This window comes from Gracilinanus agilis, chromosome 5, assembly GCF_016433145.1.
Source record: "Gracilinanus agilis isolate LMUSP501 chromosome 5, AgileGrace, whole genome shotgun sequence".
Taxonomy (NCBI): Eukaryota; Metazoa; Chordata; class Mammalia; order Didelphimorphia; family Didelphidae; genus Gracilinanus; species Gracilinanus agilis.
Window position 1 is genome coordinate 178,290,226 of NC_058134.1, and position 111,424 is coordinate 178,401,649.

Below are 111,424 nucleotides of genomic sequence, written 5' to 3' on the forward strand. Positions count from 1 at the left end.
CTAAACTATCACTGAAAGCAAGAATGGGTACCATCTAGAAGCTCTGTCACTCATTACTCAGTTCTAGATCACAATTCCAGGGTAAAGAGAAGTGATCCCAAACAAATATGTGGGAACCTAGATGTATACTGAGCAGGAACTTAGTTGTGTGTCTCTGTGCCCAACAGCTCAACAGGCAACTGTTATAGTCTGTAGTCCCAACATATAAACCTCCAGTAGAATTACTAGGGCAAAAGACCAAGACCAAAGAGGAACCAACAGTTCAATTGCTCTGAACCTACAACACTTCCAAGGAGGCTAATAGTGAGAGTCTAGTAGCAGTCTATGGAAACTCTACCACAAACAAATCAGAAGGCCCAAATTAGATCAGGAACTTGCCAAGCTCAGACCAGCACAGTGAACAGATTTCTCCCTAGATCACACTATGCTGTAAGCCACCAAAAACCTGCAGACCCTCCAGACTGAATTGTGAAAGTAATAGACATAAAAGACAGAAGCTCAGGCCAGTCATCCCCCAACCCAGAAGTGAGCAAAGCCCAACAATAACCTGAAGCCCAAAGACAATAAATATAAAGAGCTACTATAGTGACAGGGAAGTTCAAGACAAAAACACAAAAGAACATATTAAAAACAAACTGGAATGATATTCCAGAAGGTAAAAGATCTAGTTACAACTAAGAATAACCTACCCTTAGGGGGCAGCGAGGTGGCTCAGTAGATAGAGGGAAGAGAGGAGGTCCTGGGTTCAAATCCTAACCAAGTGACCCTGGGCAAGTCACTTACTTTCCACCGCCTACCCCTTATCACTCTTCAAACTAAGAACCAACAATTCTAAAACAAAAGATAAGGATTCTTAAAAAAAAAAAAAAAAAACTGAGTAGAATACTACAAAAGGGAAAATGAAATAGAAGATTCTCAAACATTCCTGATGAAAAGCCCAGAGCTGAATAGAAAATCTGACATTCACACAGAACTCAAGAGAATACAAAAAAGAAAAACAAGAGTAAGAAATCATAAGAGAATAAATGAGGTTAAAGTGTTTTCATTCTTATATGGGGAAATGATACATGTAACCCCCAGAATCTTAATATCATCAGCCATCTGAGAGGAAGTCTAATTACACAATAGGAACAGGTATGAATCTGCTCTGTTTGCAAAGGAAGAATGGAAGAGTGGGCAAAAGGAACACAGTGAGAAAAGGGGGAAGGAGAAGAATGGGGTAAATTGTTTCATATAAATGGAGAGTAAAAGGATGATTTTTTACAATGGAGGGGGCAATGGGGAAAGACAATATTTGAACCTTACTCTCATCTCAATTGGTTCAAGGAAGAAAGAGCTCATGCACACACAAAACTGGGTCCAGAAATTCATCTTACCCAATAAGGAAGTTGGAGGAAAAGTGGTTAAGAGAAAAACAAGGAGAGAATAAAAGCAAGGGTAGATTAAGGGAGGCAGTGGTCAGAAACAAAATAGACACAAAACATGAGACAAGGAAAAAAAGGGAAGGATGAATATAAGAGAACAGAATGGAGGGAAATACACCATTAGCAATGATAATTGTCAATATAAATGAGATGAACTCATCATACATCAGAAGTGGATTAAGAATTAAGCATGGATTAGAAAACCAGAATCCAATAATATGCTGTTTTACAATAACACACTTGAAACAGAATGATACATATAGAGTTAAAATAAGAGCCTGGAGCAGAATCTGTTATGTTTTAGCTGAAGAAAAAAGGAATAGGTAGCAATCATGATCTCAGACAAAGCAACAACAAAAACAAACCTAGCTAAAAGAAATAAAATGGGAAGTAATATTTTGCTGAAAAGTAACTATAGACAATGAATTAAAATTAATACTGAACAACAAAGCCTCTCTCCATTCTTAAAGGAAATGTTAGTTAAATAAGTTACAGGAAAAAAAATAAAATGTACGCCTCAGATTTAGATAAATATAATGATTAAATAAGAAAGAAGCAAAGGATGAATAGAATTATTTAAAAGTTAAATATGGAGAATACTTAATTCCTCAGCTATGTATATGCACCTTCACAAAAACCTGATCATGACCAAAAACAAACAAAAAACCTCACACAGAATAGAAATATTAAATGCATATTTTCTGATAATGCAATAAAAATACATATTAAAGGGCCTTTGAAGCGTAAATTTAAAAATTGATCTGAAAGAATAAATGAGTCAAAGAATAAATCAGAGAAACAACAAATAACTTCACTAAAGATAAAGATAACAATGATATAACATACCAAAATTTGTGGTATGCATCTGAAGCAATACTTAGGGGAAGATTTATATATCTAAACACTTGTAATCAAGAAAAAAGAAAAAAGAACAGATCAATGAATTGGGCATACAATACAAGAACAAAAAACTCTCAAAAACTAGCAAAAAAAAATCTCCAATATAAAAAAAAAAAAGCTAGAAATCCTCAAATCAAAGGAGAGATTAACAAAACTGAAAGAGTCACTAACTAGTAAATAAAACTAGAAGAATTTTTTAAAAAATAAAATAAAATAAATTGGTCATTGGATAATTTGATGTTAAAAAAAAAATTAAATTACCAGCATCAAAAATGGAAAAAGTAACAAATGAAGAAATATAAGCAAGTATTAGGAGCTATTTTTCCCCAACTACATGCCAATAAATCTCACAATCTAAATTAAATGGGTGAATACTTATAAAAATATACATTGCCAGAGTAGCAGAATAAATAGAATATTTTAACAATACTCTCTTAGAAAAAAAGAAATTGAACAAGTCATAAGTAAACTCTAAGAAAAAAATCCCAGGTACAGATGGATATACAAGTGATTACTATCAAACATTTAAATCACAATTATTTCCAATAATACATAATAAGAGATAGTCACAGATGGCAAAATGAATAATTTTGATCACATAAAATTAAAAAGGTTTTGCATAAACAAAACATGTAGCTAAAATTAGAAGAGAAGCAGGCAAATGGGGGGAAAAAATCTTTGCAACTAGTTTAATTTCTAGGATATAAAGAGAACTGATTCAAATATATAAAAATAAAAGTCATTCCTGAAATGACAAATAGTGAAAGTAAATAATTAGGCAATTTTCAGAGAAAGAAATTCAAGCTATCAATAACCACACTAAAAAATTTGCTAATCCCAACTTTTGAAACAAGAACTCGTTATTTGCCAATAACTGCTGGGAATACACAACAGTTGGCCAAAAACTAGGTATAGATTCTATACCAAGATAAAGTCAAAATGGATGTATGATTTAGACCAGGGGTCGGCAACGTATGGCTCTCGAGCTATATCTGGCTCTTTTGATGGCCAGATATGGTTCTTTCTGCAGGAGCCATAAAGTCAGTTTTTTTTCAGGCACTGTTACAGGAGCCTTACTGTGAGCACTGTACGGCTCTCACGAAATTACATTTTAAAAAAATGTGGCGTTTATGGCTCTCATGGCCAAAAAGGTTGCTGTTCCCTGATTTAGACATAAAGGGTGATACAAATAAGGAGAACATGGAATAGTTTACTTGTCAGATCTATGGATAAGGGAAGAATTTATGACTAAACAAGAGAGACATTATGAAATGTCAAATGGAGAATTTTTATTATATTAAATTTAAATGGTTTTGTATAAACAAAAGAAATGAAACTAAGATTAGAAGGGAAAACAAACGGGAAAAAATGTTCACAGTAAGTTTCTTGCTCTCAGTAAGGCCTTATTTCTAAAATATATAGAGAACCGAGTCAAATTTATAAGAATACAAGTCATTCCCCAATTGAGAGAGTCAATGGATATGAATAGGCAGTTTTCAGGTACAGAAATCAAAACTATCTATAGTTCATATAAAAAATGTGCTAAATCACTTTTAATTAAAGAGATACAAATTAAAGCAACTCTGAGGTACCATCTCATACCTATTAGATTGGCAAATATGATAGTACAGGAAAATGATAAATGTTGGAGAGGATGTGGCAAAATTGGGATTGCATTGTTGGTGGAGTTGTGAACTGATCCACCCATTCTGGAGGGAAAATTTGGAGATCTACAATTGTGTATACTCTTTGATCCAGTAATATCTCTACTAGGTCTGTATTCCAAAGAGATTCCCAATGCCCTCCCCCCCAAATGGAAAAAGACCTGTTTGTACAAAGATATTTAATAGTAGCTTTTTTTTGTGGTGGTGAAGAATGACAAATTAAGGAGATGTCCATCTGCCTTAAAATTTATTAAACTGAACATACCATTTGATTTAGCAATATCATTTTGGGGTCTGTACCCCAAAAAGATCAAAGAAAGTAGAAAAAGACCCATATGTACAAAAATGGGAATAGCAGCTCTTTTCAAGATGTCAAAGAATTAAAAAATAAGAGGATACCCATTGGGGAATGGCTAAACAAGTTAAAATATGTGTATGTGTATATGTATATATGTGTATATATACAATACACAACTTTATTTTATATATATATATATGTGTACATATATATATATATATACACACACACACACATATATAGCTACTGTGCTGTAAGAAGTGACAAAAGGGATAGTTTCAGATCAACATGGTAAGACTTGTATGAAATGATGCTGAGGTAAGGGAGCACAGCCAAATTAATAGAATAATATCAACATTGTAAAGACAAATAACTTTGAAAAACTTAGGATCTCTAATCAACACAATGATCAATCACAATTCCAGAGAGCACAAAATGAAATACACTACCTACCTCATGAAAGAATGAACTTTTCTTGCCTACTCTCTTCATTTCTACCAGTTGAAATCCTGTCATTCCTTAAAAGTCCAACTTAAATCACCTCTTCCATGAAGACTTCCCTAATCCCCTCACATCAAGGGAACTATTAACTTCATATAAAATTCTTTTGGGATCTCTCTTTTGTCTACCTTATGTTATAGTTTGCATATACATCTTGTTTTTTTTTAAGCTTACTTTCTATCTTAGAATCAATACTAAGTATCAGTTCCAAGGCAAAAAAAGTGGTAAGGACTAGGCAATGGGGGTTAAATGACTTGCCCAGGGTCACACAGCTATTAAGTGTCTTGAGTCCAAATTTGAACCTAAGACTTTCCCTCTCTAAGGCCTGGCTCTCTATCCACTTAGCCACTTAGCTGCCCCTGTATACATGTCTTATTAGACTATAACCTCCTCTATGAATTGATTCAATTATCCCAGAAAACAACTTGGAATTATGCTAAGAGTGCAAAATACTCTTCTACTCTGAGGTCCCACTGGCAGGCATATACCACAAAGAAGTCAAAAAATGAAAGATTCCATGTACACTAAAGTATTTTTTAAATAGCAAAGAACTATAAGCAAAATCAAAGTCTATTGACTGGATAATGACAAAAGTAAATGTGAAACATGAATGTGATGGAATATTACTTCACTTCAAAAAATGACTATGAAGCATACAATCATGGGAACTTATAGGAATTTATACAAAGTGAAATAATCAGAATGAAGAAAATAACATTTTGTTGATTTCTTTTGCTGGATTAGCCATGTTACAAGGGAGGACTTCTATTGGGCAGGTGGTAGGGGGCTAAAGGTGGCAGATTAGTTAAGTAGAAAATTAACATGCAAAAAAAGTGTCGCCCATAGGGTTGTTTTGTTCCTATCCTGTCATTTAATAATTTTTTTTCTTAAGACTAATTTTATTTTATTTTCAGTTCCAAATTCTCTCTTTTCACACTCTCACCAATTGAGAAAGCAAGAAAAACAAAATCCACTACAAATACGTCTAGTTATACAAAACAAATTTCTTCATTAGCCATGTTCCAAAAAGAAAGAATATAGAATTAGGAGAAAATATACTTTAAATTGCATTCAGAGTCATGAGTGTTCTAATGGAGACAGACAGACAACATGGAGACATCATGAGTCCTTTGGAATTGTGGTTAGTTATTATTTTGAAGTTGATAATTTCTACAATGTTATTATTATATCAATTGTTCTGTTTCTGCCCCCCTTACTTTTGCATTAGTTCATACAAATTTTTTTAAAAACCAACCCCTTTATTATTTCTAGAATAATAGAATATTACCACATATAATAGCATCACATTCTTATCCCTTATCCCATAACTTGTTTAGCCAACACCCAATGGATGGACATCACTTTAGTTTCTAATTTTTTGCCAGAACAAAAAAGAGCTACTATAAATATTTTTGTACTTGTGGGTCCTTTTCTCTTTCCTTCATCTCTTTGGCATACAGGTCTAATATTGCTGAGTCAAGGGGTATGTACAAGGGTATGCACAATTTAGTTGTTTTTAGGACACCGCTCCAAATTGCTATTCAGATTAATCCAATAAGTTCAAAGGTCTACCAAAATTGCAATACTGTACCTATTTTCTCACATCCCCTCTAGCATGTCACATTCCTTTTCTTTTCTCTGTATATTTATATAACTAATATGTTTCATTGTTCAACCTCTAAAACCAAAAGCAAGCATTATCTATAATCAGGATGTGCTAAAAGCCTTTCCAATATGATCAGCTAAAGCCAGATTGTGGAGTGTTTTAAATGCTGATCAGAAGAATTTGGATGCTAACTTAATATTAACACCAAGCTAGTGAAGATTCTAGAACAATTAATTAGACAATTTTTACTAAGCACCTACAGTTGGTCATTAGACTAGACCCATCTAGAGAGCAGGGAATGTCTTTTGCTTTGCTTTATATTCCCAATACTTAACACAGTACACCTGATACACAGAAGGCACATATGAAATGTTTACTAACTGAAGACAAAGAGTCAAGTATTGTGCTAAGTTACAAAGAAAAAAAATAAATAAAAGATACAAATAAAAAATAAAACAGTGCTTGCCCTCAAAGAGCTTACATTTTAAATATATACATAAGTACATTCAGAAAAAATACAAAGTAATTTTGGAAGGAAAGGCATTGAGAGATGGAGTTGAGCAAGAGTTTCATGTAGAAAGTGGACTGCTTGAGTTGAGTCTTGAAAAAAACCCATAGGATTCTGATAAAGGAGGAGGGAATGGACTTTAGGAATAAGGAACAGGAAGTACAAAGGCCCAGAGATTAGAGCTGCAGTGTTCTTTGAAAAGAAAAGAGTCTAATTTAGCTAGACTGTAAAATGTGGGAAGGAAATTTATGTATAATAAGGATGGGGAAAAAAAATTAGGGCCAGGATGTGAAAGACATCAACTGCAAAACAAAGGCTTTTAGAGCTTATCCTAGAAATGACAGAGAACCATTGGAGTTTAGTAAGAAAATCGCTAGTCAAAGTAAGAGGTAATAAGGATCTGAGCCATATAAGTAGAAAGTAAACATCAGTTTTGAAATGACATGGAAGTAGAAATAACAAGATTTGGCAACTAGACATATATGGAGTATAAGGGATAGTGAAAAATAAAGATAATGCTGATGTCATAAAACTGAGAGATGGGAAAGAGAGTGGTATCCTTGACAGAAATAAGTTAGTTAGGAAGAAAGGTGGGTCTGGGATGAAGTATAGTAATTTCTATTTTGTATATGTTGAGTTTGAGATATTTATGGGATATTTAGTTTGAAATGTCTAGTTGGCACTAAGAGAAGCAAAATAAACAAGAGAATGACCAAGATGATTTGGAAATCATCGACATAGAAATTATAAAAACATAAGAGCTGATAAAATCACCAAGAAAGGACAGAAAGAAAAAAGAGCACCTACGATAGAAGCTGAGGTATACCCACAATAGAGGGTAGGATACTGATGAAGAGCAGGAGAATGACATGGTCACAGCTGGACAGAAATTATAATTTGTCAGTTTTGTGCAGAATGGATTTAAAAGGAGAAATTAAATATAGGAACCAATTAGGAAGTCCAATTAAGAGACTACTGCAATAGTTCAGCAGAGAAGTGTTAAGTATTTGGACTAAGGCAAGCGTGATATGAATAAAGAGAAGACAGATATAGGAGATGTTCAGGGGAACTGTCAGTCAATAAAAATTTATTAAATGTCTATTATGTGCTAAGCACTAGGGAAACAAAAAGCTGGAAAAGACAAATCCTTGCCTCAAGCAGCTCACAATTTAAGGAGAGATACACAAATGCATATGAACAAGCTATATATATACAGGATAAATTGAGATATTAACAGAGGGAGACACAATAAATAAAGGAAAGGTTTTCTGTACAAAATGGAATTTTAGTTAGAACTTAGAAAATGCCAAGGAAGATAACATTCTAGGCATGAGGGAAAGTCAGAAAAAATGGCCAAAGCCAATCTTTTTTGGGAAAAGCAAGGAAATCAGTGCCACTGAATCAAAGAGTATATGGCAAGGAATAAGGTATAAGAAAACTGGAAAGCTAAGTGGAGCTAGATTGTGAAGGGTTTTTAAAGTCAGAAGATTTTATAGTCCAGCCTAGAGAGAATAGGAGACATAGATAGACCTGTGCTTTAGGAAAATCACTTTGGTGGATGAATGGAGACTTCCGGGTTAAGATGGCAGCAGAGTAGAAGCAGGGTTCTTTACTCTCCTCACCAACCCAATCAGCATACTTCCAAAGGCCAAAAAAACCAAATCCAGATGAAAGAAGGGACCCCACAATAGGACACAGTATCGAAGGTACATGAGACTTGGGCACTTCCACACTATAAGGGGGGGAAATAGCTCCCATCAAAACTCAAGCTGATCAACCCTCCCCCCCCCCACAGTACCAGAGTCAGAGGCTGTGCTCCAGAGTTGGGGGAGGGGGGCACAAAATCTTGCTCCTTGGCAGCTAACTGGCACTACTAGGAGCTTGCCCCTGAGAGCAGCAAGATTTGAGACCCCAGGAGGCTAGAGAGCACAGACCTTAGGCACGGGAGTGGGGCTGAGAGAGGCAGAGGACTGTGGAAGCAGCTCAGCATACTGAGACTCAGGGGAAAACCTCAAGTGGAGGAGCAAGGGTGGGCCAATTTCTGGGCTCTGGGCAGCCAAATAGGACCACGGTGGCGTGACCCTGAAAACAGCTAGACCAGAGACCCCAGGAGGCTGGGGAGCTCAGACCTTGAGCACAGGAGTGAGGCTGAGAGGGGCCTCGGACACCAGAGGCCTAGCAGACAGTGGAAGCCAGGAGACTACTCACAAAGTAGACTCAGGCAAAAACTGCTCCTTAGCTCCATACAAAGAGAATCTGCCTGCCTTACTCTTGACTTCTGGCTGAGAAAGCATAATGATGCCAAGCAAGGTCCAAGAGATAACTACCAAAAAGACCAAGAAAAAAGCTCTAACACTTGATAACTTCTGCACAGGGGAAAAAAAAAAAAAAAAAACGGAAAACAGAGGACAAACAACTAAAGACATCCAAATCTTCCCCGAAAAATTAAAATTGGTCACAAGCTCTTGAAGAGTTCAAATCTGAGATCATGAGAAAGATGGAAGAGATGTGGCAAGAAAATAACAGTTTAAAAGGCAGAATTTCTCAATTGGAAATTGAGGTTCAGAAATCAAATGAAATGATAAGCAAATTGAAGACCAGAAAGAACCAGCTGGAAGCCATGAAGAGCCAGATAGACCAGATGGAAAAGGAAAACCAAAAAATTATAGCCGAAAACCAGTCTTTAAAGGCTAGAATTGGTAGATGAATGGAGATTATATTAGAGTAGGGAGAAATGTGGGTCTGCCTAACTCATCAGCAAGCTATTGCAAGTATGATCCAAGTATGAATACCAGGATGATAGCAGTATCAGAGTAGAGAGTAGTATACTATATACAGTATACAGAGTAGAGAAGACAGTATATTGCAGAGATCTTAAAAAGGTAAAATTAAGGAAGGTAACAGATAGGGTGAGAAATAGCAAGGAGTCAAAAGATGATTCGTAGGTTGTGAACATGAAAAAATGGGAATGATGTTGCTCTCAATAGTAATAGGAAACCTGGGGAGAAGAGAGGAAATTCAAGGGGAAAAATAAGGAGTTCAGTTTTGGACTTGTTGAGTTGAAGATTTTGAGATGCTAGACTGAAGGTCAGCAGAAAGATTAAGGCAGAATAGGTAGAGCTGAGAATTATCAGCACCAAGGTTAATAAATAAATCCACAGAAACTGATGAGATCACCAAGTAAAGTAGTATAGGACAAGAAGAGAAGAGGGCCCAGGACAGAGCCATGAGTGGCACGACAGGACATGACATATTAAAGAACAGTCAGATAAGTAGGAGAACAAGAAGAGAGTGATATCCTGAAAACCTAAAGAGAAGTATCAAAAAGAAGGTGATCAACAGTGTCAAAGGATGCATAAGGGTCAAGAAAAATGAAGAATGAGAAAAGGCCACTGTATTTGGCAAATAAAAGAAGTCCTAACTCTACTTAATGTTAACTCTGTCAGGAAGTTGTGCCTATCAAGCCTAAATGTGTCTTTTTTACAATGTCTATTTATTGTACTTGGTTCTCAATCTCTGGAGCCAAACAGAACAAATCTAATTCTCTCCAGATGATAATCCTTCAAATACTTGGGAAAGAGCTATCATGTCCCTCTAGGTCTTTTCTTCTGCAAGTTTCTTCAATTGATCCTCAATCCTCATATGACATTTACTTGAGGTTCTTCACCATTATGACTGCTGTCCAGCTATCAATATCCTTTATAAACTGCTATGTCCCTAAGTGAATTCTATCAAACATTTAAAGTACAATTAATTCCAGTACTAGATAAACTATTTGGCAAAACAGGCAAAGAAGAGTACTACTAAATTATTTTTATGACACAAATATGGTGCTAATATCTAAGCCAGGAGAAACAAAAACAGAAAAAGAAAATTACAGATCAACTTCCTTAATGAATATTGATGCAAAAATCTTAAATAAAATATTAGCAAAGAGACTACAGCAACATATCACAAGGATCATTCACTATGGCCAGGTGGGATTTATACAAGGAATGCAAGGCTGTTTAATGTTAGGAAAACTATCAGTATAATTGACCATATCAATAATCAAACTAACAGAAATCATATGACTATCTCACTAGATGCAGAAAAATCCTTTGACAAAACACAACACCCATTCCTATTAAAAACAGTAGAAAACATGGGAATAAATGGGCCTTTCATTTAATGATAAGTAGTATCCACCTAAAACCATCAGCAAATATTATCTGCAATAGGAATGTTAGAAGCTTTCCCAATAAGATCAGGGATGAAGCATTATCGCCACTATTATTTAATATTGAACTAGAAATGCTAGTTTTAACAATAAGAAAAGGAAAAGAAGTTGAAGGAGTCAAAATAGGCGATGAGGAAACTAAACTATCACTCTTTGTATATAATATGATGGTATACTTAGAAAATCCTAGAGAAGCAACTAAAAAACTAGTTGAAATAATTCATTAACTTTAGCAAAATTGCAGGCTACAAAATAAACCCACACAAATCATCAGCATTTCTTTATATTACCAACAAAGTCCAGTAGCAAGAGACAGAAAAGGAAATTCCATTTAAAATAACTAGACAATATAAAATACCTGAGAATCTACTTGCCAGGACAAAGATATGAATTATGTGAACACAATTAGAAAACACTTATCACACAAAGGCAGATCTAAACAATTGGAAAAATATTAATTGCTCATGAGTAGGCCATGCTAATATAGTAAAAATGAAAATTCTACCTAAATTTATTTACTCAATGCCATACCAATCAAACTACCAAATAACTAGTATGTAGAACTAAAAAAATACTAACAAAATTCATCTGGAAGAACAAAAGGACAAGAATATCAAAAGAATTAATGAAAAAATATAAAGGAAGATAGACTAGTATTATCAAATGTCAAACTGTTCAGTAATCATCAAAACAGTCTAGTACTGGCTAAGAAAAAGAATGGTAGAACAATGGAATAGATTAGATACACATTAGAAGTAAATATACATTAGAAGTAAATGCCCTTAGGAACCTAGTATGTAATAAACCCAAAGACTCCAGCTTTTGGGATAAGAACTCACTGTTTAACAAAAACTCCTGGGAAAACTGGAAAATAGCATGGCAGAAACGAAGTATAGACAGTGTTCACACTCTATACCAAGAAAATGTCAAAATGGGCATATGACTTAAGATATAAAGAGTGATACCATAAGTAAATTACAGGAACAAAGAATAGTTTATCTGGCAAATTTATGGTGATACAGAGCATCGTAAGATGTTAAATGATTAATTTTAATTTTATTAAATTAAAAAGCTTTTGTACAAACAAAACCAATTACTATAACCAAGATTAGAAAGGAAACAACAAACTGGGAAATAATTGTTCTAACAAATCTCTCTGGTAAGAGTCTAATTTCTCAAATCTATAGATAACTAAGCCAAATTTTTAAGAATGTAAGTCATTCCCCAATTGATGAAGAAATCAAAGCTACTGACAATCATATGAAAAAATGTTCTAAATCACTCTTGATTAGAAAAATGCAAATTAATACAATGCTGAGGTACTACATCACACCTATCTAACTGGCCAATATGACAGTAAAGTAATAAATGTTGGAGGGGATATGGCAAAATTGGGACACTAATATATTATTGGTGGAATTATGAACCAATCCAGCCATTCTGGAGGGCAACTGGGAACCATGCCCAAAGGGCCAATAAAAGTGAACATATCTTTTGATCCTGTAATATCACTACAGGGTTTGTATCCCAAAGAAATCATAAAAAAGGGGAAAGAACTTACTTGTACAAAAATATTTATAGCAGCTTTTATTGTGTTGGCAAAGAACTGAAAAGTGAGGGGTTATTCATCAATTGGGAAAGGGCTGAACAAATAGTGATATATGTTGGTGATGGAATACTATTATGCTATAAGAAATAATAAGCAGGATGAATTCAGAAAAAGCTGGAAAGATCTACATGAATTGATGTAGAGCTTATGAAAGCAGAACCAGGAGATCACTGTACACAGTAACAGCAATATTATCTGATGATCAACTATGAAAGACTTAGCTACTCCCAGCAATGCAATAATCTAGGACAATTCTGAAGGACTTATAACAAGGAATGATATCCACCTCCAGAAAAAGAACTGGAGTCAGATGCAGATCAAAGCATACCATATTTCGTATCAGTTTATTTACAGTTTTATTTGGGGGTTTTGGTTTTGTATGAGTATGCTCTTACAACAATGACCAATATGGAAGTATGTTTTGTATGCTAATACATGTATCACCCCAGATCAAGTTGCTTACCATCTCCGAGTAGAGGGAGGGAAGCGAGGGAGGGAAATAGTATGGATCTTACGGAAAATGCATGCTGAAAATTATTATTATTATAATTACATGTAATTTAGAAAATAAGATACTGTTGAATAAAAACAAATAAACAAGTTATAGTGGCCAAAATGGAATTCAATACTATGGATATGGTCTGAAAAATACTTTGACCCCTTAAATATTAGGGTATGGCTTTGGTTCTTATATATTTCTATCTATGCATTCTTATCCTGATTTTCTTTCTAATACTTTAGTATGTAATATTATATATTTATATCTGTGTACACTTACCCCCTAGTAAATATCTAGAAAAGGAGCAGTGATTAGAAAAAGCCAAAATGGCTTCATCAAAAACAGTTCATGCCAGACTAACCTTACTTCCAGCATTAGAAAGAGAAACAGAATGAGAATATGTAAAAGAGAAACTGTTAGCCAGGGAGAAAAATCTTTTGAGTTAAAAATCTCTGCTAAAAATTTGATACCTAAAATACATAGGAAATTGAAAGAATATTTAAGAACCAGAGTCATTTCCTAACAGTTAAGCAGTCAAAGTATAAAGACAGGGTTTTCAAAAGCACAAGTCATTTTCATAAACATCTAGTGGAAGAAGTACTTTGAAAGGTATTTCATGTGGCCAGATCAAATGAGATAATGTATATAAAGTGCTTTGCAAACAAAATAATATAAAAATATGAAATATTATGTTGGCATTCTTCTCTAGTGAGTATTAGAGTGATGTCTGCACAAAACAAAAAATATCAATGGCACAGTGACAATGGCAGTAAATAGAAGACCTGGGATTTTAAGACATTCTTCAGGGAGTTTTGATTTCCTGGATATAACAATTCCCACCAATAATGTGGAGCAAAACCCATCCTGTATGACTCTTGTCCATGTTTTCCCTGAAGCTTTGCTTCAGTTTTCCTTACACTGCTTGAATTTCACTAGTTGCATGTAAGCCTTCCATCAGTTAGCCTGTGTTCTTACCACATAAACAATCCAACTTATTTTTTTAAATCATATATTCATTAAAAAGATGCTCCAGGATATTTGGTGGCTCCCTCTCTTGCTCTTTCCTCTTTCTCAAGTGTGATGAGGCCCTGATACACAATTAAATGAAAAAGCTATGGGTTCTTAAAAGGCCTTCATTATTATATTCATCAACTTGAAGGAAATATATTATCATTTGTTCTATCCCCTCATTCCCATTAAATCCTAGGCCTGATATAAGTTTTCCTGTCTGTCAATATTAAATATCTGTAATGATCATTATTTCCTTTTCCTTGCAAGTTCTCAGGAAAGCACTCTGTTTGCTAGAAACTTTCTACGGAAGAGAAACATCCTTTTTCATTGATGGAGAACACAGGGAAGGTGGATTCTCTCATTTATGTTTAGAAGGGTTTGATGTGAACAGGCAAAACTTTTTAAAGGCTGATTTATTTAAATCTATTCTCACTATGTCCACAGGAAGTAGATGAATACAATACACAGGGAAAATAAAAATGTTTAAGTTTTAACAATGTGTTAGTGGAAATTTGGGGTTCATTTGAGCCTTAAATATTTAGATATATGACATAAACTTCCTGTGGACGTTTAGGGACTTTGAAACTACATTTCCCATGATTCAACAGGTTTCCTGTCTCACGTAGTGACATGAGCGTAGCTTAAATAGAGAAGACTTGATTGGGACACTCTCTTTGGTAGTACAAGGCAGTGAGGTGGGAAGAAGATATGGCGGTCAATTTGAATTAAATAATAGCAGGCGCATGGCCTTCTTGAATTTACCAACATGGCTTTAATTAAAATATTAATACTTCTACTTACATCCATCTATATCCATTTTAATCGTAACAGTAAAAGAAAAGAAGAAATGCAAGTATCACCAACTATATAAAAATACTCCAGATTACTGACAAGAGAAATGCCAATAAAACAACTCTGAAGTTTCACATCAAACCCATTAGATTAGCAAACATAGCAACAAGGAAAATGGCAATTGTTGAAGGGAAATCTAAACTGAAATAAAGTAAAATAAGAACAATGTACATAATTACAATAAGGTAAAGGAAATCAGTTTTTAAACTACAGAACTCAAATAATGCAATAAGCAATCATGGCTTGGGGGCAGCTAGGTAGCTCAGTGGAATGAGAGCCAGGCCTAGAAATAGGAGGTCCTAGGTTCAAATCTGACCTCAGCCACTTCCCAGCTGTGTGACCCTGGGCAAGTCACTTAACCCCCATTGTCTAGCCCTTACCACTCTTCTGCCTTGGAGCCAATACACAGTACTGACTCCAAGACAGAAGGTAAGGGTTTTAATTTAAAAAAAAAATGTTTTAAATAAGCAATCGTGGCTTAAAGGGGGAAGGGGAAAGGAATAATGAGTATTTATTAAGTACTTCCAGAGCCTCAGTTCCCTCATGGGAGATTTAGATTAGAAGTCATCTGAATTCTCTTTCATCTCTATATCTATGATTCTATAAAAGATCTGCAATGAAAATATGAAAAAAAAGAAAGAAAAGAATATTAATAAAACATTTAAGAATACTCAAAAAGTTCAAAAGAGGACGAAGCAATTTCATTACTACCTTGTTAAATTTAATGCTTTTTTAAAAAACCCTTACCATCTGTCTCAGAATCAATACTGTGTATTGGTTCCAAGTAAGAACAATGGGGGTTAAGTGACTTGTCCAGGGTCACACAGCTAGGAAGTGTCTGAGGGCAAATTTGAACCCAGGACCTCCTGTCTCTGGGCCTGGCTCTCAATACACTGAGCCACCTAGCTGCTCCCTTTAATATACTTTTTAAAAAAAAACTGTATGTAACAGAAGTTAATGGTTTTATATTCAATCCTCTTTTTGTTCTTTGATATTGAAACGTTTGTTTCTAGTGATGATTAAGTTCATAATAAAAAAAAAGAAAAAATTTAGATGATATGAAAAGCCTCAGTGAATGAGTACATCAAGGGATCAGTTTAATATAAAAGGCTGTCAAAAATATGATGGGAAATAGCAATCAAAGGAAATGTAAAACAGATGACTACAGACTTAACAAAAATGAGATTTGTGAAATTCAATTAACTTAAGAGATCCACCTGAATAAATATATGCATGAATATATATTATGTATTTAGCTAGATTAACCATACATACATGTATAGATGCCTCTGTGTATACTTATACATATATCCATGTATATATGCAAGTATATATTTGAAGGAAGGAAGAAAAAAAGAAACAAACTTATTTCTATCATCTCTTATTTGTGTAACATTAGTTAATAACCTGAGTCCCGGTTTCCTCATTTTTAAAATGTGGGAATTCAACCAGACAGTCTCTGAGATTCTTACCTAAAATGCCCTTGCTCACTCACTGGTTCAGACAAGGGAGTTGAAATATTCCTAGCTTCCCAGTGCCACTTCCAAGCTTTTCCTCTACCTCCATTTCTCTGTAATCTTTCTTCCTCTGAACTTGATTCAATCCACATTTACACCCAGTTAAGATTAAGGTAGCTATTATCTACTAACTCCAAGACACTCACCTTTTTTCAACAAGTTCAATGCCTGGCTCACAGTCTTTCTCACCTTCCCAACTCTTGCCCAAATACAAGGGGACTTCAGTATACATGTTAACACTTACTCTCAAATACCCAAACCTATCAGTTTCTCAACTCATTCATGACCTACTTCCTCCATCCCACCCTGGTTATACATAGTCAGACCTTCAATGTTACCATTACCCACAAGTATTCCTCTTCCATGTTCATGTACTGACATTCCCCATCTGATCATAGTTTGTTGTTATTTGCCTTTTCCCCTCCTTGCCTTGCAACCCCTATCACTATTCTTCATCCTCACTGTGACCTCTAATGCATCATGAGCCCTTTGGGGCCAGTTCAACTTTATGCTGAAATCTCTAAAGTCTCTTACCCACTCATATTTCTTGCCTGATAAACCTGAGATTTGAATTACTCTTAACATCTATTGCCTTAGCTCCTATTCACATGCTGCTAAATGAGGCCACAAAAAAATCATGAAACCATGCCAATTGGGTCCACTACAAATGTGCTACACAATCTCAAGGAGGCTCTCATTATGGCAAGGGAATCCATTTATATCTCCCTAGTCCATTCCACTAACCCACAGCACCTTTTCTAAACCTTTACATTCCTCTTAAAACTTCCCATTACTCCTCCCCCCTACCCAGACCCACCCTCTCAGCTGAGAATTTTGCCTTATATTTCACTGAAAACATTGAGGCCATTTGCTGAGAGCTTCCTCTTCTCCCCTCTTCCTCATTTCACATTGCTCAGATGCTTTTTACCACAATATTCTCCTTCCACTGTCTCACCTGAAGTAGTCCTTGCCAAGACAAACGCCTCTACATTCACAAGTGGTCCGATTGCATTATATTTTCTCCAGCAGATTGTCCCTTCTATCATCCCTACTCTCTCACTAATCTTCAGCCTCTCCTTGTCTAATGGCCACATCCCTACTAACAATAAATAGGCCTGTATCTCCCCCCAAAACCTCATTCCATTCATCCCTCTCTATTAGCTAATATCTCATATCTGAGGCTAAAAGCCATCTGCAATAGCTGTTTCTATTTCCTTTCTTCCAACTTTCTTCTTAACTTTCTAAAGTTGGCTTCCAACTTCATGCAACTGGATCTTCTCTCTCCAAAGTTACCAACGATCTCTTAGCAAATTTAAAGGCCTCTTCTCAAACCTCATTCTTGACATCTCTACCGCCACTGACATGGTCTATCACACTCTTCTTGAAATTTTCTTTTCTCTGGAACTTCATGACAATCTTTTGTCTTGATTCTCCTCCAACCTATATGACCACTCCTTAGTCTTCTGTGCTAGAGTTATGACCTAGTCATGTCCACCAACCCTGGGTGTTCCCCAAGGCTGTCTTGATCCTTTTCCTTTTCTTTCTATTCAATTTTGTTTGATGAGCTCTTCGACTCCTATGGTTTCAATGATCATTTCTATGCTGGTAATTCCAAGTTCAATTTATGCAGCCTTAACCTCTTTCCAAACTTTAAGTCTTTAATCTCTAGTCTCCAACTATCTTCATGGATATATTGAATTCTATATCCTGTACAGTTTAGTAAACGTAATATATCCAAAACTCTACTCATTATCTTCTCTCTCTCCTCTCCAAATGCTACTATCTTCTTAAATTCCCTGCTGTTGTCAAGGGCAACCACCAATCCTCCCAGTTAATCAGGTTCAGAATGTAGGTGTCAATCTCTCAACCTCAAATTTTTCCCCACTTCCATCCACCTGTCATTCTGATCTTCCTAAAAAACACAGGTCCGACAATATCACCCCTTCCCTACTCATTAAACTCCAGTGGCTCTCTACCTTCTGCTTAAAATGCTCTGTTTGGCTTTTAAAGCCCATCATAACCTGGCCCCTTCCTATTTTCCAACACCTTATTCCCTTCCTTGTAATCTTTGATCCTGTGACACTGGTCACCATGCTGTGCCTGGAATACTCACCTTCCAACTCCAAACATTTTCACTGGCTGACCCCTCAGGCCTAGAATATTCTCCCTCTTTATCTTCAAGTCTCAGCTAAGGTCCCACATTCTGCAAGCTTTTCCTGGTCATTCTTAAACTTAGGACCTTCCTACAAGTTTACCCCCAATTTATCCTTTATATATCTTGTTACTTTCATGTTGATATACTCCCATTAGACTGAGATTCTGGGAGCAGGGACTGTCTTCTGGATCTTCTGCCTTTTTTCCTATCTCTAGTGCTTAGTACCTGGCATAGTAGTTACTTAATAATTGCTATATGATTGAATAAAGTAACTTCAAAAGCTATAAAGGTGAATTGTCAGGAGTTGTATATATGAAATTAAGAGGGCACAGAAAACTATTTCTCAGTACTTTTCAGATTAATTTTAACAACAGAAGGCCTGTGACATTTATTAAATAACAAATGATTAACTTACACGTGAGAAATAGATATGGATACACATCTTACAATAACACTGGAAGAATAGACTATGGAATACTTGAGAGACTCTAATAAACTTAGTCTGAACAACACCCAAAAAACCATCAACAAAAATGAAGGTAAAAAATTTCCCCAACTGAAAGATGAGCATGCCTAACAGAGATTAAAGCATGGAATGAAATGGAAAAGCTCCCCCAACCTGGGCACGTGCATGGCGACGTGTTTATGAAAGGTAGAGAAAAAGGAAGGAAGTAGCAGGATTGTTCAAGGTATTGAGAAACAGCCAGTGAATACTTCGGGGGCACAGAATTGTCCGGGAGTATGGTTTTATGCCCTATACTAGGAAGGCCGGCAAGTCTCAGAAACTGTCAGCAGATGGGGCGCCTGTGACAACCTAGCGCTGTAGTTTGCTGAGCGGGGAGGAAAAGGGATCAAGGTACAAGACGGAAGGGGGTCAGGAGGTGGGAGGAAGGTCAGGAAAGTGAACTGTCCACAAGCACGTTAGAAATGAGGCAGGGAAGAAAACAAGAGTCGAATTTGCAGCGGGCAGCAGGTAATCAGGATGCCAAGAGGATGCTGGCGGGAAGTTGGCAACTGAGAGGGATGCCCCAAGATGTGAAGGAGTGTTCCGGGGTAACAGGCTGTGAAGAGCACTGGGTGGGAGATTGAAGGGTCGGAGGTCACACCAAGAGAAGAGCGGGGTCGGGGACAGAGAGGGCAGAGGGCAGGGGGTAACCCTCCCGCCTCGGCCCTCGACTCACACAGCTCGGAGTAGCGATGGCAGCCCCGGCCCAGCTGCTGCAGGTACCGCTGCAGGACGTCCGTGAGAAGGTGGCAGGCGCTGAGCTGCACCGAGTCCCAGCCCAGCGCCTGGCAGATCTGCGCCACCGACACCCGCAGCAGCGACCGCGAGTAGCTCTCGCACATCCCGCTCCACGGACTCCCGCGCCGCCTCCGTCTTCGCCGCTGCCCTACTCCTCCTCGTGCTTCTAAACTCAGCGGGCCTCCTGGGCCATTGTCAGGGGCTCCTCTCCACCGCCACCACGCAGGGGAAACCGTTTCCCGGACTCCCGGCGTCTACCTCAGAGCTTCAGCTCCGCCGGGCGCGCCAGCCTGAGAGCAGCCATTTTGGATTCGCCCCGCCTCCGTTTGGGGCGGTCTCTCCTATGAGACAGCACTAATCTGTTGCCGAAAGCATCGATAAGCAGCAGTTCCCACCCCGCCCTCTGCCCATTGATGATTCCGGCGGTCGTCCTTGTCCCACGGACTGCCGGGGGCCAGATACTCACATGGACTTGGGGCTTCGCGATTTGCCCAGCGCTTCCCCCTGCGCTGCAGCCTGCCTGGGGGACGGAGGGAAAGAGCCATAATAAAGTCATCTCATTTCCAATTTGCTAATGAAACTATTACAACTAATGGGCAAACCTTGACTCCGACCCACGTTTTCAGTTGGAGGGGAAGTATTGGGAAAGGGAGTAAAAAGTGGATTGGGGTGGAAGGGAGTTTCCACTCACCTGGGAACCCGTGTGAGAATGCGGCTCCCCAGAGAGTTTATGGATGAGTCCTTGGCTCGGTCTGAGCATCCCCCACCTGAAATTACCGAACCAAGATATTTGTGTATACCTTCTCAATGCAAAGCATTCAGTCTATCAGATGTGCATATATGTATTAAGCTACTATTTTTGACATTCAAATTTTTTCCAATTAGCAATCATCTAATCTCTTTATTCTCCCCTTCCTTCCTCCCTTCCCCCCCACAATGGAAAAAAAAAAGAAGGAAACAAACCTCTGGTAACAAATATGCATAAAGGGAAAAAAATTCCTACATCGACCATAGTCCCCATTCATTTCCTTTTCCACTTTGCTAAAGAAATTAAAACCACAAGCGGGAGAGCCTGGTTTCTAGCACGTTTACTCAGGGGCAAGTGGGGGTAAAGGGGAGGTAGTTCTTGCCACATTAGAACGTGGCTGCTCCGGGGATCTGTGAGTGAATTCAAGGCTGGGTCTGAAATTACAAGACAGAGATATTTGTATATACCTACTCAATGCATGGCACTCAGCTTGCCCAACGAGCACATATTTATTAAGCTATGTTTGGCATTTACACTTTTTTCCAATTAGCAAACAACATATCTCTTTACTCTCTCCCAGCCTCCCCAACACACACACACACACACACACACACACACACACACACACACACACATACACACACACTCCAGAAAAAGAAAAATAAATCCCTCGTAATATATATAGCTAAGAAATTCTCATTGACCATGGTCCTCTCAGACTTTTCCAGTCTTCTTACACATTATTCTCCCACTGTTACTCTCGGATCAGGAGTGACTGTAGACTTTGGACATGGAGGTGTAAAAACGTCCCTCTTTTATTAAGACTTCAAATTTTCAGGATGTTAGAGGCGAGTAACAAGGACATTGAAAGTTAAGGGTCCATTCAGATTGCATTTACACCTAGTAAAAAATGAGCTACTTCCAAATAGGAGTGAATAACTTTATATCTTGTAAAGTATTAAAGTTTGGAGTAGGTTTAGGAGTATCTAGTAAAACTTGTGAGGCTTTAAGGAGATAATTTGTATATGAAAGGTCAGTAAAACAGGTGAGCAAGGCATAGGATTGCCGGTTTCTTTTTCCTATCTAATTCATTTACATGAACCAATAGGAAAGATTTAGAGTTTTTAAAGACTGAGGAATCCTGAATCTCAGAGTTCCTAGGTAATGACTAGACAAAAGAGCAGTCTGTTTATGTCCTAGGCTTCAGAGATGAAGATTTGGAAAATAAACTGAATCTTAACCTCTCTGTTACCATTAACACAGTTGACTTACCCTGATCTGAGTGCTCTCTCATCTCTGGATTTTCTTAGCACTGCTCTTTTTTATTCTCTTCTATGATCACTTCTCAGGAGCCTTTGCTGCTTCATTATCTGCCCTAGGGCAAGAGTTCTTCTTTTTTCTTCCTATATTCTCTTTTGATAATCTAATCAGCTATTATAATCTCTGCAGATGGTTCAGGGATCTGTTTATTCAGCCCTAGTCTTTTCCCTGAATTTGAGTCCTACATTACCAATTACTCATTAGGCATTTCAAAACGGATGTCCTAGAGAGGTCTTAAACTCGACATACTCAAACCTGAATTCATTATCTTCAAAAAAAACTTCCACTCTTCAAATTTCCCAATGTTTGTTATAGTCACCACCATCCTTCTAATCTCACATATTTAAAACCTTGAATTTTTCCTGAGCTCCTCACTCTCCTCTTCTCACATATCTAACTATTTGCCAAATCCACTGTTTATGCCTTCAAATCTCCCAAATTCAACTCTTTCTGTTCACTCATTGAGCAAGAATCTTAATTCTGGGCTGAACAAATTCTGGTATTGGATGGTGATAAAATACTATTGCACTGTAAGAAATTACGAATAGGATGAGTTCAGAAAGAACTGGAAAGTCCTATATGAACTAATGCAGAGTATAATAAGCAGAATCAGGAGAACATTATACACAGTAACTGAAATATTGTGGGATGAGCAAATGTGATAGACTTTGCTACTAATAACAATATAATGATCTAGGACAATTCTGAAGAACTTAAGAAAAAGAATGCTATTTACCTCTAGAGAAAGAACTGTTGGAGTAGAAATGCATATGAAAACATGATTTATCACTTGTTTATTTGGACATATGATTTGGGGTTTTGGTTTTATGAGATTATTTGCTTACAAAAATGAATAATATGGTGATATTTTGAATTATTTTATATATATATACAAAATCTAGTGAAATTGCTTGTCAATTCCAGGAAGGGGAAGGGAAGAAGGAAGACAACATGAATCATATAACTTTGGAAAACTTATATGTAAATTTGTTATTGGAATAAAATAAAGATACAAAAAAAAAAAGAATCTTAATTCTGGGCTTCATCACTTCTCCCTAAGATTATTACAAAAGCTTTCTAATCAGGGCAGCTAGATTGCTCAGCAGATAGAAAGCCAGGCCTGGTAATGGGAGTATAGAGGTTCAAATATGACCTCAGATACTTCCTCCTAGGTGTGTGTCCTTGGGCAAGTCACTTAATCCCAATTGCTTAGCCCTTACTGCTCTTCTGCCTTGCAAGCAACATTTTTAGTATTGATTCTAAGACAGAAGGTAAGCTTTGAAGCTTCCTAATGTGTCTCCCTTTCTCAAGTCTCTCACCATTTCTATACATCCTACAAACTACAGCCAAAGTAATTTTCTTAAGTGCTGATCTGACCATGCCATTCCCCTATTCAGTCAAATAATCAATCAGTGGCTTCCAATTGCTAAAAAGATAAAATGTGAACTCTCTTTAGCTTTTAAAGCCCTATACAACCTAGCCCTAGACTATCATTATAGCCTCATTGGACATTGCTCCTTTTACTATATACTCTGATTCGGTCAAACTTCTTACAAATGATACTCCATCTCCCACTGGCCATGCATCATACCGGGAATTCACTTCCTCCTTCCCTCTATGTCCTAAAGTCTCTCTCTCACTTTAAAATATAGTTCAAGTACCTTCTTCTTTATGAAGCCTTTCCTGATTCCCCCAATTGTGAGTTCTCTTCTTTACAGACTCTTGTGTAGGATGTGTGTGCTATCCATGTTATCCATGTTGTACACATGACATTTTTCTAAATGCTGATTGCACAGAGGTGCCAAGAGATATCTCTGGACTCTCAACTACCTCTCTTCAAAGGAAATTTGATTCCTGCCTGAAGGAAAGCAAGAGATTGGAGCCACCAGACTAGCTCATTTTGCTCTTCTCAGAGAGAGAAAATTAGACTAGAATTATGTCTCTCTGCCCTCTTCAATACTGCTAGTCTGAGGGAAATGACTTTTTTGTTCAAGTCCCTCATCTAACTAATATCTTATGATGGGGAAGGGATTCCCCAAATTATGTCTACAGGTCTGACTCCTTTTCTATCAAATGTTAGTTACACTGTGGACATTACAATGGTAAGTAGCAAATGAATCCATTTATCCTAGCCAATAACAAACAGAAATCAGAGAAGTCATATAGGGAAAGCATATATCAGACAATATGCAGATTACATATGTTTTCCCACTGGAAATAGTATCTCAACTGAGAGAGTCCACAGTCCCATCCAAAAGGAAATTCTTCAGTCTTTAGAGCCACAAACTGGAAATCTAGGACATATTGAGGCACCAGTTCTTCTATGTGTTGACTTCTTCCCAAAGTCTGTCTTCATCCTTCAGGGTCTTCGCCCCGTAGAGAGCCTGGACTAGACAACCTTCAAGGACCTGACCTATGCAGGGGCATTTAGCAGTTCAGTTGGCAGAGTACTTTGCCTAGAGTCAGGAAGAATTGAGTTAAAATCCATTCTCACATACTTGCTATGTTACCCTGGACAGATGAGTCATTTAACCTCTGCCTCCTTCAGTTTCCTCAACTGGACCATGAAAATAATAATAGTGCTTACCTCCTAGAATTGTTGTGAGGATTAAATGAAATAATATTTGTAAAGTGATTGGCATGGGGCCTACCTAGCTCATAATTCTCTCTCTCACTATCTTAAACCCTTCGCTTTTATCTTAGAATCAATCCCAAGTATTGGTTCCAAGGCAAAAGAGAGGTAGAGGCTAAGCAATTGGGGTTAAGTGACTTGCCAAGGGTCACAAGTTAGGAAGTGTCTGAGGCCAGATTTGAACCCAGGACCTCTCACCTCCAGACTTGGCTTTCTATCCATTAAGCCACCAAGCTACCCCCATAATTTTTTGTTAATAAATGCTTGTTTCCTGTTTCTTTCCTTTAGGTTCCAAAATTGTGGTTTTAAGTTCTTCCTTAGAAAAGTAGCTGGGCTCACTTTTACAGACTGAGAAACTGAAGTAGAGAGATCCAAGAGAGAATTTGATAAGAGCAAAGTCACAGTGCTTCAGCTATTAAGCTGCCCTTTGCTAAGACATTAATTATAAAAGACAATAACTTATGAAAGGTCCAATGAATGATGCTTTCACAAGCACCTAATTATAAATTTATCTTCTATAATAACAAAGTTCAAACTCTTCCATCTGTAGGCCACTTAAGGCAGTTTAGTTGAAAGATTTTGAAGTGAAGACATCTGAATTTGCTTCCCACGGTGGCATAGTTGAAACAGAAATGGATTTGGAATTAGAGGACCTGCTTCTTTCTTGTATCAGAAAAACACTCCACCCTTCCAATTCTCAATTTCCTCACCTATAAAATGGGAAGACTAGACAAGATTATCCCTATTATCTATTCTAGTTTGGCATTCTGATTCTAATAGAAAAAAAATATTTCACTTGAGATCACAGCATTTTGACTTATTTTGTACTGTAGGGGAAGGAGAAAGAAAAAGAAGTGTATATCTGGGGAAGGAGAAAGAAGAAGGAGTAAGAATAATGTAAGCTCTGTCAATATAATCTCTTTCAATAAGAATTTTTAAAAAAATGTTATGTAAAATATTTTGTTTTCACTTTCTTTTATTTATGTGTTTCAATTTTTGGTTTTATATTGGTATTCTCTCACAATCATACCAATATGGAAATATATTTTTCATGATCTTACACATATAAAACCTAGATCAAATTGTTTACAATCTCAGGGCAAAGGGAAAGAAGGAAAGGAAGGAAATAATTTGGATCTTATGATATGTTAAAAATTTTATTACTTATTTTATTATATTATTAATTATTATTTAAAATTAGATAAATCAAATATATTTTAAAATTTGTTTTACTTTCAAAATTTTACTTCCAAAAATTTTTTAAATTACTTTCATGTCCAAATAAAACTTCCCTTTCCTCTTCCTAGCTAGTCATCCCCAGCAAGGATTAAAGAGGAAAATAAGCTGTTTGGCAAAACAAATCACTCTACATGCACTAATTAAGCACCAATCTTAATTTCTCTCCTATCCTCTAGCCTCACATTTCCAATTGCCTTTTAGCCATCTATGTGTCTTAGATATCTCAAACTCAATTTGTCCCAAACTGAATGCATTATCTTTCCCTCTAAACCTTCTCCTCTTCCTGACTTCCCTATTACTGTCAAAGGCACCACCATCATTCTCCCAGTCACACAGGCTTCAAACTTATGCATCATTCTAGATTCCATATCCAGTAGGGCATCAAATTCTATCATTTCCACCTCTGTAACATCTCTTGAATGCCTTCTTCTTTCCTCTAACACTGCCACCTCCCTAGTGAATGTCCTCATCACCTAGAGACTAGACCAGTGGAATAGTCTTCCCTTGGTCTTTTGGCTTCAAGTTTCCACCACAATCCATCATTCACTGAACTGTCAAATGGATCTTCCAGAAAATAAAGGTCCAATCATATCAACTCCCTATTCAGTAGACTCCTATTCTTCCCTATCATTCCAGGACCAAAAATTATTTCCTCTGTTTGGTTTTTCAAGGACTTTCATAGCTTGGTCCTTTCCTACCATTTCAGTTTTCTCACACCTTATAGTCCTCCATGTATTCTTTGATCCTGTGACACTGCTCTCCTTGCTGCCCCTGGAATGTAATAACATCCCATCTCCAGACTCCTAGTGTTTTTCTCAATTACCTACAGGACTGTACCTCTACATCTCTGCCTTCTGGCCTCCCTGGTTTCCTTCAAGTTTCAGGAAAGATTCTACCTTCTGCAAGAAACCTTTCTCAGACTTTCAGTCTTTCCTCTAAGATTATCCCCAGTTTATCCTGTGTATAGCTTGTTTCTATATAGTTGTTTGCGTATAGTCTCCCCCATTAGACTATGAACTCTGCGAGAGCAAGGATCATTTTTTTTCTGTCTTTCTTGTGTTTCCAGCATTTAGCATAGTGCCTGGCTTAAAAAATTGGTAATTGATTGCTTGATACTATGGGTTAAGTTCTGGGATACAAAGACAAAATAACTTTCACCTCAGGAAGCTTGCATTCTATTAGGAGAGACAACATGTACATATCTAAACATAAACATGCAGCTAAGTATTTCTATAAATTCACTGCCACTGAATTGGAGTGGTCTATTATCCCTTCAGGCTGTGATCTCACTTCCTCAGGATTCTACAAGTTCCCCAGAGAAGTTCACATGTCTCTTCTCTTATGCTATTCAATTTGAGGCTCCATTCTGGTTATTTTCCCCCACTGCTACAAGATAGCTTCTAAACACCTTGGGGAAAAATGTTTCTGGGGAGAGTGCACTGGCTCTGATTTAACACTATTTCTACATAGTATTAATCTCACCAAGTTTCCTTTCAAACTCTGTATTGTTGCTGGATGAATCCTCATCTATTGCTCTGTTGGGTCTTTGAATGGTAATCCTTGATTTTCAGAGCATCATTGCTGGGCTAGCTACAAAATCCAGCATGTATTCAACTCTGAAATTACCAGATTACTAGAGAGACTGCTTTTTCTGATCTTTTGAAATTTAAAAGGTCAGAACTCCAGATTAATTTCTTTCATTTAAAATGAAAGAAAAAAATGCCAAGCCAAGGAAAGATCTGAGATCGACATTCATAGGGCCACATATTTGTTCCAAATGGAGAGGAGCTTAGAAGGAATCTAGAGTCCTCTCCCCTTACAGTAAGTGTGAAGAAGCAAAAGTCAAAACAAAAGAGAGGACCAACCAAGAAAGAACAGCCAATGACAGCTAAAGCCTTTTAAAAGTGTCTTCATTTCCTATTCCACAACCCCAGACATCAAAGAGACTGATGTCCATCACATGATTAGAATGGAACCAGTTACAGAATGTCTACACATGCTCCAAAGTCTCTCCAAAGCATTAAGTTCTTTCGATTTGTCAACCTAGAAAAACACAGAACTACTAAAATAGTCAGCAAAACCAAATCTTTAATCAGGAAAGAGAAAGGTCCTTCATAATCAGCCTACACACTGACCTAAGCACTAAATGCCACACAGTCGAACCCTGGGGGCTTTGGGGACAGTGTCTCTGAGGGGATCGCCAACTAGATGATTCTCTAAGAATAATAGAACATAGGGATCTAATATACCTTTGGGGGAATTAAACACAGGAAACATACACTGACAGGTTGTAAGCAGGCTTGGGAAGAGGCTCTTTCTAGCCAGAGGCTGAGGTATCAGGAGTAGTCTACTACAATGGATACTAAAAGGATGGTTCCTGCACAGGCGCTGGTCTTCTTTTGATGCATCTCTGATAGAATGGGGGAAACTTCTAAGACAAAAAGGTCTTTTTTGATTATGTCTACTAGTCCCACCTAAACTGGGATCATTAAGCACCTTAAGGTCTATTGTTCAGTCTGAAACTAAGTCAGTCTAGTACTTCCTTTAAGGTAAGTTCCCAAGGAATAGGGGCAAACTTGGGGTTTCCAGATTTCACGTTGACCGATTTAAGGATTTTTAGTCACCGGTCATGCTAATTTATTCTGCCCAGGCTTATAAGGACTGGGCTTTTTGGTCAGTTCCTAGTAAATATATACTCAAAACAAGTACAAGTGAAAGAAAGTACTAGCACCTGGAGAATCTAGAAAGGAATTGAGTAGATAATAATACCTCAGCTGAATCTAGAAGGAAAGAAAGAATTCCATGAGGTTGAGTTTAGAAGGAAATGGACTCCAGATGTAGGAGAACAGAGGAACAAAGCCAGGTTGGCTGGGCTCTAGATTTCAAAAGAGAAGTAAAATATGATAAAGTTGGAAAGGTAAATTGAGGCCAGGATGTAAAGGGTTTTAAAAGCCAGAGAAGTTTCTATTTTATCCTAGAAATAATAGGGAGTCACAGGAATTTATTAAATAGGCTAATAATATGGTTAGTTGTTTGCTTAAAGAAAATCACTTTGACAAATATGGAGAAGACTTGGAGTGAGGAGATTGTTGAAGGAGGAGAACAGTAAGGAGACAGGGTTATTTTCCTGTCTGGCTGGTAAGGTGGTGACTAAAATAATGAGAGGGATACAGATGTGAAAGATGTGGTTGAAGAAGAAATGATAGAATTTTTAGCAATTGAATGAGTATATGGGTTGAAAAAAAGCAAGGAGTTAAGGGATAGCCTGAAACTGGTGGGTGCCCTTGACAGAAATAGTTCAGTAGAAGATTTCAGAAGAAAAATGGTATGTTCTGTTTTGGAAGTGTTGAGTTAGAAATGTTTAAGGGATATCTATTTTGAAATATCCAATTATCATTGGGCCTAGGAAAAAGACCAGGGCAAGACATACACATCTATATAGCTAATGGGGGTTAATGGGGTCACCAGGAAAAAGAGAAAAGGCTCCAGGACAGAGCCTTGGGGGTATATGTCAGTAAAAGGGGTTTCAAAAATAGGTATTATAAACCTGAGATGAGCTAGTTTACTTCTGAGCTTCTTGGTGGCTATAGGAAAAAAAAAAGTCAATGTGCTGGGCTTTGTAAATATCACCTGATCAAAGAAAACAAAGAAGTTCATCTGGGAGCATACTTTCCTGCTACTAAATTCTAAACCTAATTCATCAGATAGATTCTTACATAAGGAATACTGAGTAGCAATGTTAGATATTTTGAATAACTGTTTTCAAAAGACATCAAGTGGATGTTTCTAGTATTGATCCTCATAAAAGCTCCAGCATAACATTAAATCTTAACTCAGCAAAACAATTTCTGTAGGAAACTAAGATAATATAAGGCAGGTAGAAAGCTTTCAAATGGTCTAACAACAGAGGTAAATAGTCTGAAAAACCTAGAGGAATGGAGTTAACATGTTCATTTGGCTTTTTTTCTGAAATATGACTAGATTAGTTAATTCATGGTTTAACTTTTGGGCAAATCTATGTTCTTACTTTAAATAGAAAAATAAACTTTATTGTGAACTAAAAAATCAACAAATATGAACATTTTCATATAAAAAAGCCAGAAGGAAGGGACGAAGTCCCTTTGTCTAGGAATAAGGTGAGTGGTCTAGGATTGTGGATATGATTGTTCAGTTTTGGAATGTTAAAAGACTAAGATATCTTTTCCTCCTTCAAGATTCTCATAAGTGTTACCAGAAATTATATTGGAGCAAATAGCCATGTTGGAAGGCATGGAGTCTATTCCAGTTTGAACTTCTCTCTCTCTTCAAGCTAGAAATGGCTCAGAAATAGACTTATGGAAATTAAATAAATTTGTTTCTGGAAAATTCAAATCTAAATCACAGAGTATTATATTAGTATTGATATTTTTTCTTTGACACTAGTAACATGCTAAGATATTTAAATGGTATAAGGTCTTTTGGAAGAGCTTAGAATTTTAATATCAAGGGATTTGGTATTATAGAAACAAGATCTCCAGGGTCTCTGCCATGTGGGTTAGACTTTTTTTTTTTCTCTAAAAAGAATGAAAGTTTCCTTGAGACTTCATTGGCTCAAGGGGCTTAGACTTAAGGCATTGATGTGATTTCCTAGGCATAAAAAATGACACCTTAAAAGGAGTCAATGCTTCCTCAGATTTGGTAGATGACCCACTGCCAAGGAAATGTCATAAAAGTAACCATACCCATCTGACTTAACACACTCTTCTAACTATTATGAGCTTCTATAAACAGGGCCCTATCTTTACCTGAACCTGAGTTGTATCTTTGTTGAGTAGCCTTTCCATATTATTATTAAAAGTTGGATGGTATCTGAGTATTCAGTTTCATTCCATTTCTGAGCCTGAACCATTGTGGCCCCAAAAAGATAGGTCTAGGGAAGTTTAGAGGAGGGGTGGCTTTGGAAGAAGCCTCCAGTTCCCTTTTGGATGTATTAATTTTGGGATGTCTATGAGACATTTGGACAGAGTCAAATAGGTGATTGGTAACCTGTGACTGTGATTCAAGAAAGAGATTAAGGTTGGATATACAGAGAAAGGAGTCTTTTGCATAGAACTTTAATTTTTAAAATTAAACCTATGGGAACTGAAGAGATCACCAATGAAGAGTGTTGATGGCCCAATGCTAGAGGGGATACTTACACTCTGTATCAGCATGATCTAGCAAAGAAAACTAGAAGTGTTATGCCATTGGGAGAACCAATGGAGAGCACTGCCACAGAAGCCAAGATAGGAGAATGTGCAGGAAGGGAAAGCTGGTCAAAAGCTCCATTAAGTCAAAGAGGATTAGGGCTGAAGACAGGCCATTGGATAGAGCCATTAAAAAACTGTTGGTAATCTTGAAGGGAACAGTTTTAGTTAATGTAAAGGCACAGCATTAGAAGCCACACAACAAGGGATTAAGACATGAGTGAGAGGTAAATGAATTTACAAAGAATATAGGTGACCTTTTCTAGGAGGTCAGGTATAGGGAAGAGGAATGGGATATGTCAAACTCAAATAGAAAAATGAGCAATAATACATATAAAAGGATCTAAACTTTCAGGCTGAATATTGATAGAGAAAACCACATGTTAACATTCCCTATGTTTTGTTGTATTCTTATTCTGTCAAATATTTCCCAATGACATTTTAATCTGGTTCTTGAGGTAGCTGCTTGTTTGATACCTTTGTTTAGGTTTTTCTATCTACCATGGGCTGATATAAACAAAATAGTTCTTGCCTTATATAAATTCAGTGGTGGCAGCAGCACTGGGCCACTCAGGCTTAGGGGGAGCCCAGGCACTGAAGCAGCTTCTGCTGTGGGCTGAAGAGTCCTGTGAGGGGCCAGAGAGGTAGGTAGAATGGTCTATAATCCCCTATTCTTGGCGTTAAATATTTTCTAATTAAATATTCTGGTAAGCAGTTACCTAATGTTCTGTGTACAGCTATGTTTTAGCTGCATCTAGGTAGTAAGGGTTGGCTTGAGAACAAGTAATATAAATCTTAAAAACACTTCTGCAGGAAGTCTTCAATTGTTTCCCAGGCTAGACAGAACTCTGCCTCATTCATACTGCTTCACTGGGGTCTTAGCTTCTGTGGAAATGAGTGAATGGAATGGGAAAGCCTTTATTAAATATTTACTATGTGCCACTTACTGTGCTAAACTATGGGAATAAGAATAGAAAAACAAGACAGTCTTTGCTTTTAAAGAGTTCACATTCTTATTGTAGGAGACAATATAAATATGAGCACTTAAATACAAGATGGGTGGGAAGGCTCCTAATCCTTAGGGTAAAGCAGCTGTTAGCCTAAAAGGTTGAGTCCTTAGGATACAGCCTATCTTAACCAGAAGCACTGTAATAATAATAATAGTGAATATTTATGTAGCATTTACTAAATACCAGGCACTGTGCTAAGCACTTTATAATTATTATCTCATTCAATCCTTACAACAACCCTGGGAGGTAGGCACTATTAATATTATCCTCATTTTTCAGATGAGGAAACTGAGACTAAGAGGTCAAGTGACTTGCCAAAGGTCACACTTATAATAAGCATCTGAGGCTAGATTTGACTGTCTTCTTGGCTCCTGTCCCAGTACTTTATCTACTGTGCCATTTAGCATTCTAATGATGCTCATTAAAATAATTCGTGAAGTTCTATCTGACCCCACAGCCAGAGCCTAGGCCCACAACTTCTGGGGAGATTCTGAAAGGCTCTGGGCAGATGGAAGTTGTGTTGGGACCATTGGGGAAGGGGGTCAGACAACTAACTGGTAAGTGCCAGTCTCCAGAGCCTACTTTACACCATGACATCCACTTTACACTTTGTCCCATTCAGGCAGGTCTCAGGAACCACAACCAAACACTGTCATCTTTATCCCTCTTCAGGTTCTACTGCAGATTCATCTCTGCTGGCCTTTATCATACAGGAGTGAACTCTTCAATCTGGAAGCTCACTCCACACCTGGACTACTTCTTACTAGGGAAGTACCTTTCACCCCAGTGGCCTCTCCTTTGGATTGGCTGATTCCTTAAATCTTTCCAGACTATTGCAGATTCATTTCCACAGAACTTTTATCATGCAACTGTGCTTCCTTCCTCCTCCCTCCTTTTTAAGCTTTTTTTTTTTTTTGTGTATTGTCTTTCCTCAATAGAATGTGAGTTTCCTGAGGGTAGGGAATGTTTTTGTTTCTATTTGCATTCCCAGTCTTTAGCACAATGGAAAGTGCATAATAAATGTTTGTGGACTCACTAACCAAAGGAAGAGAATGAGGAAATAGGGAAAAGTCAGTCTATTGAGAAGTCACTGATTCTTCCTAGCCACAACTATTCATAAAAGTCTTAGTGAGAGAAACCAGGAATATCATGTCAAGGTTATATTGATAAGGCAGAAGATTGGGGTACTCCAGGATGAGATGTTTGGCAAGGGATAATATAATACAAAGGGATTCAATGCTGCCTTATGTTTTCTGCTTGAATTGGTTAGTATCAGGTCTAAAATGGAAGATGTAAGACCAGTGGAGTGATGGTCTAGGAACACATGTAGGGAATGATGGACTGAAGACCACTTTGAGAGTGAAAAATGGACTTGAGAGTGAGGCAGAGGAGAGATGAAAAGAGGTCTGTCTAGTCAAACAGAAATATTTGTTTTGTATCACGAAGATAGTTTCTATTTGATGGTCAAATCAAGGATATGAATATCCTTGTGTATGGCTGAAATGAAGATGGTGGCCATGGGGGTTCAATCTGGAAGGCAGAATGTTTTCACTGTGTGCACTGAAGTCTTCATGAATGATGGCAGAGGTTGAAGATGGAAAGGAATATATTTAATCAGATATTGAACCCTTAGAGAGATGAAAGAATGACTTGAACATTAGCAGATGACTTAAGATGAGAGTTTGGACTATTTGCTAAAAGTAGGCTGGAGTGAATCTCAAAAGGGATGTTGATTAGTGAAGATAATGAAAAGGACTTTATTGGAGAGAGAAAAATAAGAGCAAAAAATACTTTCTGGGGCAGCTGGGTAGCTCAGTGGAGTGAGAGTCAGGCCTAGAAACAGGAGGTCCTAGGTTCAAACCCGGCCTCAGCCACTTCCCAGCTGTGTGACCCTGGGCAAGTCACTTGACCCCCATTGCCCACCCTTACCAATCTTCCACCTATGAGACAATACACCGAAGTACAAGGGTCTAAAAAAAAAAATACTTTCTGCTTCAATGCTTCAGGAAGCATGAGAAGAGCATTCATTATCAGAGAAATAAAAATGAGGTATGTGTGTGTATATATATATATATATATATATATATATGTGTATATATATATATGTAAATATATATGGGAAATAGGAAAACACTACTTTGCCAAGATAACCCGATAGCTATGGTCCATGGGATCACAAAGTCTGAATATGACTTATATAAACACATACATCTTTGTAAATCTTAAAGCATTATATAAATGCTAGTTGTTATTACATAGTGTCTTCTGGGTAGAGCCAGGATTCCATTTGTAGTAGATAGAACAAAGTGAAGCAATCCAGAATAAAGGGCAATTTGTTAACAATACGGCAGGCCTTACATGGGGTACAATGGAATAGGAGGGCAGAGATATAAACTGTAGAGGGGTAGGGTTTAAGTGGATAGGGATGCGAGCATGAGGAAAGAGATATGGGAGAATATTTTGCTAAACTGACATTGATACAATCTCAGGGAAGTGGGAGCAGGATCTAGTTGCCCTGATAACAAGAATAATTGGCCTATTCAACAAACATTAAACTTCTATGTGTTAGGAATTATACACTATGGATACAAAATCAAAAAGCTAAATGAGTAAGCATTCAGGAGTATACATTCTATGAAGGAAAGCTGGGGCTCTGATATTTTGTCTCTCTATGACTAAGGAGTCAGAAAAGGACTATTTTTGAGCACCAGAGGCCCAGAATTGTACAATTCTGCTACTCCCATAGTAAAGGAAGAACCCACATGCTGATTGGTTTCCTGGGGACTGGACTGAATTGAGGTCATCCTGAGATGGTAAGGGATGAGTCACAAGAAGAAAAAAATCCCTGGAGATGGCACAGGAACTCTGGCTCACTTTCTGCAAACTATCTCCCTTGGCCCTTCTATCTTTGATGAATTAAGGTTCAAAATCTGTTATCCTCGAGATGTATCCTCGAGATGTCACTTATCCTCAAGAGCAGATCTACTGCCCTAACACTATTCTAGTTATAAAACCCAACTGAGAAAAGGTACAGTAAAGGAACATATTCAAGGTTACTCTTTGAACCAGAACCAAACCAAACCTGTACCACCCTGATGGGAGAGCCTAAAAATCATTAGCTTATTGCTCTTTAGAAGATAGGGACTGCTTTCATTTCTGTCTTTGTATTGCTGTTGGCTACCTTAGTGCCTGAAACATAGAAGGCTCTTAAATGCTTTATGATGATGGGTGACTAAAATGTGCTGATCAAAGAGAAATAGAGCAGTTTACATAATCAGTCAATAAACATTTATTAAGTTCTATGTGCCAGGTACTGTGCTAAGTACAAGGGAATGAGATTGCCCCTGCTCTCAAGAAGCTTATAGTGCAATGGGAGAACCAACATGCAAACCATCAGGTACAACTATATACAAGAAGAACTGATAATAATTCATTAGAATTAAGGGGAATTGGGGAAAGGTTTTCTGGAGGTGGGATTTTAGCTGAGACTTTAAAGTCAAGGAAGTCAGGAGGTAGAGATGGAGAGAACATTCTAGCTATGGGGGATACCCCAGTGAAAAAAACTCAAGGTGGGAGATGGAGTATCTTGTTGGACAGCCAAATCAGTGTCACTGGATAAAAGTGTGTGGGTATGTATAAATGGGGATGATGGAAAAGAAAGTTGGAGACTGTAGAGGTAGGTGGAAGGGTCAATATTTGAAAGGCTTTGCACACCAGAGTACTTTCTATTTGATCCTAGAGGTGATTGGGAACCACTGGAGTTTTGAGTGTATGTGTGGAGGGGGTGATCTGGTCAAAGATTTATGATAGGCAAGAATGCATGCACTATTTTACCTTTTTATATACATAGGTCTCAAGAGCTAACCAAATATCGAGATAAGCTATACAAAATCTATATGTATACACACACACATATACATTTTCCATGTTTGTTAGGTCATGTCACATTAAACTACTGAGGTAAAGAGAAGGAACATTAAATGACTAACAGCAATTATAGGAGATCTTGGTGAATGCAAGGTAAATAGATGTACAAGGCTGGCAAATAGGCCGAGGTGAAACATTGTGCCACTCTGAGGAAGAGAGAAGAGGCAGCACGTGCCAAGCAAATCAAACTTCCACCACTTTGACCAACATTTCCTCTCAGAACCTGATGGAGACAGTCTAGAACCCTGGATACAGGAGCCTTAGAAATAGCAGGGACCCTTCCCCCACCAAAACTAAAACCAAACCAACAAAAACCCAGCCCTATTCTTAGTCATTAAAGGGAAAAATCTCTGTGGAGAAGGGGCCCATGTCCTCATCACTAGCACTGACTATTCAAAAGCCACCAATAGGCAGATCAGAACAAGATCCCTGGAAATGGCATAGGGACCCTCCCAAACACTAGTCCTGCTTTCATCCCTGCCTTGTTAGCTAGCATCTGGGGAAGCAACTTTTGCAAAGGAGCCAGCCATTCCCAATTGCCATTACAAACAGGGGAGCCAAGTCAGGCTATCGGATACAGCAAGGAACTTTGGGGAAAGAGAGAAAGTAGCTTTCTGGTCAGCTAAGTCAGTCTGCCACCACCATTCCCCTTTTACTCTAATAGAGCTAGCTCAGGAATCCAAGCCCCAAAGCCTTGGGAATACAATACTTGCAGTCCAGTGCCCACAACCATCTTAGAAAACTAAACCCTGCAGAGATGAATCCTGGTAATTGTTTCTGCAGGTGCAACAGACACAGCTACCAAAGACCCAGAAAACAAAATTTTTGTTACTAAAGACATTGGCAGTGTCAAAGAGTTTAATATCAGAAAATACTTTGATTTTTATAATTGGAATAACATGAAAGAGACATTATTATCTGCTTTGCTGGTATACTCAAAGAGACCATAGGACCTTTTCTTATGCCTTGTAGCTGGAACCTTCTTTATATGTTATCTTCATTAGGTTAAGCCCCTCGGGGAACAGTGATTTACTTTTCTACTTGTATCCCCAGAGCTTAGAACACTGCTTTGAGCAAGTCAAGCACTTAATTCTTTCATATTTTACTTAGAATATAGTATTGTTTGTACAATAGCAACCTACTGCACAAAATTTTTTTTGGTTACAACTTAAATTTCACTTCACTGTAATCCTAGATTGAGAAAATATAGAAAAGACTTTGTTTTCATGTAATTTGTTTATTGTAAGATAATTTACAAATATTTTGTCTTCCACGTACACAGTGGACCAAGAGTTCTTCTGACAGACAAAAGTAGGCTAAACTAATTAGCTTGCTTCATTTCATGTCTTTACCTGAAAAATAAAAATAAATTGAACAACGTTAATTTGGAATACAAAATATCCTCTAGGTGATATGATGATGTACCCCTACATGCTTTTAAAGGATAGTATACTATTGTTGTAGGGTAGTTGAGTGGCATAGTGAATAGAATGCCAGGCCTGAAGTCAATAAGATTCATCTTCCTGATTCCAATGACACTTCCTAGATGTGTGACCTTGGGCAAGCTACTTAGCCCTATTTTTCTTCAGTTTCCTCATCCTCATCCTTAGAAAAGGAAATGATAAACCCCTTCAGTATCTGTGTGAAGAAAACTCCAAATGGAGTTACAAAGAGTTGGACACAATTGAACAACAAAATATTATTGTTGTAAATTGTCTTAATTAGTAGCTAACATAATACTCAACGTATGAATGAAATTTTATGACATTTGTTTTCTACTACTAGGTCATAGTCCCAATTTGACAAAAATACTGATAGTTCTTCTCCCTATTAAAAAAAAAAGCCCTCAAACACATAGCATCTCTTGGGAATTCCCAACATGAATCCTTCTATTAGATTCTACAGTTAAATAAAGCTATATCTTATTAAATCTATATATTTAAAAAACACCTCTTATTGCTTTTAAAATACCTGTAATTAGTTGGTTTATTTAAATTTGTATTTTTTTTCTTTCAGGGGTCTAGAGGGATGAGAATATAGTTGTAGTGTCACCACTTTACCTCTTGAATTTGGATAAAACTTGGATCCATTAGTTCCTGGTTATTATGTTAGAGGGAAAAAACAAAACAAAACAAGCAGATCAAGAAGCATTCCATGCAAGTCAACCATACAATTATTTTAGACCAAAAAAGCACATCTACAAAGCTAAAAAATATTTAAACACTCCTAGATAACTTTATCAGTCATTTGCACATATATAAATTCTGAATTTCACTTTGGTTAGAAATTTAAGTTTTTTTTCCATGCAAACTATGCAGAGCGCACAACCAACAAAAACGTTGTAGCTATAGGCAGCACTCAGAATAACAAATGCTGCATTTTATTCTGTTTTATTGATAGATACAAAGGCACATAAGTAATAAAAATTTAAAAACTACATTCAGAATAATCAAGGTACTTCCTAGTCCCTGTGAAAGTTAATCTGTCATGTAGACAAATCCTACCATTGAACTGCAGAAATCAAATTTTTATAGGAAGTAATGAAGTGTATACTTCACAAAAAAGAAAAATTTCTATTTGCTAACTTTATCATTTTCTAATTATCTGAATGTTGCTATTCAAGTTTTAAGGCTGGGTTTCACTGTCTTACTTGGGCTGTAAGTGCAAGGGCTACTCATGGAACCAGTCCTACTGCTGTCAAATAAGTTTTCTTTCCCCTTCTCTATTCCTACATGGGCTATCTAGTCCCTCCCTAGGCAGCCTATGTAGGATCTTACTCAATTGTATCAACTAGTAACAACATAGTGTCAACTAGGCCTATATCCCTAGTACCAGAAATGTTACAGAGGCAGTTTTCAAAGCACTTATTTTCATTGCTTTTTCTTCCAGTGCTGTTTTCAAAGACCATTTGCCCTGGCTTCATCTTTGCAAAGTACAACAATTTCCTATTAATTTGATAATAGGGGAAAAATGACAACATAATTTCTAAAAGAATGAGTCTTGTTAGCTACAACATGCTGGAGTAAAACTCATCTTCACCAGGTCTCTTTCTGATGCCAGAGCAAGATAAGACAAGACAGTTTTTGTTACTCTCAAATTTCAGGATCCAGATACTCAAACTAGCAGAAACTGGGGATGCAGGAATGAAATAAATATAAAATCTAACCATATACTTACAGAGCTGCAGCACCAGAGATGATTTCAATCAACTCCTTTGTGATGACAGCTTGGCGAGTACGATTAAATGTCAAAGTCAACTTATCAATCATCTCAGCTAAAAAAAACAAAACACACAATAAAGACGTGCGTGTGTGTGTGTGTGTGTGTGTGTGTGTGTGTGTGTGTATGTGTGTGCGTGTACATACCCATATGCCCACTTGATCTGACAAAGAATCAAATAGGAAAGCATTTACTAACTCTGAAAATTAGGTGTTCTAAGACGGGGCCCTAAAAAAATGATTCAGTATAGGGCCTTGGTCCACAGTCAAGGTCTTACATTCCAAAGTACATCATTACCACTTAAAAAAAAAAAAGGAATAATTTTTGTACTAACAAGCTTCCAATCAGTAGCTTTCTAAAGAACTTCCATATATATATTTTTAAAACCCTTACCTTCCGCCTTAGAATCAATACTGTGTGTTGGTTCCATGGCAAAAGAATGGTAAGGGTAGGCAATGGGGGTCAAGTGACTTGCCCAGGGTCACATGGCTGGGAAGTGTCTGAGGCCAGATTTGAACCTAGGACCTCCCGTCTCTAGGCCTGACTCTCAATCCACTGAACTACCCAGCTGCCCCCAAGAACTTCTATATTTATAGTGTCGTTTCTTTCTTATAATCAGCCAGGTGGTATTAATCTCATTGGCAAATTTAAAAAAAAATTGAGGCAAAAGATTTGCCATCCCAAGACATTACAAAAAACAGCAGTAAAGAACTACCACTCTAGTTACATGAGATTTGTCACATGTCTTAACATGATTTTAATGTTGATACCACTCAAAAAGTTAACAGGTACGAGAAGGAATGTGGCAAAATTTGGACTAAGGTACTGATGATAGAGTTGTGAACTGATCCAACCATTCTGGAAGGCAATTTGGAACTATGCCCAAAGGGCTATAAAAGAATGCATATCCTTTGGCCTAGTAATACCACTATAAGGTCTATTAATTTGATAATAGGGGAAAAATGAAAACGTAATCATTTCTTAATCTCAGAGAGTTAAAAAAAAGGAAAAGGACCTGTTTGTACAAAAATACTTATAGTTGCACTCTTTGTGGTGGTAAGAATTGGAAACTAAAGGGATGTCCCTCAGTTGGGGAATGGCTGAACAAATTGTGGTATATGATAGTGATGGAATACTGTTGTGCTATTAGGAAAGATGAACAGGATGATTTCAGAAATAGCTGGAAAGACCTATGTGAACTGATGCAGAGTGAAATCAGCAGAACCAGGAAAACACAGTACACAGTAACAGCAATACTGTGGAATGATTGAATGTGATAGATTTAGCTACTCTCAACAATACAAAGATCTAGGACAATTCTGAGGAACTTGGGACAAAGAATGCTATCTACCTCTAGAGAAAGAACTGTTGGGAGTAAGAATGCAGATGGAAGCACATGTTTTGGATTTTGGTTTTATAAGGTTGTTCACTTAAAAAATGAACAATATTGAAGTATGTTTTGTGTGCTAATATATGTATAACCCAGATTGAATTGCTTGCCAGCTTCGGGAGGGGGAAGGGAAGGAGAGAGGGAGACAATATGGATCATATAACCACGGAAAACTTATGTGGAAATTTGTTATTACATGTAATTGTCAAAAAAAAAGTTATAGGTATGGAATTTTAATTACTTACTTTCTTTTCTAGGCTATTAAATTAATTAAATATATTTTCTTACAGGCATTCTTGCTAGCATTGTCCATAGCTGTCATTCTTGCACTCTGCTCACTGGTGGTGGATTCCTTTAGAGTGTAGTAGATGATGTTTGCCAGATTATACTCTTGATAGTTTTGCAACACATCAGCATCAATGTCATCATAAACAGTTATACTCTCTGTTAAGACAAGTTTTAGTTTTAAAGCAATGATACTGAGTACTGGTACAGTGAAAACATTTTTATGATCAAATTTGACATAAGGCAGGTGAGAATGGTTTTGTTCCAGCATTTTCACCTGTATTAGCTAAACAGATATCCCTGGAAATATATTATTAATGTCCCAATAGATTATAACATGCAAGATAAGTAAAACAAAATTAATGGTATAAATATGAGAGTGGTCACAGTAAATTGGAACAAACCAAGATGGTCTAAGATTGTATTAGGGTCAATGAATTCTCACAATGTTAGAAATTTCTCCAAAAGGTCTTGTTAGCACTGAAAATAAGCCTTCAGTGCTCATTCATTTACATCTTTTGAATTCTTTTTCTCCTCTTGCCACTCCTGAGGCAGACAGATTACATTCTTCCTTCTTACAAAGAAAAATAATTTAGTAAGTATATTTAATATAGTGACCATACCCTAAAACAGAAAAGGTACTCTGCCTTAGTAATCTTCTGCCTCTGCCATGAGGAAGGGGGTTCATTTCAGTATCTGTCTCAATATATAACCCAAATCTCTACCTAAGATTGGAAGGCATTTCTATCTGTCTCTCCTAATGCCAGGTATGTGGTGAAATGATTAAATAAATACCTGATGAATGACAAAATAGTTTATGACACTGAAATATATTTAAATATATTTTTAAAATTTAGTACATACCAGCATTTGCAATGGTATTTAGGGAAAAGATGGGTTTTTCTTCTGTCTTATAAGAGATAACAGACCTAAAGAAAATGAAAATGAAATTTCAAAATAATTTGTTTTAAAACAGGCCTCCATGGATATTGTGATTAATAATATGCTGATGTTAAATGAAATAATTCCATTCATAAACACATTTTAAAAGTCTTTAATTTTTGAAAAGTTATCTTAAATACATGTATAACCCAGACTGAATTGCTTGTCAATTCCAGGAGGGGGAAGGAAGAAAGGAGGGAGACAATATGAATCATATAACTTTGGAAAACGTGGAAATTTTTTATTAAAATAAAACAAAGAAAAAAGTTATCATACCTGAATCGATTAAAGATAATAGATCCTTCATCAAACTCATATCCAGAATTTAGTAGTTCAAGGGCAATGATTGAAGCATCTCCAAAGGTAGGGGGTTTCCTTCCCACTTCTTTAAATGTCACCAAGAAGTGGTCAGAGTGAGTTCTAAAACAAAATTATGTCTCTATAAAGTCACTGTAACTAGTTTAATGAAATAATACAGATCAAAAGGGACAATGTGGAAAATATCACCAGGAAGTTCTCTGGGAGTTTTCCTGAAGTTCATCCATTATTCTGAACATTTTTCTCCTCCTATTCTTCTTGGCAATTATAAATGGCTAATGTGGGGGGTAGCAGGGTGCTTCACTGGATTGAGAGCCAGGCCCAGAGAAGGGAAGTCCTGGGTTTAAATTTGGCTGCCGACACTTCCCAGCTGTGTGACTCTGGGCAAGTCATGTAACTCTCCTTGACTAGCCCTTATCACTCTTCTGCCTTAGAACCAATACGTAGTATTGCTTCTATGATGAAAGGTAAGGGCCAAGAATAAATTTAAAAATGGCCAATGTGGTAGAATTAAGACCTTTGTCTTATTTGGTTCTTAATCTTTTTTGTGTCATGAACCTTTCTGGCAGTCTGGTAAGATTAGTGGAACCATCTCTGGGTAACATTTGAAAAAATACAGGATTGTAAAGGAAAACAATTATACTGAAAAATGTTTTTCTAAACTATTAACAAATAAAGCCCATAGATCCTAGGTTTAGAACCGTTGGTCTGGTATTATACTTTGTTCTTTTCATTTCATATCTCCCTTTCCTTAGTTTTCTTGCATAGGATCACAGGCCTTTAAGGTTGCAAGAGACTTTGAGATCATCTTTGTAACCCACTAAAGGGGCTTATAATTCAAAGACATCTCATTTTAAATAATCAGATTCCTAAATAATCATGTTAAGACAACTTCATATCAGAATGTTTATGAAATAATGCTAATAGCTTCTGGCAGGTTCTGTATTATTTAATGAATGGTGATGGGAAAGAGAGTAGAGAAGCAGAAAATGAAGTGAAAAAAGTATATTCTAAGAGTCATATTAAGGAAAACAATGAACATAAAACCCACAAAACCCCACCTAAAATAGCAGCCAGTTTACAAAGTACTTTTTAAATAAAAGCCCTCTGAGTTGAATTGAACAGTACAGGATCATCACACCTTATAATGGACAAGGAACTGAGTCTCAGAGAATGGGGTAATTAGCCAATCATCAAATATCTAGTAGGCAACAGTCATAATTTGAACCCATATCTTCTCACTCCAAGTACAGTGGCCTCCTTTTAAAACTAACTTTTCTTTCAAAGAAATTCTGTCTTCTATTTTTTACCGAAGTCTGTACTAAACACTTACCTATTAAGGATGCCTCTGATTTTGTCACCAACTCCAACAATCATAACTTCCTTTCCAGCTGCTGTGAGGGTAGCAACCTCATTTTTAATCAGTTTAGCAACTGAGGAATGGATAGCACCACAAAGGCCTCGATCAGAGGATACACCAATAATAAGGTGTTTCTTCATGTCTTCTTGAGCCTTAATATCAGCTTTTTCATAAAGAGCTTAGAAAGAAAAGAAATAGACTTAATCACAAATAGTTGTAGTTTAAGAAAGGAAGAATTGGCTGATTTTTAAAATATCCATCTTAATTCTAGCAGTCTTGGTAACAATAAAACAAAGTATATTTCAACCTCTCTTATAATATGGTTCAAATTCTGTAACAAAATCTTAATATAATTATTCCAAGTCTGCATTCAGAGGTCTTCAACTCTCAAAGAATACTCGATAGAGCAAAAGTCCAATAAAAAACATGAATAGTCATTAAACAACTTCATAAGAGAGGTCTGCCATCTCGAGGCAAATGTATCTAAGACATAACAGAGACAAACGTGCCAATATCTGTCAAAATGGATGACTATTATCCATTTATAGCAACTCAAAGAGGCACATTTTTGATATTAGAATCAAGAGAGTATTAATTAAGGAGTATAAAATCTAAGGCAAGAAACTGAAGAAAAGGGAATAGTTGGTATCTTCATCATTGCTGCCCAATGATGGGAAGAAGTACAGAATAAAAAAATCAGATTTGAAAAGTGTATAAATGATTGATTAAGAAGTTGTTATCTAAGATTGGGATTTGGATTTCTGAATTACAGCTAAAACTGAATGGCAGGGTCCTGGTCAGGGAGGGAATATACCTAATAAAATTCAGTAAGAATGTTATTTGATTGGCTACAGATAATTAAGAAAGAACACCCAAGAGCAGGTGGAAATGTGCAACCCTGACATTTCTTACAAAGCCTGTAATGGCAGCCCAATTTATTGGCACATCCAGATCTGAGCTCCAGTTTTCTGCAATTTTAAGTATGTTGTGGGCCTCATTAATTGAAACCAACTGGAGACAAGGAGGACCTACTGCTTTGTATGTGAACTTGGTGGGATTAATGTTATGCAGAAACCATGCTAAGTTTAAGGCCACAGAGAACTTGTGCCCCAAGATATTGTAGGAAATGTCTTTATGTTTATTCTTGCTTTAGCTTTGAAGTAAATAACCCATTATAAGAGAAAAAAATGTATTTGACTGTTTTCTTACAAATCTAATAGCTGTTTTTCAGTGGCATCAGATTTTTCATGACTCCATTTGGAATTTTCTTTGCAAAGATATTGTAGGGGTTTGCCATTTTTTTCTCCAGGTCTTTTTACAGATGAGGAAACTGAGGCAGAGTTAAGTTACTTGCCCTGAGTAACACAGGTCTGAGAAGTGTCTGAGGCTAAATTAGAACTTAGGAAGTTGAGTATTCTTGGCTCCAGGCCTGACACTATCCACTGTGTGAACTAGCTGTCCCCACAAATCTAATAGAAAGGGCTTTCATTGGAAAACATGGAAGAGAGGACAAAACTGGCTATGTATCTTCACTAAATTGCATACCATAGCAAATAGTTGTAATGAAGTAAGAATAATGGCCGAATAGTTGCAACTATAACCAGAAAGTTAGCGGGGGGAGGAAATCCCAGAAATAAAATCACTGACCTCAAATGTCTATGTACAAAAATCCAAAGTGTAGGAAAAGAGTAAGGTAAAACAGAGGTCCTAGTACATGAATGAATGAAAATTTAATTCCATTGGGAGTCTTATTGGGATGGGACATATCATGGGATATCTATGGCTCTTGATAGGTAACTTTTTTCAAAATAAAGAAAGGTCAAAGTGGAAGGGTGAAGTTAGTATTAAGGAGATATGCTCATGAGAAAAGAAATCCAGAGTCCAGAGGAGATTAGTGTGGTGGAGAGAAAATGAGTGAAGGAAAAAAATACAGACTATTTGTGAGGTTACACAGCAATGCAGATAGAGAGCTGTCCTCTCTTAGGAACATGTGGTTGAATTCAAGTCCTACTTCTCACACATTTGGCTCTATCATTCCAGTTGTCATTTAACCTCTCAAAGCTTAAGTTTCAGAGAAATTGTCAATTTACATTGATAGAAGAAGTTTCTTTGCTCTGGGCTTCCCAATATAAATAAAACCAAAAGTTTCTTATCCTCTATTCTATAGACTACCTGGACAAAAAGAATAAATAGGTGAGTACAGTCACAAGCATGGCAAGTAGCATGATAGAATATGGTGAGGAACCTCAAATTATTAAGATATATCTGTTAGAGCTTTCTATGACAAAAGAAGAGTAGTAAACTTTGTGACTGGCTTTATTTAAAACATTTTTAAAAGGTCAAAGAATGAGGTGAAATTTAATTCTGGATCTGATTATTCCCAACACGGAAACTGGCTGCAGCAACAGAAATGATAGAAACCTTGAGATGGAAGAGAGAAAAGTGGAGAATAGACTACCATGAATTAATTCTTGGGACTGGAAAAGCAAATTTCAAAAGAATCCAGGGAAGGATAATAGGCTATGGATTAAAAATCCTAACATAGAGGTTCAAATCTAGCCTCAGAAACTTCCCAGCTGTGTGACCCTGGGCAAGTCCCTTGACCCCCATTGCCTACCCTTACCACTCTTCTGTCTTGGAGCCAATAAACAGTATTGACTCCAAGATGGAAGTTAAGAGTTTAAGAAAAAAAAAATAATAAAAATCCTAACACAAGAAGGAGGAAGAGACAGAGGAACTACATACAAATAATAGTTTTAAATTCAGTAGTATAAAAATCCTCTAAAAAAGCAAACAGTTCAAGCAGTGGTGGTATTATCAAGGGCAGCTTACAGTACATCTGGTGACATAAAATGGCAACAATGAACAGAAGCAAAACCAGAGCAACAGCATCAATGATTACACCTCTGTCACCAGACCCCATCAAGGTTTACAATAATTTATAATAAGTAATTGAGAAGTCACAGACCTCTTATATATAACTTACTGATAGTTCCTTCATCTGAATATTCATATGGCATGGACTTACACCTAGAAATTCCAGTTTATCAAAGGGAGGTGGTACTTTACTAATAGGCCCACTCATTTGGTGTTCCCTAGCTTACCAACTAACAAGACCTCTGTTTTCCCTATCCATGAAGCCTTATTAAGGGGATGATAACAAATTCATGTCCCTTTGGATGAGTGAGGGGGCTGCCACTTTCTTCTGCAGGGGTTAAGAGAAGTCTCTTTCTTACCTTTATCCAGGGATTCAAGGCAATTCAGCTAAAGGAACACCTTTCTTCAAAGTGAATATACATTTACCATGACTATGAAAAGATAATTTTATCTCCTTCATGCTGATAAGAAAGCATCTCCCATTGATTAATTGGAGAGCATTTGGAGGAGGGCAATCACAATGCAAAGAGCCTTGAATCTATGAATGAACTGGCACTGTTAGGTCTGAAGAAGATTCAGCGATACTTGATAGCTGTCTTTAGGTACTGGATAGCCTATCATGTAGAAGGCTTAGCTTTGTTCTACTCAGTATAAGTGAAGGGGAAGTAGAAAATCATATGAATGATAGAAATATAGGTCAGAAAAGGATCATAATAAAGAGAACAGAGGAATGGGAGTTCTTGGTTCAGTGAACATTAACTCTGACTTATAGGGATAAAGAGAGCAGGAGCTAGAAGACTGTCCACCATAGTACGAGTGAAGAACCAGAAGATCAGGAACTAATGAGTACTGAGTAGAGTCAATGGAGTTCAGGGGCATCAGGTTCTCTGACTAACAACTCCAAACACAGGAGGGGTGGGTGGAGTGGAAGGGAAATACCACACCCACACACCCACACTCTCACACACTAGGTGAGTGGAATGATTTGTTCAGGTGTGAGGGTTAGTAAAATAACTAGTGTTCTAGTCACTAATAAAGATAAATTCATGTTAATTCTGGAACCTCATCTTAAGATGGAGATGTCAAGAGAGATACTCAGAAAATGTGCTAAATAAAAGGGTCAAGCAAACAGCAAATTCCCAGTTAAGTTCCCTTCATAGTGGGCTTTATGGTATTCCTGGTGGATCCCTATGAAGCAGGAGCTTTACTTACAGAGAACAACTTATGCACTATGTGCTAGCTAATGAAGTGCTTTTATCTTAATTCTCTATATTACATTCTGATGATGAAAATCAAGCAACAAACTTTCAATTTAAAAAACAAACAAAAATAGCTTCATATTAAAGAACAAACAGCTTCAGAAGACCCAACATCCTTTCTAAATCTAAATTTACATGACAGACAATGCAGTTAATAAAAGTAGTTCTTTACATAACAGGGAAAATGGCAACTTAAAAAAGATTAATCTTCTCAAACTTCTTGTACAACCATTTAACCACGAAACGATCTTTCACCAACTCATTCTACTTCTTGTATTACTTTTACCCTGCTATTTTACTGTCATACATTCTACTTCAATGCATCTTTCCCTTCCTCTTATCATACACTTTCCACCTCTGCTTTCTGCCACTTCCTCTGGAAACCATATTAAATCAGTGTAGCCATTGAAACCATAAAGGACATATCTATCATATCCCTTGTGATTCCCAACATACCCTTCCTCTGGTGTCCCTGCTCTTATATATATGTTGTTCTTCCCTATCCCACAACCCCTTTCCATTAAAATTCAAGCTCCTTGAGGGAAGAGACTTTAATTTTTGTAAATGTGACCCAGCACTAAGCACAGTTTGAGTCATCAATTAATAAATGCTTTCTATTTAAACACTCCAAAAACACAACTAAGCAAAACTAAAGTACCATTTGAATTCTGATAGTGAAATAGGTTTTCCTCTCACCATAACTGGGCTGGTGAGTTAAAATTTTTTTCTTTTTTTCTCCTTTGAAAATGTGATCCTTCTCCTGCAATATCCTGTCCCAAAGGCTTAATCTTAATTCATAAATAAATTCAGTAATTAATATTTAAAAAAAATCATCATTGAGGAAAAAACTGAAGTAGCATAATATTATGAAGTAAATTCAAAATTTCTTTTACTACAGCTAACTTTACAGACCACCAAGAAGGACTAAATACTGGGTGTTTAGCATAATGATAAACATTCTGGAGCAGAAGTACAAACTCATAACCATCAAACTGCCCTGCAAAAGTCTCCAGTTGATTTGAACCAGATTAATCAGTTTCTATTTGAGTTGACATCACTGTTCGAGGTTAAGAAAAAAGTATCAGGCATGGTTTGTGCCTTCACAGAACTTAAAAAGAAATGCAGAAGCAGTTACAAGTAATATATAATCAAATGCTATAAAGCAAATTCTGTAGTATAGGATACAGATAGCAATGAATAGTAGGAAAAAGTATCAGACTGGCATCTGGAAAACTCCGGTTTTAGATCCAGGTTTGTCACAAACTAGAACCTCGACTATGATTAAGCTTCTTAATCTTTCTGTTCTGTGACTGGTTTCTCCATCCATCAAAAGAAGGGAATGTTTAAGGTGTAGAGGAAGACTTGAGCTTAATGAATTCACTGAAAAAGGAAGGTGCTAGGGGGTAAAAGGGAGATGATCAGCAGTCCAGTTCCCCTTGGGGGTGGGACAATTGAGTGAAAATGGAGTGGGAAGAGCCAGAGACCCAGTAGGTTTGCAGTGGCTGATCTGAAGTGCCGTCTGCTGATTTTAATTTTTATATCATTTTTCTCAAGACTACATCAATGTTGGCATGAATTCTATTCCCACCATACATCTTATCTTTGGAGACAATGTGTTAAGTGTGTTTGACATATCTCTTGGGCCACAGTGGTGAGAAAGTATAGGCTTTTTCATGGGAGACAATTTCTTCATGTTTCATTCATTTTTCTTTTATATTAAATTACTGTACCAAATTAGATCTGGGAGGGGAAAAACTTGGAGACTGTTCTGGCCTGTTCTTGTAGGCACCTGTGTATGGGAATCTGAGTTAGAGATTTAAAATCTAACATTAACTCATGTAATGCAAAGATGCACCAGAAGCTTTGACCCTTGCAAAAGTTAACTGAAAACTTCTGGAAGTTAGAAGCCTTGGAATTCTGACAGAAGGGCAGTTGGAACCTGAGGCTTGAAGAGAGTGGAAGGTCCAACTGAAGCTCTGCCTTTGGGTTTTGGCTTTTGCTTCGTCTCTGCACACTTTGAACCTAGCTAATTTCTCTGGACCTCTCCCTGACCTTCTCCATATTACACCCTTGTTACCTTTCCTGTGTTTTCCCTGTGGGCTCTGGGAGGAAGGGTGGCTTTTGTGTTACAGTGATTAGACTTTGTGGGTTTAGTTTTCCTATAGGCAAGTAGAACACCTTTGAATCAAACTATCTCTTATTTTATTGATTTAGTATACACTCTACTTTAAAAGCAGCCAAATCTTTCCTGGCTGGGAGAGCAGGCTCTCTCTCAGTCTAACCCATTCCTGTGACCCTCCCCCATTTTGAGTTTCTCCCTAGCGGCTGTCAGAAACCCTAAACCCCTCTCTCCTTTCTGACCAACCCTGAATATTAATAAACCCCCCTGTTACCTAATCTTACCCTCTGGTGAATCATTGTGTCAAAGATCAGGAAAGGGTTGAAGAGGGAAGGAATTATTCTCTTTTATTTCTGAGGGAACTGGAGGCATCCATCTTGGGAGGAAGTCCTTGCCAGAGACTTCCTCCTGAACCCATCAGTTTCACTGACAGGGAGGAGCCCTTTGACTCCTCCAAGGGACTTGAGAAACTGACAAGAAAAACCCTCAAGGCAGATTTAAACCATTTCTGACTGGCCCAACTACTTGTGTCTATAGAGATACCTTTCCTGCCTGGAAGGGATCAGTCTATTTCCCCAGTGTCCTCTGTCTCTAGCCTGAGTGCCTAGTCTGTTTAAGCTGCCGCTCCTGAATGCCCCACCTATTTCCTTACCATCCAATTTACCACCTTGTCCTCTCCTTCCCTAAACTCAGTCATCCCTTTCATTCCTCTCATATCACCTCAATCACCTTCTACCCCTCCTTATTAGAAGGATTAAGAGAGCACTCCCAACTTTAGTGACCTCACTTTATTGACTACACTCACTATATGCTGGTTTGTTGTGAAGTGACATCTAGGGGAATTTCTGTATTATTGTATGTAAGGGTGGGAATTTCCTAGGAATTATAGGGGGCCTTGGGGGGGGGGGCCCTCTGCTATTAGCCTGCATTGTTTTTCTCTATCTCCCTGGGATTGTGTAAGGATATTGATTACAATATTTTCAGTAAAAGGGAATGTTAGTGAGAAAAGAGTCACATAGGAGAAACTGAGTGGAACATCCATCCTTCTGACACCCGTTATGCTGGTGTCGTAGCTGGTGACGAGCCGTGCTAAATGTCATGGGCTTTGATGGCTTCTGGCAGGAGGTAAAACACCCTAGCAGTTGATAAGATACCACCAGGATTTGTTTTGTGTGTGTTATCAGTAAAGGATGAGTCAGGAAATGGTAATGGGGAGCAAAAATTATTCCAACTCTTATTGTGGGACCAGTATGTTGGATGGTATTGGAGAAAGTACAACCAGCAAAGGAAATGGCACTTTTAGATGTGCTCACTATATTTGGTATTTCTGAGCAAATTTTTTTTTATTACATGGGAGGGTTCAATCTGAAGTGATGGTAAAATGACTGTTATAAAGACAAAAGCAATAATAAAGTTCATTTTCTTTTAAAAAATTAAATTCGAAGAGGAAAAACCAAACATATGAAAAATGTTTATTATGCAGACTTTATGACAAGCAAATGAATGGGTAATATATTACCCATTAGATCATACAAATGTGTATTTGGGGTAGATAATCAAAGCAAAAGATACATCTTTTTGAACACCAATAATCTCCAATTGCTGCTGTGTGATAATGAAATATGAAACACAATATTTGGAAACAAAAAAGAGGACAAGTGAGTGGGCATGGCAGGCATGAGAAAGTTTTGGCATTTACCAAGAATGAGGACATATATGCAGAAGTGGTTTAAGGGATATCATCTGGTTAACATTTGATTGGAAAGAAGTAGCTATTCACATATGAAAAATAAGAGATAATAGGAAAGCTACACAACTAGCCTTGAAAAATATGAAGCTAAAGTCCTCATATTGAGTAGATACTCTGTGGGGAATTTTTGGAAGACATGGAAAAGAATGACATAGAACACTATGGTATGGAAAGATTATAATCTGTACAGCTGAGGGATCATTATTAGATCATGGATTTGTTGATATAAGTATGGAAGAAAAATGAACCTGAAATGAATGGAGGAAAAATAATAGAAACTGGAAGGTTAGTGTTAGGCTATTTTTTTTTTTGTAGGAAGCTGCTAGCAGCTAGGAAGGCTAGCCTTACTTCCTGAGAAAAATGTATATTATTTCTTTATATTATTATAATTAAATAAAATTTAGCTTAGGGGGTCCCTATGGACATATTAGTTAAAGTTGACTAGCAGTTTCCTCCTAGAGCAGGGGTTGGTAACGTATGGCTCTCAAGCCATATCTGGCTCTTTTGAGGGCCAGATATGGCTCTTTCTGCAGGAGCTATAAAGTCAATTTTTTTTTCAGGTGCTGTTACAGGAGTGTGCACTGTTATAGGAGTGCACACTGTGAGCATTGTACGGCTCTCATGAAATTACATTGAAAAAATGTGGCATTTATGGCTCTCACGGCCAAAAAGATTGCCGACCCCTGTCCTAGAGGTACCCCTAGGACGGTGATGGCAAACCTATGGGGCCACATACTGAGGATGAAACATTTGTTGTAGTGTAGTGTAGATACTGTGCACTATAGATGACAATTCTACCTATATTAATTTATCTATTTTGGTTTATTAAATATAGCTATATATTACAATTATACATTTTTGTTACTTAAACTATAAATATCGTGAAATTAATGTTTTTTTTTTCTCGAAGTGACACACCACCTGAGTTGTGATCGGTTTTTTGTAGGATTTTGACACACCAAGCTCAAAAGATTGCCCATCACTGCCCTTGGAGCTACCTAGGGAGACTGAGGATCTGGCTTCATTAAGAATGAAAAGATGAAATATATCTTGCAGTTCTGCCCCAGCCAAGTAATTTCTCCACATAGAGTAAAGGCTGCTTTTACTCCTTGAAGACAACACTGTCCTCTACTTAGATTATCAAGGGGGAGGAAATGTTCCTTTAAAAAGAAAAAAGAAAGAATGTATTTAAACTTAGAGATAAAGAAGAAAAAGGATATGAAGAGGCAGATTGTTAGTAACCTTTTAGAATGTTAAAGGGTCTCAGAATGTGACCTAGCAAATGAAGGAAGAAGAAAGTCCATCAAACACTTGAAGTCAAATAAAAGATATGAGGCTTTTCTGTAAAAGGGAAAAAATGGATACTCTGAGGAAGAGGCTGTTGCCTACAGTCTAAGGAATGACTTCACAGACCAAAAGGTAAGAATAAGAAAGAGATCAAACAATAATGGTCAGAGAAATAGTAGATGAATAGTGAGAAGTTTCTTGCTGAGAGGTATTGAAAATAGACCTATATTCTGTTTCATATATGTATCTGCTTTGTCTGAGTGATCAGAAGTATATTCCTATAATCTCTCCCTTTGTTGATCTTTGCCCAAATGCTTTTTACCATATTTCCCTTTTCTGTTATTTCCTAACATGACTATAAGCTTATTGCCTCCTTTGTTTATCTAGTTTTCCTTCAAAGAAAAGATTCTTAAAGAAAAATTTGGTAAACAAATATTTACAAAATTTCATAGATATATAGCTTAGAAATAATTTAGTTCAATCTCCTACTATGACAAGTAAAGAAGGTGAAGCCTAGAGGTAGTTAAGTGACTTTCTGAAGAATACTCAGGTAGTATATAAGAAGAGTCAGAATTTGAATGTGACTCAAAGTTCTGTGCTTTTTCATTATATTCCAAAAGGATACTTTTGATTAGTTAACATTAGTTAACAGTAATTTTTCTTTAGTCTTTTCTGTGTGAAGTATCAATTATGCACTTCTCTTACCCAAAGATCCAACTCCATATACTCTGGCTGGTTTTAGCTCTCTCTCAGCTCGGGCATACTTTGCAGCTGCCACCATTTTCATAGACTTGGTAATTTTTTGGATGTTTTTGATTGACTTTAGTCTCCTGGTAACTGAAGATATTCATAAGTTAGAACAATTAAAATCTCAAACACATTATTTATTGTATAGAAGTACAATGGGAACCCTAAATATTTCTCATCCACAGCTAAGTTACAAGAATCACAGTATTTTAGGCCCAGAAATGTCCTTACAAAATAATTTAGCACAATTACTAATTTCAAAATGGAGAAAGAGGCACAGAGAGTTTAAGTGCCTTGCCAAAATGGCAGAACTGGGAGCAGAAACAAAATCTCCTAAATACCATTCCATTGCACTTTTTGCTGAACATGCTTATTCTATAGATTAGTTCAGAAATATCATGTATTAAAGTACTAATTTAAAAAGAATGGACTATATAATCAGAATTGAAAGGAACTTCTAAAGTAGGCCAGTTCTTTAACTTTCTAGATGAGGGAATGGAAACCATAGGAGGCAAAGTTACTTGCCCAAGGACACAAAGGAATGATTAAAATAATCTTTTGGAAATGATTACTGTTCAACACCCAAACTAAGACTCATAAAATACTTACTATCTTTTAAAGTTGCCATATTTCTGACTTGGATCCTGAAAATAAAGAGAAAACTTTAAATAATATTTCACCTCCATTTGAACAGATTATAAATTCCCTCCCTCCCCCATTTCTACAAGAGCCAGAATCATGATTCTTGAGACATATTTTCTCATCTTTCTGTACATCTTTTCCTTTAAACTATCTACAGGGGATCTATTGAAGACATTGGAATACTCTTGAAATACACTAGGTTTTTTTTTTAAACCCTCACCTTTTGTCTTAAAATCAATACTAAATATTAGTTCCAAGGCAGAGTAGCAGGAAGGGCTAGGCAATTGGGGTTATGTGACTTACCCAGTGTCACACAGCTAGGAAATGTTTGAGGTCAAATTTCAACCAAACCCCCCCTCCCCCCATTTTTGAGGGTATGGTCTTCTAGTTTTCACACACTTCCTTTAAGGAACTACCACTACTTTATGATGTCTCAACTTTTTAACAATTATTTCTCAACTTTAACAAAAATTATTTCATGAACAATTATATACCCTAATTCATTGTTATGTTTCCCAATTGTGACAAAATGTGTACACATTTAACACTGATAGAAAATATATAGTCTTAGCTAGATTATAAATTTCTCATGGGAAAGAATCCTGTCTCTTAAATTTTTAACCCAAAGACTATCAAGTACAGTGCTGTCATAAGGCAGTATTTGTTGACTTATGTATGGTCACTATATAAAATTACTTAAGTATGCAATGACACTTTCCTTAATAGTCTAGTAATACACTATCTAGTCACAAAACAAACTCCTAATCAAGCCAACCACCTACTCATTGCAATCACAATTTAGACCACTAATGAAGATTCAATTTAATTTCACTTTTACAACCATAATTTTAAAGCAGTGACTTACTTTCATATTATTTTAAATTTTGTAGCTACATAAAAAAAAAAAAAAAAAAAAGCCTGAATGGCAATTCACCAAGGCTAAGGGATGTAGATATTTATAAAATATTTTTTTAAAAAAAGTTGAAATCTAGGATACATAAGGAGTTAAAAATATAACGAGCCATTTCCAATACCTAATAGCATCAAAGGGCATAAAGAAGCAGTTCCTAAATGTAGAAAACAGATAATCAACTCTATGAAAACATGTTTCATATCATCTAATATTAATAATAATGTAAATCTAATATTAATATTAATCATACAGATTAATATATTTCTGAAGAAGAATGTATCACTCATCAAGTTGGCAAAGATGATGAAAGAGGAAAATAACATTATTGGGAGGGTTGTAGGAGAATAGGGACTGTTAATGCACTGTTGATAAAGCTATGTAATTCAAACATTCTGGAAACAATTTGGAATTGGATTCAAAAGACACTAAATTGTAAAGATATTCTATTACATATGCATCCCAATAAGGTCAAAGACAGAGGAAAGGGTGACATAAATATTTATAGTAGCACTTCATGTAGAAGCAAACTGGAAACTCAAATACCCATCAATGGGGAAATGGCTGAACAAACTGGTATATTGTAAGTGTAATGAGATATTATTGTGCTATAGGAAATGACAAATACCAACAAGCATTGGTTAAATATCTACTACAAACATATATGAGACATGGGAAGAGTTCAATGAACTGATGTAAAGTGAGAAAAAAAACCAAGAGAACAATGATGATCATAATAATAATGAAGAAAAGCAATAATTTTTAAAACTTTTTTTTAATTTTTTTTAACATTTATTAATCTACATTTTTAACATGGTTACCTGATTCATGCTCCTCCTATCCCCTTCACCCCCCCCCCCCCCACTCCCCCCACCCATGGCCGATGAGCATTTCCACTAGTTTTGTCATGTGTCCTTGATCAAGACCAATTTCCTAATTGTTGGTAGTTGCATTGGTGTGGTAGTTTCGAGTCCACACCCTCAATCACGTCCACCCCGACCCATGCGTTCAAGCAGTTGTTTTTCTTATATGTTTCCTCTCCTGCAGTCCTTCCTCTGAGTGTGGGTAGCATCTTTACCATAAATCCCTCAGAATTGTCCTGGGTCATTGTATTGCTGCTGGTACAGGGGTCCATTACATTCAATTTTACCACAGTATATCAGTCTCTGTGTACAATGTTCTTCTGGCTCTGCTCCTTTCGTTCTGCATCAGTTCCCGGAGGTCTCTCCAGTTCGCCTGGAACTCCTCCAGTTTATTATTCCTTTTAGCACAATAGTATTCCATCACCAGCATATACCACAGTTTGTTTAGCCATTCCCCAATTGAAGGCCATATCCTCCTTTTCCAGTTTTTTGCCACCACAAAAAGCGCAGCTATAAATATTTTCGTACAAGTCTGTATATCTATGATCTCTTTGGGGTACTTCTACTTAAATTTTCCAAAGTTATATGATATATATTGTCTCCTTCTTTTCTTCCCTCCCTCCTCCTGGAGCTGACAGGCAATTCAATTTGGTTATAAATGTATTATCACAAAACAGAGTTCCATATTATTCATTTTTGTAAGAGGATAATCTTATAAAACCAAAAACCCCAAATCTATACCCAAATAAACAAGTGATAAATCATATGTTTTCTTCTGGATTTCTACTCCCAGTTTTTTCTTTAGATGTGGAGAGCTTTCTTTTCATAAGTCCCTCAGAATTATCCTGGATCATTGTATTGCTATTAGTAGCAGTCTTTTACATTTGATCGTCCCACAATGTTTCATTTACTATGTTCTCCTGGTTCTGCTTATTTCACTCCACATCAGTTCACATAGGTCTTTCTAGTTCTTTCTGAAATCTTCCTGTTCATCATTTCTTAAAGCACAATAGTTAGTATTCCATCACCGGCATATACCACAATTGTTTAGCCATTCCCCAATTGATGGATGTCCCTTTAGTTTCCAATTCTTTGCCAACACAAAAAGAGCAGCTGTAAATATTTTTGTATAAACAGGTCCTTTCCCATTAAGAAAAAAATTTCTTTGGGATAGAGACCCATTAGTGGTATTACTGGAACAAAAGGTATGCATTCTTTTATAGCCCTTTGGAAATAATTCCAAATTGCCCTCCAGAATAGTTGGATCAGTTCACAATTTCACCAGCAATGCGTTAGTGTCCCAGTTTTGCCACATTGCCTTCAACATTTGTAATTTTTCTTTACTGTAATATTGGCCAATCAACAGGCATGAAGTGGTACCTCAGAGTTGTTTTAATTTGTATTTCTCTAATCAAAAGGGATTTAGAACATTTTTTTCATATGATTATTGATAGCTCTGATTTCTTCATCTGAACACTGCCTATTCATATCCTCTGACCATTTATCATTTGGGGAACGGATTCTTATAAATTTGACTTTGTTTTTTTTATATATTTGAGAAACGAGACCTTTAGCAGAAATATTTGTTATGAAAAACTTCCCCAGTTTGTTGTTTCCCTTTTATTTATATTTTTTTTAATTTTTTTTTTTTACCCTTGTACTTTGATGTATTGTCTCATAGGTGGAAGATTGGTAAAGGTGGGCAATGGGGGTCAAGTGACTTGCCCAGGGTTACACAGCTGGGAAGTGGCTGAGGCCGGGTTTGAACCTAGGACCTCCTGTCTCTAGGCCTGACTCTCACTCCACTGAGCTACCCAGCTGCCCCTGTTGTTTCCCTTTTAATCTTGATTGTACTGGTTTTATTTATATTAAATTTTAAAAAATTTTAAATTTAATATAATCAAATTATTCATTTTACATCTTGTAATGCTTTCTATCTCATTGTTTGGTCATAAATTCTTCTCCCCTCCAAAAATATGACAGGTAAATGATTCTATGTTCCCCTAATTTACTTATAGTATCACTTTTTATGTTTAAATCATATACCCCTTTTGACCATATCTTGGTATATAGGGCAGTGTTGCTAAGGTTTTCAAAGTCAGGTTCCCAAACTGCAACTTTAAGCTGCTTTTGAGTCCCCTGCATTATTCCAGAGAGTGAAGGGAGGAAATTCTTGCTTTGGGCAGCTGATCAGAGGGGTAGGGCATGCAAAAAAATGTCCTCCGGTGCTGGGAAGAGGGGGAATGGAGTAGCTCCCCAAGTGCCAGCTGGGCAGGTGTGCCAATATTTTGCCAGTGCTGGTATAGGGTGTGAGCTATTGATGTAAACCTAATTTTTGCTATACTGTCTTTCAATTTTCCCAGCAGTTTTTGTCAGTGAACTCTTATCCCAAAAGCTAGGGTCTTTGGGTTTATCAAACACTAGATTGCTGAGGCCATTTATCCCTAATCTATTCCATTGATTCACCCTTCTTCTATTTCTTAGCTAGTACCAGATTGTTTTGATGACCACTGCTTTATAGTAGAGTTTAAGATCTGGTACTGCCAGGCCACGATCCTTCACATTTTTTTCTCATTAGTTCCTTTGATATTCTTGACCTTTTGTTCTTCCTTATGAATTTTATTATTTTTTCTAGTTCTATAAGTTTTTTTGTAGTTTGGTATGGTACTGAAGAAATAAATTAATTTAGGTAGGACTCATTTTTATTATGTTAGCTCAGTCTACCAATGAACAATTAATGTTTTTCTAATTGTTTAGATCTAATTTTGTGTGAAAAGTGTTGTGTAATTGTGTTCATATAATTCCTGTGGTTGTCTTGGCAAATAGATTCCCAAGTATTTTATATTGTCTAAGAGTTATTTTAAATGGAATTTAATTGCTGCTGAATTTTGTTGGAAACATATAGCAATGTTGATGATTTATGTGAGTTTATTTTGTATCCTGCAACTAAGTTATTATTTCAACTAGTTTTTTATTTGATTGTCTAGGATTCTCTAAGTATACTATCATATTATCTGCAAAGATTGATGGTTTAATTTCTCACTGTCTACTTTAATTCCCTCAACTTCTTTTTCTTCTCTAATTGTTAAAGTAGCATTTCTAGTATATAAAATAAGAGTGATGATAATGGGCAATCTTGCTTCACTCTTGATCTTATTGAGAAGGCTTCTAATTTATCTTCAATGCAGATGATACTTGATGGTTTTAAATAGATAATACTTATTATTTTAAGGAAAGGCCTTTTCATTCTTATGCTTTATAGCTTTTTTCAATAGGAATGGGTTTTGTATTTTGTCAAAGGTCTTTTCTGCATCTATTAAGAAAATCATGTGATTTCTATAAGTTTGCTTATCGATATGGTTAATTATACTGATAGTTTTCCTAATATTAAACCAGTCTTGCACTCCTTATATAAATCCCACCTAGGTCATAGTGAATCATTCTTGTGATAATAGTGATGTAGTCTCTTTGCTAATAGTTTATTTAAGGTTTTTGCATCAGTGTTCATTAAGGAAATTTGGTCTATAATTTTCTTTCTGTTTTTGGTCTTCCTGGCTTAGGTATCAGCACCATTTTTGTGTGTCATAAAAAGTTTGATAGGATTCCTTCTTTGCTTATTTTGCCAAATAGTTTATATAGTATTGGGATTAATTTTTCTTTGAATGTTGGATAGAATTCACTTGTGAATCCATCTAGCTCTGGGATTTCTTCTTTGGGAGTTCATTTATGACTTGCTCAATTCCTTTTTATGAGATGGGTTTATTTAAGTATTCTACTTCCTATTTTGTTAACCTAGGCAATTTATATTTTTGTAAATATTTATCCATTTCACCTAGGTTATCAGATTTACTGTCATATAACTGGCCAAAATAGCTCCTAATGATTACTTTAATTTCCCCTTCATTTTAGGTGGAATCACCTTTTTAATTTTTGATACTGGTAATTTGATTCTCTTTTTAAAAATCAAATTAACCAATATCCTATTCCCCCCCACCCCCGGCTTGTAGACCCAGCTCCTAGTCTTATTTATTAGTTCAAGTTCTCTTACTTTCAATTTTATTAATTATTCCTTTGATTTTTTGGATGTCCAATTAGGCTTTAACTGGGATTTTAATTTTTTTCCTAGGATTTTTTTTTAAAATGTTGCATGCTCAATTCATTGACTTGATTTTTCTCTATTTTATTGATGTAAGCATTCAGGGATACAAATTTTCCCGAATACTGCTTTCACTCTATCCCAGAAATTTTGGTATGTTGTCTCCTCATCGTTATTCTCTTTGATGAAATCAGTGATTGTTTCTCTGATTTGTTCTTTGATCCACTTGTTTAGAAGAATTAGATTATTTAGTTTCCAATTAAGTTTTAATTTTCCTAAGAAAAATAATTAAAAAAAACCTTCAGAACTTTGAAAATTAAATACTTGCTATCTATTGGGAGAAAGATCGGAGATAGAGAAGAGACATACATTTTCACACAGTTAATTTTAATTAATTATGTTCAATTATATAGATTTGTCATACAGAAGTCTGGGTTAGTGAATAGTGAAAGATAAGCAAAAAAAAAAACAAAAAACCACTCCCAAAAAAGTGTAAAAAGGGTATGAGATAAAGGAATTTTGTTGCCATCTTGTTAAATTATATCTATCTATATAGATCAAAAAAGTTGTACGTAACAAAAGTTCAATTTCTTATACAATATTCTTTTTTGTACCATATATAGCAATAATTGTAAATGCTGATGATTTTTTTCCACATAAAAAACAAAATTCTTAAAAAAGAAAAAAAGATGAGTCAGCTCTAATTGAATAAGTTAATTACAGATTTTGGGGGAATATTTTCCATACAATTTTAAAAGGACAGCCATAATCACTAAAAAGATACTTAAATGGCAAAATAAACATATTATTGCTACTTTTACTAGCATAGACAAAAATTTTAACAATATGTGCTTAGAACTTGAAGATAGGAAAAGTTTCACTATATATAAAGATAAAATATTTATGTAAGATGTTATTTATTTTCTTTTTCTCTAAGAAATTAAAAAAATTTAATAACATTTCCATATAAGTTTTCTAAAGTTATATGATCCATATTGGTTTTTCTTCTTTCTTCCCTCCCCTCTCCTAGAGCTGACAAGCAATTCAATCTGGGTTATAACATGTATTATATGATTTCTATTTTCATGTCACAATCAAATAAGAAAGTTATTTTTAAAAATTTCAGAAATTCATTTGTCAGTATTGAGCTTTATCAAATGAGAGCTTCTATTCACTCTTAAGTACTACTGTTAATCTATTTAAGAGCTACTAGCCACAAGTCTAATACACTAAATGGAAAAAAAAAAAAAAAAGATGAGGGAGCAGTTATGTGGCATAGTGGAAAGATCACAGGTCTTTACTTAGAAAGACCCATCTTTATGAGCTCAAATCTGGCCCTAGACACTGACTAGATGTGTGGCCCTGGGTAAATAGCTTAACTCTTGTTTCAGTTTCCTTGTCTGTAAAATGTGCCGTAGAAGAAAATGGCAAATCACTCCAATATTATTGCTAAGGAAATCACAATTTGGGTTATGAAGAGTTGGAAATGATTGAACAAGAACTACAAAAAGATTAGAGGCACATAAGAGGAGTGGTGATAGATTTAATGACATTTATTACTAGAGATTATCTAACCCTCATTTTGGTGTTTAAGAAATACACCAAATTTTTAGTCCTCATTACCCATAGGATCATTAGTATGGATATATTGACTTCATCAATGCAGATAACATTCCAAGAACTGTGGCTTAACAGTGGTGAGTGGGAAGGAAAGAGGGGTAGATGGAGGTGGTAGAGAACTATCTGCATTTTTTGAAGACTTTCTTGATGACAGTTCAGCAGTAAAAGCCCTTTCAGATAAGCAGGCACTGCATAGTTTTTGCTTGGTTGATGTCATGCTTAAAAAATTATGTCTTCTTCCCAGCTGTGTGACCCTGGGCAAGTCACTTGACCCCCATTGCCTACCCTTACCAATCTTCCACCTATAAGTCAATACACAGAAGTTAAGGGTTTAAAATTAAAAAAAAAAAAAAATTATGTCTTGAAGAGGTTTTTGAATAGGAATCTGATGGGGGTGGGGGAGGAGGGCAGGGAGAAAATATTCATAATCATAGCTGGCCAGCAGGTAAGTTGAGGCCTCCCTTCCCCAATCTTGTGATCATTCCATCTTTAATGTTCAATATGCTTATCAGCTACCTATCCCAGAGTTATAAATATATCCAGGTCACCAGTAAATTTAAACAACAACAACAACAACAACAACAACAACAACAACAACAACAACTTACATTTGACCTTGATGTCTTATATCTCTCCCTTTTACAGCTGAAAACCTAGAAAGTCTTTTAAACTCACTGTGTTCACTTTTATACTACCCATTCCTCATCCTCCATACATAATTTCAAATTTGAATGAAAGTGCTAGCCCCAAGATGACCATTAATGTTTAAGTTCGACAGTCATAGTCCTTATCTTTCTTGACCTCTTCACCACACACTTTTCACATTGCTGACATTCATAGATATTTGCTTTCAAAACACTACTCTACTGGTTCACTGTGCTTTCTATCTGCTTGTGTCTGTCATACTGGGTATTTCAACCATCTCCTAAGTAAGAGTATCCCCAAAGTGTCTTGGTACCATTTTTTTCTTCTTTTTAACTCTTCCCTGAGGGTGATTAGATTTGTGGCCATGGGTTTGCTATTTCTAAGTAGAGTATGTCTAAATATCTATCTATCTATCTATCTATCTATCTATCTATCTATCTATCTATCTATCTATCTATCTATCTATCTATCTATCTATCTATCTATCTCCTGAACTTGCGTAAATAGAATTAGCTCTAGTCCAAAACTCTACCTACCCGAGATGATGTCATCCCCACCTCCCTTAGTGGGGAGGGGGAATGGAGTTACCCCCACGTGACAATAAGTAACAAATCAAGAACAAGGGACTGTCCTTTGGGCAGTCCAAATCAGTGTAGAGGCTTTCATTTGTCCACTTGAATTAGAGGTGGACCCACGGGAAGTGACACTATCTCTTGAAGTATGTTGGTTACTTCCTGCTAAGTAAAAAGAAAGTTCCTGCTTTGAACTTGGCACTGAAGGATCTCAGAGGAGACCTCAGGCAGCTTCTACTCTGAATGGTCACGTGGGTAAATTAGACTGACTTCCTTGGCCTACCTTGGCGTTTTTTCAGACACTACCTTAAGTAGGCTCTGGCCTATCTGATTGCTAGGCCTTGTGGCTTGTAGCCTAATTATTTAGCCTTTTAACCTTCTCTCTCCATCCCTGGATAGCCTCTCCCTCTCTCTATTTCCCTACCTTTTACCTTCCTAATTGGAAATAACTACCTTAAATCGGATCCAGACTTGGGTCTATTTTAATTATGGAATCAATCTGAATTGATTCCTGGCAGCCACACTTTAATTATATACCTATAAAATACCTAAAATCTCCCTCTTACAAACTTGAGTTCCATATTTCTACCTGAAAATCATTAACAGTATTTCAAACTCAGCACACCTCATATTATCTCTTGCTAAGTCCATTTTTCAAATTTCCTTATTTTTTGTTTAGTTACTTACTCCCTAGTCCTTCCTACATATCGCTCAAGGTTCTCAAACATGGAACCATCTTCAACCTATCACTGCCCTTCACTGTTCAAATCCAATAAAAGGTCAAGTCTCATCTCTTGTATTCTTTCCCTTCTTCCTATACATAGACACTCCTTTTTTTAAATCACCTTTTCCATAGTTACAGGATTCATGTTCTTTCCCTCCCCTCCTCCCAACCCCCTACTGTAGCCAACACGCAATTCCACTAGGTTTTACATGTGTCATTGATCAGGACCTATTTCCATATTATTGATATTTGTACTAGGGTGATCCTTTAGAGTTGATATCCCCAATCATATCCCCATCAACCCATGTGATCAAGCAGTTATTTTTCTTCTGTGTTTCTACTCCCACAGTTCTTCCTCTGAATGTGGATAGTGTTCTTTCTCACCAGTCTCTCAGAATTGTCCTGGATCATTGCATTGCTGTACATAGCCAGTTTTAAAACAGGCTTTCATCAAATAGACTACCTTAAGAGCTTATTAAGTGGTTTCCCCATTTCCGGTCCCTCCAGCACATTCCCCTCTATAACCAAATTGCCAAAAAAGAAAGCCATTTCTAAGAAAATGCAACTGTCTTGCTTGAGTGACTCCTTATTACTCCTGAGATAAACCATCTAACACTTAAAACCCTCAGTTTGACCCCAAATTACTTTTCCAGATTTATCCTCATATCCATCATTTCATGTCCCATTTGTGTTAGAATGAACTCTTTTCATATCTACCTTTTGAAATTTTTAGATTCCTTTCACATGCCATCTTAAGTACTGCCTCCTTCCTGATACCTCTAGGTGTTAGATCTAGTAATATGAAGAGCAAAAGAGCACTATCTCTTTTACAAAATGATCAAAAACAATTTTTGGCAAATTACCAAAACATTTAAAAAATGTTTTGAGACCCCCCCTCATTTATGACTCTCTTAACAACTAAATCTTGTATTTTACTTATTTCCTAAGCCCATATAAGCTCCCTGAAGGCAAGGACTACTTTTCATGTGAATGAAAGAAAGAAAAAAAAAATTAAACATAAAAAAACCCACCAACAACTATTTTGTCATATCTTCAAATACACTGACATCCACTAACCCCTGAAAATCAAATTGATAATATTTTATCCAAAGCACTGAGGGTATGTGAAAAAGTGAAGACTGTGGATGCCCTTAAGACCTATGCTAACCCAAGCATCTACAGAGTTTTTTGCATACAGAAAGACTTAAAAAAAATTGCTTTATTGAATTAAAACCAGGCTTACCCTTTTGAGGGTTGCAATTATAAGAGGCTATAGAAATGAAAAGGTATGGAGTGAGACCTTGAAGACTAGAACTTGAGAAGGGAAAGATGGCATTTTCAGAGCCTTGGCTCTGATTATGTTTGTTACCAACTCATTGATTCACTCACTGATCTATCTGGGTTATACATTTAAAAAAATTACACTTACTTTTGTCTTAGTTCTTGGTTCTAAGGCAGAAGAGTAGTAAGGGCTTGGCAACTGAGGTTAAACAATTTGCTCAGGATCACATAGTAGGAAGTGATTGAGGCCACAGGTGAACCCAGGACCTTCTGTTTCTAGGCCTGGCTTTCTATCCACTGAGCTACTTAGCTGCCCCCACACAATGTTTTGTTACCAACTCACTGATTCACTTACTGAACTATCTGGGTTATACACTCTCATACTTTTAGCACAAAGATACATAATCAACTCTCTCATTTAATGATTTTTGTCTTTTCTCTAACTCTTCTTTTAATAAAGTGGTACAGTGCTAAACTTCAAGGATTGACAAAATGAAATTCTTAATGTGGCATAGTGGAAGTAGCAATAGAGCCTAATGCATCTGCAAATAGGGATAATACCTGTACCACCTTCTTTTAACATGGTTATCATGATGATCCAATGTGTAATACATAAAAAACTTTTTCGGACTAAAAGCTGTCTTAATTTGGCATTATCATTTATTAATAGCCACAAATAGCAATAGTACATTTTTTGTTTGTATACTGTAACTTTTTTTTAAGGAAAAAAAAAAAGCAATGATAAAATCTTTAAAAGGTAGAAAGTGTCTACAAGAGCCAATGGCAAAAAGATAATTTAAAATCAATTCAATCTGTAATTATATAAATGAGATTTAAGTAAACACCTCATCATTTTTCTGTAGGACAGACGTTCTTTTTTCCCTACATGGTTTCCCTACATGGTTAAACATGCATCCAGGGACATAATTTCTTCAAGTTTTAAATCTCAAAAGCAGGTTAACTATTAACAAGAAAGAACAAATTAGGAAAGACAGGAGAAAACAACTGTGGTGGGAGATGAGCTGAAACAAATAGGAATATGATATGACAAGCTTTGTGTACAGTGGTGCTTAGTGAACTCCTGACCTGTAGATCTCAAACCAGTGTTAAAAACACTACTGTTGGGGGCAGCTGGGTAGCTCAGTGGATTGAAAGCCAGGCCAAGAGACAGGAGGTCCTAGGTTCAACTCTGACCTCAGACATTTCCTAGCTGTGTGGCCCTGGGCAAGTCATTTAACCCCCATTGCCTAGCCCTTACCACTCTTCCGCCTCGGAACCAATATACAGTATTGATTCTAAGACAGAAGGTATGGTTTAAAAAAAAAATACTACCGTAGATAGGACTCTAGATTTGAGTTTTCAACATAATCACTAGAACAAACTTAAAAGTCCTGGATTCAGGTTTAAATCCCAATTCTGCTCTGGGTCTATTTCCTTCATCTGTCAAATTAAGGCATTAGACAAGATGGTTTCTAAGGTTTTTCCCAGCTCTTAAGTCTTTAACTGTATGATTAATTTGGATTTCAAAACGAGGGTCCTAGTTTAAACTAGATTTTAAAAACGAGATTCTCTTGGTTACAGTTAAAGTTTAGATCAAGGATTCTACATTAAGTACATTATTATGACCTTGGTTTCAAAAGACCTTTCATACTGGTTTAACTATAATAAATTATAAAATTTATTCATCTATTGTAAATAATAATAAAAATTCATATAAATTTTAAAAAGTGATATTAATAGAACACAACGGATACAATATTTTTTCTTAACAACTATTTTGTTATGTCTCCGAACAGGTTGACCTACACTGACCCCTGGGACTCATATACATAATCATTTATTTGAATATTTTCTAGATTGAGAAAATTACTTCTCAAATGTCACGATAAATCATAATCTACAAATCTATACAGCTCTAAGGATTTAACTATGCCACAGTTCTGACAATCTCTCACCCCTTTTATTACAAATCAGTTGCTTACAGGAAAATTAAAAAGTAACCAATATCTTTCACACATTTCTACTTCATACAGTCAATAAATAGTGCAACATCCCTCATTCCCCTTAAAAACACTGTAAAACTTGAAACTTTCTATGGAAAGGAATGCAATTTCTTCCTTTGCAAAAGATGTCTAAATTCTTCCAGGTTTTGCATAATACCTGTATGCCAGCATTTTAATACCTTTATCTTTATTACTGCTTCCAAAGAATTTGCCCAAGAACCACAGGAGTTCATGAACATATTCTCAAAACTCCTAACAGCACTAATCTGTGTGGCAGCAAACAATGACACATCCATTATGCTCCCAGACCCCTAGAATGTAACTGCCTTACTTAGTACAGTACTTTGTGACCTTCCTAAGGAAGTCTTCTACATAACTTCTTGAAAAATCCTAACTGTTTTCCAGTATCCAAACTATAGCTTCTATCTCTCTTCCCGAAGCTTAAAAATCTCAGTATTTCTCCCTCTTTGGGTATCTAACTTACTTCAATAAGCATAATATTCCCAAGTACTCTCCTTTACACAAAAATCCTTAAAAAACACGGTATTCTTCAGTTTGGGGCTCTTTCTTACATAAAAATCCTAAAAAAAAACAACACAACATCTCTCTCTTTTTGGATGCCAAACTTCTAACTCAATAAGCATAGGTCTTAAGCATTGTCTACCTCAAACAAGAATCCTTAACCACCACAGTATTTCTCCCTTGCACAAGAACCCTTAAAAACAACAATACTTCTCCTTTTGGATACCTACTTCTTATTCAATAAGTATAAATGTCTTAAGCACTGCCTGTCTTAAACAAGAATCCTTAAAAACCACAGGGAGCTCTTTGGATTCTCTCTTTCACAAGGACATTTAAAATCTGTAATTTTTCTCTCATTTTGAATTCCTAACTCTTAATTCAACAAGCACATCATAAAGTGCTTACTATGTGCAAAGCACAAAGTCGTGCTTAACCTGGACCTTTGAACTTCCTTTAGCATTGAGGGCAGCTTCTGCACGTTCGTCTCTTCGGGGCTCCAGACATCTCTCGTTGGCGGCCTCATCCATACAGCTCTTAAAGCCTGAGGTTCAGGGTCATCCCTTCCCTCACCCATCTGGGTTAGGCTCTTCAGACTAGCTGAACCGACTTCTGGTCTGCGACACCTTGGGTGACCTTCCCCGTCCTCCGGCTCATCCTGCAAGTCTGGGCTTCCTGGGGCCTCCTCGCCTCGGAGAAAGAGGCCTAGCCCGGGTCCCACGGCCCTCCTCCACCCTTACCCTGCCACGTCCTCAAAGCTCTACCGTCCCAGCTTCCAATCCCCACGCACTTCAACACCCCCCTACCACACTGCCCCCTCTCCTGCTTCTCGAGGGTCGCGTACCATTGCGGCTGCAGAGCCCAGGCGGAGGAGCTGGCGATAGTAGCTCTACAAAACATGGTGCCACCAGCGCTGCTGAAGGTCGGCCAGACAGACCTTAGTGCGCATGCACCGACCGCTCCTCCTACCCCTTTTCTCTAGCATTTGTCCCTCTCAAATCCTCGCGATATTTCGATATCAGCTCCCAGTACTCCCTCCCTAGGTTTCTCAGTCTTTCTCGGTCCCTCCCCACCCCTCGTTGACCCCTCCCCGACGCTGTTCTGCTTCCGGTGAGCCCTGCGGTTTATACTGTGTTGGGCGCTGGGAACCGAGGAGTACTTGTTGTGGTTCCCTTAGCTCCTTACCATGGGGAAATCCGATTTTCTTACCCCCAAGGCCATCGCTAACCGGATCAAATCCAAAGGGCTCCAGAAGCTGCGGTGGTATTGCCAAATGTGCCAGAAGCAGTGCCGAGATGAGGTGAGTGGGTAGCCTAAGCTGGGCGCGCACCTCGCACCCGGAGGGGCCTTAAGGACTCTGGAGATCGAGTCCCAGCGCTGAGGGTCCGGGCTCACAGAGGCCGCAAAATGAGTGATACCCATGTGAGACTTGTTTGGGGAGGACTTTAACGCTTCAGTAAAGCTAGAAACATTTATGAAACTCTTGCTGTATTCCAGGCACTGAGTTAAGCACTGGAGATTCAAAAAGAGGCAAAAGACAGCCCCTGTGAGCCCTCAAGGAGCTTATGGAGGAGACAACATGCAAATATACAAAGCAAGCTTGGTATAGAATAAGTAAATAATAGGGAAGGCACTAGGTTTGGGGGAAGGCCTCAGGTTTGGGGAAGGCCTTCAGTAGAAGGTGGGATTTAAGTTGGGACTTGAGGATTAGTAGGAAATAATAAACAGAAGGAAAGCACTTCTCCCCTACTCCCATTCTGTTTTACTCTGAACTTCACAAACATCAATTTACCAGAGCACTTTTATCCAGAACAGAGAGTTGTATATAAAACCGAGACTTTACTATGGAGAGCTTCTTTTTAAAAAATTATATAGTAATTATCAACATGTAAAAGCCACCTAATGACTGTCCTTTTTTCTTTTTGGCAACCCTATTCTCAGTTCTCTTCTTTCCCCCCCACAAGTTGAAAAGAAAGAAAAACAAAACATTCTAACATAGCTGTCATAAAGCCAAACAAATTCTCTTATTGGTTGTGTCAGAAAATTTATGTCTCATTCTGCAATTTGAGTCCATCATTTTTCTGTCAGGAGGTGGATATCATTCTTCATCATTGATTTTTCTGGGATTATGGTTGTAGACTAAATATTTTCTTTTAGCTCTACCTCAATCGAGAAACAAAATGATTTTCTATATAAGATACTGCTGTGGTATAGTGGAAAGATTGCTGCATTTGGAGACAGAGGTTCAAATTTCAGCTCAGATTTTAAACTGATTTGTTGGTGGTTTTCATTCCGCGCCCCCCCCCCCCAGCTTTAAGAGGGTTAAAAGTATATTTGCATGTCATCTTTTATAATAATAAAATATAATCTCCTTTTTATGGCTACCCTATGTAAACAGTACCCTTCCTTCTTTAGAAAGTCTCAGATTTTTTTGACCTAATGAGTTTTATAGCTGGGAACACCCTTAAAGATCATTTTTAGCCTAGCTTTCTTATTTCTCCTATCATTTTGGCTTTCACTTCTTGATAATTTCTTATTTTTAAAATTCTCAGCTCTTCTCCAATTGAGGAATATTGTTTTCAATGACATTTTGTAATTTAAAAGCAATTGATTTCAGGGCAAGTTCCAAGAGGAAGCATGGTGTGGTAGAACAACCATTATGATTGGAGAGGCAGGTTTAGAATACTAATTCTGCTATATGTGCTGTTGAGCAGGTCTTTTAACTTTAATTTAGCCTCAGTTTTGAACTAGATGAACTCAGAGGTCTCTCTTTCTATGAAACGCCTCATCAACAATAAGCTGTATAAATATAGGTTGGGGGAGATGAGCCTAAATAATTCTTCTTTTCAAAAAGAATTGAGGTTTTTAGTGGAAGGAAAGCTCAATGTAAGTCATCAGTCAAAGTTAAACCAAAAAATTGTATCATATGAGGCTATTTAAGGGAAACATAGTATCCTTGTTGAAGGTTCCATTCTACTTTGACTTGGTCAGTCACTCTAGCCTTTAATTAAATGCCTGCTGTATTTCAGACAGGCACTTTGCTAAATATTAGAGATAAAGTAGGTAAAACCAGCCCCTTCCTTCAACAGACATTTTAATGGAGGAGACAAATATGTAAATGAATGTGTGTGTGTGTGTGTGTGTGTGTGTGCGCGCGTGTGCATGTGTGTGTATATATGTATATATAGATATAGATATATAGATATAGATAGATAGATAGTATATCTGTATATGTATAGACATGTCTAGAGTCTTAGTTTCTTCAACTGTGAAATGATGCAACCTACCTTCCGGGATTGTTGTGAGAATTTAATGAGATAAAATTTGTTAAATCCTTCCAGAGAGCGATCCCACATTACAAATAGTATTTCTTAAGATTTATTCTAAAGGAAAAAAAATCAGCATAATTTATTAATCCATCAAACATTTTGAAATTATTGCAGTGTACAATTCTTGAGAACCATTTACTTTTGCAAAGGGGTGAGCTAGAAACAACACATAACCCTTTTTTTTTTGAGCTGTGCTTGTGCATTATAATTTTGCAACATTTACCTTTGGAATTTGTAAAACAGGTATTCTGAAATTACTAACTATATACTGTTAGTACAGTTCTTGATACATAGTAAGTAGGTGCTTAATACATGCTTGTTCCATTCCCCTGTTCTAGTGTAGGTAAACCTTTTAGAAACTGAGTGCTGGGCCCCCACCCCTACCCCTCAGGCGGAGTACTATGCCCCTCCACCCTGAGGAGGGAGAAAGTGTTTTCACTGGGCTGTTGGGCAGAGGGGTGGGTGATGTGAAAATATGTCATCAGTCACTGTGAGGAGGGGGAAGGGAGCAAGTCCCTCTACCTTTCTAGTAATGAACTCTGGGTTGGGGGGGTGGAGAAAAGCAGTGCACACGCTCACAGAATGCTCTGTGTGCCATCTTTGGTACCTGTGCTATAGGTTTACCATCACTGCCCTATTCCTATATTGGATTCTGGGTCTAGTATTTTAGGATGGAGATTGATAAGCTTGAATGTATCTGGAGGATAACCACCCAGATGGTAATGGCACTGGAGACATACCATAGCAATGTCTAGAATTGGATAGCCTTTGGAGGTACATTAAAGATTTTCAGACAGGTTTGATTATCATTTATTGTATTTGTTGTAGAAGGGATTCTTGTTTTTTGGATTAAAGTTGGACAAGATGTCCACTTAGGTTCTTTTCATCAATGTGATGCTGTATACAGTGGGGAACAATTCCTCTTTCCTTCCTGTATAAGAAAAATGATAGAGGCCTTTATTGCCCTCTATTTTTTCAGCTCTTACCCTGAACTCTTAACTCTGTCAAGGCTCAGCTCTGTTAAAGCCTTCCCTGATCCACCTAATCTTCATCTTATTTTGTATTTGTGTATATACTGAATTTTGCAGAAGAATGTAAATTCTTTGAGGGCAGAGACTATTCTCTTTTTATCTTTTTATTCTAGCATCTAACATATTATATACATAGTAGGAGCTTAATATGTTTAATTGAAATGAGAAATTATGGAGAGAACCAAGTTTGAAGACAGTTTCTGAGCTTAATATGTTTAATTGAAATGAGAAATTATGGAGAGAACCAAGTTTGAAGACAGTTTCTGACACATTGAATTTTAGAATATCTACCTAGCAGGCAGGATTTATGTGTATTGAAGGGTAAAGCTAGAGTTACACATTTTGAGATCAGCTTCATACAGGCAATGAAACCATGAGCATGGGTAATATCACTTTGCCAGAGATATTCAGAAAAAAATCATTCTTATGGAGAATAATAATGGGTAACAATAGGAATTATTCATCTAGAACAAATTTAGAGGGACCTAGAGAATAGGGCTAATCTTTTGGTGTAATGGAGTAGGAACATATAAAAACCACCTCTCTGAAGAAGGGAAAACAAGAAGTAGATAATAAGGTAGTATTTCAACCATATACCAGTGTTGAAGGAAAGTATTTTTCTCCTTCTCTTTTTCCCAGTATTGGAGATGGAAAGATAATGATATAAAAAGAAGAGGAATAAATAAAACCAGGATTTGAATAATATAAAGACTAATGCCTTGGAAAGGAGAGACTTATTCTGAATCAGGGAAGAATGTGGGCAGGTATTTAGTACCTAGTATGATGATTCCCCCCCCCGCCCCCCAAAAAAATTAACCACCATTATTTCTGTTTTGTAGAATGGTTTTAAGTGCCATTGCATGTCAGAGTCTCATCAGAGACAGCTCCTTCTGGCTTCTGAAGATCCTCAGCAATTTATGGATTATTTTTCAGAGTGAGTATCTCAAAGATATCTGTGTTTAATAGACATTATTTAATTGAGCAATTAAGTGGTTGCATAGATGGTGTCAGGAAGGCACAAGTTAAAATTCAGCCTCAAATACAAGTAGTGTGACTCTGGGCAAGTCACTTAACCCTCTTGGCTTCAGTTTCCTCATCTATAGAATGAACTAGAGAAATAAATGGCAAACCACTTTAGTATCTTTGTCAAGAAAACCCCAAATGAAGTTGTAAAGAGTTAATCACAACTGATTTTTTAAAAACATCACCAATTTCCTTTAGCATTCCTTCTTCCCCCAGTGAGCCATCCCCTATAACAAATAGTATTTCTTATGATTTATCTTAAAGAAAAACAATCAACATAACTGAGTAATCCATCAAAAATTATTATACCTGAAATTATTACAATTCACAAGACTTGTGACCCACTTACTTCTTCAAAAGCATGGGCTGTGATGTTATTTGGTTCTTGTCAAATAGTTTTTTCCCTTGTCCAGCTCTTCCTTCATAAAAACAGGTTATATCAGACTAGCCTTATTTCCTTTTTTGACAGGGTTATTAGATTGGTAGGTCAGAGAATGGCTAGAGATTGAATTTATCTAGATTTTAGTAAGTTTTGGTAATGTTTCTAAGGCTATTGTTTTTTTAACTTAATTCATTTTTATCATTTTTATCCTGAAACTTCAGAACAAATGAATGATTATTTTCATAAATGTAGTAAAACAGAAAAAAAGAATTGTACATGAAACTTTGACTGTATAACTCATTTCTCTTTAAAATGTGCTTGTCTTTCTTTTTTTTCCCTGGCTTTACTGGCTCTAATATTCTTTTCTTTGCATTTTAAAAGAACTGCTTAGTGCTTTTTTTCTCTTTCCTTCCTTCCATCTAGAACCTACCTACTTACCTCACTAAATTCAATCAATATACATTTATCAAGGATCTACTTTGTGTTAAACAGGGTGCTAAGCGTTGAGATATAAACAACAGTAAAAGACAACCCTTGTCCTCAAGGAGCTCACAGTCTATTGGAGAGACAACAATAACAATGTGTGTGTATACATATATTTTTATATATACATACATAAATACATACAAATAAACTACATGCAGGATACATAGGAAATAATTAACAGACGGAAGACCCTAGAATTAGAAGAGGTTGGGAAAGACTTCTTATGATTAGATTTTATTTGGAACTTCAAGGAAGCCAGGGAAGGCAGTAGGTGAAGTTGAGGATAGAGAATCTTTCAGGAATGGGAAACACTAAAAAGAAATGAAGAAAAAAAATCAAAACAACCTTTATTACAAATATGTATAGACAAGCAAAAGAAATTTCCACAATGACCATTTCTGAAAATATATTTCTTATTTTTCATCTTGAATCTTTGATAGCGTATTTCCTCACTGGTCTTCTAAAATCATGATTGGTCATTGCATTGATCAGTATTTTATGGTATTGTTGTGGACAGAGTATAGACTAGATCAGATGGATTCAGAACTAATAGGAAGGCCAGATTTGTAAGAGCATTTGTTAATGGTTCACTGCCAGTGTGGCATGAAGACTATTGCAGAATGTTCAATGGATCTCTATTTAGAACTAGGCTGTTTAACATTTTTATTAAGGATATAATAATAGCAGAGATGATATTCATCAAATTTTCAAATTATATGAACAACAGATTAACTAATAGAAGACAGTCAGGATCCAAAAGGATCTTTGGCTCTGCTGACTGCCTTCTCCTCTCTAGGTTTTCTGGGCACTATTCTCTCCTGATTCTCCTACTTGTCTTACTGCTTTTTCTCAGTGACCTTTGCTATATGCTCATCTAGACCGTGTTCTCTAACCTTGGATGTCTCTCAGGCTTCTGTCCTGAGCCCTCTTCTCTCTCTATACTACTTCACTTGCTCAGCTCCCATGGATTTAATTATCAATTATGTTGATGATTCTCAAATCTCCCTATCCTGCCTCTCTCCTGACCTCCAATCTTGCATCTCCAGTTTCCTTTCAGATATCTCAAACTAGATGTCCAGTAGACAATTTTAAACTAAACATGTCCAGAACAGAACTCATTAATCTCCCCTCCCACCCATTTCCCCATTCTTTCCCCTACTCCTACCTTCCCTGTTACTTTAGAGGAGTACAACTTCCCAGTCCTTCAGACTCACAACCTAGAAGTCAAGGATTCCCCACTATCTCACCCTTCTCTGCCTCACCATGTCCTTTCTGTTGCCAAGGCCTATCAATTTGTTTTTTGCAGCATCTCTTAAATATGCGTCCTTCTCTCTTCTAATACTGCCAACAATCTGTGCAGGCCCTGATCACCTCACACCTGGGCTATTGCAGTAACCTGGTGATTTGTATGCCTGCCTCAAGTCTCTCCCCATGACAATCTCTCCTCTATCCACTGAAGTGAATTTCCTAAAGCCCAGGTAAACCATGTCATTACTCTACTCAATAAACTCTGGTGGCTCCTAGTAGCCTCCTGGAACAAATACATAATACTGTTATTGGCATTCAAAGCCCTTCATAATATAGCCCTTTCCTACCTTTTCAGTCTTCCATCTTTCTCTGTGACATATATTCTTTGATCCAGTGACACTGGCCTCTTGGCTGTTCCATGAACAAGACACCTCATCTCTTGGCTCTGGGCATTCTCTCTGGTTATCTCTCATGCCTGGAGTGCTCTCCTTCCTCATCTCTGCTTACTGACCCCTCTGTTTTTTTTAAAGTCCCAATTAAAATCTCACCTTATACAGGAAGTTTTTCACTCCTCTTAATCCTGGTGTCCTTCCTCTGCTAATTATTTTCTATTTATACCAATATAGCTTGTTTGTATTTATATATATCTTGTCTCCCCCATTAGACTATAAACCATTAGGTCTTTTCAGCAGTTTTGTCTTCCATCCTGGGCACTGCTACTTAAGAAGGATCTTAATAAACTGGAGAATGTCTGGAGAGGTCAAGGACTTTGAGCTCATTTCATATGAGAGCCACATAAAGGAATTGGACATATCTAGTGTAGAAAAAAGAAGGTTTGGGAAAGTTGTTTGGAGAGGAGGAGAGAAGACAGCTTTCTTTAAATATCTGAAGAGCTGTTAATGTGGAATAGGGATTAGATTAGATTTGTTTTGTTTGGCTCCAGAAGCATAAGTATCTGAAGCAATAGGTGGAAGTGCTAAAGAATCCAATTTAGGCTGACGTCAGAAAATAACAATTTAGAACTATATAAAAGTGGAAGGGTTGTCTTGAGAGCTGATGGTTTACTTTCTTATAGGTCTTCAGGCATTAAACTGGAAAGTAATTTGTTGGGTATGTTAGAGTGGATATCACTGGGACTCTAGATAGTCACTAAGATCCCTTCCAAATTTCAAATTTCTTTACTAACCCTCTTAAAGTAATCATGTAATACAATTATTGGTCTTTTATATAGTCAGAAAACTTCTAGTCTTTCTCATTTTTTTTAAACCTTTATCTTCTGCCTTAGTAATAACTGAAAGACAGGAGGGCAAGGGCTAGGAAAATTAAGTTAAGTGACTTGCCTAGGGTTATACAACTAGGAAGTATCTGAGGCAAGATTTGAACCCAGGCCCTACTGATTTCAGGCCTGACACACTATCCACTGTGCCAGCTCTTCTCTTTTTTTATTTCTAGGTGAAGTGTGAATTTTGAAATTTGAACCATTGGTGTAAAAGTGTTTAATCTTAGCACTAGGCCTGGATTGGGTAGAATTTCTGTTCAAATCTGGCCTTAGCCATTTTGTAGCTGTGTGACCTCGGGCAGTTACTTAATTCTCATTGCCTAGCTCTTGCTGCTCTTTAGTCTTAGAACTGATACTAAGGACAGAAGGTAAGTGATTAAAAAAAAAAAAGCATTTATTCCTAAACCAACAGTAAAAAGGGATCTAGGTGCTATATCTAGGTGCTACATGTTAATCTTTTTGATCAGAAAGAAACAATTTCTGGGAAGTAACTCTCTGTGTGAGAATGAGTCCAGAGAACTTTTAAAAGGTTACCTTTAAAAATCAAGTTTTAGGGGGCAACTAGGTTGCTCAGTAGATTGAGAATGTGACCTCAGACACTTCCTAGCTGTGTGACCCTGGGTAAGTCACTTAACCCCCATTGCCTAGCCCTTCCCACTCTTCTGCCTTGGAACTAATATCTAGTATTGATTCTAAGGAGGAATGTAAAGGTTTAAAAAAAAATTAAGTTTTAGTTGTGGGCTTAAGGATACCATCAAAACTGAGATTTATTCATTGGCTAAGCAAGATACATTAGATTTAGGTAGGACCCTGAGATGGGATTGAACAATTTTCTACATTTTATTGATTTTTTTCCTTCCTTCTGTCTCATTTTCCCCACCCCACTGCCAAGATTCATTATAACCTAACAAGTCAGAGCCATGTTACTAATTGACCACTTCATCTTAAATATTTTATGTGGTCTTACCCCCAAATTACCATCTCTTATAATCTCTACCTAAATTCTGTGATTTGACCAGTACAGTACATTTATTACTATTGATATGTTTCAAATATAATGTTTTATAGTAGTATCAGATATTTTAATGGAATTTATTTAATTTTTTTTCTCTTCAATTTCAGGAAGACATTATTCATATGGATCTTGCCAAAATTATCTAAATATTTTCCTTTATTTTTCCCCAAGGGAGTTTCGAAATGATTTTTTAGAACTGCTTAGAAGACGATTTGGTAAGCAACTTATGTTATTCAAGGTACCTTCTAATTGCAGTTTGATAATCTTTCCCACATTTAACTTCTCTGTATCTGTTTTTAGGCACGAAGAGAGTCCACAACAACATTGTATACAATGAGTATATCAGTCATCGAGAGCATATCCATATGAATGCTACCCAGTGGGAAACTCTGACTGATTTTACCAAGTGGTTAGGCAGAGAAGGTAACTTTTAAAGATTAAAAAGTATAATTGTTGTATGTCTTTCTTAGAAAAGACAACTGGTATAATTAACTTGTCTATTTCTGAAATTAATAGATAAATGGGACAAGAAAAGAACTGAAGCAAAAAGTTTTAGAAGAAAGTGGGACTATAATGGAACAAAATTATCTGATGAAGTACTCTTTAAAGGGCATTTAAAAAAAAACAACATTCCCTCTTAGAATTTATTATCACCTTTACTGTCTAATTCTTCTATTATTTCTTCTTGCTCAAAACCCTTCTGCCTTATCCCACCTTTGTGGGTTTTGTTTTTGCTTTCTCCTTTTTACTTTAAATCTTTGAAGGATCAGAAAATGATTTTCTTGAGAACAAGGGCTATCTTACTTTTGTATTTGTATCCCCAGTGCTTTGCATATGATGAGGGCTTCATAAATGCTTCATTTATTTATCATTTAGGGCAAGATTGAAAATGAGAATTCTCATATTTTTTCATTCATGGATCATTAGAGTTTTAGAGGTAGAAGAACCTAAGAATTAGAGTCCAAATTTTTTATTGTCCCAATTTGGAAACTGAGACCCAGAGAGCTGAAGTTACTTTTCCAATGTCACATAGCTAGTTGAATACAGAGCTGAGACCAGAACCTATGTTTTTTGATTCCTGAATCAATGTTTATTTTATATCTTACTTGAGTCAGTGATTACTTAAAGAACATTTCCCCCATTATCTTGTTCACTATATTCACTAATTCTCTGCTCCAAAGCAAATGTAAAGGCAGCAAGCATGTGATCTGAGGAGTGACAAAAGGTTAACTTTGACCTAGGGAACAACGTCATATTGCTCAGATCTCTGCTCCTGGCTCATGTTACTTGCCTTTCAAGATAGAATATTTATAAAAGAGCTGAGCAGTGCCTAGCTCATGGTAGGCACTATATAAATGCTTATTCTTTTCTTTTCCTTTCTCATCCTCTTTGCCCTTGCCATTCAACTCCCCACCAAACTCCAACTTTTCATAATTTGGAAACAAAAAAGCAAGAGTCTTAAAACCTCTGTAGCTTTCTATAAAATGGCAGGATGTTGTAGAGGACAGAGCTCTGCACCTAGAGTGGCTTGTTGTAAGGAAAGTGCTTAGTAAAGTGCTATGTAAATGTAAATTGCTCTTGTCATTATTACTCCAATATTTCAAGAATCTGTGATTTCAACTATGTGGGTTCTCCCTTTAATGAAATGTCTTTCAGCCTCTCAAAGGGTTAGTTGACAATTATCTTGAGTTGTAGCCATAATGTTCATTACTCAGTGGCCAACTCTCTTGGATGAGCTTCTCTGAAAATAGAGAAACTTCTCTTTGTGGGGAAATTTAGGGCAGAAAAGTCTTAATCAGAGAAGAGCATGTTGGACCTGCCAGAAATTATTCTTTATTAGTATAGCTTTTAGAGAATTCAGAGCTACCTCTTTGCCACAGTGAGGCATTAGAGTTGGATTTTGTGGGATTATCATTTTATACTAAGTATAATTAAATATATGCCTCATATTCTACCTCTTAACTAAGCGAGTATATATTGCAGCGATCCTCTCTATTAGATTGCATCTTCAAGGGAAGGCATTTTTTCATATTTGTATTTTCAGTGCTTAATATCATCCCTTATATTAGGTATTTAAAAATATTTGTTGAATGGATTTAATAATCAATTTTCATCACTATTTACATTTGAATTTAATGTCTGAGTTTGATTATATATTTGTGGATTTATTTTTCAGGTTTATGCAAAGTTGATGAGACACCCAAAGGTTGGTATATTCAGTACATTGACAGAGACCCAGAAACTATCCGTCGACAACAAGAACAGGAGAAAAAAAAGAAGCAAGACCTTGATGATGAAGAAAAAACTGCCAAGTTTATTGAAGAACAAGTGAGAAGAGGTTTAGAAGGAAAAGAACAGGTAAGAAAATACTTTTCTCAAAGGGGATTATTTCCTATTTACTTTTTTGACAGTGCTGCGAGGGAAACTTCCTTTGTAACTTTACATTTGAATAAATTAATTTTCATATGTTCTAGTTTTTTGCAGTTAGAAATAATGCTCTTATTCCTCTTGAAATGATACCTCGCTAAAAGCCAAATAAAGCTAAAAAGCTAAATAAAGTTAAAAATTAGCTAAAAGCTAAATTTTTCCTCCTTACCTACCATAAAGCCTAGAGAATTCTTTGTATCTTCTCCCTTCCTCCAAAGATGAGGAAATATATACTTTCTACTTCCCTTATCCCCCTCCCCCCCAAACAAATCCTAACAAGACTTAACTTTCTCCCCCATTTATGTGGATCACAAATAGATTACTGATTCTACTCCCTTTCTTGAGCTTGGTCCAAAGCATCTCACCTGAAGTATTACTCTGGAGCATCCTTTTCACACTGAGCTGCTGTTTGCTAGGGCTGTTCCTTCTAGAACTCCTCTCTCCAAACTCAGAAAAGATTTCTCTGGAGGACTTGTTTCATTGCCTTTTTAGGGGGAAAATGATCTTATTATGTAGCAGGCACCTTTCTGTCATCATACCAGTAGTTGATGTTATTCCCATCACACTTAATTAGATAAAACTGTCTTTAAGTGGTCTTTCTGTGGAATGATACGAGTTCAACCTGCTGGCTTCTGAGGTTTCTTCTAGCTCTGACTCTGTGGTCTTATGATTATACCCTGTTTAAAACCATATAAGGGGTAACTAGGTGTCTCAGCAGGCAATGAGCTGGGCCTGGAAAAAAGATATTGGGTTCAAATATGGCCTCACACTCTTCCTAGCTGAGTGATCCTGGGCAAGTCACTTAGCCCCAGTTGGCTAGCCCTTACAAACTCTTCTACCTTAGAGTCAATAATACACAGTATTGATTCCAAGACAGAAGGTAAGGGTTTAAAAAAAGCCATATTGCACTTCTGCAGCTATAGGCATAAATAGTTTCTTTGAGTATTCTCCCCAAAAGCCAGATAAAGCTAAATATGAAGCTGAATCTCATTCAAGGGCCATGTCCATTTCTAGTTAAAATGTTGTTTGTTAGGGCTGAATTAAAGGTTAATTAATGCTGCTTCTTTCTTTTAAAACATTAGACCAAGAAAAACTAGTATTCCCTAAGGCACTATAGAGTAACTTCTGAAACTTCAGAGTCTTATATATAAAAAGGTTTTTTTAAGTTATTGTGATCCTATAATTTCTGAAGGTAGTTATTGTTTTATTTATTTAACTTAGAACATTACTTAATCTAAGACAGCTAGGTAGTACAATGGATAGAGTGCTGGGTCTGGAGTCAGGAAGACTCCTCGTCTTGAGTTAAGAGCTGACTCTGCTTAACTGTGTAACCTTGGGCAAGTCATTTAACATTGTCTGCCTTAGTTTCCTCATCTATAAAGTAAGCTGGAGAAGAAAATGGCCCACTCCGGTATCTTTTCCAAGAAAACTCCAAATGAAATCTGGAAGAGTTGGATATGACTGAATAACAACAACAACAAAATTATTTAAACTATAGACCAGTCCCTATAAGGGTTGTTCAGAAGAGCTGATTTTATTTAAAATGTTGGTTCATTCAGGGATAATGTAGAATGTTAGCTAGAAAACATTTACAGTAAAAGAAGTTACCACTAAAAAATATTTTTTATTATTTAGAATCTTAATTTAAGATTTACTCTTAGACTTAATGAGTTACACTAGGATGGTATTAAAGTGTGATTCATATCTGTGATTTCATTGATGTGTAGGGAGCTCTTGAGAGGAAACTCCTGCTTTATAGATTAGCAACCGCTGGGCAATTTTATAGTCTTACTGAGCTGTTAGGGTCATACAGCCTGGATATGTCAGAGGTAGGACTTATATCAGGTTAACTTGAGTCATCTCTACTCTGCTACACTGCCTTTGATATTAAAGTAAAAGACTAATCTGAGGCAGTTTCATATTTTGAGTAAATCTAATGATGAACCTAAATCTTAGATTTTAACTTTTCTTTCCAGGAATGTCCAGTTTTCACTGAATTAAGCAGGGAAAATGATGAAGAAAAAGGTAGGGTTTTTTTTTTTTAAAGAAAGATGCTTTGAATTCTTATTAGATGTGTTAGTTGATAGAAGCATTTTAGTTCTTAATTTTGAAAATTTGATTTGTTTGAAATTTGTTAAAAAAAATCCATTTATTGTCACCTGCCTGAAACATATTTTAATTTCCTTTTTTTTTTTTTTTTTTTTTGTGGGTGGTCCCTAGTTGCATTTAATTTGAATAAAGGAGCAAGTACTTCAGGAACTTCATCCAAAACAAGGTGAGTAACATTTGCAATCACTTAACTAAGAATATAGAGAACTTTTGTGAAGTATGTATAGGGGAAAAGATTCTTATTCATTAATAATTTATGTTGCTCCCAGTAGTTGAAAAAGCTCTGTATCTACATTATCTCATTTGACTTTCACAACAGTTCTGTTAAAGGGAAAGATATGTTTTGAATTAACTTTGATTTGGTTTAGCATATATTTTCTTCTTTTATTACTGGGACTTAAGTTTTTTCATCCTTAAAATTGGGGAGTTGAATTTGATAACCTTTGAGGTCCTTTCTGTTTCTCTATAGCTGCTTTAGTGTTTGGTTATAATAAGATGTTATTTTTTCAGAAGAAGATATTTTGATATACTATATTGCACTTATTTTTAATTTCCAGGGATAAGGTTTGCAGGATCAAGGGGAATGGTAATAATTTTCATTGAAATTTTACATGTCTATATTTGATTTTAATTCTCTTTATTAGTTTTTGTTAGATTTTTTTGAATCCTTAGCTTCCTTCAAGGTTGAACTTTGGTCCTATATCCTCTGAGATGGGATACCTCTAGTTATTAGTGTCTACCTTCTCTTGAAATAAGTTTTTTAAATTTGTCTGTTTATATATTGAGTCCCCCAGGAGAATGTAAGTCCTTGAGGATAGGGACAATTGTTATTTTTGCCCCTGTTGTTATAATCTGGGCAATTTAATATGTAATTTGTTGAAATAGTATATTCAGGCCTTTTTAAAAAGCTTTTTAATGTTTTTTCAATTACACATAGAAGTAATTTTTAACAATTGTTATCTGACACTTTGCAATTCAGATTCTCTCCTTCCCTCTTTTTCTTCTCTCCTCCAAGGCAATAAGTAGTCTTGACAGAGGTTACTAGTGCTGTCATGCAATACATATTTCCATATTTCTCATGCCATGAAAGAAGACACATCATACATACAATATAAAACTCGAAGGAAATAAAGTGAAAGATGGCCTGCTTTGATCTGCAGTCAGACTAAATCCTTCTTTGGCTGTGGATAGCCTTTATTTTATCATGAGCCCTTTGGAATTATCTTGGAACCTTGCATTGCTAATAATAGTTTAGTCTTTCACAGACGATCATCATACAGTATTTGTTACTATGTACAGTGTCCTTCTGGTTCTGCTTACTTCCCTTTCATTAGTTCATATAAGTCTTAACAGGTTTTTCTGAACTCATCCTTTTTGTCATTTCTTATGGTGCAATTGTATTTCATTAAAAACATATATTATAACTTGTTTGTCCATTCCCCAATAGATAGACACCCCTCCCCCCCTTCAGTTTACAGTTTGTTCTTACAAAGAGAGCTGCTAAAATAGTTTTGTGCAAGTAGATCCTTCCCCCCCTTTCTCTGATTTCTTTGGAATATAGATCTGGTAGTGGCATTGCTGGGTCATAGTTTTATGACTTTTATGACCCTTCGGAGCCCAGTGATTCTTAAATTAATCTCTCCTTGAACTGTTTTCCAGGGTGGTTGTTTTTGATATTACATATCTGATATTTTCCAGGCTTTTGATTTTGTTCTTATATTTGTGCTGTCTCATGTAGTCATTGATTTCTCTTTGACTTCTAGATTTTAGAGAGTCTCTTTATTTGGGTGAAGTTTGCCACTTTCTTTATTAAGTTATTTATTCTCCTTCCAGTTCTTTCCTGAATATTTTTTATTTCATTTTTTATTTCTTCTATGTATTCATATAGGTCTTGTGGAAAATCCATTTTTTCTTTTTGAGTCTTTGCTTGAAATTGTTATGATATAATTCTGGGTTGGATTTGGGGCTATCTGTAAATCTATGATGATTTTTTTTTTATCTTGATTAGTGTCTTCTTTGATTTACACATATTTCCAGCTTTAGTTTCTGAACTGTGGTTTTGTGCCAGAGTCAACCAAGTATCAGTTCTAAGGCAGATGAGCAGTAAGGTCTAGGCCAGTGATGGGCAAACTATGGCCTACGGGCCAGCTGCGGGCCCCCTGAAATGTTCTGTCAGGCCCTGTGACATTATTCCTAATCTGATGAATACATTAGGATACAGTACGATGAAACTTTGAAAGAGTTGCCTTAGAAACAGATTGACAGATGATCATTTCCTCTCCTTTAGCCCCCTCTTAAAAAGTTCGCCCATCACTGGTCTAGGCAATTGGACTTAAGTGACTTGTCCATGGTCCCACAACCAGGAAGTGTCTGAAGGCAGATTTGAAACCAGGGCTTCCTATCTCTAGGCTTGGCTCTCTAACTACTGAGCGAGCTAGCCGCTCTTTTCTTTTTTTGTAACCTGAGTCCCATGGGTTCTTATATGTACTTCTGTCTCTGGGAGTATGTGTAGAATTAGAGTGCTGGTAAGTTTTAGGCCTTTTCATAGGTCTGTGATGTTCAGCAAGCTAGAACTTTAGGGCCCTACGTGGTGTCTCAGGGCAGAATACATGGGGTTCTTGGGTTTAGGGTGTCCTAGTTCAAGTACTTACGCGTCCATGTTAATCACTGCTATTCCAGTTTCCTTCTAGCTTATGTTTTGGAATTCTAACCATTCGGTGGTGTTCTCATAAGAATGCTTCACTTTTGCTGCCTTTAAATATGTAGCCAATAGGCTACACATTTCTTTGGCCTGAATCTGGTCACTCTTGAGATACTTTTATTTTCTTTACTCATGCTGGCACTGTCTGTTTCATCTCCCTTTCTCCTTAATACCCCCATGGTCTTTTGGCTGATTTTTTTGGGGGGGGTACCATTCTGGGGAGGGTGGAATAAAAAAACTAGTTTCTCATTTGATTTCTTTATCATTATTTGGTTTCGTGCTATTTCTTATTTTTGCGGGGTAGATGTGAGGGAGCTGGGCTGCCTTTTTCTCTTCAAGCAGCTAGTTTCACCAGTAAGCTATTAATGATTTGATGTGTACTTGAAAGGAGGAAGCTAGTAGGGTGATATATTTTTGACCATGTTTTTATCAAAATCTTGGATAAAGACATAAATAGTATACTTCTCAAATTTCTAGATAACACAAAGTGTGGAAGAATAGTCTAAGGTTTGGTGACAGACCTTGATCTTTTTGAGGTCTAAAGAGATCTCAGGAGTCTTAACGCATTGATAGCCAATCCAAGTAGAAATGGATCCACTGAATTGTATATAAGGATCCCTGTAGGCTGAATATTGGCTCAGAAAACTACATAATAACATTATCTGTTTTCTATTGTATTTTTATTTATTTGTTAAATGTTACCCAATTGCATTTTAATCTGGTGCAGGCTTGAGTATTACAGCTGCATATTTGGCACCTTTAGTCTAAAATGTGGGGCAGAATCTAAAGAGATGAAATTTAATAGAGATAAATGTAAAAAGGCTTATATATGAATTCAGGAAATCATCTTCATAAGTATAAGATGAAAGTGGAATGTCTAGATAGTAATTCATCTGGAAAAGATCTAGGCACTTTAGTGGATTATAAACATTGTATGACTCAGCAGTATGAGATGGTAACCTTAAGGTTACCATGAGAGATAAATCTCTCTTAAATTTAGTGCAGGACTAGGGAGACAATAACCTTGTTTTATTTTGTCCTGGTTAGATCTGGGTGCCACATTTTAGAAATGACATTGATAAGCTGGAAAGGATCCAAAGAAGGGCAACCAAGGTGGTGAAAAACCTCAAGATCATACCATTAGAGGATCTCTGGAAGGAATTAGAATTGTTTAAACTGGAAAAAAGATTTATTGGAGACATGATAGTTTCAAGAATCTAAAAGGCTATTGTGTAGATGAGGGACCAGACTTGTTCAACTTGGACCTCAAAATGAATAACTAGGATCATTAGATGGAAGTTGTAGCAAAATCAGTTTTTGACTGGCCCTATGGAAGAATTTCCTAACAATTAAAGCTTCCCCAAAGTGGAATGAACTGCCTCATGAAGGGGAACCCATTGCTTTTTTCTCTTCAATTCTTCAAGGAAAGGCTGAGTGACTACTTGGATTCTTATTTAGGCATGGGTTGGACTAGATGGCCTCTGTGTGTTTTTCCATTTCTGAGATTCTGTGATTCTAACAAAATTGGTCTGGCTGGTCAGCCCTCCTATAATAACAGTGACAGAACCTTGTGAATTTCTTTCTAAATGTGTTATCCTCTAAACCACAGTATTCTCTTTGTTCTCTTGATTGATTTTAATTCTTGTAAATCAAAAATACCATCAAATATAGTAATTCTTTTGTTAATCTTTTTTTATTGTAAAACATTCATGTGCATAAAGTAATTATTAGGTCAGTCAACAAGCATTTATTAGTCATCTACTATATGTTAGGTATTGTGCTAACTGCTGGGGTTTCAAAAAAGGGCAAAAGACAGTTCCTCCTCTTAAGAAACTTAAAGTTAACTGAGCTGGTCTTTGTTTTGATAGTTCTCTGGGTCCTAGCGCTTTGACTGCAGCATCAGTGAAAAGGAAAGAATCATCCCACAGCTTATCTCAATCAAAAGAAAAGAAGAAGAAGAAATCTGCCCTTGATGAGATCATGGAGGTAGAGAGAGGGTATCTTTTAAAATATTGATTAACTTTTAAAAGGAGGATGGCGGGACTAATTTTATACTTCAACGCTAATGAAAATCCAAAGAGAGCTTAATAAATATTGTAGGATATTATATAAATATAAGTTTATCTTGGACTGGCCAAGTTTACACATGATATTGTATGAGAAGAAATTGTTACTTGTAACTATCTATGAAGTTATCTAATTAGAAAACCAAAATAAATTCCATACTTTTTTGCTTGAAGAGTTGTCATTAAAAATCATCATACCATTTGAGGAGACAGTTAGAAAGGAATTGTCAATGAAAGCTTTATGAAATATTTTTAATTTGTTGGTCAGTCTTGTAATGATGAATCTTTAGTTAAAATGATTTGTACATTTGAAAGAATTTGACTAACAAGGGCCAATTTGTGGCTTTAAAGCTAATTGAGACTTTATCTATACTCTGGTGGAAATCTCTCTCCAACCCCCCCAGCTTTACTCTGCCTAAAAAGGGAGGCGAGAGGTCAGTGATAAGAAGAAAACTGGACACTTTTGTTGTTAAAATAGTTAAAACAGTTGCTATGGCTTTTCCTCTCCCTGACCAAACAAACTTTCTACTTTGTTTCTAGCCATCAAAAGATTGACACAAATTATTTTTGAGGTCATTGAATGTTATCACTTCTGCTCTATATGCTACTGTGTTATACCTGCTGTTGTCTTTCAGGGATGTACTATTGCTGTTTTTATCTATGGACTTAAAAAGTTCATTTCTTAAAAAATTAATTTAGGTAGTGCTGATAAAGTAAACTCTCTAGTACTTTATCTGTTGTTTTTTCCCATTGTTCAGTCTCCCCTGATGCTGAAAATTCACAGTGGATAGGATAGACTGAAAGGCTTAAGTATGCTATATAAAAGCAGCAGACTAAGTAGCTGCTTAAATGGCATGCCCTCCAGATTAATTTATTTAATTTGTAACCTTGAATATCTTGATTACCTTTCATTCATATGGAAAGTTGGAGACTCTAGAATTAGGTTTTACTTGAAGATATAGTATTCTCATTTATTCCCAAAGAAAGCTGGAAAATTAGGTTTTAACTTTAAGTAGCTAAGAATATGAAACATGTAAGTATGTGACCATAATAAAACTGAGTTCTGTCATCTTATCTATTACCCTCTCTGGTTGTTTGTGTTTTTTATTTCTCTCTTCCACTGGCTTGATTACCATATTCAAATAATTTCAAATACCATTGGCTTTTTGAGCTTAAATTTCCTCTGCTTATTTGATCCTAGAATATAATCCCTACTCTTAATTTATGTAAACATCATTTCTGTTCTCTTAATAATGGGAAAGATGAACAAGCTAGTTTTGACTGGTGCCCAAGGTGGTTGTAATCTTTAAACCTGAATGAATGAGAGAGGAGGGCAGCTAGTTGACTTGGTGGATAGAGAGCCAGACTTAGAGATGAGAGGTCTTGGGTTCAAATCTGGTCTCAGATACTTCCTAGCAGTGTGTCCTTGGGCAAATCACTTAATCCTCATTGCCTAGCCCTTTCTACTCCTCTATTTTAGAATTAATAATAAGACAGAAGGTGAGTTTTAAAAAAGTGAATGAGATAGAACAACTAAGTGGCACAGTGGAGAGAGCACCAGGCCTTGGAGTTAGGAGGGCCTGGGGACAAATCTGTTCTCAAAAGACACTTCCTAGCTCTGTGATTCTGGGTAAGCCCCTTAGTCCTGTTTGCTAGTGCTTTCTCTTCTGTCTTAAAGTAAGGCTTAAAAAAAAAAAAAAAGCAAATGAGAAATTTTAGGGATCCAGTGGACATTTGTTTTTTAACAAATAGCTTTCATTCAGCTAGGCACAAGCATTGAAGTGCATACTCCGTACCAGGCATTCTATTATAAGCACTGACTGAGGATATAGAGAAAGGCCAAATCAGATCTTGCTGTTAAGGCAATGGTCGGCAACTTTTTTGGCCCTGAGAGCCATAAATGCCTGCGGAAGGAGGAGGATGGAGGCGGAAGGCACTGGAATATGGGGTGGGGGCTGAAGGGCCCCCTGGGGGCACATCCTGGGGCTCTGTCCCGATTGACCAGTCCGGAGGTGGAGCCAGATATGGCTTGAGAGCCATACGTTGCTGACCCCTGTGTTAAGGAATTCACATTCTAGGAGGGAAGAAAACACGTAAAGTAGTTAGGCACCTATAAGATAAATTCAGAGTAGATAAAAGACAATTTTAAGATGAAAAAGCATTAACAGTTGAAGGAGCCCTATGAAGGCTTTTTGCAGAAGGTAGAATTTGAGCTGAGTTGAGCTGAGAAGGAAGCTAAGGGAACTAATAGGCAGAGGTGATGAGGGAGAGCCATCCAAGGTTGGGATACAGCCAGGGCAAAGGCTCTGAGTTGGGAGATAGTATTCTTTGTGAGAAATGGCAAGGGATCCAGTGTAACCGCAAAGAGCCTGTGGAGAGAAGTAAAGTATAAAGAGACTAGAAAGTTCAAAAGGGCTGATAATGGCGATGAGTCAGTGGAAGAAATTCTTATCCTGGATTTTTTACACTCATGAAATATCCTGGGTCTTTGATGTTTCACCTTCTTGACATCATTTTCTCCATTGTTTTTCTTCCCCTTCTTTCCGCTCATCTCTATCTTTTAGAATATAGTACTTTTCCTAGAATTTTCTGTGAATTTTTTTTATTATTATTATGAACTAGGCAGACTTTACCAAACAACATTTCCGATTACCAAGAAGGCCAGGAAGAGAATTATATGTGAATATATGAATCTTTATGGTTTTTATTTTTTCATGGTATCTTCTTGATAGTTAAAAAATGATGATTACAACTTATTTAGGATTACATAGGAACAATATAATGAAAAGCTTATTTATCTTGTAGCTTGAAGAACAAAAGAAAAAAAGTGCTCGGACAGATTATTGGCTACACCCTGTAAGTACTATGATTAATAGTTTTTAAGGCCCAAATTTATCTTTATGTAAAATTTTTCTCTTACTTTACTGGAGATATTTTAATTTGTTTAAATCTAAATAGAGATTTTCTTTAGTGAATTCTCTAAAACATATTTAGTAATTTTTATGTAAGATTTGCTTCTTTAGTTAATGACTTTGGATCTTCCAGTTAGGATGCAATATATTTCAGAGATTCTTTTATACTGCAAGAAAGGAATAGCTTTTTTTTCAGAGAAGTGCCATATCTAGCAATAGATAGTTTAAATTGAAGATTGTAAATATCCTTTTGTACGTGTGAATGTATTTTCTACCTTTTTCTAAAAGTATAAGGACTAGCCAGGTTTTTATATCTGAGATTGAAGATAGTTTTTAACTAAAAACTATTAAAATGTTCCTGAATTATAGAAGAAATCTGATTTGAATCTGGCAGACCAAGGAAAAGCATTTGTATTTATTTACTGAGGCATCTATTTTGAACTTACTAAGCTGGAAAGTTTTCACAAAACTCTTAATCTTCTAAGCACTCTTAATCTTCTAAGGAGGCAAATCTTAGAAGAAAGAAATGTGCCAATTACACAATGAAAGTATTTAAACTAGGGACTTGGGAAGTCTGATCCTAGAGGTATGTTGTATCTCTCCCTTTCTTTGAAAATCAATTGCATCTTTATTTTTACCTTTATGTCTTCATTTTTTACCTCTGTAAAATGGAGATAATTCCCACTTAGTGGTGGCAAGAAGGATTAATTCAGAAAGAAATGCTTCCTGTCATCACATAAGAAATTAATGCATTTTGTAAAACCATTCTAGCTGGCTCTACCTGATTAATTTAGGAATATAAAAATGGAATCACCTTAATTTATCTAATTTGTGAGTTGAAGTTTAAGGTCTTTGTAAATCTTTTGAAGGCAATAATAGCTGACTATGTGAGAGTGAGGGTTTATTTTTCCTTTTTCTCTTACAGGAGCAAAGAGATTTTATTCCCCACCTAGCCAGTGGAGAATGTTATTGCACCCTGTAGGAGGGAAGAATCAACCTAATTTTTTTAGAAATACTTTTTTCCCTCTTAGGATAAGTGGTTTTTGAAAATTGGTAGGTTTTATGTTTTTTTAAGAGATTTTTGTTACCCAGAGTTTTGCAGGATGAAAGACATGGTGGGAGTAAAACTACTAGAATCAGTCAGATGAATTTCATAGGTTTATAGATTTATTGTTGAAAGGGACCTAAAAGGTCATATAGTCCAGCCTATTCATTTGCTAGATTAAGAAAATGAAGCTTAGAAAGTTTCAATAATTTACTTAGGGATAACCAGGGAATAAGTGGCAGAGACAATTTGAATCTTTGTTCTAGCACTCTTCTATCCCAGGGTTCCTTCTGCTATGCCACTAAATTCTAATGCTAGTCAGTGATTTTTAGCTTAGAAAATGTAGTTTTCTGATGTGCTGTTTTTTTTTTTTCTTTTTTTTTTTTTGTTAAATAACTTTTATTCCAAGATAATGACATCTAGTAGCAATTTACCAACAACTTCACATGGCTTATTTGTATGTTCTTCAGCTTTTTTCAACTAGGGAGGTAATATTGTTTTAGATTTTATATACTAGTTCATTAATTGTTTTAATTAATTTTCCATTCTTTCTGTACCCTGAAGCAGTTTGTCCAACTGTATGATCTTTTCAAAACTCTAGAAAGAAAGGAACTTGGTGGTTAAAGATTATAATTACATAATAAGTCATTATCTCTTTATCAGGTTACCTCATTTTATGGCCTTTGGTAAAACTCAGCCTATTTCCTTATGTTATGCATAGTACCTGAGTCTGAAAAACTGTCTGCCCTCACATATGAATTAGCTTCTTTTCAGAAATGTCAGGATAGACTTGGATTAAGAAAATTTAAAAATTCTTTTAGATCCTAGAAATAATTCTAGTATTAAAGGACTGTTTTCTGTTGACCTACTTGCTGTGCCCTACTCACTCCATACCAGCCTCCTAAACTTTTTTTAATTCAATATTTAGCACGTTTTAATGTGGGCCCGACAGTTAGCTATTCTCTTTTAAAGATAAACACTTGAAATAACAAATACAAAATTATTCCATTGAATATAGCAATAAATAAAGCAATTTGAATTTTCATTGCTAACCTTTGGAAAGATTATCAAAATCAGGAAGACAGAAGAAACAAGCCTACCTCCTATTTATGTGAAATATGTGATTGTAATTTTTTCTACCACTTGATAAGGGAAAGTAAAAGAAAGATGACAAAAGTTAATCTGAAAATCCCTAGTGAACCAAAAATTCATTCATATAATGAGAAACTTTTGAAATAATTTGACTTCATATTTGAGCTTCAAGACTTGATGCTTTTTTTCTGGAATCTTTGCTAATCCCTATATCTGTCAAAAGTGAACACTAGTTTATCTTATTTTTAAAGTTTCTTAAATTTTAACTGTAAATACCAAAACTTTACATTTTCCTATAGTCTTTTTTTTTAAATTTTAAACATTTATTAATATTTACATTTTAGAAAAGTTAACAGGGTTACAAGATTTATGCTCTTACTTTCCCCTTCACCCCCCGACCTCCCCCCTCCCCTGGCCAATATGCATTTCCACTGGTTTTAACATGTGTCATTAATCAAGACCTATTTCCAAATTGTTGATAGTTGCATTGGTGTGGTACTTTCGATCCCCTATCATGTCCTCATCATCCCATGTATTCAAGCAGTTGATTTTCTTCTGTGTTTCCTCTCCTGCTGTTCTTCCTCTGAATTCTTTTCCATAAATCCCTCAGAATTGTCCTGGGTCATTGCATTGCTGCTAGTACAGAAGTCCATTGCATTCGATTTTACCATAGTATATCAGTGTCTGTGTACACCTATAGTCTTTTTTTATTAGAATATTTGAGTATGTTTGGCTAAGTTTATATATATATATTTTAAAAGAATGGCACCAACACAATAATAGACTATACATAGAAGGTGTGAATTAATGGGATAAAGGTTTTGAGGTAAGATACTTTCATTATGGAGTGTGGTCTTTTAATCTTGACTTTTCTTTTTTTTTTCCTTTTTTTTTTTTAAACCCTTACCTACTGTCTTGGAGCAGCTCCAAGGCAGAAGAGTGGTAAGGGTAGGCAATGGGGGTCAAGTGACTTGCCCAGGGTCACACAGCAGGGAAGTGTCTGAGGTCAGATTTGAACTTAGGACCTCCCATCTCTAGGCCTGGCTCTCAATCCACTGAGCTACCCAGCTGCCCCTAATCTTGACTTTTCTTTGATAATGATGATATGAACAAAAGATAAGGTAATATTGTGCCTGTGACTAGCCAGCAGGGGCCAGGTTGGAAATCCATGCTTTCTTATTTACTGTAGCATAGTAGTAACAGTCGACTTAGGAAAATCTCTTCCATGAATATTAAAGCAAAGGAACAAAATAGAAAGGAAGATTCAATCCTTTTTTTAACTTCATTTTTGTTTTTGTTAAAGGAAATTATTGTGAAAATTATAACCAAAAAACTTGGAGAGAAATATCATAAGAAAAAGGGAGTTGTTCAGGTAAGCCTATAAAGCTGTTATGAAGCCAGACTATTTGGAGAAATTGGGTAAATTGTTTGTTTCTGTAGTAGAGTACCAGTATTTTGAATTTGAGTTAAACGGCCAGAATCCTGTTTGAATCCTTCAAGAACAGGAAACATTTTTTTGTCTGTGGCAATTTTTTTCATTTCCTACATCACTCCACATTTAGCTGTTTGCCAAATGTTTTCAATTCTACTCGCATAATAGGTCTCAAAGCCATTTTCTTCTTTCTGTTCTTACTGCTTACACTGTAGTACAGCCTCTTAAACACCTCTCTCCTGGGTTACGCTAATAGTATTCTAAGTGGTCTCCTTATTTCTAATCCTTACCTGTTCTAATATCTTTCATATCACTTTCTGAGGAATCTTTCTGATGTATTGCTCTGATAACATTACCACTCTCTTGCCCTTATTCCTTTTCACCCACAGTTTCTGCCCACTTGGACTGTTCATTGTTTCTCAATTTATTTCTCTTTTCTTGCTCCTGTACCCCCTTGTTCATCTCATTCCCCATGCCTATCCCTATCCGTGTATTAAAATTCTTCCTCTTCTTTAAGTCTCAGTTTAAATGATTCATACTCTATACAGCCTTCTTTCTTTCCTTTCTTGATCCCTTGCCTTATGGATGGAAGCAGTGTCTTCTTCAACTCTCAATCTCTCTATACTTTGTTGGGATTTTGCCTTTATATTAAAAATATATACACTGTACATATGTATAAAATTGATGACTCCTTTTTTTTTGGTATCACATTCATTTACTCACATATCTGCTTTCCTTGTAACAAAATTTTTTTACAAATTGTTTTTGAGTTGAACAAAAACATCCAATGTATCTTTGTCTGACAACATATGAAATCATTCCCCATCTCTTCACTGGTGATGATGATGATGATGATGATGATGGTGGTGATAATTGCTAGGATTTATGTAAAAATTTTAAAGTAGGGAGATATGTTTTTTCATCTCTTTTCCAGGACCAAGGTTCATAATGATGTAGCATTTATATGGTGCCTTTAAATTTTGCAAAGCACTTTACATACATTTTCTGATTTCATCTTCACAACAGCCTGTGAGATCAGTTAGTCAGTAAACATTTATTAATTGCCTGCTATGTGCCAGGCACTGTGCTAATCTCAGGTGGGGGGATGGATACAAGTAAGAAAAAAGAAAAGACAGTCTCTGGCCTCAAGGAACTTATAATGGAGGAAGACAGATATTATTATTATCATCCCATTTTTCCAGACCAAAAAAATGTGGCCAAAAAAGCCTGAGTGATGTAGCAAGGACCATATAATCAATAAGAATTTGACAGGATTAGAACTTGGCTCTTCTGGGCTCTAAATTGTATTCTACCACCTAATTGAATATTTTCCCCTTAATACATTCTAATTTAAATTAAATATCTATATGCATACCATCTTGCCTATTTTTATAAACTGCTTCTGAGCAGAGATTGCCTTTTTTTTTCATTTTTTGAAATCCCTATAACATACTCCATTGTATTTAATGGTTTCTTAATGTACATTTAATTTAATATGAAGTGACTATTACTATCTCAGAGTTTTGTTAATCACCATAAAAAGAACTGAAAAGAACTTACAAAAGAAAGCATTGATAACTCAGTGTAACCCATCACTATCTCTAGGCAAAGTTAAATACAAACTGTTAATGGTCAGTCGATAACATGCATTCATCTTCATTTGTGAAGCATGTTATGTTCTGTGGTCCTACTAGTCGCAAAGATTTTTTATTTTAGTAAGATTCCAGAGCATTATTAACATTCTGATGGAGTGCTTGCATAAACTATATTTGCTACTTTTCTTTTTTTAAACTATATATTAGTATTCTGCCTCATGAATAAAAGTACTGTGTCTTCAAGTTGGACACAGTAAGTCTTCCTTTTTCTTTATTTTAAAAATTGCCTCTGAATTTTTCCAACCTCTCTTTAGCAGATGAAAATCTTAGATAAGCTTTGAATTAGGTTTGTTTTTAGAATTCTTATATTTGAAGCCATCCTTGGACCTTGATAAACACTGACATTTGTAGAATAATTTTATTATTCCTTTGATATAGCCATAACTTTTATCCTTTGTTCATGCTTTCAAAATTCATTTGCTAAAATGTTAATTTGTTGCACAGGAAGTAATTGACAAATACACAGCAGTGGTAAAGATGATCGATTCTGGAGATAAATTGAAACTTGACCAGACTCATTTAGAGACAGTCATACCAGCACCAGGTAAAATCTCTTTTCAAATCTATAACTATAATTTTATGTTCTAAATTTTCTCTCTCTAGCCTTTCATCCATTGAGAAGGCAAGCAATATGATATCAATTCTATGTGTAAAATGATTATAAACATTTCCAAATTAGTCATGTTGCAAAAAAAAAAATTATACTTCAATTTGCAGTGAGAATTCATTTTTCTCTATGAAGGTAGATAGTATTTTTTATCATTTAAAATGCTTTCGAGTTTTCCTAGCAATTTTTGTCAAATAATAATTTCTTACCCCAAAAGCTTGAATCTTTTTGGGTTTATCAAACTCTAGATTACAATAGTCATTTACTATTGTGTATTTTTTACCTAATCTAGATTCTATTAATATACCATTCTGTTTCCTAACCAGTACCAGATTGTTTTGATGATTACCTCTTTTAATAGAGTTTGAAATATACTGCTATATCACCTTCCTTCAAATTTTTTTCGATTCCCTAGATATTCTTCACTTTTTGTTCTTCCAGATGAATTTTATTATTATTTTTTCTAAATCCATAAATTAATTATTTGGTGGTCTGATTGATATGGCAGTGAATAAATACATAAAATTAGGTTAAATTGCCATTTTAATTATATCACCTCTCTACTTGTAAGGAATTAATATTCCCTTAGTTGTTTAGATCTGTCTATTTGTGTGAAAAGTGTTTTATAATCATATTTATAAAGTCCTTGGGTTTGTCTTGGAAGGTCGACTCCTGATTATTTTATATTGTCTATAGTTATTTTAAATAGAAATTCTTCTATCTCTTCTGAGTTTAATTGGTAATATATAGAAATGTTGATGGTTTATGTGGATTTATTCTTAAAGTATAGGACTTGATGCAGGTGCACTCAGTAAATTCCAGTGGCACCTGTTGCCTCTGAGGTAAACTATTATCTAAACTTCTGTTTTTTGATGTGTTTTATAATATAATTATTAATGTAGTAGTACATGTATGTTATTTATAAGAAAATAAACACACATCAGGGGTGTGCACTCAAAATTTTTTACTGATGAGGTTTGTGTTAAACATTTTTTACTGATAAGTATATATTATTGAAAAAAGTTTGGAGAAAGATGATGTAAGTCTGTCCCCTCATTTGACAAGTAAGGGCCAGGGAGACCTAGAGAAGTTAAATAATGTACCCTTACATTACAGGGTACTTGAACTGAGGTTCTTGGATCTAAATTCTGCATTATATTCTACCTTTCATGTTCTGTTGTTAGCTTTTATAAGGAAAATATTTCTTTCCACAAATTATATTTTAAGACATTTCAATTTTTGAGCAGACCAGCTATTTCTATTTTAAGAGAAGGTTATTATTGTTAGTAGTGGGGTACCAGGGTGGTACAAAAAGTCTTGGGTTAGGAATTAGGGTCCGACCTCTGCCATTAATCAAGATATGTGACCTTAATCCTTTGACTTCTATATTTGTAATAAATAAACTTTGAAATTCCATGATTTACCTGATAAAATTATATATTTTTTATATATGGATAATAAAAAAGTGGATATTTTCTTAATGGGAAGTTTCCTATCATTTAATTTCTTAGGAAAAAGAGTTTTGGTTTTGAATGGAGGCTACAGGGGAAATGAAGCAACTCTAGAGTCCATCAATGAGAAGATGTTTTCTGCCACTGTCATGATTGAGACTGTAAGTATATTTTACCTAGAAACAGCCATTTAAAAAAGTTCAGGAAGTTTGAAGTAAATTCTTTAGTTATTTTAATAAATTGTTACTTAAATTTTATTTTTGAATGAAGATTTTTATAACTATAATGAAACTATGCAAACTATAACAAAGCAAACTGCAATGTAGATATTAAGATAATATAGAGAATAAAGAAGATTGAAATAAGTTTGTAGAATAGTAAAACCTGAGTAATTTATTCCCTTAAGAATCCTCCTTATGTTTAATATTAAGGCATTTGGTTCATTTGGCAGAGAAAAGCTTGGTAGTAGGAGTGCTTGGTACTGTAAGTTTGCCTCACTAATTCACTTGGAAACTTAAAAGAGATTTATTGAGGTAAATTTCCCATCAGAGTCTAGTTTTGGGGACTTTTATTCCAAATTTGTCTCCTTCCCCACATTATACCTCTCAACCCTCACCTCTCTCCAAGTCATAAGATATCTTTAAAAAGAGGTGTATGATTCCTTATATTTTATTTTCAGGACCATATAACAGTACTAAACTTTTTTTTCTGACATGGGTCCTGATTCTTGTTTTTTTGCCTATGGGGGCATCTAGTTAAGATATTCTATGATGTTCCTAGAAAAAGCAACCTATTTTAAAAATCACTTTTGAGTATGTTAAATCTTTACATTTACTTAAAACAATTATTTATTTTTTAAAAAACCCTTTACCTTCTATCTTGGAATCAATACTGTGTATTGGTTCCAAAGCAGAAGAGTAGTAAGGGCTAGGCAATGAGAGTTAAGTGACTTGCCCAGGGTCACATAGCTAGGAAGTGTCTGAGGCCAGATTTGAACCCATCTCTGGACCTGACTCAGTCCACTGGGCCACCTAGCTGCCCCCTTTACATTTACTTTTTTTTTAAACCTTCACCTTCCATTTGAGTATCATTTTTAAGACAGAAAAGCAGCAAGAGCTAAGCAATTGAGGTAAAGTGACTTGCCCAGGGTAATAGAGCTAGAAAATGTCTAAGGCCTAATTTGAACCCAGATCCTCCTGACTCCAGGCCTGGTATTTTATCTATTGTGCTAACTAGTTTGTCCCTTTGCATTTACTTCTGACACCAGTGATTTAGAGATCGTCACTCTAAATGAGATATGTTGTCAAAAGTTTTACAGTCCTTACAGCAGCTTACTAGTTATTATATGATTCATATCATATTATAAAACATTGATTGAGATATTGTATTACATTTTACTGTATTATATTATTCCTGGAACTCTGAGTTGTATTTTGTACATATTCTTTTTTGAAAGAGAAAAATCTTTTCTCTAAGCAAAATTATTAATATAGCCATTTTTTCCCTGTGTTGAGTTAATACAACCTTGGTTCACAGTTGATAGTTTTTTGTTTCAATTGCTTACCCTGCTTCCTTTCCAAGTTTTTTAATTCCTAGTTACCTATTGTCATTTTCAGATTCTCCCTTTGCCTCCATCACTGAATAACCTTTATTCCTTTGAGATTTATTTTATCCTGATTTCTCACTCATTCAAATTTATGGTAGCCTTCTTCAATGAGTTCTGTACCTGTTCACTGTGTTTCTTTCCATTTCAACTCCTGCCCTCTTACTAAGGAAATTCAACTAAATATTGATACTCTTTCAAATATCCTAAGTTTCCTGTTCTTATCTTTTATTCCATGAACTATTCTACTCTAACTTAGCTACATAAAGGGATGGTGATCTTAATATCATGCACAAGTTCAAATTTCATGTTCAATACCCTGAAATTCCTTTATCTGATTATAATCTCTTGTTGTTCCATTTTTCTTTCATGACTCCTAAGCCTGTCCTTTATTCTTACCATAACTTCCAATCCCCCAACCCTTCTTTATCTCATAGGCTTACATTTGTAGTTGGTACAATCCTTTCTCCCCTTGCTTAATCTCTTGGTGAATCATTTAAATTCTGCATTGTCTTAATTTAGGCTCTAGGCCCTTTTCCTTTCATCCTTTTGCCAGCCGTGCCCTGCGAGGTCACAGCCTTTAATTACTTCTACCTGCCTTTATATTGTTCACTTTCTGCAGATGAGAGCTAGAGAAAACCATAAGACCATTCCTACTGGGTCTACTACAGATTTATTTTAGAGAATCTCAACTGGTCCCTCAATGCAGCAAGAGAATCCTTTTATACATCATTAGTTCTCTATCCCTCTCACCAGAGCAGCTGTCTGAAATTTTCTTACGTCTCCCTTGGTACCTTCTCCCCAAACCCTGTCATCTTTGCTTATTTACTGATATCTTTCCCACAGTCTCCTCCTTCATTCATCTCACACAAGGTGGTGACCCTTTTTGCCAAGCAAATCCCTCTTATGCATGTTAGTTTTTTTATCTTTTCCTGTAGATTGTTCCTGTATCATTCATTCTCTCTAATCTTCAATGTCTTCATTTCTACTCATGGCTTCTCTGTTGACTTTGAATATCCTCATGTCTCTCCCATCTCTCACTTGACCTACCTACCCAATAACTCTCATTCTCTGTCTTTTCTTCCCTTTATGACTACTGTCTACAATGTTTTACACTGTCTACAGTTGATGCCTCCACTTCCTTTCCCATTACTCTCTGAAACCAGAAGTGTCAAATTACTTCAAGATCGCCTTTGAACCAGATTAAAATATAATTTGGAAATGTTTAATAAAATAAATATGAATACAGAATAATCTAGATAAAATTGTGGTTTTCTAAGTCATATGCAGCCTTCAAGAATATGTTTCTGTTCTAAATTCTGTAGTTTGGCTTCTGACCTCATCAATTAACCAACATACTCTATTCAAAGTTACCAATGATCTCTTAATTGCTAGTTTTAATGATCATTTCTCTGTCCTCACACTTCTTTACTTCTCTGCATACTATACTTTAGCACTATTGATCACCTTTTTTTGGATATCCTCTCCTACTTAGGTTTTCATGACTGATTTTTTCTGGTACTATTCATGACTGTTTGACCACTCCTTTTCTGTCTTTTTTGCTAGGTCTTCATCCCAATCATGGGTATTAACTATGGATATCCCCCAAGATTGTCCTAGATCCACTTTTCTTCTCCCTTTATATTATCTTGCTTGTTGATCTCATCAGCTCCCATAGACTATTATCTTGAAACAAATGATCCCTAGATCCATTTATTTAGCCCCAACTTCTCTCTTGAACTCTCCAGGCTTACGCTACTAATTGCCTTTTTTGGACCTCTTAAACTAGATGTCCCTTAGGCATCTTAAACTCAACATATCCAAAACAGAATTCATCTTTCTTCCCAAATGTTGCCCCTCTGCAACATTCCAGTCTGATTGACCAGTTTATACCTCCACTATTGTATTAATGTGCCCATTTTCCCACAGCCTTTCCTTCTGATATTTATCATTTTCCTTTCTTGTTAATTGCCAATCTGATGTGTGTGAAGTATGATCTTATAGTTTCTTTCATTTTCATTTCTTTACTTAGTGACATAAGAGTATTTTTTTTCATATGAGTATAGATAAACTTGGACTTCTTTCCTTAGAAGATTAAATAATACCCTTTGACCATTTCATCAGTTGGGAGTGGCTCTTTGTCTTATACATTTGGATTAGTTTCTTATGTATCTTTGAAATTAAACCCTTACTAGTGAAATTAGCTGAAATTTTTACTGTGGCTTGTTTTTCTCCTAATTTTCGCTACATTAGTTTTATTTGTTCAAAAACTTCTAAATTTTATGTAATTAAAATTGTTCATTTTATCTTCCATGGCTCTTAATGTCTCTTTTTGGTAATGTTCCCCCTGCCCATATAGATCTAAAAGGTAATTTCTTCCTTGCTCCTCTAATTGCTTATGGTGTTTATAATAGTCTTCTGATTGGTCTTCCCTTCTCAAGACTCTCTTTACTCCAATCCAGCCTCCACTTAGTTGCCAAAGTGTTTGACTTCGTGACTCCCTCTATTCAAGAAACTCCAGCAACTCCCTATTTTCTCCAGGATAAATTATAAAATCCTCTGTTTGGCTTTTAAAGCCCTTATAACTGGACCCCTTCTTACCTTTTCAGTCTTTTTATACTTTCCTAAACCCCAACAGGTACTTGGTGATCCAGGAACACTGGTGGTGGCTTATTGTTCCTTGACATAACACTTAATTTCCCTAAAAAAGGAGACCTTTGCACTAGTTGCTCTCCATGCTTGGAATGCTTTGGTCATTTTATTTCTAGTCTTTCCTGACTTTCTTTAAGACTCAGTGCAAACCTCACCTTTTCCCCCTTACTGCGTTCCCTTTGAGATTATCTTATATACATATATGCATATTGCCTTTCTTTGCATCACCCACAGTGTGTTTGTGTTTCTGTGTGTGTGTGTGTGTGTGTGTGTGTGTGTGTGTCTGCACGCACGTGCACACTTAATAGCTGTTTTTTGACTGAGTTTAATACTACATATTTAAGGCAGTTGAAAAAGGAGGGGAACTGGACTTATTCTCTCTTTTGCTATCATTTTCTTATTTCTCTTCCATTTGTTCTTATTCCTTTTATTTTTAATTTCTAGGGCCCTTTAAAGGGACGCAGAGTTGAAGGTATTCAATATGAAGATATCTCTAAACTCGCCTGAGGATGGGAGTTGGTAAAAAGCACTTTAAAACTCCAAAGCATCAAATTGGTGTTCTCTAGAACAACATATGACTCTACCATGTTAGGGTGCTTCTTTTGTATAAGATGAAAAAATATATATTTAAATACTGCTGTTTATCTTAAACATATTTGGAATTCATTCAGATTTATTGATGTCTTAAGTTGTATCATTTTGAATTTTGTCCGTGTTTTTATTTCCTTTTGTAATATGGCTTGGAACACTGTACCTTTTATTAAAAAGAATGATATTCTAAAATGTTTTCTATAAAGGCAGTTGATAGTTATTTCTTCAGGAACTTTTTTCAGCATTGTAAGAGTCTTCTTCAGGTTGAGGAGAGCTTGTAGGCCATCTAGTCCAACTTCCTCATTTTTACATAAGAGGAAATATTGGCTTAGGGAGATGAAGAAAGTCATGTGGTTGGTCAAGCTGGGATGCAAATGAGGTCTAATTCCCCGTCTCTTTATTTCCACTGCACCCCACACTTGTGCACTAGACCTGGGGCTTTGGCTCTGAGTAGAGAAGGACAAAAGAAAGAGTTGCAAGAAGCTAATGACAAGTAGACAGATAAAATATTTTCTTCTGTGATATGTTATGGTACATTTGAGAGTATGTTACTTAATTTTGTCTGGTGACATTTACACACTAAACTTATTGACACATTTGCATAATTCATCTCTCTTCTGGAGTCTAGATGTGTGTCGCCTAGCAACAATTTCATTAAAGAGGCTGATTCTTCCTAATATATAATGTTATCTTTATAACTTGGCATATTTTCTCCCAGAGACCTCTACTGTGATGCAGCAGAAAGAGCACTAGAGTTAGAATCATTATGTTGTAGTTTCATCCCCAGGATCAAGCCTTTCCTCTCTGATTTTGTTTCCTTATCTGCAAAATGAGAGTAATAATTTAACTCAGCTGAGATCTGTGAAGCCTCTACTACTGTGAATACTAAAATAAAAGAGGACCCTCAGGGTAATTACATTTTGCTTGGAGAATACACTGGGTTCAGATAAATACAAAGCAATTCCAAGGGAAAGCAAGAACTAACAATTGGCAGAGTGGGTCAGGAAAGGTCTCAAGCAGCTGGTGGCACCGGAACTGTCCTTTGAAGGAAGCTAGGAATTTTATGAGGCAAAGGTAAAGAGAGGGAAGAATTCCCATTGTGGAGGCCTGCTTGTGTAAATGCTCAGGACAAGGTATGCAATGTCACATATGATGCTGCTTGAGAACATTTGTGATTCCTACCTCCCAGATATAACAATAGAAAAGCACTATGTAAAATGCTCTGTTAGAAGAAACATAAAAATATATTCCTTGAATGTGCCACTTTGCTACTTTTCCTCTTATTATTTTTGGCATTTAAAAGAAAACAAAAATAACACTATGTGCTCTAGGTGTGTAAGTGAAGCGGCTCACACCTTTAGCCCTAATCTAGTGTGAGCTTTGTAATTATGAGGATAATTGTTTTCTTTATCAAAATCATTTGGGTAAGACTTCACTTTTCCTCAAACTTCCTCCCCACCCCCACATCCAGTCAGTTGCCAAGGCTTGTCAAGTCTGCTTCCATCATGTATCTAACATTTCTACCTTTTTCTTCACTCACATGGCCAGTGACCTGAAAGGTCCTCATAGTCTGGCTCCAGTCTGCCTTTCAAAACTTATTTCATTCTTCTTCGTGCACTCCATGGTCTAACCAAACCACCCCCCTTGCTGTTCCTTTTCAACTACATATGCTGTCTCCCACTCCATGGTTTTACATGAGATTATCTCCAGTCCTAGAAATTTATTTCCTTCTCATCAATACCTCTTAGGATCCCTAGTTTCTTGGAAGCTAAGCTCAGGTACTCTTGTAGCCCCAGCTGCTAGTGCTTCCCATCACTGAAATTATTTTCTATTCACTTGTATATATTTTGTATAAACATTATGTGTTATTTCTAGATAAAATGTAAGTTCCTAGAAGGCAGGGACAGTTTCGTTTTTGTCTTTGTGTTCTGAAGGATAGTATGGTTCTTGGCATATAACAAATCTTTGTTAGTTGGTGGATACAGATACCTGAAGATAACTGAAGACAAATCTTATATTCACTTGCATCCTAAAAAGCATTGGAAAATGCTCCCTTCTACCTGAATTAGCAATTTCCTCAAGAAAATATTTCATGCTACTAATGTTGCTAGACTAAAAGACCTAAATATCATTAGATTTTTTTAACCTAATTTTTATTATGTATTTTGACCAAAAAGATCATTTCTATACAGGTTATCTCTTTCACATTGCAACTTTCCTTCTCGAGTTTCAATATTTCACAGGTTGGCATAAGAAATTAAATGAGAAACTCAGAAATTCACACAAAACTCAAAATTTACAATAGAGTCCTAGAAACAGCCTATAAAAGACAGGAAGAAAAAATTCAGACTTCTCTGGTACAAAGGGAGGACCAAAAATTTTTACACTGATTTTTCAGTTCACTGGATTGCTGCACCCCTAACTCCTCCTATGTGGGAGAGATAACTATTTACAGAAAACAAGATGAGTGTTTATGAAATTGTGAGTTTCAATTTCATAACTGCATTAAAAAGTATATAATAAATTCTCCATTATTTTCAAACCTATCTTGCTTGTCTGTTCTTCCTCCTGAACTTCCTTCTGTTGTCTTCTATGCATTTAAAAATATTTCAAAGGCTCTCTTTTATTTTGGCATCACTGTTAGTAATCTCACCCTTTCCTTTTAAAACCCCCCAGATCAGAAACTGTCAGGGACTGAGGGGAAGCACAAATCAGGACAACAAAACAGATTCACGCTGTGACCAAATCTATAAAAATATGTTTTAACCTTTTGTCATGGAGTGGTTAATGTGCTTCATCCTTGATTCCCTAGGGATATGATTGGCCATTGTCTTGTTTCAGAACTGTCTTTAGAAGCCACTTTTCTTTACAATATTGCTGTTTTTGTAGAATTCATATATAAATGGTTCTGGTTCTTCTTACGTTATATTGCATTAATTATTTCTCCAGCCATTCCCAATTGATAGGTACTCTCTTTGTATTTTTTTTTCCTTTTAATCATCACTATCAGGATTAGGGCAATTATTTTTCTTATTATTCTCCTCTCATCTCTAGTCTAGGCTCTCTATCCACTGAGTCACCTAGCTGTACCTCCCTCAGTACTTTTTGAAAACATTAAAGTTGTAAAGGGATATTGGTTTCTTCTTTACCAATAAATATATTAGCACAATATTTTTATTTAGTTTCTTGCGATTCCTCAAATAGTTTTACTTTTCTAGGTTTTTCTTGACTTCTGTGTTTGTATTTCAGAGTTCTTACTCAGCTTTGGTCTATTTATCAGAAGTATTTGAAAGTCCTCTATTCCATTAATACTAGAAGGTCCAAAATTCAAGAATTCCTTGAAAGATCAGACTAAACTATATCCATTGATGCAGTGCACTTAAAAATAATCTAAAGGCACAGAAAATAGATGTAGGATAAAAAATTTAATTACTAAAATTATAATATATATTTTTTCATTTCAGTTGATAAACTTGGTTCTTCTAGTGTTAAAGATCCATTTTTTTCCTCTGTAGTATTCAGCTTTACTGTATAAATTATTGAATGTAAACTTACATCTTTTCCTGTTTGGAATATTTTTCCTAGATCTTGTCTCAACCAAGTCATTTTACAGATATGTAGATATGCCACTCTTTTTACCATACCTCAAGAGGGAAGGAGTAAATACTCCACTTTTTCCTTTATATCATGAGATGGTGGGAGTAATCCAGGGTTGGGGTTTGGCAAGATATAAGCCAGTGATTCCCAAAGTGGGTGCCACCGCCCCCTAGAGGGTGCTGCAGTGATCCAGGGGAGTGGTGATGGCCACAGGTGCATTTATCTTTCCCATTAATTGCTATTAAAATTAAAAAAAAATTAATTTCCAGGGGGCTCAGTAATATTTTTTCTGGAAAGGGGGCGGTAGGCCAAAAAAGTTTGGGAACCACTGATATAAGCAGTGATAAGAAAAGAGATGAAGGGTTTGGTTGCTGATGAGATCTAAGGTATCTTTAAAGTATCTAAGGTATAGAGTGGGAGATGTAGATTGTGAAAATTGGGGAGGCTGATGAACTCAAGTCAAGTAGGTTGAAAGGGGCCTTATCTGAGTATTGAAGCCACCAATTATAAAGGCAAAAATTAGGGAAAAAATAAAAATGTGAACTATATATTGAATCTGAGAAAGGAGTGAATGGCTAAGATGTTAGTAAATGATGTATTGATGAATGGTTTGAATATCAAAGGAGAAAAAATTTTTGAGTGAAGACAGCAGAAAAGATCTAGAGTAGTAGAGTAGGTAGTAGGTTCTAGGGTATACCTGATTCTTTCTGACTTATTTTTATTGGGAAGCACGAGAGAAGAAAAAATCACCACTAGAGTGTTTTCAAGGAATGAAATATCTCAAAAAGAGAGTTTTTTTAAGCACCAAAGAATGGAAAAAAATTAGAGAAGAAAAGACATAAAATTGAGGGGCATTTTAATTTAATATATTTTTAATTATGCAAGGCACTACTAGTGACTAGGGGCACAGGCAACAAAACTTCACTAGGTTGTGTTAGCATAGAGAAAGTGAATTTGAGAGACGTTGGATATGGAGCTGTATGGAAGAGCGAAGAATCAAAGATGACTCCAAGATTGCCAATCTAAGTGGCTAGAAGGATGGTGATGCCTTCAACAGAAATAGGGGAGTTCCCTTACTAGCTATACCTAACATCCCTAATATCTCTGATGTTTTAACATCTAGCACAGTTATTCCAAAACTTAAACATGACTCATTTATACAAGTGATATCACCCTCATATGATAATATCAGCACATGTATAGAGTAGGAGCTATATCTGTTAGCCTGAGCTAGTTTTTTCCCCCTTAAAGGCAGAGAAACTGTGTCTGAGACTTGACTGGTCCAGGGACTGGAGCTCCAACCTTTGATGGGGCTTTCAAGTCATTTAGGGGCTGAAAAGGACAACCTCAGATTTGACAGCTGTCTGCTGCCATATAAGTCAACCCATTCTTCTGATCCAATGCACTCTTCTGGCTATTTTAATTTTTATATGGTACTGAGGTATGAGACGGCTTCTGCTTTAACATGTGATGAATCCTGCCTGGGTATTCTTGTCATATAATCTTTTTGTTAAGATAAAATGAGACCCGTTTTTGTTTTGTTTTAAACCCTTACCTTCTGTCTTGGAGCCAACAAGGCAGAAGAGTGGTAAGGGCTAGGCAGTGGGGGTTAAGTGACTTGCCCAGGGTCACACAGCTGGGAAGTGTCTTGAGGCCAGATTTGAACCTAGGACCTCCCATCTCTAGGCCTGGCTCTACAATCCACTGAACCACCCAGCTGTCCCCTAGACCCTATTTGTAAAGTGGTTAGCACAGTTCGTGGTGCACAGTAGGCAATATGTAAATGCTTGTTCCCTCACTTGGTGGATGATCTGTAACTGTCTCTTTTCATTCTAGTCTTCACTACTAGACTAGCCTGAGTAGGACTTGGCCTAGACTCGCCTACTTTCAGAGCTTCGAGCGATAGGAACTATTGTGAAAAATAAAACAAACTAGAAACCTTTGAACTTTTGGAGACTGATAGTTTTCAAGTTAGAGAAACAGAAAGGACTTTAAACTTTAAAGGAGGAAGTTATAACAATTTGGACATGTTAAAATGGAGATGCCAATGGGACATGCAGGCAAAGCTGTCCATCATGCTGGTAATACATCTTTTGAGTTCAGAAGAGAGACAAAGGCTGTCTATATTTGCATAGAGTTTGATGAAGATAGAGCTGGGATACCAGGGAGTATAGTAGAAGGAAAGGACAGAAGACGGTACAGCTTGGGGAGGGATAGAACTGACTTAGATGAGAATAACTGTACAACATAAGGTAGCAGGGAAAGGATTTTAACCTTTAACCTGAATTTTGGAGTTAGATTAATGGTATCTGAGGATTTGTCGGCATAGTTCAGGGAGAGTTAAATTGGGACAAGTATGGCACAATGAAAAGTACTCTGAATTTGGAGTCGGAAGGACAAGATGCAAATACTTAAATGTCCAAGTCATTTAATCTCTTTGTGCCTTTGTCTTCTCATCTCGAAAATGAAGTGAATGACCTTTAAATTCCTTTCCAGCTCTAATCTTTTGGTCTGATAATCAGTTAATTGGAGCAGGGGGCTTGAAGAGTTGATGATTCTAGGGGCCAACAATATCTAATGTTGAAGGAGTCTGCCAATTCTAGGCAGCTACTTCACCACCATGGATGTCAGATTCCTCATTTATAAAATGGTGACCTTGGAATAGGTTACTTTTAAGGTGCCTTTCAGTTCTGAATCTGTTTCTCTTAATTCTTTGACTCTGGATTACTGATATTCTCAGTCCAGAGAGAAAACTGGAAGCAGCTAGGTAGCACAGTGGGTAGAGCACCTGGCCAGGAGTCAGGAGTGTTCTGGGTTCAAATCTGAATTTCTCAGAAACTTCTTGGCTGTATGACCCTGGACAAGTCACTTAACCCTGTTTGCTTACCCTTTGTTGCTCTTCTGCCTTAGAATTCATACCATGAAGGTAAGGGATTTAAAAAAGAAAAGAAAAAGAGAAGAGACAGAAAACTGGGCCAGAGGGTCAGTAATGCAACTTCATAAGAAAAAGGTATGGTCTGAACAAAGTCTGGAGGCCAAGATTTTCAGTAGACCTCTTTTCCTTAGAGCTTATAGATATGCTCCTAAAAATCAGATGGTGCTTAGAAAAATGTTAAAGAAAGGCTAGATAAATGCAGAAGACCACTAATATTTATTACAAGGAGTGACAACCATATTAAGTATCCCAGTTTGGCATTAAATCAAGCATTGTTATAAATATATATAATTATATATTACATATATAACTAGGTTTCAGAAAACATTCTAGATTGTTTAGAGTTGTTTTATATAAGTGTTTAAATCAAAGACTGATCAAGTAAAGACTTTTGACCAAATATATTGAGCTTAAGTTTATTTCTTTAATTAATGACTCTACTTTTTTCCTTTCCTTTGTTAAAACTTCCAAATTGGTCATTCCTACAGTGAGCATGAATTTATAGTCTTGTAGGGACACCTGCAGGCAAAAGAACAGATTGCACCCTTCTCTTTGCTTAGTCTTCATTATTCCTTTTCTTTTTTTTAAATCAATTAATTAAATTTAGAATATTTTTCCATGGCTACATTATTCATGTTCTTTCCCTCCCCTCCTCCCTCCCCACTCCCATAGCCAAAGAGCAATTCCACTGGGTTTTACATGTATCATTTTAAATAATTTTTATTTTTAGAAAAATTTTCCATGATTACATAACTCATGTTTTTGCTTTCCCCTTCACCCGCCCCCCCCAACCCCTTCACTGTAGCTAATTCGCATTTCCACTGGTTACATGTATCATTGATCAAGACCTATTTCCATATTATTAATATTTGTACTAGGGTGATCACTTAGAGTCTGCATCCCCAATCATATCTCCATTGAACCATGTGATCAAGCAGTTGTTTTTATTCTGTGTTTCTGCTCCCACAGTTCTTTCTCTGGATGTAGATAGCATCTTTCTCATTAAGTCCCTCAGAGCTGTCCTGGATCATTGCATTGCTGCTAGTAGAAAAGTCTATTACATTTGATTGTGCCACAGTATATCAGTCTCTGTGTACAGTGTCCTTCTGGTTCTGCTCTATTCCTTTTCTTTGGCTAAAAATTCACTTATCTGATAGATGAAAACCATAAATAAAAGAATTTATGGAGTCTAGACCAGTGGTATCGAGCTCAAAAAAGAAACAGAGGCCATTACTTACATAAGGACTCCTCCAGACTTCATATTGACTAGTGTTAAAATGTAGCATTAGCTAAGTTATATTGTATTTTTATTTATTTTGTTGAACATGTCCCAATTCCATTTTCATCTGGTTTGAACACGCTTGAGTGTTGTGGGCCGTGTATGCAGCCTCTGGGAGTTTGACATTTTTGGTCTAGACTATTGAACTTTTAGTTTTTAATATTGGAACCAGAAAGACTAGAATTCAAATCCCACCTCACTTAACTGTGTGACCCTAGATAGATCATTTAAACTCTCTTGACCTCAGTTTCCTCATCTGTAAAATGTGGATAACAACACATACTACACAGGTTTTCTATAAGGATCAAATGAGAAAATCTAAATAAAGCACTCTGCAAACCACAAAGTACAATATAAATGCTTATTATATAATTATTAAATTTACTCCCATTGACTGAGGATATGGAGGAAGAAAAGGAATGGAGAAGAGAGTAACTTATTCTCATGGCTCCTTTATGTTCTTGGATATCAATCAATCCAGTATTTTTTAGATGCTTACTACATTCCAGACACCATGCTAGGTATTAGGGATATGAGTACAGAATGAAATAATTTTTATTCTCAGGGAATTTATATTCTGATGGGGAAAATAGATATATACAGTTATATAAATACACAAATTTATCTACACATATGTATTACATACAAATATTAAGTTAATATATTCAAAGTAATTCAATACAGAATCATTTGGGAGAAAAAGCTGAGGAATCAGCAAAGGCTTCATTCAGAGAAGATGGTGCTTACACTGTGTCTTCAAGCCAGGGTACCTTTGAAGGCAATTAAGGAAGGAGTACATTTAAGGCATGTGAGCTGAAGTGTGAGCAGCAGAGAGAGGACCATTTTGGATGGATGGGAAGGATATGTCCAACGAAGCTAGCAGAATGGTTACTGTCAGGTTGTATTTGTATGGACTTCAAAAGCTAAACAAAGGAGTTTACATTCTTTCCTTGAACCAGGAGAAAGCCATTTGAGTTGACTGAGTTAGGGAGTGATGTGTTCAGATCTGTGCTTAAAGAGGATTGCCTGAAGTAGTAAGAGATGAGGGAAGGAGAAGAATTAGGAGACCATTGTAATAGTCTAAATGAGAGGTGGCGAGAGACTAAACACAATTTTGTATCTAGAACAAGAGAGTCAGATACAAGAAATGTGAGAGTAGAAGCAGGAGGTTTTGGCAACAGATTATATATGTTGGGTGAGAGACAATGAAGAGTCCAGGAGAAGGCTGCTAGGGTTAGAAACCAAGGAGGCTGAAAGGATGCTAATGTCTGGCAGAAAGAGGAAAGTGAAGGGTTGTGAGGGAAAAGATGAGATCAGTTTTGGACTTGTTAAATTTAGGATGGCTCTGGGATGTCTAGTTTGAAATATCCAGAGACATCTGGTGAGACAGGACTAAAGCTCAGGGGAGACACTGCTGGATACACATACATGCACTTGTGCACACACACGCATGTTTCTACATTGAGATGAAAATTAAACAATAGAAGATGATGTCACCAAGAAAGAACATAGAGGAAGAAGAAGAAGTGAGGGTTAGGACAGAACTTTGAGGAACGCTCACCACTGGGGATGTGATACTGATGATATCTGAGGTGTGGTCAAAACGGTAGGAATAAGTAAAACTATAAGCAAAGTCTCAAAGAAAAAACATAAGTTGGCCACAGAGTCACTGAGAATTTCTAAAAGAACTGAAGTAAGAATTTTAAAAAGAGTTTAAAATAACGTAATAAATGAAATGAAAGTGCTAGAGGAGAAAATTGGTTGAAAAAATGAAAGCAATGAAGGAAAAACTTGAAAAGAGAATTAGTAGCTTCATATAAGAGTTATAAAACCTTATTTAAGTAACAAACTCCCTGAAACTTAGACTGGATCAAACAGAAATGAATGACTGCAAGAGAAGGTAAGAAATGTTTTTAAAAGAGTCAAAAGATTAAAAAAGAAA

General features: G+C 36.3%; 3 protein-coding genes across 6 annotated transcripts in view; 1 reads left to right on the plus strand and 2 right to left on the minus strand.

Moving 5' to 3' along the window:
- TAF3 (TATA-box binding protein associated factor 3) overlaps window positions 1–20,314 on the minus strand; it is a 294,697-nt gene extending 274,383 nt beyond the window's left edge. The window contains exon 1 of the mRNA XM_044677792.1: window positions 19,945–20,314. Coding sequence (XP_044533727.1) covers window positions 19,945–20,110 — 166 coding nt within the window. The 5' untranslated portion in view covers window positions 20,111–20,314. The remainder of the gene's footprint in view (window positions 1–19,944) is intronic.
- A 17,014-nt stretch (window positions 20,315–37,328) lies between these two features.
- ATP5F1C (ATP synthase F1 subunit gamma) lies at window positions 37,329–68,476 on the minus strand. Of its 3 annotated transcripts, XM_044677542.1 has the most exons (10): window positions 68,380–68,476; window positions 54,270–54,304; window positions 53,619–53,750; window positions 43,595–43,799; window positions 42,220–42,363; window positions 41,866–41,930; window positions 41,005–41,160; window positions 39,285–39,381; window positions 38,168–38,203; window positions 37,329–37,459 (listed from the first exon to the last, which is right to left on the minus strand). In XM_044677542.1, the coding sequence occupies exons 1-9, from the start codon at window positions 68,433–68,435 to the stop codon at window positions 38,197–38,199; spliced, it is 897 nt and encodes a 298-aa protein (XP_044533477.1). In that variant the 5' UTR covers window positions 68,436–68,476; the 3' UTR covers window positions 37,329–37,459; window positions 38,168–38,196. The 3 variants fall into 3 exon arrangements, with proteins under 3 accessions (XP_044533477.1, XP_044533478.1, XP_044533479.1); XM_044677543.1 differs by lacking the exon at window positions 38,168–38,203; XM_044677544.1 differs by lacking the exons at window positions 37,329–37,459; window positions 38,168–38,203 and having other exon boundaries at window positions 39,281–39,381.
- A 207-nt stretch (window positions 68,477–68,683) lies between these two features.
- On the plus strand, window positions 68,684–101,846 carry KIN (Kin17 DNA and RNA binding protein). Of its 2 annotated transcripts, XM_044677744.1 has the most exons (13): window positions 68,684–68,835; window positions 72,735–72,829; window positions 77,500–77,543; window positions 77,629–77,751; window positions 79,505–79,686; window positions 81,732–81,780; window positions 81,976–82,030; window positions 86,434–86,551; window positions 89,437–89,487; window positions 92,984–93,052; window positions 95,212–95,311; window positions 96,886–96,986; window positions 101,525–101,846. In XM_044677744.1, exons 1-13 carry the CDS (start codon window positions 68,722–68,724, stop codon window positions 101,585–101,587), a joined length of 1,164 nt encoding a protein of 387 aa, XP_044533679.1. In that variant the 5' UTR covers window positions 68,684–68,721; the 3' UTR covers window positions 101,588–101,846. The 2 variants fall into 2 exon arrangements, with proteins under 2 accessions (XP_044533679.1, XP_044533680.1); XM_044677745.1 differs by lacking the exons at window positions 68,684–68,835; window positions 72,735–72,829 and adding an exon at window positions 75,152–75,264 and having other exon boundaries at window positions 101,525–101,845.
- The last annotated feature ends 9,578 nt before the right edge of the window (window positions 101,847–111,424 follow it).

Coding starts and splice junctions, on each gene's coding strand:
- ATP5F1C (XM_044677542.1), bottom strand. CDS start 68,435: ATGTTTTGTAGAGCTACTATCGCCAGCTCCTCCGCCTGGGCTCTGCAG. Junction 43,800..53,618: donor ATATGGAGTTGGATCTTTGG/GTAAGAGAAGTG, acceptor TTTCTTTCTAAG/CTCTTTATGAAAAAGCTGAT. Junction 41,161..41,865: donor AAATACCATTGCAAATGCTG/GTATGTACTAAA, acceptor TTGTCTTAACAG/AGAGTATAACTGTTTATGAT.
- KIN (XM_044677744.1), top strand. CDS start 68,722: ATGGGGAAATCCGATTTTCTTACCCCCAAGGCCATCGCTAACCGGATC. Junction 82,031..86,433: donor GGAACTTCATCCAAAACAAG/GTGAGTAACATT, acceptor TTGTTTTGATAG/TTCTCTGGGTCCTAGCGCTT. Junction 96,987..101,524: donor CCACTGTCATGATTGAGACT/GTAAGTATATTT, acceptor TTTAATTTCTAG/GGCCCTTTAAAGGGACGCAG.